This window comes from Cervus canadensis, chromosome 5 (assembly GCF_019320065.1).
Source record: "Cervus canadensis isolate Bull #8, Minnesota chromosome 5, ASM1932006v1, whole genome shotgun sequence".
NCBI classification, from domain to species: Eukaryota; Metazoa; Chordata; class Mammalia; order Artiodactyla; family Cervidae; genus Cervus; species Cervus canadensis.
The window spans coordinates 42,934,190-43,076,939 of NC_057390.1; the positions used below are offsets into that span (position 1 = coordinate 42,934,190).

The 142,750-nt window shown below is 45.1% G+C and overlaps 5 protein-coding genes and 1 long non-coding RNA gene across 8 annotated transcripts; 2 read left to right on the plus strand and 4 right to left on the minus strand.

The window, feature by feature from the left end:
- Positions 1 to 3,856: 3,856 nt before the first annotated feature.
- GCC2 (GRIP and coiled-coil domain containing 2) lies at positions 3,857 to 39,225 on the minus strand. The gene is made up of 23 exons (XM_043468680.1): positions 39,124 to 39,225; positions 38,972 to 39,028; positions 37,503 to 37,587; positions 36,319 to 36,383; positions 30,682 to 30,786; positions 27,208 to 29,682; positions 26,458 to 26,524; positions 24,229 to 24,329; positions 24,036 to 24,134; positions 19,940 to 20,059; positions 19,077 to 19,241; positions 18,631 to 18,735; positions 17,669 to 17,831; positions 14,708 to 14,808; positions 14,543 to 14,620; positions 13,929 to 14,066; positions 13,014 to 13,135; positions 9,694 to 9,870; positions 8,574 to 8,791; positions 6,925 to 7,119; positions 6,233 to 6,372; positions 5,882 to 6,083; positions 3,857 to 5,552 (listed from the first exon to the last, which is right to left on the minus strand). Exons 1-23 carry the CDS (start codon positions 39,127 to 39,129, stop codon positions 5,482 to 5,484), a joined length of 5,055 nt encoding a protein of 1,684 aa, XP_043324615.1. The 5' UTR covers positions 39,130 to 39,225; the 3' UTR covers positions 3,857 to 5,481.
- Positions 39,226 to 43,354: 4,129 nt separating this feature from the next.
- Positions 43,355 to 52,886, minus strand: SULT1C4 (sulfotransferase family 1C member 4). Of its 2 annotated transcripts, none has more exons than XM_043468682.1 (7): positions 52,128 to 52,886; positions 49,506 to 49,637; positions 48,452 to 48,549; positions 48,030 to 48,156; positions 47,401 to 47,495; positions 45,535 to 45,715; positions 43,355 to 44,657 (listed from the first exon to the last, which is right to left on the minus strand). In XM_043468682.1, the coding sequence occupies exons 1-7, from the start codon at positions 52,279 to 52,281 to the stop codon at positions 44,542 to 44,544; spliced, it is 903 nt and encodes a 300-aa protein (XP_043324617.1). In that variant the 5' UTR covers positions 52,282 to 52,886; the 3' UTR covers positions 43,355 to 44,541. The 2 variants fall into 2 exon arrangements, with proteins under 2 accessions (XP_043324617.1, XP_043324618.1); XM_043468683.1 differs by having other exon boundaries at positions 49,506 to 49,631; positions 52,128 to 52,875.
- Positions 52,887 to 79,086: 26,200 nt separating this feature from the next.
- LOC122441721 (small ubiquitin-related modifier 1) lies at positions 79,087 to 80,228 on the plus strand. Its single transcript, XM_043468686.1, has 2 exons — positions 79,087 to 79,472; positions 79,920 to 80,228. Exon 1 carries the CDS (start codon positions 79,167 to 79,169, stop codon positions 79,470 to 79,472), a length of 306 nt encoding a protein of 101 aa, XP_043324621.1. The 5' UTR covers positions 79,087 to 79,166; the 3' UTR covers positions 79,920 to 80,228.
- A 19-nt stretch (positions 80,229 to 80,247) lies between these two features.
- On the minus strand, positions 80,248 to 92,253 carry LOC122441720 (sulfotransferase 1C2-like). 2 transcript variants are annotated; one of them, XM_043468684.1, is made up of 8 exons: positions 92,083 to 92,253; positions 86,156 to 86,329; positions 85,754 to 85,879; positions 85,005 to 85,102; positions 84,387 to 84,513; positions 83,853 to 83,947; positions 83,526 to 83,706; positions 80,248 to 81,485 (listed from the first exon to the last, which is right to left on the minus strand). In XM_043468684.1, exons 2-8 carry the CDS (start codon positions 86,301 to 86,303, stop codon positions 81,373 to 81,375), a joined length of 888 nt encoding a protein of 295 aa, XP_043324619.1. In that variant the 5' UTR covers positions 86,304 to 86,329; positions 92,083 to 92,253; the 3' UTR covers positions 80,248 to 81,372. The 2 variants fall into 2 exon arrangements, with proteins under 2 accessions (XP_043324619.1, XP_043324620.1); XM_043468685.1 differs by lacking the exon at positions 92,083 to 92,253 and adding an exon at positions 90,044 to 90,101.
- A 3,541-nt stretch (positions 92,254 to 95,794) lies between these two features.
- Positions 95,795 to 104,031, plus strand: LOC122442599. The gene is made up of 3 exons (XR_006269672.1): positions 95,795 to 95,928; positions 102,304 to 102,399; positions 103,744 to 104,031. It is a non-coding gene; the product is annotated as an uncharacterized LOC122442599 (long non-coding RNA).
- Positions 95,987 to 108,380, minus strand: LOC122442598 (sulfotransferase 1C1). The gene is made up of 7 exons (XM_043470450.1): positions 108,209 to 108,380; positions 105,331 to 105,459; positions 103,725 to 103,822; positions 99,890 to 100,016; positions 98,499 to 98,593; positions 96,960 to 97,140; positions 95,987 to 96,723 (listed from the first exon to the last, which is right to left on the minus strand). The coding sequence occupies exons 1-7, from the start codon at positions 108,378 to 108,380 to the stop codon at positions 96,611 to 96,613; spliced, it is 915 nt and encodes a 304-aa protein (XP_043326385.1). The 3' UTR covers positions 95,987 to 96,610.
- Between the last annotated feature and the right edge of the window lie 34,370 nt (positions 108,381 to 142,750).

The window sequence follows — 142,750 nt, forward strand, 5'->3', positions numbered from 1 at the left end:
ATATCACAAAATGTAGAGCTTTGCTAATTATGCTTGATGTAGGAAGTATATTGATACACTGTTCCACAGACTGCTACAGATTCAAACTTTGTGAAAAACTGTTATTTCACTCTGGGAAGAATGTCTTCTTATAATCTTAAACTGCACTGAAATAAACTATCTGTTAGATTGCTCAGAATGGGTCTTAATTCTAACCTCTACTTTGGTCATAAGAGAAGTAATAAAAAGAATGCTTCTGTGTACAAATGATATTGAATGCAATCAACTGTGATTAACAAACAATGCTCTTAGCAGATGGCAACTCTTTCCAGAACCTGACATGGTACAGATCAGTTTACTATTTTTCATATTAATAAATTTTAATTAAAAAAAAATCCCTTTCTCTGAAAGCCTCTGGTGTCTTCTGTTTTCTTCTGTCTGCTCCACCAGACTTTTGTCGTCATCCTTCCCTCCTCGGTGTGGTGAGTCACAATTACACCTAAGCTCAAACAAAGCAACCGGAAAACACATTCCAAGATAATGGAGATTTTCTGAAGCACGGTAGGTCAGGCTTCACGCACAGACCCATTCCCTTGGGGAAGTTAGAATAAAGACTGAAGTCGAAACAGAAGGACTGTCCAGGGAGTGTTGCCTTCTGGTAACCAGTTGGGGTAAAAAAAAAGGAACTGGAAGCCATGGCCAGTTCTCAAGAGCCCAAGGAAAGCACACCCTGTATCTAGCCAGTAGCAAACAGGTTAAGAAACAGCATAGCACTTAAAGTTGATACAAAAACCAAATGCCTGTTTTCTTCCAGGTTACCAAGAAAGATACAACATGGCTAGCTGAAATTGCAATATTCTGGATAAAAGTGAAAGTATTAATCACTCAGTTGTGTCTGCCTCTTTGTGACCCCATGAACTATAGCCCACCAGGCTCCTCTGTCCATTGGATTTCCAGGCAGAGATACTGAAGTGTGTTGCTGTTCCCTTCTCCAGGGGATCTTCCCAACTTAGGGATGGAACCTGGTCTCCTGCATTGCAGACAGATTCTTAATCATCTGAGGCACCAGGGAAGCCTGAATTACACATGTGAAGTGGAAAATAAAACCATCTAACACTTATTGTATGTGTCCTACATTTTTAATTGCTTTAAAAAATAAAAGATGGCTTTTGCTAATTATGAAAGGAGTAACCACAATGACCTAAATGTCATTGATGTTAGCATCTTTAACTTTGCATTTAGAATTCAGTACATCCCTCAGAAAAGATTTATAGCCATAATGACTTCACTGGTAACAGTGATGTTAATCTCCCTGGTAGTGACGGCAACCAGAATGCAGTGAAACTAGTTTGTGATTACACGTGTGATGTGTGTATATGTGCTCAGTTGTATCTATCTGCAACTCTATGGGCTGTAGCCCACCAGGCTCCTCTGCCCATGGGATTTCCCAGCAAAAATACTGGAGTGGGTTGCCCACTCAGTATTGCAGGGGATGTTCCTGACCCAGGGATTGAAGCCGCATCTCGTGTCTCTTGCACTGCCAGGCAGATTCTTTTGCCACTACACTACCTGGGAAGCTTTAATTATACATGTGAAGTAGGAATTAAAACCATCTAACATTTATTGTGTGTGTCCTACATACCAGACACTGCTGAGTCAGCATCTTACTGTATCATTTCATTTAATCTTACCTGTTTATTATTTGGAGATTAGGAACAAGTTAGTTGCAATGTAACAGGAATTATACAAACAGGCAAATCTACAGACAGATAGTAGATCAGTGGCTGTCAAAGGTGGGAGGGTTAGTGGGGGAGAGGCTGCCCATAGGTAGGGAGTTTATTTCTGGAATGATTAAACTTTCTAACATGGAGATGGTTTCACAACCCTATGACTACATTAAAGCCATTCAGTTGTATACTTTAAACAATGAATTGTGTGGCATGTAAACTGTAGTCAAAGCTCTGGTCAAACCTCTGGTTTTTCCAGTAGTCATGTACGGATGTGACTTGGACCATAAAAAAGGCAGAGCACTGAAGATGCTTTTGAGCTGTGGTGCTGGAGAAGACTCCTGAGAGTCCCTTGGATCAAACCAGTCAATCCTAAAGGAAATCAACCTTGAATATTCATTAGAAAGACTGATGCTGAAGCTCCAATACTTTGGCCACATGATGGGAAGAGCAGATTCGTTAGAAAAGACCCTGATGCTGGGGAAGACTGAAGGCAGGAGGAGAAGGGGACAGCAGAGAATGAGATGGTTCGATGGGATCACTGACTCGATGGACGTGAGTTTGAGCAGGCCCCGGGAGATGGTGAAGGGCAGGGGAGCATGGTATGCAGCAATCCGTGGGGTTGCAGAGTCAGACACTGACTGGTTTGTCTAGGGTGGAGCCCTGCATCTGGGTCCAGATGACTATGGCCAGGCTTCCTTGCCTTTTATAGGGGGGTGGCCTCTGTCCCCAGATAGAAGGGTGAGGGCAGACTCGAGTAAGGGCACCACGTGAGTGGGAGTGGGCCTGTCCTCCAAGCGAGACCAGGAAGTCACCTGCATTGTTGAACCGAAAACACATTTCCACAATGTGTTCAGTGTTCAACTCACAAGAGACTATTTTTTAAAACAGTAACAACTCAATGTCAGGACTTGGTTCTTTTTCCCACGTAATCACATTTTGCAGGCAGGTGAACCAATACATAAACACCCAAAAGCTCTTCATCACCTATTGGTGAAATCAGCTGGAAGGCACTGCCAGTTCTATCAGGCTGTTCTCCTCTCTGTTCTCTTCTGAAGCCATAGCTGACTGAGGGGCATGGAGTGCATGTGCGCTCAGTCACGTTTCACTCTTTTGTCACCCCACCAACTGTAGGGCTTCCCTGGTAGCTCAGCTGGCAAAGAATCCGCCTGCAATACACGAGACCCTGGTTCAATTCCTGGGTCGGGAAGATCCACTGGAGACGGGATAGGCTACCCACTCCAGTATTCTTGGGCTTCCCTTGTGGCTCAGCTGGCAAAGAATCTGCGTGCAATGCAGGAGACCGGGGTTCGATCCCTGGGTTGGGAAGATCCCCTGGAGAAGGGAACGGCTATCAACTCCAGTATTCTGGGTTTGAGAATTCCATGGTCTATACAGTCCATGGGGTCGCAAAGAGTCAGACATGACTGAGTGACTTTCACTTGACTGTAGCCCGCCAGGCTCCTCTGTCCATGGGATTTCCCAGGCAAAAATATTGGAGTGCGTTGCCATTTCCTTCTCCAGAGGATCTTCCCGATCCAGAGATCAAACCCGCATCTCTTGCACTGGTAGGCAGGTTCTTTACCACTGAGCTACCAGGGAAGACCTGCCACAGCTGATTTCCAGACATGGAACAAACATAAAACAAAAGTCTTGTCCCAAGTGCCACTGCCAAGTTCCTACTAACCACATGCAAGTATTTTCATGTGCTCTATTCACTGAACACCAAAGCCATGTCTCCATGGGACCTCTCGCTCTCATCATTAGCTACCATGGGGTACAGGACCCCTGCTCTGCTGGTGAGTGGTTCACTTCTGTTTAAAGGAACATAAGCCTCCATGTACACTGTCTGGAATGTAAGCAGAGCTCGTAGTTTGGGAGACCCTCACACCACAGAGGGCAGAACTTGAGAAACACCCATGGAAGGGCCAGGTGGCCTCCAGCTTCAGCCAGAAGGTGTGTATCGGACGTACAGATGCATAGGACCCTCAGGCAACCTGAGGCCCCGTGAGCCGAGCACTGGGGGGGTCCAAGGTCCTAACTGATCAAGATGGCAGAGAAGGAACCCAAAATCCATATTATAAACCAACTCAAGACCCTTAGGAGGCAGAGGCTAACATAACAGAAGAGTAGGTATTAACAATGTGACATACAGTCCAACACATTTAATAGAAATATTAAAATAATCATTATACTTCCTCTCGTTGCAGAAACCAGGGAGGGAGATCCCTTCTGTAATCGAAGTAGTAATTTCTGATTATACAAGGCATTTTTGTTATTATGTCCATAGGTAGAGCTCATACTTCAAAACAGGTTGATAGCCTGGACTTAGAGATAAAGTGAGATTTATTTAAATATTTTAACAGTTACCTCGTATGCTTCTGGCATACTCATATTCACAGTTTATCAAGTAAAAAAAACTAAATGCTTAGAAGTCAGCTCTGAAATAGATGCATTTTCATTAATACATTCACCAGTTAGGTCTGTTCTTCTGAAACAAGAGGAAAGTCAGATATTGAGATTATTTGTTAAAGAACAAACTCAACATGTCAGCAGCAAATTTCAGTTAAAGTAAACTGGAAACCACTGTTCCCGTAACTGCAGTACAAAGTCAGTTCACCAGCTGAGATCAAAGATCACAGGTAGACTAGAAGCTGAAACAACTTCATACAGCATATTGTGGGGTGACTTTTAACAAATAAATATTAAAAATAGAGTTTTCACATTGATGATTTAAGGACATGTTTTTGACGCAGTCTACAGAATATTCAGAGGCATCAAGCCAAGTACCACCACCACCACCAGGAGCTATACCCCAGGGCCCCTCGCAGCACATGACTGGTGTGCCGGGACTGCTGAGCACTGGCTTGCCTCTGGACACAACACCGAGCAACACAGCCAGGGTACTGGAAAGTTTCTCTGGAGAGACTGAGCAAATTCCCCACACAGACTCCGATGTAGAAGCTGCTGAAGCACAATAGGAATATGGGCAGACCCCAAAGAAGCACCCCATCTGGGAACATGGCGACCAGGGCTTGTGACCACAGAACCAGTTTGAGATAACGTACTCTAGAGAAAATAGAACAGCTCATTGTTTGGTCCAAAAACGTGTGTGTGTCCACGCATTGCATGTGTCAGATGAACTGAAAAGGCTCAGCCCATGGTGAACGTCCAGCAGGTGGAGTGGGGCCCTCTCCATCGCCCCCAGACCCAGGAGTTTTAAAGGAAATAAGGAAACAGTCACGTTAACTTAAGACTTGGGGGTAGACTCCAGCACATTTACTTGACACTCCTTCATAAACACATCAGCTTTACCAGGAAAAGTGTCTTCCTTCACATTCTGACTCACAAGTTTTCTGTAACAATTTGTCAATGATAGCAATTGCCCTATCAGTCTGATCTTATCATAAATGGTCCTACAAATTCTTTTAAAAGTCTAAATTCTAGCTGGTATGACACCAAAACTTAGTTTAACTTCAGAATTCATAGGACAGCCCTGACCTAGGCAGCCTGAGAGTCCAGAGGAGGGCAGGGCGTTGCTCCTGGGTCTGGTGGCGACGGAGAGGGCACAGAGTCTCAGGGCCATGTCCACACTCCAACTGCTGGATGTTCACCACGGGCTGAGCCTCTTTGATTCCTCTGACACATGCATGGATACACACACGGAGATGTGAATTACATACACATGGTTTTGGACCAAACAATGACAGGGACATACATGAGCCTTTTTTGCCAAACAGACTATTTGGTTCATGAACAGCACTCTCTCGTCAGTCTACCGGAGTCCAGACCAGCTGTGCAGGTAGGATGCCCAGCCTGAGGAGCGGGACCCGCTCTCCTCCTCACCTGTGGGGTGAAACAGAAGGTTACTATCTACGTTGCACACCAACCCGTTCTGAGGCCTCCCAGTGCCCACTGTCTTCCCCTCTGAGGGTCAGAACGAGGGCGTCTGACACATGACACACAGCACGGCACAGAAGGAAACCAAACTCATGGGGAGAACCCAAACTAGGGTCCAGTTTCAAGGAACTGGAGATCACACTGGACACTTTGTGCTCCCTTCTACGTGGAAGGGATGCACACATGGTGCTGTCCCCAGGAAGCAGAGCCAGCGTTTCCTGCCAGGCACAGGATATACTGGTCCACAGCACAACCCCGTCTGGTGCCCTGCCCACCTTGGGCGGCGGCCGCCAGCCGGGTCTTCTCCTCAGGGCTGAGCTGCAGCATGGTGTCCACCACAGGCAACAGCCGTGCCCGCTCGCTGCCTGGCTTCAGCAGGATGAACTGCAGCAGCACGTTCTTCAGGTACTCCAGGTTGGCTGCCGACTTCTCCCGCTCCTGGTTCCGCTCCAGCCGCCTGACTTCACTCTTCAGAAGCTGGTTGTCAGAGAAGCGATGGGAAAGGAGTTAACACGAAAGATGGACCGTGTCTCCTCTTCCCCCAAAATGCCCTTAAAATGACAACAAAGGTGTGGCAAGGACGCATGAGCTAGTGCGGAGGGCTTCCTGGAAGCAGCATCCCCCACCTTAATCTGCTCCATGAGGATGGCGTTGGTGGCTTCCGTTTCCCGAAGCAGGCCATTTAAGTGGTCGGCACTCTTGGTGGTGGAATTGAGCTTCTGAACCAACTCTTCTTTAGTGAATTCATTGTGCCACGCAGGCGGCTCTGCAGGTAATCGTCCAAAGTTAATTCCCAAAATGAGCGGTCACAAGTGAAAATTTTAACAGATCAGCAAGAAAATACCCTGGTAGGGCCACTTGGCTCTGCAGGTCCACCCCCATGCCCCAGTTACAAGGCTGCACGAGACACAGGAAGACAGACTGTGCCGTGGAGCAGGCTGCTGGCCTGGAAGCTGTGAGGCTACTAGGTCAGCACCAGCTCACCCTCCTCCATCTATTCACGTCCTGGGAGCTGGTGTCACTTTGCTCATAAAGAAGGAAATGCCAGCAGTTACTGGGAGACCATAATTTCAGTGGTCTCCCATGAGGATTTCATACAAGGTAAGGGGAGCATTATTATTTGAATTTAATACATGATGGAACAGGCCCAAAGTCAACAAGCAAAAAACAGAAAGCCAAATCTGACTGTGGCCAAATTTTCCATTTGTATAACAGGAGAATACTGAAAAGTTTTTTTCCGAGAGTAGCTCAAGAGAGCACTTATAAAGGAGAGTGACGTTAATTAGACAGGATGACAGAATCAGACAGGGGAGCGCACCGAGCCTGGCTTCAGGAGAACTGAGCAGCTGCTCCAGGGACTGTGCAGGGGTGCTGGCGGGAGAGCCCCGCTCCAGGTCTGTGGTCTCCATCCCTTCCCCTTCCTCCCGGGCCGTAACCTGCACATCCAGGAATGGGAGGTCTGCGCTTCTCCTCTCGCGAAGGCTCCTCAAAGGTTGCTGGGAAGAAGCTGGGCCTATTGCAGGATTTTTAAACAGTAAGTGGGAGATGCTCAGACTCATGGACTCAGCACCAGCAGAGACACTCAAGCAAAGATAACATGACTCAGGATGACCAGCTGCATGGCAGGGAACCTGAATTACTGAAAGACAAGGAAAGATGAAGAAAGAGGAAACTTCTAAGACCACCCTAACCAGCCAGTTACTGAACTCTAACCATGAAGTCCACTCACCAGAGGCAGCACTTGCTACCTGAGTTAGGGTAAACCATTGGACAGCACAATGCAGAGGCCTGGCTGCTATAGAAACCCTCCAACCAGACTCTGCCTGTCACAGAGGATGGGTGTTTCCAGCACTGCAAACCCTGGAACACCACACCCTTGCTGAGGGCAGCTCTGAGCTCACTGACCATGGGCCTCACACTCCATCGAGGGTTCGGGCCATCACCCACCCCGTCGTCAGCATGCAGGCAAGAAGAGTCCTGAATCTAGGGTGGGTTGACCCATCCCACTTCCCAGGCTGGGCTCCACGCTCGCTGGCCACCAGCCCAGCATACAACCAGCAGAGTCATAAGACACTTCAAAGGAGTTCTTTTATGAATCCCAAGCAAGCTCAAGGTCAGAGCAATTACACGGCCTGCTCCGGCCCAGAGTTCCAGCCAGGCCTGTTAACCTCACCTCTCGCTTAGGCCACTTCAGTTCCCTCTGCAGAAGTGCTTTCCCAGGTCTCTGACCATTTGCTTACTGCTTGTTCCACTGCTGACTCCTGACTCCAGCGTTCCCTGGTTAGCCACTTCTGATAGTTCTCGGTTTACATTACATTGTCTGAAAGTTGGTTTTGGTCCTGAGGAGTGACCCATCACTGCCAACACCCTCGTGATGAGGGATCAGTACCAAATATGAAGCTGATACTCTGCACTGAGATGTGGCCTCATTCTGGCTGATGGGCTCTCATCGCTTCCAGGAAGCAGAATGAAGTCGTTTGTGTGGCTGGACAAAAGCTCCACTAATTAGAAACTTGCAAGGGAAGATGCTGTGTTTGACCAGACAATCCTACAATTTCAGCACTCTAGAATTTCTGAGTAAAAAAAAAAAGTGTTTGAAAAAGCACTGAAGAACACTAAATGGATGCAGTGGACGCTGTATTTGTACACAGAGGCTTGGGACCGCTGTGTTTGAGTCAAAGAGGAAAACCCAACTACGTGAAGTCAGTACCCTGCGGGGGGCAGAGGCTGCTGCAAGAGCAGCAGGGGGTTCAGCATCCAAATCTCCACTCAGCAAGCAGATGCCATGTCGCTGACCACAACACCTGGTGTCTCGTCACCGTGTGTGTGGGGGGGGAGTAGCTAGACAGCACGCCCCCATCGAACGTACGCACTCCGTATGTGTCCCCATTGCACGTACACACTCCACGTGTGCATTCCCACTGCAAGTACACACTCCGTGCGCCTGTCCCCATCGCAAATACATACTCCGTGTGGCCGGCTCGCTGCGGGGTTGCAGAAGCTGGGCCTCTAGCCGGCACAGCTGCTGCTGCAGTGTCTCCACTGTCCTCCCGTGCTCCTCTTGAAGCTGCCGCACCTGTTCCCGGAAACTGCCGCGTAGGGCCTCGTGCTGGGCTGTGAGCTGATCGACAGTCTGCACGTGCTCAGCCTTCAAGGCAGAGTTCTCCGACTGCACAGAGCACAGCCTGGGGAGAGACCGTGCCACATAAGCATCCACCCCACATTGGCTCGGCCAAGATGGCAACCGGACGTGCCCCTGGGGGATTCAGACAGGAGGCAGAGGGCGACCTGAATGAGCCAACTGGAGTCTGTGTACCCTGATGTTTCAAGTGAAGGGTTAACAGCAGGAGCAGAGGGAAATGAAGCTCTGCTGAAGTGAAGGACAGGTGACACGCCTATTCTCCAGGTTAGGAGACACCCCTCCACTGCACATGTGCAGACATTTCTTGCGATTAGGAAGTGGGGGGTGGGGGTGGAGGGTGGGGGGGTAGGATCCTGTAATAAGTGCTGTCCACCTTCGAGACCCCCGCACTGGACTCCACCTCAGCAAAAGGATGCATGGGCATATTGGGAGGGCCCTGGGTCAGGTCAGAGGGTGGGAAATGAAGCAAGACAAGCAGCTGGAGGAAGACAGAGACCAGAAGATGGCGTCTACATGAGCAGTTCCACCCTTGGGCACTCCCTGTTGGCAAGGACGCCCACGCCCTGTGCAGGGAGCGCAGCTCTGCCTGTGTGCTCCCCAACAAGCTGTGCTTCTAGTAAACTCTGCCTGTCCTACAGTGAGGGCTTGCTGTAAATTCTTGTTTCCAAAGAAAGTAAGGACTCCATCAGCAGCTGCCAGAATGTCCTCCAGAGAGAAGGAGAAGTGCTGGCCTCCAATGCAAGGCCATGAGGGCACAGTGGACAGAATGGTGGGCGAGCAGGTAAAGCCACGTACAGACACAGCAGGAGCAGGCGCTCTGAGGCAGCAGCAGCCACCAACGTGTGGACACTCTGCTCCTAACTTCAGCCCGCAGCCTCCCAAGGGTGCCCAACCGGAGCACCAACAAGCCCACTTGCTGCCCATGTGCCAGCACCGCTGGCTTACTTCTCACGGAGCTCAGCCTCCTTGCCCACGGCCTCCTGCAGCACCCTGTTGTGCCTCTCCAGCAGGGCGTAGTGTTCACACTGCAGGGCCTGCAGCTCAGAGGCACTGATCTGTAAGCTGTTCTGGGTGTCTTGTAACTTGAGCTTCAGTTGGTCAATCAGCATTTCCAGATGTTCTCTAAAACATAAATAAGTTCAAAAAACGTTTTTGAAAGATGTAAACCTAATTTTGTGATTTCAAATAAATTTTACTTTAATCATTTAATCTTTCGATACCATACTCTTGCCATTATTATGCATGATTCTAAAGGAAATAAAACAATCTGAGGAATTTGGAGAAGAGGGTTAAGTGTGAAACAAAACACTATAGTCAGACTTTAGATGTCAGACTACACATTTACAAAAGTCTGAATTTACAGATTTCACATTCAAATGGAGCAGACCATGCAGTACACCCAAACAGTCCATTTCATGCTATAGGACGACGACATTAGTTGGGGGAAAAAACAGAAATCATACAGCTCTAGGCTATCTGTTCTGAGAACAGCTTGTTACACCAAGTTACAGTGAAGGAAAATCTTTGGAGAAAAAGTTAAAAACTGTATTTCTGCCACAACTGGTGTAATGCACTATTTCTTTTTTTAAAAAGTATTTAATATATAAGAAAGTAGAAGAAACTTAAAACATTTACATTAAAATAATTTTAACTCAAAACTGTCATAATCAAAGCTGACTCTTGCAAATGTGGTATTTTTATAATAAATGTGTCAGTATTCAACTTCAGCTTTTAAGACAAGCAATTCATAGAAAAAAACATCTCATCAGTTTTTAGCCTAGAGTTATCTATTTACTAAATACTTAAAAAGCAACACAACCATAAGATTACAAAATTAATACACAGAAATCTGTTGTATTTCAATACAGTAACAATGAAAGATCAGAAAGAGAAATTCAAGCAACTATTCCATTTACCACTGCATTAAGAAGAATAAAATACCTAGGAATAAACCTACCTCAGAGACAAAACACCTGTACTCTAGTGACTATTAAGACGCTGATGAAAAAAATCAAAGAGGAAATAAACGATGAATAGATACACCATGTTCATGGATTGGAAGAATCAATATCGTGAAAATGACTATACTGCCCAAGACAATCTACAGATTCAATGAAATCTCTTCAAATTACCAATGGCTTTTTTCACAAAACTAGAATAAAAAATCTCAAATGATAGAAGTGATCCTGAATAGCAAAAGCAATCCTGAGAAAAAAAGATGGAACTGGAGCAGTCAGGCCCCCTGACTTCAGCCTATACTATAAACCTACAGTCATCAAAACAGTAATGGTATTGGCACAAAGACAGAAATATAGACCAACGGGAACAGGATAGAAAACCCAGAAATAAGTCCATGCACCTATGGTCAATTAATCTATGACAAAGGAGGCAAGACTATACAATGTTGAAAAGACGGTCTCTTCAACAAATGCTGCTGGGAAGACTGGACAGTCACATGTAAAAAAATAAAATTAGATCACTCTTAAACTTTATACACAAAAATAAGCTCAAAATGGATTAAACTGAGACTGGACACTAAAAAACTCCTAGAGGAAACACAGGCAAAACACTGAGATAAATCACAGCAACATCTTTTTCAATCCACATCCCAGAATAATGGAAATAAAAACAAAAATAAACCAACAGGACCTACTCAAAAGCTTTTGCAAAGCAAAGGAAACAAAAAAGTGAAACGACAATCCACAGATTGGGAGAAAATATTTGCAAATGATGTAACTGATAACGGATTAGTTTCCAAAATTTACAAAAAGCTCATGATGCTTAACAGCATCAAAACAAACAACCTATTCAAAAAATGGGCAGAAAACCTAAAGAGACATTTCTCCAAAGACGACATACAGATGGCCAAGAGGCACATGAAAAGATGTTCAACATCACTAATTATCAGAGAAATGCAAAATCAAAACTACAATGAGACAGCACCTCACACCAGCTAAACAGGCTATCATCAAAAAAATCCACAAACAACAAATGCTGGAGAGGGGGTGGAGAGAAGGGAACCCTCCTGCACTATTGGTGGGAATTAAAATTGGTACAGCCACTATGGAGAACAGTATGGTAGTGTTAGTCGCTCAGTCATGTCCGACTCTTTTCGACCCCATGGACTGTGGCCCGCCAGGCTCCTTTGTCCATGGGATTCTCCAGGCAAGAATACTGGAGCGGACTGCCATTCCCTTCTCCAGAGGATCTTCCTGACCCAGGGATTGAACCTGGGTCTCCTGTATTGCAGGCAGATTCTTTACCATCTGAGCTACAGGTAACAGTATGGAGGTTCCTTAAAAAACTAAAACTGGAGCTACCATATGACCCTGCAATCCCACTCCTGGACATATATCCAGAGAAAAACATTATTCAAAAGGCAACACTCACCCCAGTCTTCATTGCAGTATTGTTTACAATAGCCACATGAAAGCAATCTAAATGTCCATCAACAGAGGAATGGATAAAGATGTGATACATATATACAATGGAACATCACTCAGCCATTAAAAAGAATGAAATAATGCCATTTGCAGCAAATGGATGGACCTAGTGAGGGTCATACTGAGTGAAACAAATCAGATAAAGAAGGAGAAATGTTGTATGACATCCCTTATATGTGGACTCTAAAAGGAAATAATACAAATGAACTTACTTATGAAACAAAGAGACTCACAGAGTTAAAAAACAAACTTATGGCTGCCAGGGAGTTTGGGATGGACATGTACATACTATTATATTTAAAACGGATAAACAACAAGGTCCTACTGTACAGCACAGGGAACTCTGCTTAATGTTATGTGGCAGCCTGATTGGGAGGCGGGCTTTGGGGAAGAATGGATACATGTCTATGTATGGCTGAGTCCCTTTGCTGTCCAACTGAAACTATCACAACACTGTTGATCAGCTATACCCCAACACAAAATAAAAAGTTCAAAAAAAGTAACACATAAATACACAAACTCTGCAGGATATTTACTCCTACTGAGGACAGTAAGAGCCAGATGTAAAACTGTTCTGAACACCAGGCCTCTCCCAATAAAAGCAAAGCACAGATGCTATAGAATGCCACAGCAAGCTCTCATTCCTAGTATATTTTTGAATAATTCACAAGAGCAATCTGTATGCTAATTTTAAAGAAGTATTAAACAACATATTATTGAAACACTGGTGGTAACTAGTGGTTACGTGTAAACCTCATGGTCCAAAGGCAATGGGAGCAGGAGTTCCCACCCCGTGGGTGCTCCCCATCCTGAAGACCTCACCTTTCTTGTTTGGCTCCCTCAGCCTCAGTCTGAGACACAGACTTATTTTTCTGCTGTTTTAAAACATTGTGGACCCGGATCTTGTAGCTCTCAAATTCAGAGGTGACCGCAGCTTGTTCTGCCTGTAATGGTTCAGAGAGAAAGAAGTCTGACCACTGCATTTTTAGGTCACGTGATCCTCCTGTTTTCTCTCAGATTGTGAATGAAGATGAAAACCTTTCTCTGAAGATAAGTAATGCCTCTGACACTCCTTAGTCCCTCAATGAACTTTCCCTAAATAGTGTACTTCTGTTGGCCTTACACTTTTTTAAGGTCTCTGAATGACATATCTTGTCTGAGAGGAGGTATATTTCTACCTGTTTTCACCCTAGTAGATTACTGCCCATTTTTTTTCCCCATATTTTTATAATAGCACTATTTAGAATAATTTTCACTTGTGCTATTTCCTGTTTTTATAAATACACGAAAAATTAATTCAAAGAGGTGAGGCTACTTGCACTTTGGTTTTCAAAAGAGAGTGGGAAAAGTGTAATTCTACGTCCTGGGTTTCCTGAAGTGCCCTGTGACCTCTCAGCCCTACTGCCCAGGACGCTCAGAAAGAGCCATGCTTGTAACAAGTCAATTGCAGGGGTCTGTTCTGTACACTGAAGAAAGTGGTGCTTCTATTAGAATATGATTTCATAGTCATTTAGCCCTTGGAGAGAACTCTAACCTTTCTAACGAAAAAATTTTTTAAAAATTTATTTACACACAGAAACTGCAAAACAAGGTTAAAATGGAAACAATGTGTACCTCTGTCTTTCCTTTTAGCAGAAACAAGTTGTGCTAGTAAGGGTCTGGGTTGTCTGGGCTGGGGTCAGGTGGAGGGGTCAAACTGCTGGGAGCCTACCCCCACCCCACAACCGGAGGACGCACCCTGGCCTCGCGACACTCCTCCTGCAGGGCTGATACCCGCTGCTGGTAGGCACCCAGTGTGCGCTGGTGCTGGTCCGCCGATGCCTTCAGGCGCTCATGGGCTTTGTGCTTCTCTGCCGTCACTTCCGCCAGCTGAATCTGGGGGCAGAGGCTTTCAGTGAGGAGCGAGGGAACCAGATCTTTGCTGGTTAAACAGACTTCCCTTAAATGTCAAGGTGGGGTTTGAGAGGGGACTATGTGTAAGAGACATAAGAGTAGGAATTTTAACTTATTATTCAAAGAGTGGAGCCAACATGAGTAGAATACTTTCTCAATAAATTAATTTGGTTTTCCTTAAATCAATCAAATAATCATGAAAAAATTTCAGAACACATGTTACAGTTCAATGTTTAATTAAATACCTCAAGCTGTTATACATAAACATAATGGATACAGAAATAAATTATTGCTTCTATTTTCTCAAAATGTTGGCTGATGAAGGATACTTAGGGGGAAGAAATGTGTGTGCGCAAACGTGTATTGTGTGTGTGTGTGTGTGTATAAAATCCCCCCATGTGGCAGCTTACTTCTACATGGAAATTTCTAAAAGCCTTTAACAGTAAAAAGAATCTTACTTTATAGACTTCTACTTGCTGCTGGCTGGCCTCCAGTTCACCCTTTAAAGATGCCTGAAGCATTAAGTGATCAGTCTCCTGCAGAACAAGAAACCTGGTTAAATTAAATAACAATGCTATTCATAAATACTTGTATTCAAAGATAGAACTCAGGAATGTGCATACCGCTTGCCTCAAATCTGCCAGTTCTTTCTTGGTCTTCACAAGTAGCTGTTTGATCTTGGTATTCTTTTCCTCATACTGCTGTACCACAGCCTGCAGCGAAGCTAATGGGAAAGATCATTTCAGGGGAAAGGTTTACAAGTGGATATAAGTAACCGAACAAGAATCTGTTCTTTGTATTAGCCTATCTCTGAAAGGAACCCGTCTTAGATTTTTATTACAAACAGTCCTGGGTGTTCACTAGAAGGACTGATGCCGAAACTGAAACTCCAATACTTTGGCCACCTCATGCGAAGAGCTGGCTCACTGGAAAAGACCCTGATGCTGGGAGGGATTGCGGGCAGGAGGAGAAGGGGATGACAGAGGATGAGATGGCTGGATGGCATCACCGACTCGATGGGCATGGGTCTGGGTAGACTCCGGGAGTTGGTGATGGACAGGGAGGCCTGGCGTGCTGTGATTCATGGGGTCGCAAAGAGTTGGACACGACTAAGCGACTGAACTGAACTTTAAACATATATGACACTAGTGACAATAATATAGTAAATCCCACTGTACCTGTGACCACCTTTAACTACCACCAACACAGGCTGATCTCATCCCACCAAGCGAGGTGTCGGGGCTGCATGCACCGTGGCTGCTGCCTGATTCTGGGCACAGCCTGTCTGCATGCTACTTACGGCTGCTTTAGCCCAGGAGGAACAGGACAGAGACCTCAGGGTCCGCGAAGCAGAGAACAGATGCGTCCTGCCCTTTACTGCAACCCAGACTCACCTGCTGACCCAACTCCTGTGCCGCACAGGTACTCCCCACCCCTGAAACCCACTTGTCTGTAAGTATTTTAGCACGCATCTCTGAAATAAGGGCATATACTTACTGCGTATCTAAAAGCTAAAGACTTTACAATAAGAAATACCTCAAAAGACATGCTGTGTTTCCAACCACCTGGTCTGATTTTGTGACACTAATTGTCTTGCAAGACAAAGTTCAATAAAGGAAGACTGAAATGTGATCAAAACAAAACACTTTTATGTAACAGAGGTAAAGAGGAAGCCACTATCAAATGGGAGTAAAGTGGATGCACTTTCCAGATCACAGGACCAACCACAGAAGCAGGCCAACCCAGCCACAGCTGTCGTGAAGCAAATACAGAGCATCTGACAGAGACCACAACCTGGTACTTGACAGAACAAGTAACACGTGGGTCCGTGTGACCGCAGCTAGAAGACCCCAAACGCAACAACTACTGCCATGAAGCTAAATCCACACCCACTGACTACATCACTCAGTAAACAAGAGCAGGTGTTCTGTAAGAATACACTTTGACTTGCCTTTATGATGTGTCACCACCAGTAACTTCCTGGCAACTATTTACCCAGTCCTGCAAAGACTGTACAAGGCACACATTACATATAAAGCCTTTAAGTGCTCCAGGAATCATGACAGAGTAAGTTCCTGACCTTTAAGAACACAGACTGAAATTAAGGATAATCTCTGGATAATGTGATGATGTAAAGCAAAATTGAAACGTTCAAAAGAAATAAAAAGGCTGTGGGGACCCACGTGAACTAAAGGTCACAGCCAGGTTACATCTGCATGGGACAAGGAAGGCTTGTGGGGACAGCAGACACTGGAGACTGAGGATGACTCCAAAAGGTGCTCACGAGGTGGGAAGGTGAGGGCACAGCGAATGAATGACAAGGCTGTGGAAAAGCAGCCGCCATGTTTCAGAAGAGGAAGGGCCGCTGTGCCCCAGAGGTGAGGAGGGTGTGTGAGGAGCCAGACAGGCCCTGCAGAGGGGCAGGGCTGAGATTGCAACACATGGCAGAGTGAGCTGGCTGACAGTTTTGCGTGGATACTTTCCAACATGTCCCCACTCTCCTCCCCGTCCAGCCACAGCCCCCAGCTCAGGCCTCAGGGCCCCTGCCTGCCGGGGTGCCTGCATTTCCCAGACCCCACAATGGGCTGAATCATCAAAAAGGCCCAAGTCCACTCTGTGTTCAGGTCCCTCCTGAACTGGATCAAGGAGACCTTCTGAGCATACTTGACTTCTCCCTCACAGGTCAAGCCCTTTCCTCCAACCTGTAAAGACTTCCACACTATGTTACTCCTTTCTACTTCTGCTCCTAACTAGGGCTGCAGAAAGGACCGCCCTGCCCCAGTTCGCTCTTTCTCTCCAAATCCTAAGATTCAACACAAATCCCAACCCCCAACCATTCGTCCACAGAAGCTTCTCCCTCTGCACTCTTGACACCCACTGACTGGACCTCTCGTGTCTGCGCTGACTCACCAGCGAGAGGTGCTGGCCTTCTTGAATGAGCAGCTCTTTTTAAGTTTTCCCAAGACCTGAGCCTCTTTTTTAGCTAGCTGGCTAACTCACAAAGTCAAATGTCTGCAAGTGTTTGTGACCTGGAGCCCTGCTACCCAGGATGCACAAGAACACAGCTGGAAGACGGGTGTGTGCACAGGCAAGGGCCCAGAGAAACCAAGCACAGAAAGTATCTGAAAACCCTGTTAATTATTTAGGAATGAAAAAAAAACCCATGGGTCAAAGAAGAGATTCAAAGAAAATTAAAAACATCTCAAGCTGAATTAAAATAAAAACACAATATATCTGCTTGTTAGCTGAAGGCCTGCCTAAGGGACACGCACAGCTCTAGTGCTTACGTTGGAAATTATTTCACAGATAAAATGGAACAGAATCACCTCAGAAAGATTTCACGGCCATTACAACCATCCTGCTCTGCTGACAACAGGACCCCTGAGAAATGTTTACAGGACTGAATGTACACAAGGGCACACTTGGTAGTCTTACAGCCCCCCTCTTTAGTCCCTAGTCATGGTCCCTACTGTGAGGATGACTGGGCTGCCAAGGGCTGGTCATGGAAACCATCAGCACTGGCCCCCATCCCCCTTCTGCTGAAGACAGTCACCATGAGGTGCAGTGGGTTCTGTTTTACTCACTCATTTCTTCTTGCAGGGTCTCTTGTTTCTGTTTTTGGATTTTTATTTCCTGCTCCAAGTCTTCTATCTTGCTGTTTTTATTAGCTAACTTCTGATTCAGTTCTCTCATCAAGCGTTCGTAATCAGCAATTTCCATGTTCATCAGTGTGGTCTGCTGGGCATCCTGCACAGGTTACAATGAGAGGGCCATGTGACAGTGGATGAGCTAACTCTGTCTAGCAATTTCTGAAAGGATCAAGATCGCAACACACCTGCTCTAGGATGCTTTTCTGTAGCACAGAAACTTCATATGTTAATGAAGATGCTGGGGTACTTCCTAGATTGTAATTTCATAAAATTGACCGCTTTTGTAAATAGTTTAACTTTCTCAGTTTCATTGTATAATTTTCATTAACTACAACTGGTCTATTCTTATCTATAAAATATTCCTATTTTAAGCAGCTCTTATAGTACCTTTATTTTTGTTCCCATCTTTGGAAGAGTAGAGAAAAATTCACCAAAGTTCTCAGCATAATACAAACTTCAGTTCTTGACATTAACTAAATTTTCATGTGTCACAGAATAATCATGTACAAAAAATAAAACAGCAAACCAAGCCTAAATTCTTCCAGAGAGATGGGCACTTGGACACCTAAGTTAAATTTGCCATATTTTGAGGCAAATAATTTATAAAGGAGTACCTCAGTATCACAAATAACCTTGTTTTTGAAATATTACTTTTCAGGGTCTATAGGATAGTTTAAGAATGAGAACATTGCTATTCTGAGTCTAGTGTTTCATTTTACCTTTCTGAAAGTGAAAGTCACTCAGTCATGTCCGACTCCTTGTGACCCCATGGACTATACAGTCCATAGAATTCTCTAGGCCAGAATACTGGAGTGCGTAGCCGTTCCCTTTTCCAGGGGATCTTCCCAACCCAGAGTTGGAACCCAGGTCACCTGCATTTCAGGCAGATTCTTTACCTTTCTAACCAGCTCTAATTCTTGCATGGTTTTCTGAAGCTGTTTCTTTTCCTTTTGAAGCTGTAGCTGAAGTTCTTCAAGTTCATTTACAGAACTGGCATGCTCCTAAAATTAAAAGTAGAAACACTGGGACCCCTAAGCCAACCAATGTTTTTTTAAAAAAAAAAAGCATTCATATAGGATAAAATAAATCTGACATACAAAGTACAGAGTTTGGATATCTTTCCATATTTAAAAAATATACACCCAAAAATCGTACTGTGGATTCTCAACTTCACAGTTGGAATTAATTAACTTCAATTAATTAACTTTAATTCCACATTAAGGAATTAATAAACTTTGCTGATTTAACAAATGCTGCTCATTAGCAAGTCTTTCCTTCACTGAACTACTGCAATAAAAACACCACTGTGTGAAATGAATTCACCCCACAGAACTGTTTTGACCTTTATTTTCTGTTCTTTCTGAAGTTTTTCAGCTTCCAGCTCTTTGTCTGCCATAGCCTTGGCTTTGTGGACTTCTAGAATCTGCACTTCCAATAAGCAGGCGTTAGACTGCAGTGTCTCGATACGGGCCAGGAAGTCTTCATTATCTGAGGTTAATTTTTCATACTACAATGACAAATGATTCATTACTGTAAACACACAGAAAATACATACAGGAGAGGAAGAATAAAATGGAACATAATGAGAATACTGGCACAGTATAAAAAAATTGAAGATTTCAGAATCGAGTCCATGAAATGAAAATGCAAAAATCAAGAGTAAGTTTAAAACACAGTCACAAAAAAAAAATAAAAAAAATAAAACACAGTCACTACTGATGTTAATTTGGAAAACATTTCAAGCGACCAGGAGCACTAACAGAGGAAAAGGCAAAAAATGAAAAAAACAAAAACAAAAAAACCTCAGGGGAGCTGAGATTACAGCCGTAAGTAAGACAGGATGGTTGCCAGTTTATTGGTCATATTCTTCTCTCAACATTGGGAAAAAGAAAATAAAATGAAGTTTCTATGTACTAATTTTAACTTTTTGTGCAAAAAATATTAGAATTGAAATACACTTATTACAGTTTTCACATATGAAAGTCAAAGTGTCAGTCACTCAGTCATGTCTGACTCTTTGTGACCTTACGGACTGTAGCCTGCCAGGCTTCTCTGTCCATGGGATTCTCCAGGCAACAATATTGGAGTATGTCATTCCCTTCTTAGGGGGATCTTCCCAACCCAGGGATTGAACCTGGGTCTCCTGCATTGCAGGTAGATTTTTTACCATCTGAATCACCATGAATTTACTCAATTTAAAGTTACCTGAAAAGTCAAATTCCTTAATTGTCTTGTAAGGTCTTCTACTTGATGCTCAAAGTTATTGGCACGTTCTTTCTCTGCATCCAACTGCTCTGACTGCTTATCATATTCTGACAAAAGATTCTTCAACAGAAGACAAAAGGACTTAACTTCAGGATATTATCGTACATGCAACTCCTCAGACTGTATGACTGGGCCATCTTAACATAAGCCTTAAGAGTTCATTCTGGAAGCCTGAAATATTTACCTAGATTCAACATTTGACAGACTTACCCCATGGCATCATACAGTAAAATTAGCATAATCCAGATGACTTTTGGTACGAGGTGGTCTCTTAAAGGCTCAAAGAGGATTTAAAACATATACAATGCAATATCTCCAAGTTATCTATCTAGTCATCAAAAATAAACTTCTGAAACATGAACAACATTTAAGCAGGCAGGAGAAAAAGTTTACCCTTGTCACCTGTTACCTACAGAGTCTTGCTGAGGACAGCCTCGGGCCTGGCCCAGGTGAAGCAGAGGTGCTCAAGGAATATGAGAGGACCCCACACAAGTCTCACACTCTGCAGCAGAACGCTCAGGTCTTTTCCAAAGACCCGAAAGCCACGTGACTTTTTCCTTTGATGTTTCTAGTTGGCCCTGCTCAGGAAAGAACCCCAGGACCTACCTCTGCAATCCACACCAGCCAGCGAGGATATCCTCCAATGTGCAGCGAGACTCAACTCTTCCCTGTAGCCTGTGTTTTCTTTCCCTTTTCTGGTAAATCTTGTTTTCCCCTTGTTCCTGGTCAACTACTGACTGTTCTTCACAAAAATGCAGCCCTGTACAAAATAACTAACACATGCCTCTGGCTTTCCCTGAAAGTGGCCTCAAGGAAGCACAGCTGGGCTGTCCTGCATGGACTGTGTGCCTTTGGAATTGTGTCCAACAACATGACTGTTTCTGACAACAGAGAGGAGCTGACTCTACCTGTGATCTGATTCTAGGCTCTTTGCTCCACTGCTGTCTGTTCATTCTTCCACCACCACCACTCACAAATCCTGACTGCTGCAGCTCCACACTAAGTCTTGCAGTAGGGCAGGGCTAATCCTCCCATTCTGTTCTTCCCCAATACTGTGTTGCCCCTTTGAGGTCTGACCTGTATTATCTTTCTTCTTTCTAAAGAACTCTTAAATTTTTTTTTTTTGGCTGCACTGGGTCTTCTCTGCTTTGCAGGGGCTTTTCTCTAGTTGTGGCATGGGGACTACTCTTCCTTTTGGTGCACGGGCTTCTCTTGTTGCAAAGCATGGGCTCTATGGGCAACGGACTCCAGAGTTGTGGAGCACGACCTTAGTTGCTTCTCAACAAGTGGGATCTTCTTGGACCAGGGATTGAACTCGTGTTCCCTCCACTGGCAGGCAGATTCTTATCTACCACACCGCCAGGGAAGTCTTAAAGAACTTCTTTCAACATTTATTGACAGGCATGTCTACTGGCAACAAACACCCTCAATTTCTAAGAAACTCTACTGCTCCTTCACTTCTAGTGCAAAGCATTCTAGCTTGGTGGGTTTTTTCTCTCAACACCTTAAGTAATGCATCTTACACTCTTCTCTTTTGTATGGGTCCTTGTAAATTTGATGTAATCCTCTATACATAACATGTTTTATTTTTTCTGTGGCTTCTTTCAGGACTTTCATCTTTGACTTTCTGTAATCTGAAAATGACATGCCACGGTGCACCTCTTCTGGTTGTGCTACGTGTGGTGTTCCCTGAACTTCCTTCCCGGATCTGTAACTTGGCACCTGACATTAAACTGGGCAATCAGTCATCCCTGTGCCAAGTATTTCCGTGTTCCTTTCTCTCTCTTCTCCTATGGCATTCATATTGCACACATGCTATACATTTGTAGCTGCCCCACAGTTCTTGGATGTTCTACATTCCCCCCCCATCCTATATTTTAAAGAAGTAAATTGGTATACTTGGTCTACCCTTACAGGAAAATAAATTAGATTATATAGTTCTCAAAATGTAAAGAAGCAAGCTCCTAATGACTCATAAAAGACAGATAAACCCATATATGAATTTCAAATAAGGATTTTTTAAAAATGAATGAGGTATCTTTATGTGTTAAGGATACCAATCCCTTGTCATATTTTCATTTGTTAGTTTTATCTAGTTCAGTCTCTTTCCCCTTGTAACTTCTTAAGTTTAGAAAAGTATTTTGCATCTAGAGATCATATGATCAAGTATTTTATTCTAATTTTAAAAAATCACTTTCATTTCTGACAAAACCTCAGAATTCATTTTGGAGAGTGGAACTAGATTTTCCTGAAGCAGTTTTCTGATTTTTCCTTTCCTGGTTTCTCTGTTTTCAGGTCTCACTGGGGCAGCACGGTTTATTTACTTGCTGGAAGAAGAGATCTGGAACCAAATGCTTGAACCTAACCCCCGCTCCACTGGCTTCTTGCTCTGTGACCTGACTCCTCGCTGGTAAACCAGCAACGTTAATAACATGCTTATCACACACACATATATTACGTGTGACAGGACATGTCAAGCACTGAGAAGAATGCCTGGCCTACAGTGCTTGTTGTTACACAGAAGTCACCCCACCCACCTTAACTTTCCTACACACTATTTCCTTGTCTGTCTGCTCTTACTGCCACTAGGACTAAAGGCCAGGCAAGCAGAAACTCTACCTACCTGGTTGACCACTGTCTCCTTAGTACTCAGGCTCAGCCTGGCTGTAGAAATATTCAAATGCATAAAGAAACAAAATGGCATGTTCTTATGTTTTATTTTTACATTTTCCTATTATAGTGTCTCATGTTATTTAGGCTGATGAGCAATAATACCTCCAAATAGTGTTTTCACTTTTGTGTTAGACATGTCTAACTTTCACATTTATTCCCTTGGCCAGAGGACTGTAACAGTAGCCATTTTTGTTTGTTACTGATTTTATTAGGAAATCCCAAACAGAAATGGTAGTTTTAAAAGACAATACTTTAAAGGCATATTTAAAGCCTAACCACTTAAAACCTTGATACTAGGATGACACATTACACACACACATACACAGACACACACAAATAGTGAAAACCTTTACTAAAACATACAAGATGACTATGTTATGGACAAGAGTTTTCGTTATCAGAGAAATGCAAATCAAAACCACAATGACCATCTCATGCCAGTCAGAATGGCTGCTATCAAAAAGTCTACAAACAATAAATGCTGGAGAGGGTGTAGAGAAAAGGGAACCCTCTTACACTGTTGGTGGGAATGCAAACTAGTACAGCCACTATGGAGAACAATGTGGAGATTCCTTAAAAAGCTGGAAATGGAACTGCCATATGATCCAGCAATCCCACTGCTGGGCATACACACCAAAGAAACCAGAATTGAAAGAGACACGTGTACCCCAATGTTCATCACAGCACTGTTTACAGTAGGCAGGACATGGAAGCAACCTAGATGTCCATCGGCAGATGAATGGACAAGAAAGCTGTGGTACATATACACAATGGAATGTTACTCAGCCATTAAAAAGAATGCATTTGAGTTCGTTCTAATGAGGTGGATGAAACTGGAGCCTATTATACAAAATGAAGTTAAGTCAGAAAGAAAAACACCAATACAGTATACTAATGCATATATATATATATATATATATAGGGAACTTAGAAAGATGGTAATGATGACCCTATATGCGAGACAGCAAAAGAGACACAAAGAATAGGCTTTTCAACTCTGTGGGAGAAGGCGAGGGTGGGATGATTTGAGAGAATAGCATTGATACATGTATATTATCATATGTGAAACAGATTGCCAGTCCAGGTTTCGATGCATGAGACAGGGTGCTCAGGGCTGGTGCAATGGGACGACCCTGAGGGATGGGATGACAGGGGATGTGGGAGGGGGTTCAGGATGGGGAAGACATGTACATGGGGAACACGTGGCTGATTCATGTCAATGTATGGCAAAAACCACTACAATATTGTAAAGTAATTAGCCTCCAATTAAAATAAATAAACTAAAAAAAAGTTTTATATTTCAAGTACATTTCTTAACTTAGAAGTTACAAATGTAACTTGTCATTAATGTAACTATTTTTACCTTATAGTTTTCAGCTCCTTGAATGAGATCTCTCATGGAAGTAGACAACTGATCCCTTTCTGAGCGAACAGATTCAAGTTCTTCCTGGAGCATCCGGGCCTATTTTAAATATGTGATAGTTTTTTAATGCACAGAAAAACTTGATTTTCTAAAAGGTAAGGTTCACAAATCTTGCATTTTTAAGTCAACTTACTTCTTTTCTGCTAGACTCTAGTTCTTTCTTTGCTTTCACAGCAACTAGTTTTAACTTATTTATTTTCTCCTCTTTCTCTTTGGCTTCTTTTTCCAGGTATCCTAAAAACATAAAATGAAAGAATTATACATAAACTCAAATGAAAACTAGGGAAAAATATTAGAATTACTTATTTTAGTCCTAGAAATGGAACTTTAATCTAGTACACAAAATATACAATTTGAAATTAAAATAAATAGCAAAGTATCTATTTTTAAGTAAAAGCTTGATTATGCATTTCCTAAGCAAGGCAAACAGTGAACAGAATTCTCATTTTCTTCGGTCTTCCAGAACAGCCCATCTCCTCAGTGTTCATACATGGAGAGGCCATCCGGACCCCTGAACAGGAGAGCACCTCCTGGAAATGCAGGTATGCTGGGCTCCATGGTGGTGACAGCCAGTCAGGATGAAGCAGAGACGTCAAACGCTCTTCACCGTTCATGATCTATAGGCGCCTCTGGTGGGTGGGTCTGATTTTTCCAGCTGGACTTCAGTATGTCCAGTGTGACTCTCCCTTAACCTCTCTGGCCATCTCCCGGACATAAACTCCATGCTCCAGATCTTACTTCTTGTGTCTCTGATGGACTTCAGTCATGATCTGAACTTCTGCACTTGCTGATTCATTGAGTTGTGCCTTTGTTCATCACTGCCTTCCTCGGCTATGACAGGGGCACCGTCTGTGTGTGTAACACAGGCCAACTCTTCCACTTCTGTGTCTCACCCCACACCCCCTCACCTACTTGGGCCATCAGTGCACAATTCTCCCCTCTTTTGTGCAGCAAAACCCACTCTAATGGATTCACCCTAACAGTTGACAGACATGCAGCAAAAGAAATGCCACCAAGGGCTTAAGGTCAGGAACAAAGATTGGAAGCAGCCAAGGAGAGGAGGGGAGGGTCATGAGAAGACAGGTTAAGACCTCATTCACTCTCTCTCTCACACACACACACACACACAAACCCACACCATCCCTCTGGACTCTGTCCCTTCTCTTCAATCTGAGCATGGTCTATGTCTGTTCTCCCATTTCTCTCCATTTTCTCCTTGAATCCACTCTGGTCAGGCTTGTGCATACCATGGCAACTGTTACCAAGTTACCAATGACCTTGATGCTGCTTAGCTCGGGCTTGGCCTGAGTACTAAAATGGCCTTTCTTCCCTCCTCAACACTTCCTCCAAATGCACTTCACTGGTCTTAGCTTCCAAGACATCTTATGCTCTGGGTATTTCTAACCCTCCAGCTATTTCTTTTCTCTCTTTTGCCATTTCTATCTTTCTGACTTTTACTTGACAGAGTACTGTTTCTGGTCCTCGTCTTTCTTCTACACTGACTTTCTTGGTGATCTCCACCTCAGGGCTTCTAATGCTAACGATGCAGAGAACAGTGTCTTACCTGGTCAGCCTTCTCCCAGTCACCCCGACCATTCCAACCGTCCATGAGAGAAGACTGTGGGTCACTCCAGATTGTTCCCACTACCCCTGCAATAATTGGGCACTAAAATTTTAGAGGAATTACAGGTACCTCACACAACCCCATCTTGAAATGTTACTCTGAGGGATAAGCAGGAGTGATGAAGCCAGACTCCTCCACACATTACGCCAGCCCTGTTGGGAACGGCCTCTCCCACTCTAGAACCTCCCAGGAGGCCTCCGGACGTCAGTGGTATGAACATACCAGCACCTGCAGTCTCCTCCTGCTACAGCATCCTCCTTCTTGGGTCACATTACTCACTCTTTAAGACAAGGACAGCCTGTCCTGTGATGTTTCTCCCAACTCAACAAGCAGTTAATCACATCCTGCACTGCCACCAGCGGACCTCGTCCATACCTCAAACTCTGGGAGGGACAGCCCTCTCTTGCTGTGCATTCTTAAAGACAAAGACTGCATCTTAGTCACCTTCCTATCACCAGTGCCTAGGTAGCTGGGCTTTCAAGCCAAGTTTGCTAAATGAATGAAAAACCCCAAAACAATCATGGCACTTTTTATAAAGGGAATCACAACAGTCCTCTGGATGAAACAACAGAAAGGGAGAGTTTTGAAAGTGAAGGCGAGCAGAAGGCAGAGGCCATCAGAAGAAGAGTGATACTATGCTTTTAACACCTCATTAACTGGCGAGAGAACTTCCCACTCTGTTCTAATTCTATGAATCTGTTCAATTAACTGTGACAACATATGCAAAACCATAGTTACCTATTTTTTCTTCAAACTCTTTTACTGAAGGTTGATCACTTTCTACAGGTGATTTCTTGAAGGAATCCTAGATTTTATAGGAAAAACAAAGACAATCACTGCATTCCCCATGATGAACTGGCCATTATGCTAAGCATGAAAAAAAAATTATTAAAGAGAATTCATACAGAGAGCAATCACCTGAACAGACTTTCTCTTCCCTTCAGAGACCCAGTAATTCTGATCTCATCACGCACATAGCATTTAGTATTAAAAACAATAGCAGCCAAGTCCAAGATGACCCACCCAACAGATAACAAATACATAATGTAATAAGGAAGAGATTAAATGATGACCATAGTTTATCCTGCCACAATCTTGGGAGGAAAATCTGAAGTTTTGGCTAAAATGAAATATTGCTTTAGCCTATTTTTTTGCTTAACAGTGTGTTTTAAGGTAATATATGTATCACACAAGGATAAAATTAAATTTAGTTGTAGTTTTGCTGGTGACTACTTTTGACCAACATTTAACCCCCTGGCCACTTAATCTTATGTAAAATCAAGATTCCAAAATGATCTAAAACCAACAGTAATCAGTATGATTAAGTGTGATGGGAATATGTTTAATGTACTTTCAAAAATTTGCATTTGAGCTTAAATGCTAAAAATTTACTTTGACTTCAAAGTGTAAAAACAGTAATATTTATATTGTCTAGAGCTTGTGACTAGAACTAAGAATTTACTTAAATAAAATTCACATTAATATTACCTTTAATGATATTAACTCTGCTCTCACATCTTGCAATTCAGATTCTTTCTGTTCCAATAATGGCCTTAGGTTTTCAAGTTCTTTTATAAAATCTTTTTCTTTTTCGTGATGATTTTCATTTTCTCTATACAATTTTTGAGACACTTCTTCAACCTGAATTAGGAGATTCTGATTCTCAAACCTTGTTTGTTCACTGGCATTCTTCATCTCCAGAAGGTCAGACTGCAGGGCCTCCTTTTCCAAGAGGGCTTCATCTAACTCTTTCCTTAGGACACCTTTCTCTTGCTCGTAATCTCTTAGTAGAGACCTAAGTTCCTCACACTGAACCATATGCTCTTCTTGAAGGAGCTTAATCTCTTTTTCTAACTCTACTACCCTTTTATCATACTGAAAATCCAAGTTGTGTTTTTCTTCATTTATTTTATCTAAGGATTCACCCATGGCTTGTAGGATGTTTACAACATCCTGTTCTTCCCTTTCTTGTGAAACTTTTGACTCCATCTGTTCAAGAAAACCACACAACTGAGCTTTAACAAACAACTTCTGAACTTGCTCGTTTTCCAACAGTTGATTCAAATTATCCCTTTCTCTGACAGCTAACCAAAGTTCCTCTTCTAATTTAGAGATCTGCTCCTGAAGTGTAACGTCTCCTTCTTTTTGAGACAGGAGGGCTTCCAGATCCCTGCTCAGCACATTCTTCTCTGAACTCAGTCTGCTATTTTCTTCACGAAGAGACCTCACTTCCAATAACATGGCTTCCTGGTCTTCAGAGAGAGTTTTCAACTGAGCTGTAAGCTTTTCCAGTTTTTGGTTCTTTTCATTCTTTTCTTTTAAAGTTTCTTCTAGTCCTGCTGTTAATTCATTTACCTTCTGTTCTAGTTCACTGTTGTACTGGGCAGTCTGATCCACTTTTTCCCTAAGTTCTACAGTCAACCTTTCTTCCCTTTCACATTTTTTGTGGAGATTATCCATCTCTTCATGAGAACTTTTCATCTTACTTATGAAATCATATTTTTCCTCAGTAAGAGAACTTATCTTTGCTTCAAATTCTTGTAACATGGTATCTCTCTGATGGAGACTAACTAGATACAGTTCATTCTTCTCTTGAAGGTTCTTTATGGTATTTTCAAGTTCTGGTACACATTCCTGCTGTGACAGTAAGTTATCATTTTCTCTCTGGAGACAAGTCACAGTTTCAAGAAGAGCATCTTTTTCATTAAATGCAGTTTGGAGCTTCTGCTGAAGTTCATTAATATTAAATGCTTGTTGTTGCTTCATTGATTCAAACTCTTGACTTATTTTTTCAGCAGATTCCCCCAGCTCTGTCTGTAAAATTTCCATAATCTCTCGTAAACCCTCGTAGTTTAACGTTGCTTCTTGCTTTTCTTGTTGTAGTTTTTCACACTGTTCCTTAAGACCCTGTATTTCAAACATTAATGCCAACTTTTCTTTTTCTGAATCTGACAAAAATGTCTCATTTAGTTCTGTTATTTCTTTTTGATGCTGTTTCTTCAGACTCAGTACTTCCTTGTTATGTTGTTCTATGGTGCAGCAAAACTGTTTATTTGCATCTTCTAGCTCAGATTTTAATTTCTCGATTATATACCCCTGTTCTTCTTTAGCTAGTAATAATTCATTAATTTTAAACTCTAAATCTTCCCGTTCATGAAAAAACTCATCCTTTATATGTTGGGCATCAATTTCAAGTTTTAATTTTAGATTATTCATGTAAGTTAACTCATCTTTTAAGATGCTATGTTGGGACTCCAGTTCCTTTAGGGCATCTTCTAAGTGTCTAAGTTTTTCATTTACTGCTTGTTCTACAAGAGAATCTTCCTTTAAGAGCAAAGAACACACCTGATTTTCTTGGTCTGCACCTGAGGCTTTCCCTTCATTTTCTAATTCACATTTATACTTCTCTTGAATGTTCATCTCACCTGCCTCACACTTTCTGACTAAGTTATCCTTTAGCTGGATCAAATAATTTACTTCTGCTTCGTGTTCTTTGGCAGATGTTTCAATTTGGCATATCAGTTCTTTCACCTCTTCTTGGTGTGTAGATTTCAACTGTACAAGTTCTTCTTGCAAACTATTGATATCTTTTTGGTACTGCTGACAATTAGCCTCAATCACTCCTCGGAGGTGAGTAATTTCTTGCTCTTTTTCATTTGTGGCAGTTTCTAACTGCTTTTGCAGACATAAAATTTGATCCTCAAAGGCTGGCTTAATTTTCTGAATCTCTTCTTGCAGCTTTTTAACATAATCTTCAGAATCACTCTGAAACCTGAGCTGTTCTGAAAGCTCTAATTGTTTTTTTGCTGCTTCTTCCACTTCCTTTTGCCAATCAGCTTTATCGTTACTGTATTTGGAATGTACTGCTACTAATTCATTTCTCAAATTTTCTATTTCTTTCCCATAGCTTCTTTGTGACTGTTCCAACTCTTTCTGCACATCTTCCAACTTAGTTACAGAATCCTATAAATGTAAGCACACAAAAATTATTTAAGACAAAACCCCTGCCCTCAGGAAAAATATGAGATACAGTCTCATAAAGAGGAAACAAGTAGCAATGTACACAGAGAAATATGATCCTTAGATCTCAAAAATTCTGCTTAGAAGCTGTGACCACCTTAAGAATGATGATGATATCCAGCAGTAGTACTAAAGTCTTACTCAAAGCAAGGAAATCTCTGAGTTTAATTTTGTTTTAAATGGTAATAAATTACATAAGTTCTATTAAGTTACAGGCTTTAATGAACATCTCCTGAATAGAGTGATAAAGTTTTGGGGAGAAAAGTAGCACAGACCCAATGGCAGGCAAGTATCCTAGAAGTGAACAAGCAGCAGTATGTACAGTATGTGGGACCATCAGCATTTAAATTGGTAGTTTCTCATAAAACAGATATTTCATAAAATAGGTATTTTTCCCATTTTATTAAAAAATGATACTACAGCTAAAAAGAGTAAACAATGAACAGGTAAATGTTAGTTGTATCTCCCTGTGTAGCTCAGTGATTTCAGTTATCCTTCTTTTAATATATCAATCTGTTTCCTTATCTGCAAATATTATAGTTAAAATAAGATGAGATGCTTTTTTTTTTTCTTAGTATTTTTTTAGTCTTATTTATATTTATTTATTTGTGGCTGTGCTGGGTCTTCATTGCTACTCAGACTTGCCTCTAACTGTGGTGAGCAGGGGCTTCTCATTGCAGTGGCTTCTCCTATTGCACAGCTCATTCTCTACAGCATGTGGTCTTAGCAGTTGTGGTGCACTGGCTTAGTTGCTCTGTGGCATGTGGGATCTTCCCGGGTCAGGGATTGAACCTGTGTCTCCTGCACTGACAGGCAGATTCTTTACCACTGAGCCACCAGGGAAGTCCAATGAGATGCTTTTTAAGATCTTGGTTCTAAAATTTACAACTATATTATATAAGTTAATTAAAACAAAAAACAAAAAATAAAATCCTGCCTTACCTCAACCTCTTGCTTCATTTTAATATTTTCCTTCTTCAGAGAAACACAGTGTTGCTCAGTCTCTGCTTTTTCCAAAAGAAGAGCATCCAGACGTTCAGTCAAGGCCTGTTTTGGAACAGGGCAATTTGTTTGAGGTTAAAAACAGTGGATTGATTTACCCATAATTATCTCCTCACCTCTCCAAACCATGCTAAAGTAAGCATATTTAAAAGGCTATACACAAGAACCAAGGGAAAAGGAGCTAAGACATGCACATATGAAAAATCTCAATACAACTTTGAAAAAACTGACAGTGGAGGAGGTGGAGGAAGTGAATTAGAAAGCAGCAGCAGGCTAGAATCTGAGGGCTCACACGGAGAAACATACAATAAGTTGGCAAACATTCACTAGAAAACCAAATGCTCAGGAATGGAGGCACCAGATACCGCTGAGGTGGGTACAGGAAGTAGGTTCTAGCTGGGACTGACACTCTTGATCAGGAGTGCTTAGAACAACGGGCAAGCAAACCCCCAGTGTCCCTCCACCCCCAGAAAAAGTTCATACCCTGCAAAGATGAAAAAGGAGAGGAGCTCAATGAAGTAGAAACCAGAACAAGCCAAGAGTCAGTTTCTTGAAAACAAAGCTAACAAAGCAGACCTCTTATGAGACTGATCAAGAGAAGACGGAAGTCATAAACACAATGAACAGAAAGGGAACCTATCTATATATAAACTACAAATTAAATAGTTAATAAGAATATTATGATCAATTATTAACCTACCAATAATACCGAAAAGTAAAACGGCATAGATAAAAATTCCTAGAAAAATGTAACTCTCTCACACACACACACACACAAATCAATACTGTAACTACTTAAAAATTAAACTAGAGGTTTAAACAAAAGACACAGGAGGAAAAGAGAGCTTTGCAGGTGAGTTCTATCAAGTTTTCAAACAACAGATTATCCCAATTACATATGAGTTTATTCAGAGAAAATAAAAAGCAAGAAGAATTCTCAAGTTATTCTCACAACTGGCATAACTTGATAACAATATCCAAGGACTTTACAATGCAAGGAAATCATGGACCCATTTCACTGTGAATTTAATCAATCCTAAACCTTAAAACCTAGATAAAATCCTAAACAACATAATCAACTATCACCCTAGAATTGCCTCTGAACTTCTGAATGTGAAACAATAAAGAAAAAAATATAAAAACAAAGCAGATGCAGAAAAAATTAAGAGTTCTATATCAAGTTATAAACACTATAAACATGAGAGTAGAATACAGCCACTTTTCAATACAAGATGATAACAATCTTCCTCCTATGCCTCTGTTCTCAGGAACTTAGAGAAGAACATGGTCTACAGAACAAGAAGGTTAACCAGGAAAATAAATGACATTCCACCCAGCAGGTGGGGTGGAGGTGAGGGGCTGAAGTAGAAAGCAGCACAGATATTCACTGGGTCATGGCACGAGGCTGGCTCCAGGAAAACCACAGCAGACCTAGAGACAATCAGAACAAATGAGCACAGGACAGAAGGCTTGAGGTGGCAGGTATCCAGGAAAAAGTATATGAACGATTATTTGATCTGTTTAACCATTTGGAAAGTAGGCGTCATTGTGAAAGATAGCTAAGTTTTCATCAGTTATAACAGGAAGTTAATAGCTAAATGTCTCATCAAGGAATAAATCAAAGAATAGCACGTATTATTTAGAAACATAATTTCCGTAAACTATTCAGTATTATAGTTATTAGTTGTTAGCACTGTTTCTAAATCATGTGCATACATTACTTTTGTTAAAACAATTTTAGTTTTAAAACTAGTTTTTTTCACACTACATAGTATTGCAATGTAAACTTTTTTGAAAATTATCAGGGGAAGCCTGAAAACAATAATTTTAGGAGATATACAGAGGGCATTATCGGAAAACAGCTATAAATATCCTTAGAGATCAGAGGCACAAAATGCACAGTCATCTCCCAGGAAATACAAATTCCAGCAACAAGAAAACAACAAGAGGGATATGTACAAGAAACTTCACATCCTAACTTGCAATCTTTCCCTTCCTTGTGCATTTGGAAGCAGCATATAAGCTCACTGTAATACCACACACCTCTCAGTTTGACATGGAAAATAGGGATTTTTATTCTTTTTTTTAGAAGTCAAATATGACAGGTTTGCAATACAACTTCAGATGTATTTCAATGCACTAGAAGATGACTATCACAAATTTAATAATTGAAACTTATAAAAATGTTAGTGAAAGTATTAATTACTCAGTTCTGTCTCTTTGCGACCCCATGGACTGCAGCCTGTCAGGCTCCTCTGTCCATGGAATTCTCCAGGCAAGAGTACTAGAGTGAGTTGCCATTTGCTTCTCCAGGGGATCTTCCCAACCCAGGGACTGAACCCAGGTATCCTATACCTCCAGCATTGGCAGGTGGGTTCTTTATCACTAGCACCACCTGGGAAGCCCCCTAAAAAGCCATACATTTTTATGATGAACCGAAAACTTTACATTCAAAGTCATGTTTTTCCAGTGTACTTTCTCCCAATGAAGGAATAAAATGTAGCAGGAAAGTCTATTCCCTTTCTCAGATGTGTAGATGATGTATTATACTGCAATTTGTGGTTTTTCTAAAACAGAAAACTCAAAGCAGCTGATTAACTGATGCTCAAGCTCCTCCAATCACTCTCCAGTGTAATCTTCTCATTAGGACTGGAAATCAAAAGATTTCATTCTCATTTAATTTTCAGTTCAGTCGCTCAGTCGTGTCTGACTTTGTGACCTCACGGACTGCAGCATGCCAGGCTTCCCTGCCCATCACCAGCTCCCAGAGCTTACTCAAACTCACGTCCATCGAGTCGGTGATGAACAGAATTATCTCATCAGTGTTGTCCCCTCCTCCTCCTGCCTTCAATCGTTCCCAACATCAGGGTCTAAGGAGTCAGTTCTTCAAATCAGACAGCCAGAGTACTGGAACTTCAGCATCAGTCCTTCCAATGAATATTCAGGACTAATTTCCTTTAGGATTGACTGGTTGGATCTCCTTGCAGTCCAAGGGACTCTCAAGAGTCTTCTCCAACACCACAGTTCAAAAACATCAATTCTTCGGCGCTCAGTTTTCTTTATGGCCCAACTCTCATACCCTTATAGGACTATTGGAAAAACCATAGCTTTGACTAAACAGACCTTTGTCAGCAAAGTGATGTCTCTGCTTTTTAATATGAATTCTAGGTTGGTCATAGCTTGTCTTCCAAGGAGCAAATGTGTTTTAATTTCATGGCTGCAGTCACCATCTGCAGTGATTTTGGAGCCCAAGAGAATAAAGTCTATCACTGTTTCCCCATCTATTTGCCATGAAGTGATGGGACGGGATGCCATGATTTTCGTTTTTTGAAAGTTGAGTTTTAAGCCAACTTTTTCACTGTCCTCTTTCACTTTCATCAAGAGGCTTTTCAGTTCCTCTTCGCTTTCTGCCATAAGGGTGGTGTCATCTGCATATCTGAGGTTACTGATATTTTGCCAGGCAATCTTGATTTAATTTTACCAAGCTTTTAGTTTCTGAGACTTAAGTGGTCAGGGTAACATGCTTTAGTATTAAATTAATAACCTGAAAGGTAAACTTAGCTAACTTAAGAGAGATTTTTACCCTCATTTTTAAGAGTAGTTTTGACAGAACAGGAGAATACATGAACAAGGAGGAAACAAGGGACACATGTTTAATATTTAAATATTCTGATATGTAAGTGTATGGAAAATATTTTAAGGGCTAAGAGTTCACTGACACAATGGCATCTGCAATGTTCTTTTCAGATACAAAAACCTGCTTTTTAGTGTGTGGGTGAGCATGTATGTATATATGCATACATATACATATACAATATCCCCTACAAATAATACACGGTAATAACAAAATCACTGAGTACTTATGGGACAGATTCAGCTCTCAGCACTGTGTGTATTGACTCTAGGAAAGCAGGTCTTGTTATTTGTTATTCTCTCTAGTCTCCAGTGGAAGAGTCACAGAGAAGTTAGGAAACGTAGCCATGGTCACACAGCCTGCATGTGACAGAGCAGGGTCTCAAGATCTGAATCAGGCAGTCTGGCTCTAGAGTCAGGTTTTTTAATTAATTACTATGCTTAGTCACTCAGTCTTGTCCAACTTCTTGCAACCCCACAGACTGTAGCCCGCCAGGTACCTCTGTCCATGAGGATTCTCCAAGCAAGTATACTGGAGTGGGTTGCCATGCCCTCCTCCCGGGGATCTTCCCAACCCAAGGAGCAAATCCAGGTCTCCTGTACTGCAGGTGCATTCTTTACCATTTGAGCCACCAGGAAAGCCATAATTAATTACTGGGTTGGCCACAAAGTTTGTTTGAGCTTTTCTGTAAGCTGTTATGAGAAACTAGAATGAATTTTGTGGCCAGCCTTGGCTATTAATAATCATGAAAACATGTAATGACCAAATAAAATCATTATGATTCAGAAATGCTTAAACCAATCTGTATATTACAAATCCAAATGTTATTTGTGCACACCATTCAGAACTCATATACTGTTTTGGCTAAATAAAGAACAAAATGGCAGTACGAGGTGTACACAGGGATTTAAAGACTCCTTGAACTTCCTGGGAGCCCCTCGACTGTCCACCACTCCCAAGTTGGGAGAGTAATAATCAAAGACTAGACATACAGCAAGACTCAAATTACAAACACAGAAAAGCAAGAAAAAAAAATTACTGCAGAGCTTTCAGAAGCAAAGAAACTTTAAAGACGGTCAGGCCAAGTGGGGGAAGGAAAAGCATTTAACTAGCATTAAGGGCACGTAAGGGCTTCCCTGGTGACTCAGTGGTAAAGAAACCTCCAGCCAGTGCAGAGGGCTTAGGTTTGATCCCTGATCCAGAAAGATCCCACATACTTTGGAGCAACTAAGCCCCTAGGCCACAACCAATGATCCATGAGTCCATGTGCCACAACTACTGAAGTCCACACACTACAGAACCCATGCTCTACAAGAGAAGCCACTGCAATGAGAACCGCATACATCAAAACAAAGAGTAGATCCGGTTCACAACTAGAGAAAGCCTGAGTAGCAACAAAGACCCAGCACAGCCAAAAACGAACAAATAAATTTTAAAAATTATTTTTAAAATAAGGGCCTGTGAGTAAGAATAAGCAACTCAGGTTTTTAAACAGGGAATAACAAGATAAAAACAGTATTCTGTGACCTGACAAGAGTATGTAGAACTAAGAAGAGAGCGAGTCCAGTTACAGGGTCATCAAGATAAGTGTGCTTCCCAAGGATGACATGAAGTGCTTCACAAAGAGCCCTGGAAATGGAGAGACTCCTCAAAGTCCTGCTCGGGGCTGGGTTCCTCATGGGCAAGGGAAGAGGAGGACTGAGACCGAGGCAGCAAGCATTAAGGACAGAGTGAGTGGGATGCAAAGGACAGAAAGCGACACCAGGTCAGAACAGAAAGGGCAGCAGAGCTCATCCACCTCTCTCCACACACTTAACCAGAGAGACGGAGCATGTAACCTTGGGCGGGAGCAGCTGACAGCCCTCAGGAAATCTGAATTATCATTGGGCATCTCATCTAAGGAAACAAACAAAATCAAAGCAACACTCACGCTGTGTCCTTACCTTAATGATGTCATCTCCTCCAGCAACCAGCTTTGACCTCAATTCTTCAACTTCTTTCTCCAACTCTAAACAATTATGAAAAAATAAAAAAAAGATACTAGTTCAGAAATGAAGAAGGAATTACTAGCTAAAGTGAGAAGTACATTCTTTAAAAAAAAAGCACTGTAAATTATATTTAAGAAACAACACATATTTTTGAGAAAGCATTAAGTTCACCCGGCATTTCCTTTCATTTCCCTTTTTATCATGGAAAACTGCAAATTAAAAAAACTAGAGAGAACAGTATGATTAACCTCTATGCTCCATCATCTTGGTTTAATACTGACTAAATGAGCAATATTGTTTTATCCCAACCTGTCTTCACTTCCTTTTTTCCCTCTTCTCTTATGCATCCTGACATTTCTGAAGCAAATCTCAGACATCATTTCAACTGTAAATAACTTCTGTCTAATCTTAGAGCAACAACTAATCGCATATTAAACATACTCAGTAATCTATTTCATCAACTCATGTCCAGATCTGGTGCTTACACATTTTCAAATAAATTACTCTCTTTATCATAAGTGGATCCAACCTTTAAAAACACAACTAAACCTGTTCTAGTAGAAAATAAGTGTTGGCTTTCAGACTGGGCAGTTAAGTCACTGAAAAGAGCTCACTCACACATAATACAAAAGGAAACTAACACCTAATCTTTATGGAATATAAAGAAATACAAACTGAATAGGGAATCAAGCAACTTCAGTAAATATGCTTCAGAATTCCAGGAAAGAAGTCTTTTATTGCTTTATTTAGGGCCTTTTTTTTTTCTAAACTTGTTTGGGCTCAGAACCTCGTGCCTCTAACATATCAACTGCCAACTTTAGGAAAAAATGCCTTACTCAGAAGAATATACAATCCATGGGAGGTTAAAAAAAAAATGTGCTTAACTTTTACACACTATTTCTTAAAATCCTTCTCCCTGACCTTTTTTTTATCAATTCAAAGGTAAATGCAGTTTAGGCTTATGAGATAATAAAAAAAAAAAAAAATCAAAACAAGTGGTTAGAATATTAAGTAAGATTGCACTACTCTAATATTATTGGATTCACTGATAAAACAAGCCAGTGTACTATTAAAAAACCAGTATTTGCAATCATGATTAAACCAGACTGTGGTCAAGATGAGTATTTTCAACCCAATACCTGTACATCTCAATTTTGTTTTCTGTATCAGCATCATCTGCTTCTTGGCAAACTTGATAAGATCTTCCTTGGGCAAGGCTTCCAGCTGGAAGATGTAGAGATATTACCAACTTGTTATAATTCATGTTTCTACTATACCACAAAAAAGAAACATAAAGTCTGCCGAAAAATAAAAAAAATCCTACTGAATATTTATATCAACCAAATACCACATTTTTTAATATTCAGTTCAGTTCAGTCAATCAGTCATGTCTTACTCTTTGCCACCCCATGGACTGCAGCACACCACGCCTCCCTGTCCATCACCAACTCCCAGAGTTTACTCAGACTCATGTCCATTTAGTCAGTGATGTCATCAACCATCTCATCTTCTGTCATTCCCTTCTCCTGCCTTCAATCTTTCCCAGCATCGGGGTCTTTTCTAACGAGTCAGTTCTTCGCATCAGGTGGCCAAAGTATTGGAGTTTCAGCTTCAGCGTCAGTCCTACCAATGAATATTCAGGACTGATTTCCTTCAAGATGGACTAGCTGGATCTCCTCTCCAGGGGACTCTCAAAGAGTCTTCTCCAAAACCACAGTTCAAAAGCATCATTCGGTGCTCTGCTTTCTTTACAGTCCAACTCTTACATCCATACATGACTCCTGGAAAAACCATAGCTTTGACTAGATGGACCTTTGTTTTTTAAGATCAGCAAATCCAAGTTTAACTCAGTAATTATTAGTTAAGCAACTACAATGAAATGTAAAAAAACCGCACATATCCTCTTGCTACAGAAAATTCTTGTTACAGGTTAAGACATTTTCTCTAATTTGATTTAATTTCTTTAACTGCAAAATCAAGGAACTGGGACTAACTTTACTTAATAGTTCCTCAGTTGTGTGAAACTTTCGTCCTATTCAAACTGAAAGAAGCCTCTGGCTACAGGAAAACACGTTAAGCCCTAATTACAGCAAGATGAATCAGGGCGCATTTAAAATTTAACTGAAAAATGAGGGAAAGTTACTTAGCGCCTGTGGGCTCAGTTTTCTAATGGGTAAAGCTGGGATCACAGAAGTATTTAACTCCGGGTCACAGTGAAACTTCCGGGAACACAGAGTTTGGACGACTGTCTGAAACTCAGCCGTAGCAGGAAACCTCGGTAGCAAGTCCCCAACTCTGGACCGACCCCTGCCCATGCCATGGGGGTGACCTGTGTCCACCTCAAAAGAGGCGCCGGCAGGACCGAGCCCCCGACACCGCCCGCCCGCCCTGGTCCGGTCGCCGCTTGGACCTCAGAAACCAGACTGTTTCGTTGAACGTTTGAAACTGCGGCATCTCAGAGGCACGCTGACCGAGGCAGCATGGAAAGCCAGGGTTCACCCCAGCGAACTGAGAGGGAGCCCCTGACCGCTCAGGCCCGGACCCCGAGGAAAGCTTTCCCTCAGGCTGTCCCCTCCCGGTGGGACCCGCCTCTCAGACGTCTCTTCACCTTGGACTTCCCGGTCCCGGGAGCGGCCGGGGAGGCCACCCCGTCGTGAACAGGCTCCTGCAAAACACAACGAAAGCCGGCCGGTCAGGGGCGGCCGTGTAGACCCCGGCAGGCGGGGAGGTGGTCCCTCGGCTCCCGAGCCCTCGCGTTACCTCCATGGCCGCCCGCAGCCCACACTTCCACCCAGCGCCTCCCGCGGTCCGCCGCCGCGGGTTAAAGGTCTCGCTTCTCTGCCGGCCCCGCCCCCGCGTCTCCACGGCTACGGGCCCGCGGCGCTCGCGCTTCCGCTTCCGCCTCGGGAGGTGGCTTTCCCCCGCCCCGCCCCGCCGGACCCGCCCCGCCGGACCCGCCCCGCCCCGCCGGGCCCGCCCTCGAGGAGGCGGGGCGGGGCGGGGCCCTGTGCTCGACGCCGGTGTTGGGGCGTGGGGCTCTCCTGGGAAGGTCAGACCCTGCGCAGCTAGGCGGCTCCGGCGGCCTCCCTAGTCACATTTCTTTCACTTGTTCCATTCCCGTCCTTCTCTCCCGTGTCCTGTCCCTTCTCCTGCCCCATCTTTTGTCCACTTTCCTGTCCGTCGTCTGTCCCATCACCTGTCCCATCTCCTGTCCCCATTTTTGTTCTGATTCCTGTCCCTCTTCTCTCTCACCTCCTGTCCTCTCAGCTGTCCCATATCCTGTCTCCTCTCTAATCTGCTGTCTCCTCAACTGTCCCCATTCATATCCGTCTCCTGTCCCATCTCCTGTCCCCTCACCTGTCCCTGTTCCTGTCCCTCTCCTGTCCACTCTCTGGTCCCCTCACTTCTCCCATCTTCTCTCTCCTCCCCTGATTCGGATGCTATTACTTTTTCGAAGCAAGCAACTTTTGCTTGGTTTCTGAATTTTGCTCATGAATTTTACTTCACAGCCTTCTGTGAAGACTGAAAAATCATATTAGAATCTCAGGAGTATACGCCTATCCCTTAGATAATTATCTTTAACCTATCGAATTCTACACATATCTCAGAGTGTGTTGTTCACAGGCCTAAAAGAATTCTTGTTTCCATTCACATGAAATAAACCAGACACAGAGACATTTGTCCAGCTGAAAGAACTTGTAAGAAACCACAGCTATAGTCTCATTTCTTTACCCATTGCAGGTTGAGTTTTAGGTCTCCTCATTTCAGATGATCTATTATTATAGGATTGAATTTGGGTGGGGTTCAGAATAAGGGGACTGGTGTGTTTAGGTGGATTCATCTCTAATGGGTCAGAAAAGCAGTGGCCTCAGGACCTTCTCCTGCTATTTGAGAATATGGTGGTGGTGTTTGTTTGTTTTTTTTTCAAAGCATCATCTGAAGCCTGAGACTTCCCAGGTGGCACTAGTGGTAAAGAACCCACCTGCCAATGCAGGAGACAAAGGAGATGTGGGTTCAGTCCCTGGGTCAGGAAGATCCCCTGGAGTAGGGCATGGCAACCCACTCCAATATTCTTGCTTAGAGAATCCCATAGACAGAGGAGCCTGGCAGGCTACAGTCCACGGGGTCAGAAGGAGTCAGATATGACTGAATCAACTTAGCACATACACAGGAAGCCTCGGACACAGTAAGAAGAGGCAGGTGATCCACGCCAGGGTCTGTTAGGTACAGTTGGTCCCTCTCTGCCTATTTCCAGATAACTGGCAAAGAAACTGGGTACAGGTAATTCAAGCACAGGGGAAGATTCTAGACACCATGGTCCCTAGGCAGGGTGGTTCCTTTGGGCGAGGATAGCAGGTCAAAACAGCCATGTGCTAGGTTGGCCAGTAGAGGGGGCAAGGAGGTCAGCATGGTGCTTCCCACTGGCTCAGAGACCAAGGAGGTCATCCTGTAGTCCTAGTTGTTACAGACTTTGGGTTGGGCTAGAACAGGAACAGTGAAAGTGTGTGTGTGTGTGTGTGTGTGTGTGTGTGTGCGCGTGTGCATGTGTGTGTTGAGGGTACAGGCTGATGCTGTGTACTGGTTCATTCAGTCTGCACAGTAACAGAGCATCTTCTGTGCACCTAGTGCTCTGCTGGGGGAAGTACAGCTGTAACTAAGACAAAAAAGGTCTCCATATAAGGAGCTGTACTTCCCCCAGCAGAGCAGGACATGGAAGCAAACTAGATGCCCATCAGCAGACGAATGGATAAGGAAGCTGTAGTACATATACACCGTGGAATATTACTCAGCCATTAAAAAGAATTCATTTGAATCAATTCTAATGAGATGGATGAAACTGGAGCCCATTAATCAGAGTGAAGTAAGCCAGAAAGATAAACACCAATACAGTATACTAACGCATATATATGGAATTTAGAAAGATGGTAACGATAACCCTATATGCAAAACAGAAAAAGAGACACAGATGTACAGAACAGACTTTAGGACTCTGTGGGAGAAGGCGAGGGTGGGATGCTTCGGGAGAACAGCATCGAAACATGTATATTATCTAGGGTGAAACAGATCACCAGCCCAGGTTGGATGCATGAAACAAGTGCTCGGGCCTGGTGCACTGGAAAGACCCAGAGGGATCGGGTGGAGAGGCAGGTGGGAGGAGGGATCGGGATGGGGAAGACATGTAAATCCATGGCTGATTCATGTCAATGTAAGACAAAAACCACTACAATATTGTAAAGTAATTAGCCTCCAACTAATAAAAATAAATGAAAAAAAAAAGGTCTCCTTGCTGGACTAGTGGTAGAGACAGATGATAAGCATGGAAACCGTTAATTTAACAGAGGTATGAGTTATGGAGAAAGTAATGCAATGTTACATAACAGGATCTGTTTCATTTAATATTTTTACTTTCTAACAATAATTGTATATATTTAATTGTGTATCTTTATGGTGTACAGGGCTTCCCTGGTGGCCCAGATGGTAAAGAATCTGTCTGTAATGCAGGACACCTGAGTTCGACAACTGGGTCGGGAAGATTCCCTGGAGTAGGAAATGGCAACCCACTCCAGTATTCTTCCCTGGAGAATTCCATAGACAAAGGAGCATGTTGGGCTGTAGTCCATGGGGTCACAAACAGTCGGAGATGACTGAGCGACTTTCACTTACATTACTTATAAGGTGTACATGATGATTTGATGTATGTATACACAGCAGAGTGATTACTACCGTCAAGCTAATTAACGTCTTCTCCACATATTTACATGTATGATGAGAGCATCCGAAATGTACTCTCTTAGCAATTTCCAGTTTTCAGTACTTTTTTTTTTGGCTGTGCAGTGAGGGTTGCTGGATGTTAATTCCCCAACCAGGGATCGAACCCAGACTGACAGCAGCAAAACACGGAGTCCTAACCACTGGACCACCAGAGAGTTCCCAGTACAGTCTTATTAACTATAGTTATCATGCTGGACGCCAGATCTCTAGATTACTTGTCCTACATAACTGCAGCTTTGTGCCCTTTGACTGATATTCCTATACCCTCCCACCCCGCCTCCAGACCCCAGTAACCACAGTTCTGCTTTCTGCCTCTACATATTCTACTTTTAAATTTATTTTTAATTTTTAAAAAATGTGTGTGACAGTTTATTATTTTCATTTAAATATTTCAGTGTAATAGTCTAAGCATTTTAAAATGTAATTCTTTTGAAAACAATGCAATTTATTTGTGTAACCCCAAGGTTTTAAACTGAAAATGACCAGATTTTAAAAAATTTTTTAATTGAAGTATAGTTGACCTACAATATTGTATTAGTTTCAGGTGTTGTGTGGAGTGATTTGACATTTATATACATTGAGGATTGATCACCACAATAAGTCTAGTAACCATCTGTTACCTTATAAAATTATCACATTATTGACTATATTCCCTATGCTGTATATTACAGTCTGTAACTGTGAGTCTGTTTCTGTTTTTGTTTTTTAGATTCTACATGTAATGAAACAATATGGTTTTTGTCTTTGATTATTTCACTTAGTGTAATATCTAATAGATCCGTCCATGTTGTCACAAATGACAAGATCACATTTTTTATGCCTGAGTAATATTCCGTTACACACACACACACACACACACACACACGCCAAGTCTTATTTATCCGTTCATCTGTCAATGGACATTTAGGTTTCTGTGTCTTGGCTATTGTAAATGGTGCTGCTATGAACATTGGGGTATAGGTGTCTTTTCAAATTTTAAATAATTTAAGTAACTACATGCAGCTAGTGGCTAACACAGTAAGCTCTAGAAGATAACTGGTATAGGACTACTTAGAATATAAGAAGTTGGCTTTTTAGATTTCCTTGACTGATAGAGTATTTCAGTTACTTAGTTCTCAGTTCTTGCCATTTGGTGTGCATTGAAGTATTTAGCAACGTCCTTCTCTTGGAGAAAAAATGAGCAAATGAAAATTTAAATAAGCACAAAAGAGACAATACAGACCTATAAGAGATTTAATGATACACTTTAATCTTAATCACATAAGAATTATGTGTGAAAGACCTCCAAAGAGCAGATGGTCCTTCAGGTTGCAGGAAGATGGGAGGCCTGTGCTGGTTAGTGAACTTGCTATTCATGTTTTAAACTGGTGGAGAGAAAGGAAAGGAAATGTCTGGAGAAGGTGGGATGACAGTAAGACTAGTTGGAGTGGGGAGGAGCCTGCGAGATGCGCTCGGAACCAAGCGAGGTGGCTCTCTGCTGCAGTGAGGAGGGGGTTTGGCAGCATGAAATCCAGCTGGCAGGCAGTTTGGAAGGTAAGTCACCCATGTCATAAGGTAAGTCATCCACGTAGCTGCCTTTGAATCGGTGGCTAAAATTGCTTGGGATGTATCTTGTAGGCAGCAAACATCAGAATCATCGAAAGATTCTGAGCTAAAGAGAAATGTAAAGAATCTTGCTGTGGGAAAAGAAGTTTGGCAGATGTATGATGAACAGAGAAACAAGTCACATAGCTTATAGGCAAGGGAGAGGCTTCTGAACTGGAAGGGTGGCTGCAGAGGTAAGACATCCTGGAGGTACACTGACAGGTGTTGCTGATGGATTAGAACACAATTGAGGAGGGGCTGCAGAGAGGTGGGTCAAGGTGCAAGTCTGGGATGGGTTGGCTGGGAGTGGGAGGGGAGTCCAGCGAAATGCAGAGGCAGCGGTGAGGGACAGGGGTAGAGGCACTGAAGGAAGAAGCCTGGAGTGAATGAGAAAGTTTCAGGGGAAAACAGTCACCTGATGATGGTTACTTGGCTACCAAGAAATCGCTGGCTACCAAGAAATAGTAGCTATTGACACATTTTAGTGCTGTATTTACAAATTTGCTTAAACCAACACTTCATCTGAAAACTTTAGTATGTTCTTATGTGATGACCAGAGCATATTTAACATGTTCACATGCATGTGGTCTGTAGAAAACTGACGCATCATGATCATTAGCAAGGATGCCAGGGTTGTAAGTCTCCGCCCTCCACCTGGCCCCAACCTCTGTTAGCTCCTTTTTTTTTTTTTTTTTTAGCTCCATCTTTTATTAGGGTGAACAAAAGCAGACACAAGAAGCACTAGTCCAGCCACCTGAATTCAATATCACGGGGTCAGGGTAATCAACTTTTACACCAATTAAATCTGGTGATTTTTCTTCCTTACGAGAATCGAAAGTGGAGAGTTAGAGTGGTGTCAGCCATGTTCTTCCTGTAATCATCATCAAATCTCTCATTCTGGGCCACGGTGAAGTGGTTCTTCCAATCCCCGACGACCCCTGAAACAGTCATGGTGGGGAGTCAGTACTGTGGTGGGAGTGGGGTAGGAGGGTGTAGGGGACAGGGTGCTGGGAGGGGTGGTTCTCTGTTCTGCTCTTGTATGAGGAGTTCTACCCCCTGACCCGGAGACATTCCTCTGGCTGGCCTGGCAGGGTCTCCTCCAGGAGGGAGGAAGGATCACCTGTCTGGTGTGTGGGTCGGGAGATGGCAAGGTTGTATGAGCAGCAGTGTGTCCTTCCTGCCCACTGAAGCAAGGTCTGTGCTAACATGATGTTGCCCGCAGAACAAGCAAGGCCTGCTAGTGGAGGGACTGCACATGCCGTTTTGAGAAAGGAAGATTCCCCCCAATTCTCCAGTTGCAATCCCTGTTACCTTTCCCAGGCTGGTTTTTCTCCATACTGTCATCTATTATCCTGCATGTTTTTTCATTTGCTTCCTGTTTACAGCTAGAATATAATTTCCACGAGGGCTGGAACTTTCCTGTGTTTTGTTCACTGCTCTGAACATTACCTAGAACAGAGTCTGGCACACAGTAACCACTTGGGAAGTAGTTTTGAATGAATGGACGTTTCTGACAGCCTGGAACTCTCTATAAAGTGGATACTTTGCTCCATCTGACTGGATTCTGTATCTTTTCACCTTATCAGCCGGAACTCCAGAGGGAACAAGAGGATAAGCCCTTAGACCTAGACACCAAATCTCACTTTCCCCTTGTGGCTGAACGTTAATTTCATCTGTGGTTTCTTAAATTGTTCTTTTCCCAGAATCCTTCATTATCAATCTTATTTTTCTTTTCTATAGAAAGAGAACTCCCCAGAGACTGTGAAATATTGGACAAGTCCTTCAGGATTCTGGCCAAAAGGAAACATTGAAAACCTTTTCTCATGAATGGAGAAATCAAGTGGTTCATGAATTTAGCCGGAATCGACGTGTAGTTTGCCATCGGGTTCTGCTTCATGACACTAAATGAAGTGTGGTGAACAATTTTATCCAGAACTTTATCATCTAAGCTCTTTCCAATAAATTCTGCCAGCTTCTGAATTTCATGCTTTGGGTTCTATGAGCAGAGTCAAAAGAAAAGACATGGTATAAGATAATGTGTATCAATGAATAATAGTCTTAAAAAATATTGAAATGAACTAATAATAGTAATCAGTAACATGCCACGAGTTAAAATTTTTAAAAATCATATCTCACACATGTTCAGCTTTTCAGAAATGACTCATTTAGATGTGGTGACTCGTACTGTTCTCTGTATTAACTGGAGTCTTTACACTGTTCTTGCTCTAACATGTCAACTGGGTCACGTCAGTAAGATGCTAGAAACACAGTGATCTGGAGTGCATGGGACATGCTCCATGGGGCAGTATGTCCAGGGTCAGGTCCATATGTCCTGCTCCAGCCCATCTGATAAATGCCCCCGCGGGAGGCACTGAACTGATGCTGAGAGCGGACGTCACAGCGGCCTGTTTCCTGCTTCTGTCTGTGATGTACTTTTCAAAAATCAGGCTCTCAGTTACAAATCCAAGAACACAGATTGTTGTTCTGTACAGACCCAGTGGAATCACAAAAGTGCTGGGTAGATGACCATTTACCATCAATTCTCATGACACCACCTCCTTCAGTCCTGATAGCATCTCTCTAATGACTTCTAACATCAAAATTCCTAGACGTCAAGCATCTTCACAAAGAATTGCCAGCAAGCAGTAAGTCAGAACTTGGGTTCAAGAGTCCATAGTGTTTCCCACTGCACCGAATTTCTTTTTTTTTTTTAATTAGTTGGAGGCTAATTACTTCACAACATTTCAGTGGGTTTTGTCATACATTGATATGAATCAGCCATAGAGTTACACGTATTCCCCATCCCGATCCCCCTCCCACCTCCCTCTCCACCCGATTCCTCTGGGTCTTCCCAGTGCACCAGGCCTGAGCACTTGTCTCATGCATCCCACCTGGGCTGGTGATCTGTTTCACCACAGATAGTATACATGCTGTTCTTTTGAAACATCCCACCCTCACCTTCTCCCACAGAGTTCAAAAGTCTGTTCTGTATTTCTGTGTCTCTTTTTCTGTTTTGCATATAGGGTTATCGTTACCATCTTTCTAAATTCCACATATATGTGTTAGTATGCTATAATGTTCTTTATCTTTCTGGCTTACTTCATTCTGATTAATGGGCTCCAGTTTCATCCATCTCATTAGGACTGATTCAAATGAATTCTTTTTAACGGCTGAGTAATATTCCATGGTGTATATGTACCACAGCTTCCTTATCCATTCATCTGCTGATGGGCATCTAGGTTGCTTCCATGTCCTGGCTATTATAAACAGTGCTGCGATGAACATTGGGGTGCACCGAATTTCTTAAACTGTTTCTTGAAACCCTGTCATTCCTCTAGCACTAATGAAAAAAAAACCAAAATGTACTACAAAGTTTTTCCCTTCTAATGGGAATTTTAAAATATACACCGCAAGGGGGCAGAAAAGGCATCACTCATGTTTGCCATCCTCTGCCTGTGAGGAAAAGGTGTCCCACAGCCCAGAGTTCCAGGGAGATCAGGTGAGATTGTGATATGGAAACTCATGATGTGCCAGGTGCGCTGTGATGGGTGGATGGGGCAGCCAGTGAAACACAGCACCTCCTGTGCCCGACTGCAATCTGAGGGTCCCCGATGGGGTGCACACATTGCAACTGAAGCATTTATGGTCAAATGGGGACTTGTTAGGTGGCCTGGTCCTCACCTCCTTCATGTCCTCGTAGAAAAGGTAGAGGATGCGGTGCTGGTCCTTGGCGTGCCACCAGCCCTTCACGTGGTCATACCAGGAGCCCCAGCACACTGCAGGATGGGACCAGAAACAGGGCAGTGAGTCACAGAAACCCAGTGACAAGTACACCGCCCACCCCCACCCCCGCCCCGGGAGGAGGATCCTGAAGGGAGGGAGGAGGTCACCCTGGAGATTCCTTCATGGTAAAGCCAGCTAATGGAAGTCAGTCCTGAATATTCACTGGAAGGACTGATGTTGAAGCTGAAAGTCCAATACTTTGGCCAATACTAATGCGAAGAGCTGACTCATTTGAAAAGACCCTGATGCTGGAAAAGATTGAAGGCAGGAGGAGAAGCGGATGACAGGGGATGAGATGGTTGGATGGCATCACTGACTCCATGGGCCTGAGTCAGAGTAAACTCTGGGAGTAGGTGACGGACAGGGAGGTCTGGCGTGCTGCAGTCCATGGGATCACAAACAGTCGGACGCAACTGAGCGACTGAACTAAACTGAAAGCCAGCAGAGTCCCTGCTGTTCTCAGGAACTGACACCTTCTTTGTAGAGTGCTTGAGGATTTTGAGACAGGATGGAAACCAAGCTCTCACCTTTCCCAGCCAGAAAATTCTCAAAGTATTCTTCCCAGGTGCCTGGAGCAGGAAGGATTCTATTCATCCTGTGGAAGTGGTAATAAGACACCATGTTGTCCTTGGGGTTCCTGGCTACGTAGATCATCTAGGAGCGGACAGGGGAAGAGGAGAAGCAAAACCGGGATTAGAACAGCAGACAATGACTTGAGGGTGGGCGTATTCCACACAGGTGGGTTTTCCTGATGCTGTGTTTCTGTGCTGTGGCTTTTGTGGGAGGTGGAAAGGATTCATGTCAATCTGCGTATTGATGATATGTGACCAGTGGACTTTTTTGTTTTGTTTCTGTTTTTAATTTAACAAGTGAAGTGTTTTAAGAGGAAATTGAAGACCAGTCTGAGGTCCTTCTAAGGGGCCAATTCTGCATTCCTTTGGCTCCCTACCTTACAGTTCTTCTCCAGGAGAGATGGTGGCAGCAAGTGGAAGGGGAGGTGTGTCTTCAGTATCCGGGGTGAGGTCATTGCATTCGCTTGTTCCAAGCCTGTGAAATTAGTTTTCAACAACTTTCCATTATTTTTCTCCATTTGCTTCAGAAACTTGCTGCCCCATTTTTACTACATTAGGAATACTCCAGATCACCTGTAACTCTCTGTGGCTTTCATATGAGAGAATGGGGTTTTTGGCTAGAGCAGTTTTTGTTTTTGCCACATAGTTTGTGGGATTCTAGTTCCCCAGCTGGGATTGAACTCATGCTCCCTGCAGTGAGAGCACCATTTTAACCACTGGCCACCAGCAAAGTCTCTAGAACAGCTTTTAACCATAACAATAAACCAAATAAATAAGAACCTAAAAAATTCAAACCCTTCCATCATAAAGTTATCTTACCTAGGCTCATCTTTGTGGAATGAATTTAATTTCTAATTGGAGAATCAAAACTTACTTTTATTTTAAAACTTTTTTAATATTTATTTTTATTTTAATATTTATTTATATTTATTTGGCTGTACCAGGTCTTAATTGTGGCATGTGCATTCTAGTTTCCCTGACCAGGGATTGAACCCAGGTCCCTTGCTTTGAGAGCTCGGAATCTTAGCCACTGGACCACCAGGTAAGTCCCTTAACTTACTTTTGTATGAACAGAAACTCAATTAGAAAATGTCTGAAGTATAGCCATGGCCAGACAGGGAAAAAGAGTCCTGAAGTCCATTGATGGTGGTTTGAACACCTGGGATTCTGAAAGGGCTACTGTGCTTAGTCACTCAGCCATGTCCACCAGGCTCTTCTGTCTATGGGATTCTCCAGACAAGAACACTGCAGTGGGTTGCCATTTCCTTCTCTAGGGGATCTTCCCAACCCAAGGATGGAACCCACATCTCCTGCATTTGCAGGTGGATTCTTTACCACAGCACCACCTGGGAAGCCTGAGAGGGCTGCTGGCTAGTAAAAATTCCGGAGTACGTCTAGACCTGGGGTCAGGTGCAGCCGTGCGGTACTCACCAGATCCTAGGGAAGGGACTATCCACTCGATGAAGGGAAATCGCTCGTGCGTGGGTGCCCTCTGGCTTTGGTCGACGTCACCCCCGTTTTGTATCAAGTCCACAATCTCCTGCGTCCATGTTGTTCCTTGTTCCGTGGGTAAGAATAGGAGGCACAGACATTATCTCCCGCATTTCTTAGGATGTGAGCAAATACTCGTTAGAGCAGCTGTGTGAACATTGAAGCCTGCTTTATAGTGGAATTCAGAAAACATCCTTCTTTGTTTATATCTTGTGTTATCATAATATGGGATTTTTAGGCAAAGACTCCAGTTTGGAGGGGATATAAGATTCCTAAATAGACAGTTCTTCTTTTCTCTGTCACAGCCATTCATTAGGGTTGTTTTGCTACTGAGTTGGTGGCATTGTTCCTCAAAAAGGTGGAGTGGAAAAGTCTTTCTCACCCAACTGTGATGTGGGGTCATCCCTGTGTGATCTTCAGACTGTTTCCCAGCAGTCTGAGGTTGGTACCCAGGAGGCTTTGTTATGTGTTGGCTAAATGAACGAGTGATTAGGGCTTAGTCTCCATGTTCACGCTGTCCTGTTTTCCCTGAAGGTTAGAAAGTGCATTCCTAGGCTCCTTTGCCACTGAGATTCTGAACACCCTGAGACTGATTGACCTTCTGAGAGTTAAAAGAAGGAGACAGAGGTCTGAGGGTGGCCCCACCAGGTACAAGATGTGTGGAAGCCACTCCACACATCTGGATCAAGCTCGGAGCTCAATCCAGAAGCTGCACCCCCACTACCCCTGGAGGAGGGCTTCCGTCTCCAGTTTCGGTCACTTATATGGGCCCCATCCTGACTAGTGTGGGGGCTACCACCTACTTTGCAGACTTGGAGACCTATTGAACCGGTGTCTGACCACGTCCGTGTCAGGAGATCAAATAGCAGTGGCATCTTGTTTCCTAGATGAGTTGGTCTCTAATTTTATCTGGCACCAACTCTTCATTACGGGTTAAAGGACCAATATTTCTTTAGCTATCAACTCAAAGGAAGTTAGTGTCATTTGTACTAGTTTTGTGTGTTTCATATGAATTTTGGTGGCTTCCTAGGTGGCTCAGTGACGAAGAATCCGCCTGCCAAGCAGGAGATGTGGGTTTAATCCCTGGGTTGGGAAGATCCCCTGGAGTAGGAAATGGCAACCCATTCCAGTATTCTTGCCTGGAGAATTCCATGGACAAAGGAGCCTGGTGGGCTACAGTCCATGGGGTTTCAGAGTCAGACATGACTTAGCGACTAAACAACAACTCTGAATTTATAGCCATGGGCTAACACTGGGGCAGGTTCCAGTGCAGCTGGAAGTTCAAAGTCAGCTGGTCCTTGGGGTCAGAGGTCAGTGATTCTACAAAGTGTGTATCTCTGCTCAGTCACAGAATGTTTACTATTTGCTAAAAATCTAGGTGAAAACCTTTACATCATCTGAGCTTGTTTCTTATTCCCTTTTATCAATACAGCCTTTGTTAGCATATGCAGTTTTCATGACTGATTAAATACTGCATTAACTGGTAAGTACTTTTCTTTCTGTTGTTATTAGATTGTAATCCCCCTAACCCATGAAAACTCTAAATGAACCAAACCTTAATGCTCACTTTTGGTAGGTGGAAAAAGATGAAACAGTAAGCATTGTACTGAAATTATGGTGATAGAGTAGAATTGTGAGTGAAATAAGGCAGTGGGATGTGATTCCCTACCAGGGGTTACTTTCAGAAACTCACATTTAGAAAATTTTAATTCTGAACAAACTCATGAGGAGTAATATCAGAAAGTCAGGGCTGATTTGAAACCAGTGGATACATGAGTCTAAGGCCCCATCTGCATCAGTACAGATAAAGTCAGAGGGTGGGTGGAGTATATGTGTGTGTGCCCATGAACAAATGTAGCAGAAGTTATTGACAGTTACTGATTTTGCAAAGAGCAAATGTATGTGCAGTTGGGGTGTGAGCTGAGCACTGCGTTTTGGCCTGACTGTAGATGCACACAAATAGGTGCAGAGAACTCCGCATCCCGGCTCACCCTCAAATTTTACATAATGCAGTGGCTGAGCTCGTTTGTCCTGTTTCTGCAGTAACTTTGTTAAATTGATTATTGAAATAAGAAAAGCAGGTTCACAACATACCACTGGGAGGGTGGAGATGCAGAGGGTAGGTCTGGGACCCTGAGCAGGGGGACTTACGAGTTCAGCCTTGCAGAACATAAGCTCCCTTCTCTGCTCAGCCGCTCCCCCAACCAGCTGGGGGTGCCCGGTCTAGCTCTGCTGTAAGGGCCTGCCCTGATAATAAGTAAATCAACAAGCCTGGCCCCTTTGTTTCAGACTGTTTGATTTACTGTCTTGCAGGGAAGTAAACAACATGGACTTCACGGGAAGTATTAAATTTTTAAGACGTGTAGGTCATTTTAATGTTTTTTGTGTGGTTCCCCCCGCCCCCGCCCCCTGTGATTTTTGTGTTGGCCGTATCCCTCTGCCCACTCAATGGTTTTCTGCTCAAACCCCGGTGGGTTTCTCAACATCCTCAGTGCTGCATCTTGCTTGCTTCTGTCCCTGCCCCTCCCTCCACCTCCCCTGTCCCCTGTCCCTGCCGCCTACCTGCTTTCGGGTAGGTAGAAATGAGCAGGTCGTCGGGCCTGGCTTGGAAGCTCCAGATCTGATCCCAGGTGTCACAGGTGGGCGTAGGCTGCAGGATGCCTCCCACGTAGTCCACAGCCACGCGACTCATGCCCTCTGATTGCAAATCCTCCATCTTGTTCAAGGCCAATGTCAGGGGTCAGAAATTTTAGCTCGGGAAAGCGTTACCCTCAGACAGCTCAGAGCTGTGTGCTTGGCAGCTTACAGACAGGGCAGGGCTGAGACCTCAGGCCCTGCCTGGAGTTGGCCGTCGAGGGGCAGCTGGCCTGGCCAGGGAGCGGAACTCTGGCTTAGGACTTTGCACACAGCACTTCTGACGAGCTGTAGCTGCCTCCCGGAGGGGCAGTGACATAACTGCCTAGCCCTCTGCTCTGGGCAGCACCGCGGCTCCCCGCCCCCTGGCCGTGTCCTTTGCGCCTTCAGCCACTCTTCTGTGCCCTTAGCGACAGTCAGGGCCACCTCATTTGCAGTCCTCTTCTGCATTCACAAAATAATTCACAGATCTCTTTAATTGTTTCTTCTGGGAATTTCAAGCTCATTACAAAGTTGCGGGAAATCTGCAGGTGGTCTTACAAGTTGCAGCGGAGACTCACTTCCTTGAAAGGCTGGAGGGAAGTTTCTGTGCTGCCAACAATGAGAGCTTAGACCCAACCTCCCAGCACAGATGTGGGGGTAGGGCATCAGCAGTGTTATTTTTAAGACTGAAATAGAGGAGGCTGCAATAGGAATGATTCTCTTCCTGTTGTAGGCTGTTTGGTGTCAGTATCAGCCCTGGTCTCTTCACAGGCAATCAAACATGTTTGAAAGCCACAGAGTTACAGAAGGCACATCCTCTGACTTCTTCCTGGAGTTCACCTCCCAGGCTGATGCCGGATCCCTCCCCATCCCAACAACGCCCCCGCCCCATCCCACCACCACCGCGAACCACTTGTTTTCCTCAAAGCCCTGGTGTTTATTTATGCTGCTTGCTCCGTTCCTTGGAATCATTCCTGGCTCCTGCACAGTTTTGTTTTCTCCCCCCTCCCCCGTTTCCACCACAACCCTTCTCGGCTGACCACTTCAAAACCAAGGGCAATCAAACCACATCTCATGCAGGTCAGAAGGGCTGCCGTCAAAAAGTTTACAAACAACAAATGCTGGAGAGGGTGTGGAGAAAAGAGAACCCTCTTACACTGTTGGTGGGAATGAAAACTGGTACAGCCACTATGGAGAACAGTATGGAGATTCCTTAAAAACCTGCAAATAGAACTGCTATACAAGCCAGCAATCCCACTGCTGGGCATATACACCAAGAAAACCAGAATTGAAAGAGATACATGCACCCCAATGTTTGTTGAAGCACTGTTTGCAATAGCTAGGACATGAAAGCAACCTAGATGTCCACTGGCAGATGAATGGATAAGAAAGCTATGGTACATATACACACAATGCGCTATTACTCAGCTATTTAAAATAATGCATTTGAGTCCGTTCTAATGAGGTGAATGAAACTGGAGCCTGTTATACAGAGTGAAGTAAGTCAGAAAGAAAAACACCAATACAGTATATTAATGCATATATATAGAATTTAAACAGATGGTAATGATGACCCTATATGCAAGACAGTAAAAGAGACACAGATGTAAAGAGCAGACTTTTGGACTCTGTGGGAGAAGGCAAGTGTGGGATGATTTGAGAGAATAGCATTGAAACATGTATATTACCATATGTGAAACAGATGACCAGTCCAAGTTTGATGCGTGAAACAGGGCACTCAAAGCCAGTGCACTGGGACAACCCAGAGGGATGGGATGGGGATGTTGGGACACATGTACACCGTGGCTGATTCATGTTGATGTATGGCAAAAACCACCACAATATTGTAAATTAACCTCCAATTAAAATAATTAATTAAAAAAAAAAACTCATGAAAAAACAAAAGCAAAACAAGAGCAGATACACCCAGCCCTTCTGCTTCTCCTCATGGTGTTATCAAGTACATCTGGTCTTTGTTTCTGGTTCCTGATGCTGTGTCTCAAAAACCCTCGGAAGTTCCTGAGCAGTTGGAACGTTTGGCTGTTTGTGAGTCCCTGTGGACCCCACCTGGGTTGTCAGGGAGATCACACCTGCTGGGCATGTGGATGCTTTCTGGGAGAGGCTGCCCAAGGATGAGGGACAGAGCACGACAGCTCTGCCCCCTCTCCCCCGAGAGCCTGACCCCCGCACATGTAACATTCACCTGTCCCAATCTGTATTGTCTATGTATGACACAACTGTAATTGTAGGTGTAGCACTTTCAGTGAGTTCTAACCTATAAGGGTGTGGGGATGCTCCCCCTGCCTCCCCCCCCACCCCACTTAGAGCAGGTTGATCAGCAGCACAGATGGTCCACAAGGCTTGTGATTGCATGTGAAGGGTGGTGGTGGGATTTTGTGAAAGATTTTATCCTTGACCTGCAGGTCTGTGCTAACCCTGGGTCATCAGAGTCAAGACAGAATTGAGTTGAATGGACAGAGAACTTCCCTGGGATGCCTCCCCTGCCCCCAGCAGCTCCAGATGCTGTTCCTGTAGCAGGAGTCTCACTTCTTGCTTCAATCCCTTCCCACCCAGAGCTTCAGAGCATCCCTCGGGGGCCTCTAGGTGGGGATCTCTGTGGTACCCAGGACCCCAGGCCATGCACATTCCCGCTCTGCAGGGCCAATGCCCTGTGCCCCCTTCAGATCTTCTCTAATATCCTCCCCAAAGTGCCCCCTCTGGAGAGCCTGTCCCTGAATTTGGGTGTCTCCCATGTCCCTGATGGTGGCCCCTTCCTGTCCTTTGAGGCTGTGGTTTGAACTCAGCCCGGTGTCCTCCACTGCCTATATCGTCACTGTGGGCAGCTCTGAGCCTGGTGCCTGTGTCCTGGGCAGAAGGAAAGAGTGAAACTAACTGGAGAACCAAGGGTGAGGTCTATGGGCCATAACCGTGGGGAGAGGGGGAGGATCAGGTGAGCCTGTGGCTTCAGCCAGTCTCTGTGATGAGAGCCAGACGTGGACGCCTGCTCTGAGCCCTGCACCAGCTCCCCCAGCTGACAGCAGGACGCGGGGTGCTGACTGCTCTGCCCCCACACCCTGACTTTCTTTTGTGAAAATAGGACTCTTAACAGCCCCTGACCCTGTGAGTGACAGAGTGTGTTTGCTGCTGGGCAACGGGGAGGGAGTGCGGTCAACCACCTTAACTGTGAGTAATGTCCCGTGACTGTGACCTCGGGGGTTCCCGGGCCCTCCTTGCCCTTCAGCTTCCCTGTCGGCTGTTGGGAGATGGAGGGACACTTGGGATCAAGATTACCAGGTGGAATTCCTGGCCCTAGCATGCATTCGAACAGACTTAGAAAAATCATCTATAATTTTTGGTTAAATTTCTCCTCTGGTCTTCATAGTCTGTGTGCCAGCAGCAGAGAGAACTGGGAGCTTAGCCACATCCTGGCAGTTTTGTTTAGTCCCTTATGTGCTGGGGACATGGGCTGAGACAGAACCAGGGGAAGCTGAAGGCTTCACATAACCTGAAAAATTACCATGGCTGCACGGATGTTTCCTGTTCTCCTTTCATGATGTTCTGTCGCTAAGTCGTGTCTGACTCCTTGTGACCCCATGGAGTGCAGCAATAATACTTTCTCACAAATGCAGGAGAATTAAATAAACGCTGCACTTAGTTATAAAATCGTCTGGTGCCAAGTCTGTGTCTGGCAGACATTGTTTTGGAATTTCAAGCATCTGGGGTTGGATTGGTGCTGCCCCTCAAGAGTCGTGTAAGCTTACAATTATTTAATCTCTTCTGAGCCCCTTTAGTCTCCAGGATTAATAGAGGAATTGAGGCATGTAAGTCCTCCTACTGTCTTGGCACACTGCCCTGTCCTCCTCTGGTTCTCCCTGGCCCCTCTTTTCTGACTGTCCACTGGGCCTTTGATCCTGCGTGGGCTTTTCTCTACTTGTGGTGAGCAGGGGCTACTCTCTCGTTGTGTTCTGAGGGCTTCTCACTGTGGTGGCTTCTCTTGTTGCAGAGCACTGGCTCTTGAGCTCAAGGACTTCAGTAGTTGCGGCTTGTGGGCTTGGTTGCTCTGTGGCATAAGGGATCTTCCCAGACCAGAGTTCGAACCCACATACTCTGCATTGGCAGGTACACTCTTAACCACTGGACCACTAGGGAAGCCCTGAACATGACTTTTTACATGTGCTGAGAAGCCAAAAAATTCAGGTGACTCTATTTGACGCTTTCTTCACTGCCTTGGTCTGGAAGTGAACCCAAAGTACCCCTGAGGTTTGCCTGTATGTGTCAAAGCACATGACAAGTACTTAACTTATGATACAGTTTTATCAACAAGCATCACACACAGTTAATGTGAAACATCTCAGTTTGATCTTGGCCTTCCTACCTCTTTTTCTCTCATTCTCTCTCTCCTTTCCACGCCTCTGTCTCTAAATTGTGAATCGCATGGCTACTGACATCTGTTGGGATATTTATCTGTCTGTATGTCTCCTGCTGCTGGTCTCACAGCAACGAGGTGAGGTGAAGATTTAATAGGGTGTTTGGGGGCTGTTTAGTCCCCAGGCATCTCTCATTATCTCCTCAGTCACGTCTGGTGACTGGAGAGGATGTGCAGGGACTCGAGAGAGCAGTAAGTGATATCCAAGCCCAGAGGTGATGCAGCTGAGACCTCTCCTCTGGGTCGCGCTCTGCCCACCTCACCCCACCACCTGTGGGCCCCACAGGAGCCCGTGCCAGCCGGGTCCCGGGGAGCAGAGTGGGCATCCTAGGAGGACATCTCAGTGGGATGGACGCTACTCTCAGAAGCAGTATGCAGGGCCGATGTCCTGGATGTTGGAGTCGGGGGGTGGGGGGTCCAGGCAGGGGAAGCTTCTTGTCCATTGCTTCTCCTCACGGTCCGCTGGTCAGGAGAGAGACTGAGGGATGTTCAGGCATTCAGACAGCCTGATGACTGTCTCTGTGCCCACATCTGCAGATGTCGTGATCGTCATTACATGATCGTGCATCTTCTCTAAGAAGTCTCCTGCCAGTGGTCCCAGGAGCGCACAGACATGGTAGAGGTAGGCTGATCCATGTGGGGAGTGGAGAGGATGGAGGCCTGGCTCACGGCGTGCCGCCATCACTGGTCCAGGCGGGAATGCTCTCCTTCCCAGTCCCCTCCTCCACAGAGCCTGGGGTATTTAGCATGCATCTGTTGCTTTGTATGTGTTCTTGCAAAATGAATCTTTTTGGCTTGACTGTGTTTAATTCCTATAAACTATACTGGGTTATTCACTGCCTTTGCTTCCTCACATTTTCCCTCTAAGCACAGCGTTTCAAAGACGTCTTCTTGTTGCCACGTGTAAATCTGCTGCTTCCAGTTGATTGCTTTGTGATCAAGATGTGCGTCCACCACATTTTACTTATTCGCACCCTCAGCACAGGGAGGCTGGAGGGACAGGGACGTGAGCATCCCGTCCCATTGGGCCCTCATTGTGGCATGTGGGATCTTTAGTTGTTGCAGCCTGTGGGGTCTAGTTCCCTGACCAGGGATCGAACCTGTACCCCCTGCATTGGAAACATGGAGTCTCAGCCACTGGACCACCAGGAAAGTCACTATCATCTTTTTTTAAGTTATTTATTTATTTATGGCTGGGATGGGTCTTCATTGCTTCCTGCAGTCTTTCTCTTGTTGAGGCGAGCGGGGGCTTCTTTCTAATTGTGGTATGCAGGCTTCTCACTATAGTGGCTTCTCTTGTTGTAGAGAATGGGCTTTAGGGCGCTTGTGGTCAGTAGTTGTGACGCACGGGCTTAGCTGCCCCGTGGCATGTGGAATCTTCCCAGACCAGAGATCGAACCCATGTTGCCTGCATTGGCAGGTGGATTCTTAACCATTGGACCACCAGGGAAGTCCTGTTTTTATCATCTTTTGATGCCCTTCCCTCCCCAGCATGAATAAGGCACCCAGTACACATTTTATCAAATGAATGGAGCTGGCATTTTTGAGGCAAAAGATTGAAAGAAATGTTTGAATTCAAAGAAAATTATAACAGAAGATAGAAAGAGGATATATAGGATATATAGAAGGAACAGAAGTGATACATGTGTATGAGGTAATATATTACATGTTGGTATCCTGACATCCACCTAAAGACTGAACTCTGCAGAGAGAGAAGGAAATGATGCATATAGATGCTGGATAACTGACATCACACTGGGTTCATCCAAAAGATGGGTCAGGAATTCAAGGCTGAAGAACGCCCAGGTCATCGTTTAAAGACCCTCGTGTTGGGTCATATGAGCCAGTGGTGGTTTTGGAAACAGATTCTCTCCTGCTTCACGTAGGCTGCCTCTTACAGTGCATGTGGAAGGACAGAGAGGTGTCAGCCATGTGTTTCTCATAGTCTTCATTAAACTTCTTGGTCTGCGCATCAGTGAACTGATTTTTCCAATCTCTGATGACTCCTGGCAAGAGTGGTGGACGGCACATTCAGAGACATTCTCACAAACTTGAATCGCTTTGCGTGTAGGTAAACCCGTTCCTCTCAGCACTTAAGTTTCTGATGCAGACACTGGCCGGTGGCCCTCCTGACGCTGAGAGAGACTCGAGGCTACAGATGTGACTACTGCATCTCACAGGTGAGGCACCTGTGAATAGTCCTGTCCTGAGACACTCGGGCAGGGAGTAAACCCAGACCTGGTTGTCTAATGCTCCATGTTGTGCCCTGCAGCCCTCTGACCCACCTGGTCCACCTGAACCCTGAGTTCATCTAACTTTCCACTTAAGGTAACTGCACCCGATTTCTCATCTTCTCCTCAGAGGTCAATGGAGGGCTGCAACCTCAAGCATCTTCTGTCCTTTGTATCTCAGAGGCCATGTTCAGGCCCTGTTCCTAGTTGAACACAACCAAGGATTCCCCTTCCCAACTTAAATTGTCATTGTCTTAACATATAGTTGAAACAGAGCAACAGAATCTGAAGGAATAGTAGAGTTGGTCAGCTCTATTTCATGCTTATGCAATGGAGTATTCAAAAATTTAAAGCTTTAATAATGAAAAATGGCCGGAGATTCCATATAGAGCTATTCTCTTCTGATTTCTCTGTGTCATCTGCTTCATGAAGACTTTGAAGTCTGTGTAGTGTTATTTTCATGTGAAATGTAGATCTGCTTAATTTTCTAGAGGTAATAAATTATACAGTTCTGTAACTTATCAGTTGGCTTATAAGAAAATTAGATGACTGAGTGACATCAGCAAAAAATGGTGGAGTAGGAGATGAGTGTGTGTGTGTGTGTGTGTATGTGTATGTGTGTGTGTATGTTAGTTGCTCAGTCATGTCTGACTCTTTGTGACTTCGTGGACTGTAGCCTGCTAGGCTCCTCTGTCTACAGGGTTTCCCAGGCAAGAATACTGGAGTGGCTGTCATTTCCTTCTCCAGGGGATCTTCCCAACCCAGGGATCAAACCCGGCTCTCCTGCATTGCAGGTGGATTCTTTACCATCTGAAGCAACAGGGAAGCCTGGAGTAGGAGATATAAGCCTTCATCTCGCACAAAGAACAACCAGCCATCCATGAAGAAAAATAGCCCTGGGAAGGCTTCAGAGTCTAATTAAGAACCTAAAGCTGCACCATGGAGCCCAAACGAGGATAAGCTCACAGAGAGGATCACATGCCTGTGCAAGGGAATATTATTCAGGCTTAATGAAGATGGAAATCCTGACGTGTGTGACAACATAGGTGACATTGGAGGACATTATGCTCAGTGAAACAGGCCAGATATAGAAAGACAAATGCTGCACAATCTCACTTATATGTGGAATCTAAGAAAATTAAACTCATAGTGACAGTAGAGTGGTGTTATTGGGGGTATGAGAACAGGGGAGATGTGACCAAAGGTGCAAACATTCATTTATGAGATGAATAAATTCTGGAGACTTACTCGACAATGTGGCGATTGTAATCAATAATTTACTGTATACTTGAAATTTGCTAAGAAAGTGGAGCTCAGTTGTTTTCACTCCCCCACCAAATAGGGTAACCATGATGGGTGTGTTTTATTATCAGCTTGGTTGTGGTGATTGTTTCTAAGTGTGTACATACGTCAAAACGTCACGCTGTGTACCTTATACTCACTTTTTACTTGACTGCTGCTGCTGCTGCTGCGAAGTCACTTCAGTTGTGTCTAACTCTGTGTGACCCCATAGACGGCAGCCCACTAGGGTCCCCCATCCCTGGGATTATCCAGGCAAGAACAATGGAGTGGGTTGCCATTTCCTTCTCCAATGCATGAAAGTGAAAAGTGAAAGTGAAGTTGCTCAGTCATGTCTAACTCTTCGCGACCCCATGGACTGCAGCCTACCAGGCTCCTCCATCCATGGGATTTTCCAGGCAAGAGTACTGGAGTGGGGTGCCATTGCCTTCTCTATTTTACTTGACAATCATCCCTAAATGAAGCTGGGGAAAAAAATCTCCACAGCTAAGAAAGAGACCTTCCAACATGTATAGTATCTTGCTATGCCTATAAATACATGGACAAATAGACAATATCTTTTTCCCAATAGAAAAAAGAACCAGGTTCATTAATGATCAAATTAGATAGAAAATGTCTCCTCTGACTTAAGTTTTTTGCTTATTTTATTAAACAACATGTACTAGGAACTTTTTTTAAATTTTCCTAAAATAATTATAACCTCACGAAGTCTGTTAAGGAGGCGGCAATGTGGTTGCCTAAGGTGGGCTCTGGGCTAGGGCCCGGAGGCCCTGGCTCTGGCCAGGCTCCGAGACCCACTGTGCCTCCGCAGTCATTCCTGGGTAAGTGATTTAACTAGAAGACCACTCTTCTAAATCTGAAGGCCAGTGACCTTTGCACTGTCCTCCAAAATGTACTGGGAGGAGCGAGAGCTCCCTGGAGATTAGAGGCTTCACTTGAGAAAGAGTTTGGGTCAAGTAGGTGTTTGAAGCTCTGAGTTAAACAGAACTAAACAAGCTCCTTCTCAGAAACTTACTCTCAGGTGCTTCACAGTGGTGGGCTTCCCAGATGGCACAGTGGTAAAGAGTCCACCTGCCAATGCAGGAGATGCTGAAGACACGGGTTCGATCCCTGGATCTGGAAGATCCCCTGGAGGAGGAAATGACAACCCACTCCAGGACTTTGGCCTGGAAAATCCCATAAGAGAGGAGCCTGCCGGGCTACAGGCCGTGGGGCTGCAAGAGTTGGATGTGACTGAGTAGGCACCATGCATGGATTCCCACTCCTCTCTGAGGGCGAGGCATGGGCTGTCTCAGAAAAAGACTTTGAGGAACTCATTTCAGAAGACACTGTTGCCGCAACTCCCGAGCCTGAAGGGTAGAAAAGCACTGTGGATCAGAAAAGTTGTCTGTTGTCAGGGGGCAGACGGGGCAGGTAAACATCACCTTTTCTCATGAATGGAGACAGTTGGTGATTCATTTTGGCATCATTTATGTAGTCGGTCATGGGGTTATGAGGGGTTATGTAGTCGGTCATGAGGAGGGCAGGGCAACCCACTCCAGTATTCTTGCTTGGGAAATCCCATGGACAGAGGAGCCTGGCAGGTTACAGTCCAAGGAGTCACAGAGTTGGACATGACTAAAGTGACTTAGGACACACAATTTATTCCACAAGCCTGCTTCGTCCTTAGTTGTTCCAGGTACTAGGAGACAGCAGCGGACACAACAGGCAGAGGTCCCTGCTTTGGTTGTGCATCTCAGAGTGGACATAGGGGAGGGAGGTGTGGGCATGCAGCAGATGGTGACTCACATGAGAAAATAAACAAGGAGGAGAGGTAGGAGGTTGATGCTGGGTGAGACCCAGAAGAAAGAAGAGCGTGCTTCTGGCCTCAGGGACCAGCAGGGTGCAGGCGGGGGCAGGGAGCATGGCAGTCCGGGTGCAGCGAGAAGGCTGCGGGGGTGTGGACAGAGCAAGGGGGCCGAGGGCCGGGAGGGAACATGGTCAGGAGCCCGAGCCTGGGCTGTGAGGTTCCAGGGGTGCTCTGGTTTTCACTCAGAGTGGGTTGGGTGGAACTGGGGCTTCAAGCAGAGGAGTGAGTGGTCTGACTCCCCTTTTAACAGAATCCCCCATTTCTGGGTTAAGAAGAGCCTTGTGTTGGTCAGGGCAGCCATTGAAAGGCTGGGCTCTCCACTGATCAGGGAAGATGTGACAGGAGCAGGAATGGAGGGGGAAAGTGAGGGTCCTGGGAGTCTTCTGAAGGTGAGGTTGGCAGGTCTGTGACTGGGCTGATTGGGTGTGTGAGGAAGGACAGGCTCAGGACGGGCCCAGGAGTTGAGGCCAGAGCCTGCTGCAAGAAGTGGAGGCAGCAGGGGGACAGGTTTGGGAGGAGAGAGGGGAGCTCAGGTTTGGACACATGGACTCCAAGATGTCAGCCCAGTGGCTGCATCTGTGCCCCAGAACAGGGGTGAGTTGTGGGGATGGGATATCCTGGGGGTGGTGGGGAGAGTGCCCCGGGAAGAGCATGGTAGCTATGGGCGGGGACAACAAGGACCATGGATTGATTGGGCAACACATAGAGGGCATGTGGCCACATGCTGGGGTGAGTGGAAGTGAGGAGACATCCAGGGGTCAGCCCGCTGAAGCATCTGCAGTCAATAGAAAGAAGGAAGGGACAGGCACATGATGTGGGGGTCCACAGGGTGGTTTCTAGTCCTGTGTTTTAAGGAGAATCAATGGCATGAATGGATGAGCTAAGGCATCTGAAAGTTGTTCTGGTTCTGCCAAGGGACCGGTGAGACCATAAGTACTCAATAGAAAGTGAAGTCGCTCAGTCGTGTCTGACTCTTTGCGACCCCATGGACTGTAGCCTACCACGCTCCTCCATCAATGGGATTTTCCAGGCAAGAGTACTGGAGTGGGTTGCCATTTCCTTCTCCAGAAAGTACTCAATAGGTTTATCAAAAAATGAAAGCAGACATTCATCTTCCCCTTGCTTCCATAATCTCATGCCTTCTGACAAAATCTGCCTTTCCCGGGCTCCGTTTAGAGGTTGAGTTTTAGGAAGAGAGCCTGCACCAGTCTCTTTGATGGGAGTGTGACTGCCTAAGAACATGGCATCCCTCCCACCCCCAGGGGATTCTCTAAAGATTGAACAGGTTAATGCATGTGGAACACTTCCCATAGGCCTAGAGGTGGAACCTGCTCTGAATAGAGCTGGCCTTCTGTGATGCTGTGTTGGCCTCATCCTGTGGAGATGTCCCTGGAAGCAGAGCCTCTGACCGTGGGTGACAGTGGCCAGCACCATGCTGTACCTCTCAGGGGCATCGCCTGTATTCCTCCCTCCAGACAATCAGAGATCCTTCTATGGGTGAATTTTATTTCCCACAGACAGACAATTTTACAGGGACCCTTATCCTCTGCAGACATGAGTGGAGTCTGACTTACCTTTGCCAGCCAGGAAGCTTTCAAAGTACTCATCCCAGGTCCCCAGGTCGGGGAGTCTTTTGTTCATCCTTTGAAAATGATAGTAGGACACCATGGTGTCCTTGGCATTCCTCGACACATAGATTATCTGGAGTGATGGGAAGAAATGAAGAAACAGTGTAAATAACAGAAGAATTGGGGGCACTCAGTGTGCATCTGTGTTCACAGCTACCAGATCTTCAAAGCCACGGACATACCTGCTCTCTTCTGCCCATCATCCAGCCACCCATATAATCTTTTGTTGGTCAGTCGCTCAATCGTGTCTGACTCTGCGACGCCATGGACTGTAGCCCGACAGGCTTCTCTGTCCATGGGATTCTCCAGGCAAGAATACTGGAGTGGGTTGCCCTGCCCTCCTCTAGGGGATCTTCGCAACCTAGGGATTGAGCCCTTACCTCCTGCGTCTCCTGCATTGCAGGTGGATTCTTTACTCACTGAGCCCCTGGGAAGCCCTCACATTAGGTGGCCAGAGTACAATCTTGTAAACGTGCAAATCTGATTGGGTTGCTGCCTGTACAAAACGTTTCCATGTCCATGTGTTGTTGTCGCGACTGAGTTAAACCATCTCACCAGGTGTGCGGGGCCCTGTGTGTGGGCCTCCCTTCTCCCCATGGCCATACCTGCCTTTTCCTGTGGGAGCACCTGTTTCCAGGTGCCTCTCACCCCTCTGGCCTTCCTTAGTTAGCATGTCCTGCCCCATTCAGCCCTCCCTCCCTTGAACGAGGTGGTCTTAACTGATGAACCTCAAGAGGACAGGCCTCTTGAAATAGTGCGAGGATTTGGTGTGGCCATGACTTTTGTCAGGAGCAGAGACACAACTTCCTTCTTGTTGTCACCAGGGCTTGGGAGTCACTACATGTTTAAAACCCTCTATTAACTGTTGGTTTACTTAAAGTCTGCCTGGGGCCTACATTTATTCTTGCTTTGTGGACTTCTTTGTTTTGTTTTTCCCCATCTTCCTCCACTGCCATAAACTTTACTGGTCTGTGACTCTCAGAGCTGTCGCTGATCCAGGCCCTTCTTCCAAGTCAGAAAGTTGTGTGTCTCCACCAGAATGTCCTGCTGGCATTTCAGGTTCAAAGGCTCAAAATTCAATGTCTTCACCCAGACTCAGTCTTCCTCCCTTACACCATCTTTCTGTTCATGGCAGGGGTCCCCAGCCTCCAATCTGATGCCTGGTGAGCTGAAGTGGAGCTGATGCAAAAATAATAGAAATAGGAATTCCCTGGTGGTCCAGTGGTTAAGAATCTGCCTGCCAATGCAGGGGACATGGATTCGGTCCCTGGTCCAGGAAGATCCCACATGCCACAAGGCAACTAAGCCCGTGTGCTATAACGACTGAAGCCCACGCTCTCTAGGGCCCATGCTCTGCAATGAGAGGTCACTGAAATGAGAAGCCCACACACTGCAACGAAGAGTAGCCCCTGCCTCCCGCCATTAGAGAAAGTCGGTGAACAACAGTGAAAACCCAGTATAGCCAAAAATAAATAAATAAAAATTTCAAAAGTTCTTATTAAAAAATATTAGAAATAAAATGCACAATAAATGGACTGCACTTGAATTGTCCTGAAACCACAACCCCCACCACGTCCATGGAAAAATTGCCTTTCACAAAATTGGTCCCTGGTGCTGAAAAGGCTGGGGACCGCTGGTTTACGGCACAACCACTAACCCCATTAAAACCACAGCCATGCTGGACGCTTCTTCCTGCACCTCTTCCAGAGCCAGCCCTGAGCAGCTCCCAAGGTTCTGTTCCTTCTGTCTGCCTGGAAGTCACCTCCTCTCTGCCCTGAACTGGTCCCATCACCTCCTCACTGACACCCAGCTTTCAGTATTGCCCAGCTGGGTCACCCCACCCTGCTGTGGCCCCAGGGGAGCTTTCCAAAGTGAAATGGCATCACTTCTTTTGTTTAAATTCTTCAGTGGACCGAGGAGCCCATAGAATAAAATCCAGATGTGTGAGCCTGGCAGTGAGCCTGGTTCCTGCCTGCCTCTCAGGCCACATTTCTGGTCTTGCAGGAATTTAGTGCCAGAGCCCTGGCTTCTGCTTCTCTGGTGAAAAGGACACTCTTTCTCTCCATCACTCAGTGAATTCCTGTTTGCTCCCCACGACCAGCCCTCTGTCATCCTTGTCATCCTCCTTGTCAAGGAGCTCTGAGCACCCACCCTTCTGCTCCAGGAACACTTCACCCACTTCCTCCAGGTCGATGGTGTAATTATTCTGTATTTTTTTACCATCACCCTGGCCCAGGCCTGCCTCTGTCTGCACTAACAGTGTATTGACAGTGTCTTCAGTCTTTTTCCCTTTCTCTGGATTCTGGATCTTTGTGGGAAGGTCTTGGGTGGAGGGGTGGAGGCTCTGAAGGCCTGGAGAGCCAGGGGGTATGAGATGGGGATCCTGACCATACCATCAGAGGGCCCAGAACCCCCATGCTGTCCCCCCAGGAAAGGGAAGACCGGGGCTCAGCTTGGTACTGCTGGCCCATCTGGGACTCTGCCTGTAGGCCAGCGTGCCTGGAGACCACGCAGGCATCAGTGGTCTCTTGGGCTCTGAGAGTTGAAACAAGTCCTTTGTGACCAACTCAGGATGTTTGTGAAAATCATCTGCATCCCATAGGCCTCAACATGGAAAATAGTCTTGATGTTTGCAAAGTTATGACATAACCACCTGCTTTTTAATCAGGTCTCAGAAGGACTAGAACTTGCAGGCACCCTTTGATGCTTTAAAGAGGCGGTTTAGCTACAGGAGAAAGGGGGTGAGAGGGTGGTATTTACCCTTCCTTCCTCATGGCCTTCTGGTCCCTCAATGCCCACCACCTACGGCCATGGGCAGGCCAGCTGTGCAGATGCTCAGGCAGAACTTTGTGGCTGTGGGAGCCTTGGGGTGGGCGACATGGGTGGTGGGACCATCAGGATCGTGGGGTCAGCAGGACCTGGGTTCACACCCATCTCAGTCCCCTGCCCCGTGGGTGTCATCAGACAGCTCATGTAACGTCTCCACCCATAGCATCTGAGGGGCTGGGGGTGCCATGCTGTCCCGGCCCTCAGCAGGTGTGGGTGTGCACCCACCAGCCCACTTTCATCCTGAGGGGTGATGCACGGGGAAGACAGTCTTGGCCCCCACCTGCCCTGGTGTTCCTGTAGACCCGCATGGGGGTGACGCAGTAGGATACGCCCCATGTTCTCATATGCTGTCTGCCCTGACTTCATCTTACACCTCTGCTCCCAGGACAGAGGCAGCAGCTGCACAGGAAGGTGCATCTTCAGAGTTCTTGGGGAAGGCATTGTATTTGCCTAGTCGACTCCTGAAAGAGTTTTATTTTTATGAATTGATTCTGTCCATTTTCTTCGCTCATGGCTTCTGGGTTTTAGGTCATGGTCAGCCCTTTTTCATGCCTGGGTGTTGGAAACCACTTCTCCTGTTCTCCGCTGGCGCTCAGCCCCCATGGTTCACTGTGGGTAAGAGTCTCTGACATGGGGCCTTCCCTGGGCTCTCACTTACTGTTGAGGACCACCCCCCTGCCCTTGCCCCACCTCCTTTTCTCATCCCATCAGCCTTCAGTAATTATGGCAGAACCATCTGACACCAAACCATTGCGTGCAGAGGAGGCCTCCTGACTGCAAGGCAGGATGGGATGACCTAGGATGGACCTACATTATGTTTTCAAATCACCTCACTAATAAAATGACAGTGAAGTTATTGAAGAGTCCACAGACATGTCTGCAGGAGGCCTTAAGATCAGACCTGAATTACTTAGTGTAGCTTAAAGCACTCTCAAAAATCTATCCCCACTTATTGTTTTTTTTAATTAATCATACATTTCTAATTTATTCACTTTAAAAAATATCTATTTGGCTGTGTCGGGTCTTAGTTGTGGCACTCGAGATCTTTAGTTGTGGCATGTGGGATCTAGTCTCCTGACTAGGGATTGAACCCGAGCCCCCTGCTCTGGAGGGGGAGGCGAAATTTCGGGAGGGCGAAATCTTAGCCACTGGACCACCAGGGAAGTCCCTGTTCCCAGTAATTTTTAACCCTCATTTCTGCCCCTTTCCCACCCAAGCACCCTGGTGTGACACTGAGCATTTTAGAAAAAAAGTGCATGTTAGGCTGGGTCAAAAAAGAAAAAAGAAAGACAAGATAGGACGATTACTTTGTTAATCATTTTTCCAGAGGTGAGTCCCTAGTGCTTGTAACTTGGCGACACCTCATTTAATGGGGAAGTTGTGCCCCTCTGTTGGGCATCCCAGCTGGCTCAGTGGTAAGGAATCCGCCTGTATTTCAGGAGACGCAAGCAGACCAGGGTTTGATCCCTGGGTCGGGAAGATCCCCTGGAAGAAGACATGGCAACCTACTCCAGTATTCTTGCTGGGAGAATCCCATGGACAGAGGAGCCTGGTGGGCTGCAGTCCATGGGGCCACAAAGAGTCAGATGTAACTGAAATGACTGAGCACACTTCATATACCATACTCACTATGTTGAATTGAGCCCGGAGGGGCCCCCCAACTTCAGAGCATCTGAACCGAGGTTGCCTGAGGATTTGCTGGGACTGAATGAATGCTTGAGCCCTGCCTCCTTTCCTGCCTCCCAGCACTGGCTGTTAAACATCCCATATCTTCATATCTGACTGAGTCTGCCTCCTGAGGGAGCAGGTCTGTGATGTGGACAGAAAGGAGATGGTTTCGGAGTGAGGCTGAGGACTTAGGGTGACGAGTGGCCTTAATTGGGGTTTGGGTCTTTACAGAAGCAGTTAACTTAAAATGAGGTCATTGTGGTGGTCCCTCGTCCAGTGTGTCTGGTGTCCTCATAAAAAGGGGACATTTGGAGACAGGCATGCATGCAGGGAGAACAATGCAGGTGACCGTGAAGATGGCCATCCATCAACAAGCCAAGGAGGGGACCTGGGCAGAGCCTTCCCACAGTCCTTGGGGGAACCAGCTCTGGTGACCCTTGATCTCTGAGCATTGACCCCAGACCGTGGGGTACACTTTTCTAAGTCCCTTGGGTTGTGGTCTTGGTCACAGTGGCTGAAGCAGATGAAACAGCCACAGTAGCTCCGAGCTCCTGCAGGAGATCTCCCTCCTTCTAGTTAGGCCCCACCACTGGCTTCCTGTCAACCCCCCAGCTTCCTCCAGGGCCCTAATCATGTGCTGTAATCAAGGACCTGAGTGAAGATCTGTCCAGGGGCCCACATCCTGCTCCAGACTGGGCCCCAAGTGCCAGCAGGATAGAGACCACAAGGCATTGTGTCTGCATGCCCGAGGGTTGTCCCTGGTGTTTAGAAGAGCCTTGATAAAGCAAAAAAGATTAGCATGAATGCTTTGACCTGAAGACTCTGCTTTTACTAGTTGTGTATTTTTTTTCTTAAAATATATATTTTTAAATTATCAAATATGATAACACACATTTACAGGAGACTTAGAAAATACAGAACAAAGTTACATAGAATTCCACTATGTATTACAATTGTTTAAGTAGATAGGGCTTCCCTGGTGGCTCAGCTGGTAAAGAATCTATCTGCAATGCAGGAGACCTGGGTTTGATCTCTGGGTTGGGAAGATCCCCTGGAGAAGGGAAAGATGACCTACTCCAGTATTCTGGCCTGGAGAATTCCATGAACTGTGTAGTCCATGGGGTCGCAAAGAGTCGGACATGATTAAGCAACTTTCACTCAAGTAGATAAATTTTTAGCTGGAGTTTCAATATCAGACTCTCAGAAATTAATACAATGAATGTACAGAGAAGTAGAAGAATATAATAGACCTGGAAAGCATTATGAACAAATTCGACATAATTAAGATTTATACAGTTTTCACACAAAAGTAGGATACAAATTCAAGTTCCCATAGACTATAAACTAGGAGACACTGAAACATGTTCAGAGACCTAAGACTAGGTGCAGAAATTTCACGGTCCAAAAGTATTGAAATCATACAGAGTCTGTTCTGTTATTACTGTGGAATTATGTTAGAGATCAATATTAAAAGATATTTGAAATTAACCCACATATTTTCAGGTGAAGTGTGACATTTACCAAGAGAGATCTTTGACTAGTTACATATTTTTAATAAATCGATGGCTCTAGCTCTTTAAAATCTTTAGCATTTCATAGACAAATGTCAGATCCTCTGCCCTCTGTCTGGTTTACAGACAAGGGCCTCCCCCACCCCGCCACCACCACTGGCCTCTGCATTGTCCACTCAGAGCAGCACCTGCCCATGCCTGCTCCCCCTTGTCCGCTGCATACCTGCTTTGGGATAGGATGTGATGACCAGGTCGTCAGGCCTGGCTGGGAGGCCCAGACTTCATCCCAGATCCTGCATGTGTCCTTCTGTAGGATAATCCCTTCGATCTGGATAACATCCCCTGGGGGAAGCTGGGACCGTGCCGAGTCCCCCATCTTTCCCACCATGTCCATCTCCATTCCCTCCCTCTGGATTTATGCACCAGCAGCAGACTGTGAATAGTGAGTGAAGACAGCACCCACATGGGTATTCTATCCTCAGTGCCCTGGGCACAGGCCCCACTCACCCAAGGGCTTGGGTGTCAGGCAAATTGGAGAGAACATTTGCTTGGCTCAGTACCACCCCATGAAGTAGGATCAGAATCCTGAACCCTGTGTCAGACCAGGCTTTCCTTGCAGTGAGGCTCCCTGGGCCCTACCTGGACACTATCAGGAGGGAGGAAGGACCCTGGGGCAGCGTGTCAGGAGGCTGCCTGTGTCCATCCCCCCGAGTCATTTCCTGGACCTGTGGATGCCCATGGAGGTGGAGAGTCCAGTGATGTCACTGAAGAAACGTCTGGAACAGGTGTCCAGGCACCTGGAGGCATGACCCTGTGTCCTGGGGATGCAGAGAAACCCCCTCCCAGACTAAGTGGAGACAGATGTCAGGTCACCAGCTGGACAGGGGGATTCTACACTGGCTTCTAAGGCCAAATGAATTCTCGAGGCTCTGGTATTGTCTGTGAATATGACAGATTGTCATATCTGAGGACTAGCACCAGATGGACTTCTAAAATTAATTTTTGATTGTAGTATATGTGTGTTTGTGTGTGTGCTCAGTTGTGTCTGACTCTTTGCAACCTCATGGACTATCACGCACTAGGCACCTCTGTCCACGGAGTATAGTTGCTTTAAACTGTTATGTTACAAAGACAGAAATATAGATCAATGGAACAGAGTAGAAAGCCCAGAGATAAATCCATGTACCTATGGACACCTTATCTTAGACAAAGGAGGCAAGGATATACAATGGAAAAAAAGACAACCTCTTTAACAAGTGGTGCTGGGAAAACTGGTCAACTACCTGTAAAGGAATGAAACTAGAACACTTTCTAACACCATACACAAAAATAAACTCAAAATGGATTAAAGATCTAAATGTAAGACCAGAAACTATAAAACTCCTAGAGGAGAACATAGGCAAAACACTCTCCAACATAAATCACAGCAAGATCCTCTATGACCCACCTCCCAGAATATTGGAAATAAAAGCAAAACTAAACAAATGGGACCTAATGAAACTTAAAAGCTTTTGCACAACAAAGGAAACTATAAGCAAGGTGAAAAGGCAGCCCTCAGAATGGGAGAAAACAATAGCAAATGAAGAAACAGACAAAGGATTAATCTCAAAAATATACAAGCAACTCCTGCAGCTCAATTCCAGAAAAATAAATGACCCAATCAAAAAATGGGCCAAAGAACTAAACAGACATTTCTCCAAAGAAGACATACAGATGGCTAACAAACACATGAAAAGATGCTCAACATCACTCATTATCAGAGAAATGCAAATCAAAACCACAATGAGGTACCATTACATGCCAGTCAGGATGGCTGCTATCCAAAACTCTACAAGCAATAAATGCTGGAGAGGGTGTGGAGAAAAGGGAACCCTCTTACACTGTTGGTGGGAATGCAAACTAGTACAGCCACTATGGAGAACAGTGTGGAGATTTCTTAAAAAACTGGAAATAGAACTGCCATATGACACAGCAATCCCACTCCTGGGCATACACACCAAAGAAACCAGATCTGAAAGAGACACATGCACCCCAATGTTCATCGCAGCACTGTTTATAATAGCCAGGACGTGGAAGCAACCTAGATGCCCATCAGCAGACGAATGGATAAGGAAGCTATGGTACATATACACAATGGAGTATTACTCAGCTATTAAAAAGAATACATTTGAATCAGTTCTAATGAGATGGATGAAACTGGAGCCCATTATACAGAGTGAAGTAAGCCAGAAAGATAAACACCAATACAGTGTACTAACGCATATATATGGAATTTAAAAAGATGGTAACAATATGCAAAACAGATGTATAGATGCAAAACGAGATGCAAAACTGAAAAAGAGACACAGATGTATAGAACAGACTTTTGGACTCTGTGGGAGAAGGCGAGGGTGGGATGTTCTGAGAGAATAGCATTGAAACAAGTATACTATCAAGTGTGAAACAGATCACCAGCCCAGGTTGGATGCATGAGACAAGTGCTCAGGGCTGGTGCATGGGGAAGACCCAGAGGGATGGGATGGGGAGGGAGGTGGGAGGGGGGATCAGGATGGGGAACACATGTAAATCCATGTCTGATTCATGTCAATATATGGCAAAAACCACTACAATATTGTAAAGTAATTAGCCTCCAACTAATAAAAATAAATGGAAAAAAAAATGCGGTGCTAGTTTCTGTTGTACAGCAAAGTGAATCAACTATGCATGTATACATATATCCCCCCTTTTATGGATTTCTTTCCCATTTAGGTCACCACAGAGCATTGAATTCCTTTTGCTCCACAGTAGGTTCTCATTAGTTGTCTATTTTAGACACAGTATCAATAGTGTATATATGTCAATCACAATCTCCCAATTCATCCCATTCCCACCTTTCCCTCTTGGTGTCCATGTGTTTATTCCTTCCATCTGTGTCTCTATTTTCATTTTGCAAGTAAGTTCATCTATACCATTTTTATAGATTCCACCTGTATTCATTAATATATGATATTTGTTTTTCTCTGACTTTACTCTGAATGACAATCACTAGGTTCAATCACATCTCTACAAATGACACTATTTCATCCCTTTTTATGACTGAGTAATATTCCTCTGTATATTCCTCTCCACATCTTCTTTGTCTATTCTTCTGTTGATGGACATTTAGGTTGCTTCCGTGTCCTGGCTATTGTAAATAGTGCTGCAATGAACATAGCTTTTGAATTACGGTTTTCATACATCCTTTTGAATTACGGTTTTCTCTGGGTATATGCCCACGAGTGGGATTGCTGGGTCATATGATATTTCTATTTTTAGTTTTTTAAAGATATATCCATACTGTTCTCCATAGTGGCTGTATCAATTTACATTCCCACCAACAGTATAGGAGGATTCCATTTTCTCCACACCCTCTCCAACATTTATTGTTTGTAAATTTTTTCTGATGATGGCTATTCTGACTGGTGTAAGGTGATACCTCATTGTAGTTTTTATTTGCATCTCTCTAATAATTAGTGATACTGAGTGTCTTTTCATGTGCTTCTTGACCATCTGTATATCTTTGTAGAAAGGTCTGTTTGGGTCTTCTGACCATTTTTTGAGTTGTTTTTTTGATATTGAGCTGCATGAGCTATTGGTGTATTTTGTCAGTTGATTTGTTTGCAAATAACTTCTCCCATTCTGAAGGCTGTCTTTTCATTTTGTTTATGGTTTCTTTTGCTGTGCAAAAGCATTTAAGTTTAATTATGTCCCATTTGCTTATTTTTGTTTTTATTTTCATTATTCTAGGCAGGGGGTTGGAAAAAGATCTTGTTGTGATTTATATCAAAGTGTGTCCTTCCTATATTTTCCTCTAAGAGTTTTGCAGTGTCCTTACAGATAGACTTTTTTTTTTTTTCCAGTGGGTTTTGTCATACATTGATATGAATCAGCCATGGATTTACACGTATTCCCAATCCCGATCCCCCCTCCCACCTCCCTCTCCACCCGATTCCTCTGGGTCTTCCCAGTGCACCGGGCCGGAGCACTTGTCTCATGCATCCCACCTGGGCTGGTGATCTGTTTCACCATAGATAGTATACATGCTGTTCTTTTGAAATATCCCACCCTCACATTCTCCCACAGAGTTCAAAAGTCTGTTCTGTATACAGAGTGAAGTAAGCCAGAAAGATAAAGAACATTACAGCATACTAACACATATATATGGAATTTAGAAAGGTGATAACGATAACCCTATATGCAAAACAGAAAAAGAGACACAGAAATACAGAACAGATAGACTTTTAAAAGTCAAGGCATAGTTAACAGACAGTAAGAAGCACAGAGCTTCAGTGTACAAACTGATGGATTCTCCCTCCTGCACACGTCTTGTGACCTCCCCCAGGTCAACATGCAGAGCATCTCCACCACCTGCCCTCCTTTCCATCCAAACCCTCACCGCCTGTTCTGACTTCTGTTCCCACGGGTGAGTGTCTCCCTGTAGGAACCTCTCCTTGGTTGCATCACACATTATCCTCAGTCCCTGGTTGCCCCTGGGCTCACCTTCCCCACCGCCACCTCTTTCTCTTTCCTACAGACTCTTCCTCATCCTCAATTACACACCGGATGCCCCTCCATCAGGAAAATATCTGCTCCCACTACCTAAGTGTTCTCCTACCTTATGGATATGTCCTTGCATCTTTATTCTAGCTTCCAAGAAGGATGAGTGCTACAAACAGTATAAAGCACAGAGGCAGATGAACTCTGCTTCTGAATTTTTGAAATTGGAGAAAACAAAGCAGTGAAGTCATATCAGGGCAGGAATTTTTATAATTCAAGGAGGATAATGCAAGTATTAGCAGTGTTTGTCTGCACCAAAGACACACAGAACCTTGCAGGGTGTTGAACAAATAACCAGGGGGTTTTGAGCCAAGTAGAGCAACAACAGTGGAGAAGAAACTGTTTTGTGTGGTGGTGGGTACTTGGAGGTAGTAATATTACATTGGTCTCATAAAGCAAGAAGCAAATCATGTCTGAGACCCAAAGAGGCTGTAGAGCCAGTTGCATAATTCTTGCCTCTGGGACAGGAAGAACACTTTTTCTTGGACTTCCCCAGCCAGTGTGGTTCAGCTGGCTTGTCTAATCCCAAGGGTCCAGGAGCCCCAGTGCAGCTCCCACGGCCTGCAGAACGTGTGAACGTGTTTTGTGGACATGTGTGCAGGGTCAAGTCCTCGCAGCAGAGGGAGAGGATTCAAGTGGGCTTGCCTGTCTCTTTCATCACCGTTTTATGTGTTTGTGTTAGAACCCATACACATGGGTGGGCCTGGACGGACTCGCCTAAGAGCTGGTACACAAAGGCTCCCTGGGTGGGGCTGGGGCCTTGTGTCTGGATGGGTCTGGCTGACTTTCCTCCCCTGAAGAGGAGACTCTGTTGAGGTGTGGGACCCTCCCTGTTCACAGAAGCTTCTAAGGGCCGACTGCATGTTCCAGGCTGGTGGGACCGGTGTCATCCTGTGGAGTGGTCTGCAGGGGAAGGGAGGGGAGGGGAGGGTGAGCCAGGGGCGCGCAAGAGAAAACCCTCCTGTACCCTCCAGAGTCCGCAGGTGAGAGCAGGTCCCCGGAGCACCCTCTGGCAGATCCGAGGAGACCTGGGGTCAGGAAGCCCTATTCCTGGTTTGCACAAGCTCAGGACTTTTCTTACTTGTTCAGTAAATAGAAGTGTTGATTCCTCCAGGTACATCCTGTAACTGTAACTGGGTCCTCTAACTGTAGGGATTTTCTCAGGCCTCCTTTTTCTCCTAGCCATTAGATCCAAGAACTCTATCTGCTTCATTTCTTCCTCAAACTTGACTTTGCCCAAATTAACTCCTTGACCTCCTGGGTTCCCTATATCCAGAAGGCCTCCAAACTTCTCCCTTTGGGCTCACGCAGGTTTCCGTGGTGGCTCACACGGTGAGCTTACAATGCAGGAGATGTGGGTTTGACCCCTGGATCAGGAAGACCCCTTGGAGAAGGAAATGGCAACCCTTTCCAGTATTCTTGTCTGGGAAATCCCATGGACAGAGGAGCCTGGAGGACTATAGTCCATGGGGTCTCAAAGAGTTGGTCATGACTGAGCGACTGACTCTGACTAACTGGCTACACAGAGGCTCCCTCATGGCTGGTTGTATCACTGACCACTGGTGCCTGAACTCACTTTCCAGCCATTCCTCCAGGGCCAGGCTCAAAGTTCTCACTCCTGATCACCCTCGTGTGGACTTTCCAAGAATCAAAACAGTAATATAACAAAAGGCTCCTTTGCTGCTAGGAAACTCCCAGTGTTTTAGGAGCTCTATGCTCGGAACGAGATAAAGATCAAATATGTGTATTTTTTATTATAAACCACAACATCACAGTAGCTATGACCATGGACCCCATTTTCCAGATGAGGAAGCTGAGGCAGAGAGTGAGGCAGTGAGCACAGGCAAGTGACTGGCAGGTCAGCTCAGCCTTGAGCTGTGGCTCCAGGGCTTGTCCAGTGCATCAGGTCACCACTCCACCCCCACCCCCACTCCCCACTTGGTCCTGAAGACAAGCACAGGATGCCTTTCCATTAAGGGTTATATTACCGACAGAACCAGGGTCTGTTCATCTGCCTGCCAATCTGCTGACACCAGGTTGTGGCGAAGGAAAGTGCAGGGTTTAATGTAGGAGAACATCAAGCAAGGAGAACAGGCAGCTCATCCTCAGTGCCCTGGCCTAGCCCTGCTCCCACCCCTCCACCCACAGAGCACATGCTGAAATGCCGGTCCACCTGTCGCCTTTTTTCTCAGAGGCTTGAGGGGTTCTCACGGCTCTTGGATTATGAAGAGCATCTTGGGCACTGCGACCAAGACCTGTCTTCCTCTCACCGCCTCTGTGGCCCCTGAGTTCAGGCTCTTCCCTCGGTCCTGGAACAGGCGTAGCACCCCCTCCACCATGAGCCTCTCCCCATGTCCCCTCCCTTGGCTTGTCCTCTTCTCCTGGTCAAGGCCATCGCTGCAGCTTTTGGGGAGGCTAAACCCTCAGACCCAACCACAGTTGATGACCTCTGTGCTCCGAGAACCATGGCCATCCGTCTCTCACATGTGAGGGTCCTCACTTTCCTGTCCTTGGTCTCACTTCCCACCCAGTGGCCTCTAGGAGGGGTCTTCCTCACCGCTGTGTCACTGGCATTCACGAAGCTGCTGTCCAGTCGTGAACCAATGAAGCATGGATGGAACTCTTTCTTAGATGAAATGTCTTCTTAAAATCACCCTTGCTGGCTGTTGACAAGTCCAGGCGTCCAGCCAGAGGGCATGCTATGGCCTCCTCATCTGGCTTGTTGCTTTAATACTCAACCCCTGGGACTGGCATTATTTCTACATCTCTGATCCTATGAGCTCTCCCTGGTGAGCCGTTGAGAACTGGTTCAATTACAGACCTTGTGTTTTTACCTGCAAGTCTGCATTCTGTTAGGACTTTAGTTAGAATGTGCTCCAGTCAGCATGGGGTTTCCCTGGGGTTGTTGGAAGGGTGGATGTTTTAAAAACCTGCAGCCCGTCTAAGGGCTTTCCAGGTGGCTCAGTGGTAAAGAACTTGCCTGCCAATGCAGGAGACATAAGAGAAGTGGGTTCGATCCCTGGGTGGGGAAGATCTCCTAGAGGAGGGAGATCAACCACTCTAGTATTCTTGCCTGGAGAATCCCATGGACAGAGGAGCCTGGTGGACCACAGTCCATGGGTCACAAAGAGTCTGACGTGACTGAAGTGACGTAGCACACATGCATACACAGGTCATCTAATCTCCCAGAACTGATTTTTAAACCCTCAGATTCACTAAGACTTAAGTCCATGTGTTTGATTCCTAGTTGTCGAGGAATAGGAAAGAGTTTAATTAAACAAACAAACAACAATGCAGTTTGTGGGTTGGACTGTATCTGACTCTGGAACAAATCATCTTTTTTTTAAAAACACTTCCTTCCCATATACAAGGAATTATTTTTGTATTAATCATGTGTAGAAACAAATAATAAAACATCAGTAAGAAAACATAGTCAATGGAAACTTTTATTCTATTTTGTGTATAAACTCATTCCAGTTTAAAAGAAATCACAAGTCTATTTTACTAAAATGAAAGTGTCCAGAAAAAGTATAGTTCAGACAGTGACTAAATCATACCACTGATGTAATATTGCATTTTCTTGATTCATTCTTGAGTTTTAAAACAAATAAATGACTATTAGAAAAGTAAATTTCAGTTTTAAAGTTATTCAAAATCAGTAAACTGTTTTCTGTGTGAACAAAACTATGAACTCACTAAATAAAAATCTTATACATCACAATTCACATCCATTTAAATTTTACCATTTTAAAATCAGAATACAAGCAAAAATGCCAAGGAGTCATGCGATTGACAGAGGTGAACAAATAAGTTCTACTTCTCTGTTTTTAAACCGACTGTGTATCATTATTCATTCTGAATCCACCACTGTTTAGATATAGAAACACTTCGGTACTGCAGGTTCCCTGATTGTACCTGAAGTGAGCATGAAGCGTTCTGAACTGTTACAAACTCATCCTGGAAAGAAACAGGTGTGGCTGTGTCTGTGTGTCAGTGGCTGGGGGCTGGGCAGTCCTCTTAGTTATCAATAATCTCCACAAAGGGGAGTAAAATGTAGGACCAAACAGCAATAAATTTATAATCTAAAATCTCAATCTGTGGGGGATAGAGACAACTTTTTAATGTAATAAAAAGCCTCTACTTGGAAGCTTACGTACCCATGATTAAAACTCAGTTGCTATTGTCAGCTGTTGGGTCGTGTCTGACTTTGTGACCACATGGCCTGCAGCACGCCAGGCTCGTGTGTCCTTCTCTGTCTCCTGGAGTTTGCTCAAACTCCTGTCCATTGAACTGGTGATGCCATCCAAGCATCTTATCTTCTCGTAGTTCTTTTTCTAGTTGCTTTAGGTGTAAGTTTAGATTGTTTATTTTGCATTTTTCTCTTTACTTGAGGTAAGCTTGTGCTGCTATAAACTTCCCTCTTAGAACGACTTTTGCTGCATCCCATAGGTTTTGGGTTGATGTGTTTTTGTTGCTGTCTGTTTCAGGTATTTTTTACTTTTCTTTCTGACTCTTCAGTGACTTGTTGGTTACTTAGAAGTGTGTAGTTTAGCCTCCATGTGTTTGTGTTTTTTAGGTTTTTTTCCCCCTGTAATTGATACCTAGTCTTATAGCATTGTGGTCAGAAAAGATAAGGGTGGGATGATTTGAGAGAGGAGCATTGAATCATATACAGTATCATATGTAAAGTAGATAGCCAGTGGGAATTTGCTAGATGACACAAGTAACCCAAAGCCGATGCTCTGTGACAACCTACAGGGGTGGGATGAGGTGGGCTATGGGAGGAAGGTCAAGGAGGGGACACATGTGTACCTGTGGCTGATTCATGTTGACGTATGGCAGAAACCATCACAGTATCATAATTATCTTCCAATTAAAAGCTCAGTAGTGGATTTGTAAACCCCGGAGCGAGGTTCTACCTACCTGAGGCCGCTGGTGTGCGGAGACCCCGGGGGAAGCCACCGTCACCATGTCTGACCAGGAAGCAAAACCTTCAACCGAGGACTTGGGGGATAAGAAGGAAGGAGAATATATTAAACTCAAAGTCATTGGACAGGATAGCAGTGAGATTCACTTCAAAGTGAAAATGACGACACATCTCAAGAAACTCAAAGAATCATACTGTCAAAGACAGGGAGTTCCTATGAATTCACTCAGGTTTCTCTTTGAAGGTCAGAGAATTGCTGATAATCACACTCCAAAAGAACTGGGAATGGAGGAAGAAGATGTGATTGAAGTTTATCAGGAACAAACAGGGGGTCATTCAACGGTTTAGATATTCTTTTTATTTTTTTTTCTTTCCCCTTAATCCTTTTTTATTTTTAAAAATAGTTCTTTTGTAATGTGGTGTTCAAAACAGAATTGAAAACTGGCACCCCATCTCTTTAAAACATCTGGTAATTTGAATTCTAGTGCCCATTATTCATTATTGTTTCTTTTCATTGTGCTGATTTGGTGAGCAAACCTCAGCCCCCTTCATATCACTCTCTCCTTTTTAAAAATTACATGTGTGCATAGAGAGCCCGCCTTTTCCAGGACTGTGCATTTGCAGGCTTGTGATAAATAAGATCAACTAATACAAGTGTTCCTAATGACTTTCCAATTGGCCCTGAAGTTCTAGCATGTGATTGCTTCACTCCTGGGCTATGACTTTCAGTGGGAGATGGAAGTTTTTTGGAAAACAGAACTGTGGAAAAATGACCTTTCCTTAACTTGAAGCTACTTTTAAAATCTGAGGGTCTGGACCAAAAGAAGAGGAATATCCAGTTGGAGTCAAAATGACAGAGAATAATGACTAACTCCAAAGATGGCTTCACTGAAGAGAAAGCATTTTAAGATAAAAGAAAAATCTTGTCAGAAGATCCCAGAAAAGATCTAATTTTCATTAGCAGTTAAAGTTATTCATGCAGAAGTGTATACAACAGAACACTGCTCTTTTTGACTTTATTTGTACTTTTTGGCCTGGGATATGGGTTTTAAATGGACAGTGTCTGTACCAGCTTCATTAAAATAAACAAAATATTTGTAAAAAAAAAAAAAAATAAAAGCTCAGTAGTAACCAAACAATTGTTTAGAACTTTGGCCAATAGACCCGGCCCGCCCCTCCCCCACCCTGCCCGCAGCCCCATAAGAGTATTTTATCCCTGACATTGTTGAGAATTGCCAGTGAAGTGTGTAATGAAAAGTTAGAATTTCATTTGCCTTAATGCATCCTCACCGTTGGGTCCCCAAGTCAATGTCCCCTCCGCCTTCAGCTTTGGATGACAGAAGTTAGGACTAAAAGCTGGAAACTGGTGACCTGCCATGTACCTGCTTTCCTGTGGTCATTCACGTTCATGCCATCATTCACGCTCAAGCACTTTCTACACACACACGTTCCAGGCCAGGTGCTGCCTTAAGTGCTGGAGTGAATGTTGACTAAGATGTGGGACCAGACACAAAAGACTTTACCATCCCGTGTGGGTACAGACAAGTGAATTGCTGAGTGTGGACAGAGCAGCAGAGCTAACATGGGAGCATGAAGGGCTCAGATGCTGACGGGGTCCCCGGAGGGCCCGGCACTTGGAGTGAGACTCTGTTGCTTCCAAATCCGACCACTGTGTCTGGGCTGACACTTGATGCCACTCCCCTGTCTCCTAGGTCCCCCTTCCATTAAAATTCACTGCCTGAGCTTTCTGTTTTCTATGCAACTCAGCACCAGGACTCCTTGGGTCACGCATTAGTGTCTGGTCCCTCCCCTTTGCCCCTTCCCCTTTGTCCCAGGGAAGGACGTCAGAACGTGAACCCTCAGGACTGTGCACTGGCCCATCCTCCATGTGTCCTTTCCCACAGTGACCAGGTGGGACCCGGGACCGAGCACAACTGGAGTTCCTGACGTCAGAGGTTTCATACTCTCAGTAGAGATGTAGCCAAGTATTTGCATATAGACACTGAAGATAGAATTATGTTACAAACTAGAGAACTAGGATGCACTTTCCAGAATAATGGAAATTTTAAGTCCTTGCAGTATTCAAGTCTTGTATTTGACTTAGTTTATAAAGCCATCTAGTTTCTTACTTTGGAAAGAATGGTTGAAATGAGCACAGGGCCAGTGGAGAGCCTGCTTTCCGAGGCGCTTGGGTCGGGATGAAGGATGAGGTTGTATCCCAGTAGCTGCCTGTTTATTGCTATTTGACTCAGAGCTCTGTGCAGAAGTTGATTGAGGTTCCTTTCATCTTTTGCCTGTAGATTTCATCAAATCTCTCATTCTGAGCCACCGTGAAGTGGTTTTTCCAATCCCCCACGATTCCTGGAAGGGGAAAGCCCAGACGACCATCACTGCTTGGGAGTCCTGGTGACCCAAGTGAAGAAGGGATTTGTGCCTGCACACTGTTTCACCCATGTCCCTGGCGGTAACCCTCCTCCTGCTGCTCTTGGCTGAGTGCACCCAAGGGCACCTGATCAGAGGTCAGGGCCCCTAAATCAGAGGATGATCGATCCATAGGAGCTGCAGCTGGGCCCCACCCGAGGTCTGCTCATGAACGGCGACCACAGAGAAGTGAGAAAACGTGTGCTTCTAACACTCGGCCACTTGGGAGAATCTCCAAATGTCCACTGAGTAAAAGACTCCAGATACGTGACAGTCCATTGCCTAATTTGTTCAAGGGAACCTGGGATCAGGCACAATGGGTGTGGCGATAGGGAAAAGCACAGGGAGCATCTCTAGGGGCAGAGATGGCTTGGAGGGGGGCAGGAGAAGGGACTTTGTGGGGAGGAAGATGTTTAAGGCTTATTTATTGTTCTGGTTGCATGTGTGTACTCATGTATCAAGTCTTGTTAAATGTATGCTGCAGTTCACTGGAGGTAAGTTCCAGCCCAAAGGAAAAAGATTTGGGGGAAAAATATGAATGAGGTACTATTTTTCACCCAACAGTAACTATGAAAAATAACTTCAAAAGAGGGAAATACTCTTTGCCCCACCAGTGCTTCTTCTGGAAAATTATGCGCGAGAAGGAAGAGAGTCAGGACGTGAGAACGTAGGCACAGAGCGGTTTGCTGGAGTGTGATTCACAAAGACAAGGACTGAAAACAGCCAGAGCTGAGAGTCTGACTCTTGGGGAAGAGTTGATGAGTTATGATGCATCTGGACATGAGCCTCCAAACAGAGAGCTTTGTGGCCCCACCGTGCCCTGCCCTTGTGGCACATTTGAGACTCTAGTGAGGAATGTGTGTTGTGGGACCTGCCTGAGTTTTGTGGGGTTGGCTCTCACCGTAGTGCCTGTATGTCTGCAGAGCTGAGGGGAGGGACTGTGGAGAGCTGGGCAGCTCACCAGATCCTTACCCGAGACTACCCAGGGAGAGAAGTGGATTTGCTTGGCTTGTTTCGGTAACAGGGAAGCTGTTGTAGACTGGAAAATGCAGCAAAAGAAATCCAATTGTGTGTGAAGAAAGAAGAAAAGAAGTTGCAAAGCAATGGTCCCCACAGCTGAGACTGTATCGATAAAACTGCTACAGAGGGGCTTTGGGGAGCAGGGTTTTGGTAAAGAGAACTTTTAAAATGTGAATTTATGTTTTCATAATCACATATATTACTTTTTAAGTTAAACAGTGATAAAGGGTTTTATTTTTTCCCTTTGAAAACATTGCGGTGTTGATTTTGTTCAATTGCTAAGTCATGTTCGACTCTTGTGACCCCATGGACTGTAGCCCGCCAGGCTCCTTTGTCCATGGGGATTCTCCAGGCAAGAATACAGGAGTGGGTTGCCATTCCCTTCTCCAGGGGATCTTCCTGACCCAGAGATTGAACCCAGGTCTCCTGCATTGACAGGTGGGTTCTTTACCGCTGAGCCTTCTGGGAAGCCCCCATAAAAAACATCAGCTGGACCAATTAGGATCCCTCTCTTAGGAATTGGAATGAAGAAGTATTATGGAAGGAGGTAGATCTGAGCAGTAGTTGCCATTGAAATTCATGCTGTTCGGCCATGATGAGACTGGCTGATGAGCAGACTGCGAAGCAGGAAGAAGCATCAACGGGCAGGAAGTCAGGAAGCTGGTTGGTGGAGAAGAGCCCTCATCTGTGTGTGTAGAACCTCGGAGCAAAGACCCAGACCTTGCTACTGCTGGGGTCCTAGGCCTCAGGTCAGGTGTTCCCAGGACGTCTGGACCGGCCCCTGAAGACCAGCGAGCTCTCCTCTCTGAGGGCCTCCAACAGCAGGCATGATGCACGATGCACTGTCCTGGGACTGGTAAAGCCCAGCGCCCTCCTATCAGGAGGGCAGGCACCATGCTACCAGGCAGATAGAATACTTGGTTTACATCCATCTCTGTGCAGTCTGTGCAGCCCACTCACCTTTCCTCATGAAGGGGGAGATGGACTGGTCCAAGACGGTCTTGGGAGCCGTGGAACGGTTGGTCATGGGGTTTGCCTTCATCTTCTCAAATGTCGTCTCCTGGACAATGGTGTCCAGCACGGCTCCATCCAAGTTCTTCCCCATGAACTTCATCACTTTCTGAATTTCCTGCTTTGGGTTCTGTGGGGTGGGTAACATGGCAATGGAAGGATGCATTGTGTCAGAAGATCACACTTGTTCTCCTGCAAGACGTGCAGCCTGGAAGTAGCCCAGGGTCTCTCAGAGCTGGGTCTGACATGGTCTCTACCCACGTGGCCTATACTCACCCTCTTGATGTCCTCATAGAAGAGAAAGAGCATCCGGACGCTGTCTCTCAGCTCCCACCAGCCTCTCACATGCTCGAACCAGGACCCCCATGCGACTGTAAGACACAGAGAACACAGCAGAGAGCCCATGTGGGGCCCTGCAAAGCCTTCCAGTGCTCAGGGATGTGATTGACCTCAAGTGCATTGGAAAGAGAGGGAAACAGATTACCAGCCAGATACATCCATGAGTTGTGATCTGTTTGATGTGGGGGGTGAAGCAGAATGGGGCAGCCTCAGGGGAATTTATCCCAACATGCCTACCAGTGTGGCTTCACATATATTGTCTGTCATCACAATGCCCTTATGATAGGACAGGGATGCTTTTGGAACGGGGAGACCCTGCAGGTCGGGTGACCAGGAATAAAAGCTTCCAGATCTGGTGGGGACGTCTGCGGGGGCCATGGGAGGACTCAGTGTCCTGGGGGGTCGTGTGGTGTGTGGAGACCTGGCTGAGCCACACGGCCGTGGTTGTGGAGAGATGGGGGGGGGCCCTACCTTTTCCACTGATGAAGGTTTCAAAGTACTGGTCCCAGATGCCTGGATCGGGAAGCGTCCGGTTCATCCTCTGGAAGTGGTAGTAGGAAACCAGACAGTCCTTGGCATTTCGAGCAACATAGAGGAACTTGAGGGAAAGAGTGTAGAGAGGGAGTGAAGTGTCATAGAGGGTGGTTTTCACAGGGTCACCAACACTCAGCTGTCCCAGGGGGCCTCTGCCTGCTACTCACCTGGGCTGTGCCACCCACACTCCCTGGGGTCCCCGCCTCCCTTCCTGGCTCCTCCCACAAGGCAGCTGGTTCCTTGTGGCCCCCTTGGTCTCCTAGAACAATGTTTATCCAGAAACCAGGGCCTCCTGACAGACAGAAGCTGTAATGGTGGCTGTGATGGCCCCTGAATGCCTTCATCCTGGTCTCCTTGAAGGTCAGCTTCATGGTAACAGTGTGGATACGTTCTAGGCCTCACTGCGCTCAGTACCTCTGCTGTCCCCACCAAGCATCCCATGGGTTTCATCTCAACCGTGACTCTGGATCCTCAGCCCGGGAGGTGGAGAAGCGCACATGACGGAGGATGTTTGGGGCTGGAGCATTCGCTCCCTCTGTCCTGAGATGTTGGTACCTTGCAGTTGCTTTCCCAGAAGGATGGAGGCAGCAGCTGGGCGGGGAGGTGGGTCCTTAGCACCCGGGGCCGGGGCATTGCTCTGGCCTTCTCCACACCTTTAAAGAGATCGAGAGGAGGACCTTGTCCCACAAGCTTCACAGGGGGACCTCTGTCCAGTGCTCTGTCCAGCGTGTTGGTCACCCGCCTACCTTTCTGCTCTTGGGAGCTTTCATGGTGGGCCCATGGCCTTTACCTGCGGGGGGCGCACATGCTCTGCAGCTGCAGGATCTCAGTCAGTTTGGGGGTGAGGAGCCAAGGGAGAGGGGTCCCAGAGCATAGGCCCCCATCCCCACCGACTTGCCCGGTGTGCTGGCTGTTTTCTTCCTCTCTGAGAACTGTGACCCTGATGGCCTATGGGTCCTGACTCCTACTTGCTCCTTGGAGACACCAACCCGGCACCTGCTCTGTGTGATCTATGTGTTATGGGTGGGAAGAGAGTGTGTCCCTGAGATCAAGAAGGCACGACCTTCTCCCTAGAAGCAGCTGCTCCTGTGTGGGAATCAGACGCTGATGCAAATACCTCCACGTCCTTAAACCAACTGGATGATACTGTGATGAGGACACATGTCCTGGCACCTGTGTCCAAACCCCCAGGAAGAGCTGGCAGGTGACCCTGGGCTCTGGGAGATGACCTGTTGGTCAATGCAGGGTCACTAGTCGTAACCAGGGCCCTGGCCAGGGGTGGGGCAGCAGGGAGGAGGGCTCACCGGAGGGCTGGGGCGGCCGGGCCCACTCGAGGAATGGGTGGCGGTGTTGGATGGCCGCCCGCTGACACTTGTCCACATCCCCACTCTGCTCAATCAAGTCCACAATTTCCTGGATCCACGTGGTCCCTGCGGCCAGATGGAGAGATGAGAGGCAGAAACTGGTCAGACAACTGCCTCCTGCACCCTGGTGGACTGATGGGTGTTCAGGTCGACCTCTCCCCCACCCAAGGGCCCACAGCCCAGCAGGTGGGTCCCCTAAAGCCGTGAGCCCATAAACCCAGGGGCTCAAGCTCCCCGAGGAGCCTGTCCTTGGGGCAGGAGAGCAGGGCCCTCTGACCCCCCACAGGCATCCCTCCAGGGACTGTGGCCCCGAGGGAGCCTGCCGACCCAGCCCACAGCTACCTGACTTAGGGTAGGTACAGATGAGGAGGTCGTCCGGCTGGGCCTCGAAGCCCTGGATCTGGGGCCAGTTGTCCACGGTGGTGGCCGGCAGGGGGATCCCCGCCACCTCCCCTAGTGAGGGCTGTGTCCCCGCCGTGATTAGGGCCATGGGGTCTGGGGATGAGACGGCAGTTCCTATGGGTAGAGAATAGAGGAGGTTTTTGAAAAATTGTGGTTCTGTACTCATCACATGGCGTTTACCATTTTATCCACTTGTAAATGCAAGCTCATTGTTGCGCAACTGTCACCACCATGATCTCCAGAATGTCTTATCTCCCCAAAGTGAAACCACCCATTAAACACTAATTCCTCATCCCCTCCCCTGTCCCCAGCCCCGACTATTCTATACTCTGTCTCTGTGGGCCTGACTCCTCCAGGGACCTCACACAAGGGGAACCAGACAGTGCTTGTCCATTGAGGACCTGCCATAATGTCCTCAAGATCCATCCATGTCGTAGCAGGTGTCAGAATTTCCTTCCTTTCTAAGAGTGAATTCACCCTCAGAAAGCACTGCATTTCATTTATTTATTTATTTTTGGCTGAGTACCAATTTATTATGTAAAACATGAACATTGTTCATATACAAGAAGATATGGTGGTAGAAAAGATCTTGTTTACAACAGCAGAAAAGAAAAATCCAAATGTAAATGTAAATATACATATAAATACATTATGTATATAAACACAGGTATTGAGTTTCACAAAGAATCTATGAGATATAAATTTTTTTTATGTGGATCACTTTTAAAGATGTCTATTGAATTTGTTACAATATTGATGTTGTTTTATATTTTGTCTTTTTTTTTTTTTGGCTGCGAGGCATGCGAAATCTTAGTTCTCTGACCAGAGATTGAACTTAAGCCCACATCAAAGCTGAATTCTTCATCACTGGACTATCAGGGAAGTCACTATAAATCTTTATTCATATAAATAAATGAAATTTTTCATTCCCATGAGGTGCAGAGGAAAAAAGTGAAAAGACGTAAATAAGTGGAAAGACAATTGTATAGAAAATCTCAACATCAGAGATTTAGCACATTCCCAGAAAAATAACAACAGAACTGTTTGTAAACAAACAAGCTGATAAGGACTGAATTTTATTCATTCATTCATGCATGGACCCTTCTAACTTTTAACTGTTGAGAATGAAACTGCTATGAACATGGGTGTACAAATACCTCTTCAATACCCTGCTTTCAGTCCTTTTGGGTAAATACCCCAAAGTGGGGTTGCTGGACCATTTATGAGTCTATGTTCACTCTTCTGAGGACTTGCCATCCCGTCGCCCATAGCGGCTGCACTTTTACATCGCCACCGGCGGTATATGAGGTTTCTGGTTTCTTTTCATCCTTACCAACACTTGTTATTCTCTGTTGTTGTTGTTGTTTTTTAATTTAATTTAATTTTTTTAATTTTTAATTTAATTTAATTTAACATCCTAAAGAGTGTGAGGCGGCATCTCATTGTGCTTTTGAGTTTCATTTCCCCGCAAATGTGCTCATTTGTCATTTGTATGTTTCCTCTGGAGAATGTCTATTTAAATTCTTTGTCTGATTTAGAATCAGGTTGTTTGTTTTGTTGTTCTGTTGAAAGAGTCCTAAATGCATGAAATGAGAAAGACAGGAGGAGCTGCTGCTATTTCCTAGGATAGCTGGCTACTGTGATTCCAGAGATGCTGACTGCTGCCACTAGGGACACTGGCAATAGTCAGAATCTAACAGTCACTGGATACTTAGATCCACTTGTGCTCGGCTGAACACCTTATACTTGTTAACTCATTCTGACTCTTGAATAAAATGAAAGGGTCCTTCCAGGATAGTTAGGGAATTTGGAATGGAAATGTACACACTGCCATATATAAAATGGATGACCAACAAGGGCATACTGTATAGCTCAGGGAACTCTGTTCAACGGGTTATGTGGCAGCCTGGATGGGAGGGGAGTTTGGGGAGAATGGATACATGTGTATCTATGACCAAGTCCCTTTGCTGTCCACCTGAAATGATCACATTTTTAATCGACTATACCCCAGGACAAAATAAAAAGTTTAAAAGAAATGAAAGGCAGGAGAAGCTGCCTTCTCTTCCTTTCATCTTCTTCCTGAAGATGTGCCTATAAACGGTTATTGGGAATTGAGTGGGGGGCTGGTGCAGCCCCGCCGGGGAGCTGGTGGGAGGCTAGTGCTCACCACATCCAGGCCTGTCATGGGATTCCTGACCTCAGAGCAAGTCCAGTCCTTCAGAATGGAGACTGAGGGGCAGCTGTGTTTGCAAAGTGTCCGAGAAGGTAGAGTTTGGACAAAAGTCCTGAGAGTATGGTGGGTTTCGGGAGGGAGGAGGGAAGAGAACAAAGCTTCTAATGGGTCTTTCACGGTAGGTCTTCTATAAACTTTTCTGTTTTAATTTGTAAATAAATCAAGGATTTATTAGGAAGCAGTGTTAACACCCTCACACAAGTGAGGCTGCTCAGAGCCCCTTGAACAACAATAATTGCTCAAAAATGCAGCCAAAGCCTGCCTGCTAATGTGACCCCAAGGACGAGTAGAAGAGAGCGGGAGGCATGGAAAAGCCAGTTGAGGGATGCAGTAGCCCAGGAGGCCAGAGGGACTCAAAGCCTGGCGGGACACCCAGGCCACCACTGACCTGAAGCGGGAGGGGACAGGAGCCCAGGGACGGTCCCAGGGAGCTGAGAAGGACCCCCAGCCGACAGTGCAGGGACGTGGACCTTGGCCCATGGTCATAGGGGCTGAATTCTGCCGACAGAAAGCATGAGCCCTGAGCCAGTGCTCCCAGGACCTGCAGGAAGGGTCAGGGCCCTGCTGGCACCATGGTTCTGCCCCGAGATGCCTGCTTAGAGCTCTCACTTCCAAAATCATCAGATGATTAGTGTGTGTCCTCTAAAGTGGCCGAGTTTGTGGTGCTCTATCTCTGGGGCAATGGCATTCACTCACTGGTCACGATTATAGACAGATGCCACCCCTATCAGGTTTGTATGCTGAAGCCCTAATCTCCAGGCCCTCAGTGTGTGACTGCATTTGCAGACAAGACTTTAAGGCGGTGACTGAGTTAAGGTGAGGCCAGTAGGGTGGCCCTCATCCAACCTGGGTGCGTTCTTGTTAGAGCTGGAGATTAAAGCCAGGGCTGCCGCTGTACAGAGTGAGTGAGGAGCAGCCTGCACACCCAGGAGAGAGGCCTTGGGAGAGACCAGGCCGGCCACACCCGGGCCTTCCCCACCTCCAGAGCTGTGACAAAACACCTTTCTGTTGTGTAACCTGCTTAGTCTGTGGTGTGTGGTTACAACAGCCCAAGGGGACTATGACAAAGGCCTTTGCTGAAGCTTAGAAACCAACTGTTGAAATCATAAATGGAGGAAAAGAGTAAATGGTTCTTCCTGACTTTTCTATGTAACTGTTCTGCTGAATACTTAATAGCAGATAAAAGAAGTTTCTCTTCATAGAATCATTCTAGCCAATAGATGAATAATAAATCATAGAATTGTAATGTTGCCTTGTAGCCCAAAGTGGTGAAAGAAGCTAGACATTTATCATTCGTGGTTTCTGACATCCCGGAAAGAAAGACAAGAAGATACTGCACCCCTTGGTGACAGACATGCATCCTACAATGTGGTTCTGCCCCAAACATGAACCTGATTAAGCCTCAAAATCCAGCACCAACAATATCTCTACTTTTTTAGGTTCGTGAAAATTCTTTCTGGCTTGAGCTAATCAGTCCTGTCTACTGATTAGCTAATACTGATTAGCTAATAGTCGCACCTACATTACTAACAGTAAAGATTAAAAAAGTAAACCAATGCATTAAGTAAAGGATTTCTTTTAAGCCATATCCTTACCTTCAAGTCTCAGCTGAAAATCAGAGCCCAGAGGCTGGACCAAGGGTCAGTGAGCTCAGAGGGCACTTTCTAAGGATGTGGCCAGCTGCCTGGATGGCAACTGCCAAGGCTCAAATTACCTGAGTCAGGGGTCCTAGTGCCTGCAGGAGGTGGGGACCTTGTGGGGAGGGTTCGTGTCCCCCACGTGGTAACCCAGAACTTTTTGCTGTCAGGGGCACAAGCAGCTGCCCCAGAATTTTTAGTCAAAGTTACTTAAGAAATAGGTGATATAAGAAAGACACTGACTCACTCTGTCCCCCTTAAAGATAAATCTCCCGGGTGAAGGGCCCTCCACTTCCCCGAATAAGAGGAAGAAGCATCCTTACCCCCAGAGACTCGGATTCAGGGCCAAGAAGGCTGGGTAAGTAAACCTACTTCCTTCTTCCTGATGGTGACACTTTCTCATCAATTTACCCCATGCCCCAAACTCTTTCTCTCTTTCACAAATTTGCTTGTTATTCACAAATTTATTTCTTTGTCTAAAGGTGTAAAAGCTGTCTATTTGTCACTTCTTCAGGTCTCATATTTCTATGAGCTCCTGTGTGTAAAAATTAAATTAGTTTTTTCTCCTGTTAACCTGTCTTATGGGCTTCCCTGGTGGCTTAGATGGTAAAGAATCTGTCTGCAGTGTGGGAGACCAGGATTCTATCCCTGGTTTAGGAAGATCCCCTGGAGGAGGGCATGGCAACCCACTCCAGTATTCTTGCCTGGGGAATCTCCACGGACAGAGGAGCCTGGCAGGCTATAGTCCATGGGGTTACAAAGAGTTGGATACGACTAAACGACTAAGCTCACAGCACACAACCTGTCTTATGTTAAGTGAGTGATGAGATTGGCTTCTGTTTTTCAATTGGGATTATTTTACCTTAATCCTGGGTGGGATGGGGGCCAGTTGCATGATTTTTCTGCTCCCTTTTAGTTAATTGACAGGATTCTTGTTACCTTAACTGAGAGCTCTGCAATTCCATGATTGGCCTTTAAGATTGAAGTGTAATTGACATGCAATGTTATATTCGTTTCATTGTAATTGTATTTTGATTTTGGTTCAATGCTCCAGGATAGCAGTGGCTCCGTGATGGAGCAGAGGAAAGCAGGACCTTTCCAGTAAGCAGAACTGTTCCACGGGATATATGGCTCCTCATCCTATGCCACAAACTACATGTTCACGACATTGTACAATGTGGGTGGACCTTAAAGGCATTGTGTGAAGTCAGGTAAGACACACAAAGACAAATACTGTATGGAATCACTTCAAGTGGAATCTCTAAAAAATGTCGAACTCACAACAGAGTCAAAGTGTGAAATGGTGGTGCCAGGAGGACTAGGGAGATGCTGGTCAAAAGATACAAACTCCCAGTTAAAGGAGGAATGTGTGTACTAAGTCGCACCACTTGTGTTCGACTCTTTGCAACCCCGTGGACTGTAGCCTGCCAGGCTCCTCTGTCCATGGGATTCCCAGGCAAGAATACTGGAGTGGTTTGCCACGCCCTCCTCCAGGGGCTCTTCCCAACCCAGGGATCAAATCCACGGCTCTTGTGTCTCCTGTACTGACAGGCGGGTTCTTTATCACGAGTACTACCTGGGAAACCCATAAATTGTGGGATTTAATGCAGAGCATGGTGACTAGAGTTAACAATACTTATCATATACTTGAAAGTATATAATAAACGTTCTCACCGCAAAGAAATAATTGTAATTATGTGACATTCTGGTGGGGGTCATTTTGTGATGTGTACTTGTGTCAAATGGACACCTTCTATACCTTAAACTTACACTATGTAACATATTAATTATATATGAACACATCTAGAAAATAAGTTTAAAAAAACATCTTTCATTAGTCAGGATCATCTAAATGTGTTCTTGCTTTTTAAGGGCTAACAATCCCACCCCCTTCCAAATTAATACCATTTTGTTTTCAATGTTTTACTCCATTTCATCTGAAGGACTAACTGAAGAAAGAGTCATAAGTCCATCCTCTCTACGTTTTTATTACTCACAGTTGGCGTCTCCAGGCGAGAAGACTGGGGACTGGGTCCTGGTTTGGCAGAGGGAGACTTGAGCGCCCTGCAGGCCGTCTGAGCTCAGCTGAGGACGGGCAGCAGGAGGTCCAGTCACCTTGGACCTCTCCTTGAGGCACGTAGCCCCACGCTCAGCACTGCGGCTGCCTGGGCCTGACACAGCTTCCTTGTCCAGGGACTGGCCTCCTCCCATCAGGGCTCTGACTCAGCGTTTACTCTCGATAGCACTGACACTCCTGGTCCAGAGGCGGGCTTCTGTCCTCTGGGGACCAGCGGCACTGTGTGCCTTGTCTCCAGTGCGGGGGGGTGGGACTGAGAGCACAGTTTTGTGGACACTAGGCCGCAGCAAGAGGACGAGCCTTCTCTCCATTTGTCGGGAGACCTAAGGGGCCACTGGAGAAGACTGTTAGCTTGAATACTTGCTCCTGGAATCTCTGTAAAGTTTTAGAAAGATGCCAAGTGCTCGGGGGGGTGGCAGAGAAAGCTGGAGATTATGTACAAAGATAAGAGACCCTCAGAAACAAAGGAGAGAGAACAAAAAGAGGTACTGAGATTTTGTAGTAGATTCTGTAGTAGACATCAGTCTATCATCCATCCATCCTTCAGCCATTCATGAGCCCATCTATCATCTATCCACCCATCCATCCTTCCATCCATCCATCAATCATCTGTTCATCTATCATTCATCCACTCACCCATCCATCCATTCATGCACCTATCATTCATCTGTCCATTCATCCATCCATCTATCATTCATCTACCCACCCATCTGTCCATCATCTCTCCATCCATCCATTCGTCATCCATCCATTCATTCTTGTACCCATCTATCATCCAACCATCCACCCATCTGTCCATCCATCCATCCATTCATGTACCCTCTGTCAGTCATCTGTCCATCCATCCATCCATGGAAGGTGAGGAAGAGGGAGTCTGGATCCAGGAGGCCCTGTGGGGTGTCTCCGTGTCACCATGCCCCATACTCAAGGTCAATGGAAAACAACAGCAACCCCTCTCAGGAGGACAGCTCATGGTCCAGACCCTTCAGCAAGGAACCCTGAGGTCCCAGGTCAGAATCATAACATTGAGCTGCTTGCTGGGGGCAAAGGGGCATCGGAGCAGGTGGTGGGAGAGGCAGTTACAGAGACAAGGACTGTGGTCAGCAGATGAGTTCCTCCTTATTGTGTTATGTGTGTGTTTACATACAAATATCTTTATTTCCTCCCCTCTTGTGTCCTTTATCATGTAACATACAATTCATTGACTTTTCATCATATTATTTAAGTATTAATTTTATATCATAACATCAGTTTGAGCAAGCTCAGGAGTTGGTGATGGACAGGAAAGCCTGGTGTGCATCAGTCCATGGGGTCATGAAGAGTCCGACATGACCGAGAGACTGAACTGAACTGAACATCAGAGTATATAAGTTATGGGAGATCAAGGAGAAAAATGCCCAGGAAAGCCATGCTTCCATGAACAGAGGTGGACCTGAGGGGCAGTAGATGGATGGGGTGGGGATGAGGTGAGAGGGACTTAGGCTATAAACATCTCTGAGTCTTAGGGGCCAGAGGTCGGACAGTGGGACTGTCTCCCTAGAAGCTGGAAACACAACAGCCCTGGAGAAGGTTGGGGGTACAGGAGTGATCCACAGAGGTGACATTTAGAGTTTTGGAAGCACGTGGAGTGTGTATTCACGATGAATTCCAAATCTATAGGCTCCAGGTGCAGGAAGTTTAGATAGGTTGGCTGCCTATAGTCTTTAGTCTCCTCCTTACAAAGGAGCCCAAAAGTGTCTCAAAAAGAAATGTATTAATCAACATATTAATGTATTAATCACATATGCATGCATGGTCACTTGCTCAGTCGTGTCTGACTCTTTGCGATGGACTGTAGCGCCTCCGTCCAGGGGATTCTCCAGGCAAGAATACTGGAGTGGGTTGCTGTGCCTGCCTCCAGGGGATCTTCCTGACCCAGGGATCGAACCTGTGTCTCTTATGTCTCCTGCATTGGCAGGTGTGTTCTTTACCACTAGCACCACTTGAGAAGCCCCATTAATCAACTCCAATATAAAATAAAAAGGTAAGCAAAATAAATGTTTGGTGGAATTCACCTGTGGAGAACAGAAAAGCAAATGCCTGGGGACTAGTTGATGGTGGTACCTGCTCTTGTAAGCTTGCAGGAGAAGCAGAGTCAGGCCCTGCCTGAGCATTTGAGATATGGAAGAACTCAGCCTCTCTGACGGCTGACACACTGGTCACGATTTCCAGAAACAATGCTGACATCCAAGGCCTCTCACTGGAAGTGGACAGCCTTCCTGTGTGAAGATTGTTCAGATTGCTTCATGATGTCAAAGTGGTTTTTTCAATTTTAGATCCATGTAGAGAAAACTGTTTCCCCACGTGGCTCATTGGTAAAGAACCTGCCCTCCAATACAGGAGACACAGAACAAGTGGGTTCAAACCCTGCATTGGGAAGAGCCCCTGGAGGAGGGCGTGGCAACCCAGTCCAATATTCTTACCTGGAGAATCCCATGGACAGAGGAGTCTGGTAGGGTGTAGTCCATGGGGTTGTAAAGAGTCGGACATGACTGAGAAGCTAGCACTTTCATAGACATAACTGCATACCAACCTGAATGCCCCAAGGCTGTTTATAAAGGAACATCTTCAGAAAACTAAACATGCTTCTGGGGGTTGAGGGGCTCGGCAAACCTCAGTGTGAATTCTCATGGCATGGGGCATTCACCTCCATCTTCTCTAGGTGCTGTATCTCAGTCCCTCGGCTCAGACCTAACCCGAGTCTGTGCCCCTCCCCCCATCACAGCAGGACTTGTTCCCCGAGTAGGGGACGTGCTATCCTGGGACCCCCACCAGCTGGGTCCCCTCCCTCTGCCCCACGGGGAGTGGGTTCCCTGTGGTTTCACCTGAGAGGCCACGTGTCGGGGAGCAGGCACACACACACACACAGGATTATCTGTCCTGTGGTTAATGATTTGCATGCTTGCTTAGAAGGTGAAAGACCACAGGCTGCAGACAGGGTTGACTCAGGTCCTTGGAGGAGGAGGTGGCTCTCTGTACCTGACAGGAAAGCGGCACGCCTACAGAGGGAAACTTCCCAACTTTCTTTCTTTTCTTTACTTGTTTTTTGACACATCTATTTTTTAAAAAAAAATTTATTCAGGTCTAGTTGATTTGCAATGTTGGGTTAGTTTCAGGTGCAAAGCAAAGTGAATATATCCACTCTTTTTAGATTCTATTCCCATATAGGCCATTACAGAGTATCAAGTAGAGCTCCCTGAGCTGTAGAGTAGGTTCTCAGTAGTCATCTATTTCCTGACTCGTTTAAAACAAAGCACTGACCTTAGTACAACTTGTGTGAATGAGGGCGGACGCTTCCTTGAGCAGGCTTTAACAAGGAGAATCAGGACACGTGAAACTAAATGACTCAGCCGTCCCGACAGTTCTAAGAGCTGTTGCTGCTGCTGCTAAATTGCTTCAGTTGTGTCTGACTCTGGGCGACCGCATGGACGGCAGCCCACCAGGCAACCCCGTACTTCGGATTCTCCAGGCAAGAATACTGGAGTGGGTTGCCATTTCCTTCCTCAATTCATGAAAGTGAAAAGTGAAAGTGAAGTTGTTCAGTCGTGTCCGACTCCTAGAGACCCCATGGACTGCAGTCCACCAGGCTCCTCCGTCCAAGCGATTTTCCAGGCAAGAGTACTGGAGTGGGTTGCCATTGCCCTCTCTGAATTCTAAGAGCATCTGTCTACAAAGAATAACATGGTGCTGATTCCTCCAGAGACAGGACGGTCACCTTGTCCTGGAGGTAGGTGCCCGTGGTGCTGGCTGTTCTCTTCTATTTCATTTCTCTTGGGCTAATTTGGGGCTTCTTTCCTATCTCTCCAAAAAATCTACCTGGAATATATTAATAAAACCTCCTTGGCTTTCTGGCCTATATTTGCCCCGAGATCCTATGGTTTGGTTCCTGGACTTGAGACCATCCGTGTCTCAGTCTGAGCCTCAGACCCCGCTCCCCCCACCCCTCCAGGCCCTGAGCCTCGAGGCCTGGGGTCTCTGTGAGTGAGGCCCTCTCTGTCTCTCGCTCGGGACCTCAGGGGATAAGACCTGGTCCCTCTTGCATTCTCCAGGGCCCTCTCCTCATCTCTTTGCATCTCTCTTGTGTTGAAGGTCTGGGCTGACCCTTTTCTCTCTTTCCTCTAGCCTTGACCCCGGGAAACTCACCAGGTGGTGTGCTCTAATGTTGGGATTAAGTCGTGCGTTCACTTTGCTCCAGCTCCTCACATGGCTGGGCCTCTGTGAACTACCGAGCGATTTAACTTTAAACTTACTACTCAGGGTTTGATTGTATTTTGAGTATCTTAGGACATGGGTTCTACAGACAGTGTGCAAAGCTCAGGATGAAAGCGAGGGAGTCATTTTTTTCGGCATCCTGATGGTGAGGCTCACATGTCTAAAGTCAGTGAGGAGGCCTCGCTGGGCCCTGAGACTCAGAGGGCCGTGCGGAAGGTCAGGGTGCTCCCAGCCATCTTCCTCTCGTAGTCCTTGTCAAAGTCCTCGTTCTGAGCCACGGTGAAGTAGTTCTTCCAGTCCCCAGGCATTCCTGCAAGGAGGCGAAACCTCAGTGATTCCGGGGAGAGGGGTGGGTAAGGATGCACCCAGGGGCTGGCACAGGGCAGATTATGGGGTCTGCTCCTCGGACACTGTTGGGAGTGTCGCCAACAGCACAGGTGCGGGAGCCGGAAGCATGACCGGGAAACAGGAAGGGGCTGGAGTCCTGTCCAACCTCTGAGCGTGTGGGCCTCCCTCACTCCCTCTCTCCATCCCTCCCTTGTGTACCTCGCCTCATGAACGGGGAGATGGAGTGGTCCATGATGCTGGTGGGCAGCGTGGTGTAGTTGGCCATCGGGTTCTCCTTCATGACCTCAAAGGACGTGTGATGGATGATTTTGTCCAGAACTTCCTCCGACACCTCTTTTTCCAGGAACTTCAGGATCTTCTGAATTTCCCGCTTTGGATCCTGTATGTGGAACAGTCACAAAAAGCCAAGTAGTTAGGGGTTTTCCATGAAGGGGTGATGTTCTGTTAGATGAACTGTGTTTGGGGAGGGACGGCTTAAGGGAGCAGCTCAATTACAGTCAATGTGTCTTCCTTGGGAGAATGACTGTGGATGGCGCTGGATGGTTCTGGGGAGGAAGGACTTAGACATGAGGGCTCTCCTAGCCCCAGGGAGGCTGACCGAGAAGGAGGGGGGAGAAACATGAGCACAGCCCTGCAACGCCTGTCCGGAAGCGTGCTGCCTGCATGCACGCATGCAGGGTGAGCATGGGCTTCAGGGTAGGGAGCGTGCCCCTGGAGGAGGAGATGCAGAGGCACAGAAAGAGGGGAGTGACTCTAGGACCAGAGATGGCTCAGCAAGTTAAACACGAGGTCTGTCAGAGGCAGAATTCGGGGACTTCACACTGACCCAGAAGCAAAAGCCCTTGTGGCCTGTTCTTTCTGATCACAGACATGCAGAGAAGGACCTTTGGCATCTGACCAGATTCCAGAGAACCTTTCAGCACAGGTCCAGGGGTGGTTTTGTAATTCTAGGGCACTGATCCCTGGGTTCAAGAGTGACCATGTGATGCCCTGGACACTCGATGAGTGGGACCACGTGGGACCAGTCCTGCCAGCGTCTGTGTGGACTAAACTTCAGTGTGTGGAGTGGGTTTGGGGTGTGGATGCCAGGAGCTTTACAAGTCAGCTTCTAAATCTTCCCGGGAATATCCTGAGACACAAAAAGAGCTGATTTGCATTTTGTAGGCAAAGAAACATGGTTTGTGAGTGGCAGGATTAATCAGATTGTAAAAGTGCGTGAGATTTCCTGAGTGGAGGATCATCTGAAAATTGTGAACAGAAGCAAAGTTGGAAGATTTTTAAAGAAAAAATATATGACATTTTGATTCCACTTGTTTGACTTAATATGAATAGAATGCTAGATTTCTAATTAAAAAATACAGATGCAATGAGCAACAAAGATTTACTATATAGCACAGGGAACTATAGTCAATATCTTGTCATAACCTATAATGGAAAATAATCTGAAAATAATATATGTGTATATGTATAACGGAATCACCTTGCTGTGCACTTGAAACATTGTCAGTCGCCTATACTTCAATAAAATAAATATATTAAGGAAAAAATAAAGATTAGAGAAAGAAAAAAGAAAACGAGAGAGAAAAAATGAAAAACAAAAGTAGTTGCATTGTTTGAGGATAAAGCTGAGTTGGACAGGGCATCAGGAAGAGAGGCCTGGTGTGGGCAGTCCACGTGCAGGTGTGACTATAGTTTGATCCCTCAAGGACACGGCAGCGGTGGTCGCATGGTCCTCACCTCCTTCATGTCCTCGTAGAAGAGGTAGAGGATGCGATGCTGGTCCTTGGCGTGCCACCAGCCCTTCACGTGGTCGTACCAGGAGCCCCACAGCACTGACGGGAGGGAGAAAGGAGGGGGTGTCAGTATTAACCTGAAGCTTCTGAAATGAGTGCTGGTGTCTCAAATAAAAGAGGACATTTGAAAAACACAACTAGAATTCTTATTTGCAGAGACAGGGTTTTATTTGTTTTTTTAGGGAGTTGATTAAAATTACCCTGGATTCCGTGGCTTCTGTTCCCACCCTTGAATTTATTCCCTTATGAGAAACTGTCCCGAGGGCAGGAGGCAGGTCTGTGTTCCCCTTACATTGCTGCATGGGGCCAGACCAGTGTTTTGAGATAAATACTGGTCCCCAACATGCTGATTAAGGGAACAAAGGCCCATATAGTCCAAACTATGGTTTTTCCAGTGGTCATGTACAAATGTGAGAGTTGGACCATAAAGAAGGATGAGAGCCGAAGATTTGATGCTTTCCAACTGTGGTGTTGGAGAAGACTCTTGAGAGTCCCTTGGACTGCAAAGGGATCAAACCTATCAATTCTAAAGGAAATCAATTCTGAATATTTATTGGAAGGACTGATGCTGAACCTGAAGCTCCAATACTTTGGCCACACGATGCAAAGAGCTGACTCACTGGAAAAGACCCTGACTCTGGGATAGATTTAGGTCAGGAGGAGAAGACGGTGACAGAGGATAAGATGGTTGGATGGCATCACCAACTGAATGGACGTGAATTTGAACAAACTCTGCGGGATGGTGAAGGACAGGGAAGCCTGGTGTGCTGCAGTTCATGGGATTGTAGAGTCAGATACAACTGAGCAACTGAACACCACCACAGGCTGACTGTGAATCCATTCTGAAGAATCCCAATGACCAGATGTTTGGGCCCCTTTACTGTCTGTGATGGAGAATGGGGGAAGGGGGTGCACAGTGTCCTCCCCTGGCCCCCAAGCCACCCCCACCCTCCTCCTGCTGCGAGGTTGAGCCTGTGGTCAGTGTCACTGGATCCTCTGTCTTCTGGGCCCCACCTGGGGCCAGGGGTGTGTGCAGGGTGATTCTTTCCCTGCAACTCCCTGTGGCTGACTGTCTCCCTAGGAACTGCCTCAGCACCCGGCCATGCCCCTGGATCCTGCACCATCACCTGTGAGTTTGTTACCCTCTACCCACAGTGTTCTAAGTAGCATTTTATTGTGACCTCTGGACAGTGACCCCTGAACAATAACCCTGTCTGGGCAACACCTGTGTCCTCCCAGAACCTCGAGCAGCCCAGTCGCTCAGCAGAAGTCATGCCTCTCTGATATGTGGGTGATTGAAAACGGAGGCATGGACCTCAATTTCCTTTCGCTCACCTTTCCCAGCTTTGAAGGTCTCGATATACTCCTCCCAGGAGCCAGGGTCTGGCACCATCTTATTCATTCTTGAGAAATGGTAGTAGGATACCAGGCAGTCCTTGGCGTTCCTGGCCACATAGATGATCTGAAATCAGCCAGGAAAGGGATGGACACAGAGAACAAGACAGGAAAGGTTACTGTTCAGGAAGAGCCCATGTTGTTTGAAGGACCTTAGACCTTCGACCTTAGCCCTTGCTGCTAGACGGACCCTGGGTTGGGAAGATTCCTTGGAAACACCCATTCCAGTATTCTTGGGGCTTCCCTGATGGCTCAGATGGTAAAGAATCTGCCTGAAATGTGGGAGACTCAGGTTCAGTCCCTGGGTCAGAAACAGCCTCTGGAGAAGGGAATGAATACCCACTCCAGTATTCTTGCCTGGAGACTCCCATGGACGGAGGAGCCTGGGGGCTACAGCCCATAGAGTCGCAAAGAGCTGGACACAACTGAGCGACTAACACTTTCACTTTCCCCAACCTCAGGTCCTTAGACTGGTATCTCCTGTCAGATCAGTAGCATTAGATTAGAAATAAGGTGCACAAAAATGTAATGCGCTTGAATCATCCCCAAACCATCGTCCCCGCTCCCCACCCTGGTCCGTGGAAAAATTGTCTTCCATGAAATCGGTCCCGGGTTCCAGAAAGGCTGGGGACTGCTGTCTTGGACCATCCTGTCTGAGTGACTAGACCTATGTTTTCTGTGACCCTCTCCAGTTTGCCCGGCACAGTTCTGATTACAGCTGTGGTCTAAGCAGAGTCGGTGACAACACGCCCTTTCTCTCAGGTGTTCTGCTCAGCATGACAAGTGCTGCAGTCACCCTCCCTCTGCTATTTCCAGGACGGGGGAGGCCACGAGGTGTTACTCAGGCGGGGAGAGGAAGGTCCCGTTGGCTGTCACTGAGCAGGGTGTCTACCCTAGTTGTAGGGCGGGGCTGCCTCTGCCTTCTGAGCACCCAAGGAATTGCCTCCTCACAGTGACCATCATCCCTGATAAGATCGCGGGACCCCAGTACCACTGGAGCTGCTGGTGACCTGTCCCCTCCTGGGAGAGGCAGAGCTGCTTCTGAGCTTGTCCCACCACCCTTCCTCCTACCCGCCACCCAGGCTGCCCTGGGCTGTAAAGGCCTTTTTTTTGGGAAAGGTGTTTTGGAAAATTTTGTGACCAAGTCTGCACTGTGAATTGCAGGACACGGGAAGGTATGTTTACAATTTTGATAGAGTCACAAATTGCTTGTTTTTTTTTTTCCGTCTGAGTTGAGTGAGTTCTCCATATACTTTGTATATTAACCCCTTGTCAGATATAGGATTTGCAAGTATTTCCTCCCATTAGGTTTCCTTTTTCTTATGTTGGTGGTTTCCTTCACTGTGCAGAAGCTTTTTAGTTTGATGTAGTCTCACTTGTTTATTTTTGCTTTTGATGTCAAATCCAAGAAAATCATTGTTGAGACTGATATCAAAGAGTGTACTACCTGTATTCTTTTCTAGGGGTCTTGTGGTTCCAGGTCTTCCATTCAGATCTTTGATCCATCTTGAGTTAATTTTTGTCTGGTGTGAGAGAGTGGTCCTGTTTCATTCCTTTGCATGTGGGGTCAACTGTCAGATGTAGAAGTAGAGACACAAAGTAGGCAGGGGCTCTGGGGGAGGAGTCCATGGATGGTTTCTCAAGCATGTTCCCTGTGTTTTGCGTACTCAGCAGACCAGCCCCCTGGGTAGGGGGTGGGGGGAGCTGTTTCCATCTGGTCAAATTAGCACAGGTCTTGGGGCCTTGGCTCCTCCTGTGAGCCCAGCACTGCAGGCACCCTGCCCTTTGCCTCTTTCCTCCCACTGGACAGCCCTCCAGTGTCCACCAATGTTCTCAGAAAACCCAAAGGGATGCCCAGCAGCAAGGTCTTAGGATCAAGTAAACACATTTCTCAATGCTTATGTTGGTTATCACCTTTTTTTTTTTTTTTTTTGCAAATTGAAGCTGAGTAATCAGAATGGGGGAAGCCCTGGCTGGATGGGGACCTGCTGAAATGCCTCTGGTCTGGAGTCAGATGTCCAAGTGGGCGCGAAGGCCACATGTTCACATGTTCTGAGTCTGCCATCTATCTGTGTGAGTCTCTGGCTGTTGATGTGACAAATTGTCCCAGGTGGAGAGCCTTAAAACAGCAAGAGGTTGGTTCTCTTACAGTCTGGAGCTTGGGGTCACTGGAATGGTTTCCAGCTGGCCATGGGGCTGGTTCCAGGGCAGGGGACGAAATTCCCTGCAGTTCCTAGAACCTGAGGCCATCTGTGCGCCTCGGCCTGGACTCTGCCCTGAAATCGCCCCCATTTCTGCATCAGGTGTCACATCCTTCACGTTGTCTTTCCACCTTCTCGCCTCCTTCTCATCAGGATCCTTGTGACGATGCTCAGGGCTGTCCAGGTAACCAGAGGATCTTCGGTCTCAAGATGCTCAACTTAATCACACCTGCCAAGTGCACTCTACAGGTGAGGTGCATTTGTGGGGTTTGGGAGGGGCTAGGATGCAGGTGTCTTTGGGGAACTCCATTTAGCTCACTGCCCCATTGTAACAGGAAAATCTCGGACTAAGCTTGCCCACATCTTCTCCTACTCAAATAATCCACAGCTCTCAGCAGATAAAAGAATGTGCTGTCATGGAAATTTTGACATTTTAGGAGGCCTGGTTTCAAAAAGAAGCTGTTAATCTGATGACAAAACACATGCTAGCGGGTCTTCTGACTTTGAGTCTAAAAACATCATTTGGAAATAATATTAGTTCTAGAGCAGCAAAATTATGTTAAGTGTCTGTGGGGATAAATCAAGATATTTTCAAAGTCATGGTGACCTGGGTGATGGTGAGGGTAGCAAATAGGGTGATGGCATTTGATATATGGAAACCTGTGACACCTCTGATGGGAGATGGATGAGATGAGGTGATGGAGTGCCATGGAAACCAGAGCAGAGAAACTCAAAAGCAGCCACTCACACTGCATCTCCGAGCTCTGCACTAAGTAGAGAGTGTCTTGGCTAAATAGCTTTGACCGTGTAGCTCCCCTGGAAAGGGCTCAGCCCAGAGCATGGAAGGGTTTGTGGTTGGGTCTGCAAAGTAGCCTGCCCACAGGAAGATGGACAGTCCAGCCGAGGCAAGCATTTAATTCTGCAAATGTTTGTTGCACTTTTCTTTGCAAATCTCTAAGCTGATATTTGGGGTATATTCTGTATTTCATTGACTTCCAGACTCACTGATGAAGCTGACATCAAAAACAAAACAAAACACTAGTACATTCAGTGTGCACTGCATTTATGGGGTCTGAATTTGCTAAAACAAAAATTTAAAAATAGAGGACAGAGTCATGGCTGTTGCTGGGAGCTTATCCATGATGGGGATGATTTCCAGACATCATATGTGGTCCTGGGCCCCCCACCCTCAGGGGTCTCCCTACCCCCTCACGAGTTTTCCCTAAATAAACCCCCTTCACACCTTACTCAGCCCTGGCTTGGCTCCTAGAGGAGTCACACTGATATGACTGCCTCCCCAGGAAGCAGGCGCCCTGCCTCATCGCTCACTGTCTGAACGTGACTCAGCTGACAGTTGATGAGGATGGCGCTGCCTGGAGTCTAGTCTACTGGTACCCAGAAGGAATATTCTGGGAGAAAGACGGATCCAGGGTAGAGTGGTGGGCACTGGGAGGGGTCTCAGGTTACTGCCCATCTGGAACCTGCACTGGGCACCTATCTTTTGAGGCCCGTGGCTGTTTCCTCTTACATGGAGACAGTCTGTGAGTATTCGGATCAAGCCTGGCTGTCCTTACCTTTGTGTTCTCTTTCCAGAAGGAAGGTGGGAGCATCTGAACCGGCAGGTGCGTCTTCAGAGTCCTCGGAGAAGGCATCTTGTTGGCGAGATCCAGACCTGCAACAAGGCCGCTGCTCAACTAACACTTCTCATCCACATCTCTGTTGTTTTGCCAGCATCTGGAGTCACACTCACCATGTGCTCGGTACCCCCTACCTGACTCCACATTACAAATTACATCCTAGGCTGGTGGCCTGCCCAGTGTCACCAAGTTATATGTCTTCATATAAAGCTACAGTCATCAGTGTGGTATTGGCATAAGGAGGGACACGTAATGGAACAGAGCAGAACAGAAAACTCAGAATGCACCCATATGTGTGTGTGTTAGTTGTTCAGTTGTCTCATTCTTTTGCAACTCGTGCCAGGCTTCTCTGTCCATGGAATTCTCCAGGCAAGAATACTGGAGTGGGTTGTCATTCCCTTCTCCAGCAGATCTTCCCAACCCAGAGATCGACACTGGGTCTCCTGTATTGCAGGTGGATTGTTTACCACGTGAGCCACCAGGGAAGCCCATACGTAGAAGGTAAAATTCAATACTTGTGAAGGGGCCATGGCAATTAGATGTGAGAAAAGATAATTTTTTTTGCCTGATGGTGCTGGAATGACTGGCTCAATCAATCATGGGTTTTCAACAGGCCGTATTTTTAGAAATTTTTAGGGATGATTAGAGTTTGAGAGGTTTAATAACATGCTCAAGGTTGTCCAGATAAGAATCCAAACCAGAATTGTTTGAGTCCAAAGTCTCTGTCTTTTCACCATCAGGTTGGGTCCTACTGCAAAGCTACTCTTTGCTGCTATTTACTCTCTAAAAACACTCCCTTACAGACTTGTGGACACAGCGAGGGAAGGAGAGGATGGGATGAAGTGAGAGAGTAGCACTGACGTGTATGCACGACCATGTGTGAAACAGATAGCTAGTGGGAAGCTGCTTAGGGCCCAGGGAACTCAGCTCCAGGCTCCATGATGACCTAGAGGGGTGAGATGCAGGGCTGGGAGGGAGGTTCAAGAAGGAAGGGACATACGTATACATACAGCTGATTCAGGCTGATGTATGGTAGAAACCAACACAATATTGTAAAGCAATTATGCTCCAGTTAGAAACAAATCTAAAAAAACACACCCTTCATTCCTAATTGGTTGTCAGCTCTTTAAAGGTGCTCTCTCCTATATTTCTTAGTATCTTTGGTGTGAAGTGCATCATTTGTTGATATTAATAACAGAGGGACTATGTATAATTTAACTTGGATCCCTGGCAGACAGGTCAGAGATGAAACACAGCAGAAGCCAGTCATCCTGGAGCGGGCAGACCTGACCCAGGGGTGAGGTCCCTGGTCACTGGAGGCCAGCCATCCTCAACCCTGCCTCCCCTGTGTGGAATGGTCTTGCCTGCTCTTGAGTCCTCGAGAAATCACAGGAGACATGCTGTCTGAAGCTGCCCAGTCCCGTATTTCAACAGAGGGACTGAAGGGTCTTTTCTCACAGCTGATGGAGGTGTGTTGACCTGAATCATCCTCAGACTCCTTCCCAGCAGAGGACACAGCCCCACAGGCCCAGGCGGCACATACCTGAGCTGAGGGGCGGGGGGAGCGCCCACTCAATGAAAGGGTGCCGGTCAAAGGTGTTGGCCCGCTGACACTTCTGCAAATCTCCGTCATTCTGGATCATGTCCACTATCTCCTGGGTCCAGGTGGTACCTGGAAGAGTTACTTATCCTCAGTTCTGCCTGCTCTCTGGGCAACTCCATTCTACATCAGTTATTCCCATATTCAGGAAAACCTACCTCTGCTTATGTTGAGCACCTACGTGACTCCCAGGGTGGATGGGCCTCTGCTCTGAGCCCCTGTCCCCACAGCCAAGGGCTCCCCCACACCTGCCTTCTTGTGAGACTGAGAGTTCCACTGAGTAGGGGCTGGCCTTTTGACCCTCTGTCCCTCAGACCTCATATCTGCCACAGGGTTTTGAACCTAATACGTGTAGCTTGAGAGAAAGCATATTGACTCAAAGGAATGTCAGGAGATACAAAGTTGAGACAAATACTATCTGTGCCCCAACAAGCTTCCAGTCTTGTTGGAGGAGATACAATACGCCGAAGACAGCTTCTAGCCTAGTTAATATCCATTCTCCCCATCTTTCTCAAGTTAATAGATCCTCAATTTTTACCAGGGGATATAGCTAAAGGCTGGGCTGCCCAGATGGTGCTAGTGGTAAAAAAACCACTTTCCAATGCAGGAGACTCAAGAGACAGGTTTGATCCCTGGGTCAGGAAGGTCCCCTGGAGGTTGTCATGGCATCCTACCCCAGTATTCTTGCCTGGAGACTCCCATGGACAGAGGAGCCGGCAGGCTACCGTCCATGGGGTCACAAAGAGTTGGACATGACTGAAACCACTTAGTGTGCATGCAAGCACATAGCTAAAGGCTATATAAAAAGATTATTTTCTCAATCTTTCTTGCTCTAAAGGTGGCCATACCATTATATTTTGGGAAGCTGTCTTTAAAGGGCAGGAACATGACCTCATTTCCCTCTTCCTGCCTCCTTGTTGCTGTTTGGAACATGCATGTGATGGCTGGAGCTCTAGTAGTCATATTGGACTGTGAAAGCAAAAGCTAAGCCTATAGATGGTGGAGCAGAAAGTTCAAAGACCTAGAGTTTCTGAGGATCAGTGCAGCCACCATTGCAGGCCTGGACTTTTAACCTCCAGAGTGCTTTTACTTTTGAGTTTCCTGATACATATAGCCACACTGAATCCTAACTGATGCAGATGTGTGGGTGGGCAAAGAACTAGCCCATGTGCCCTACCCACCACATGTCTATTTTCCTTTTCATACCAAAGGCATTTATTGCCCCTGACTCTTAGCTAAGCCTGGCTCTCATTGATATGTAAGACAATACATTGATAACTGAGAGGTCTCCAGTGAGGACCATGAAGACTGTACAAAGGGCCCCGGGAGTTCATAGGAGGAGGGTCGCCCACCGTGGATGGGTAGGTGGACTCATCTGAGCTGGTCTTTTGGAGAGGAACAGTCAGAGGGGGAGGAGAGTGTTCACTTGTGTTAATAAGCCAGAGCATTGGAGGGAGGGAACCTCGGAGCTAGGGTTAAGGTGGGCATATTCTCATGCTAGAAAGCTTAAGCAGGACTCATGGGGATGGGGGATGGGGTGTGGGTATAGTGGGGATTGAGAGGTCTTGGGGGAGGTGGGGGAACATAGCTATAGAGAGAGTTCTGGGAGAGTCTGGGGGTTGACTGCATAATTTCCAAGATGAAGGGAGAGCAAATTTCTGCTCTGAGATGCAGTGCCAATTTGAATTCAGATCTGAGCAAGAGACATGCAAGCCAGACAAAGATGACTTTTGAGAAACTGAGAGCTCCCAACAGGAGTAAGCAGGAGCAGTGCCGCCTTCCCATCTGGTTTTCCCAGCAGGCCTGGCTGGCAGTGCTGTGTGGTAGGAGCAGTGTGAGGCTAGGGAAGGCATCCTGAGCCATGGAAGAGAGACACGTGCGGTGACATGGCCAGTTAGGAACTATGGGGCAGGGGCACCCCCTGCGACCTTCCTGGTTCTGAGCATCTCGGACTCCTCTTGCAGCGTCCACTAGCCACCGAGAGACATTCCCAGGCTGGTTACAGCTGAAAAATTCTCTACCTTCCTTGGCCCTACCGCTTGAATGATACATACATAACTGAGGGGCTTCCATCTCACCCTCCATCCAGCCCTCTGGGTTCTGAGGTCTCTGCTCCTCCAGCTGCAGAGCCTGGCCTCTCTGCTTCTTCCCTTCTGGTTCTCCCTACAAGCTTCTCTCCCTTTTGGAGGATTCTGTAAGTGTCACTCCACCCCACCCACCACTCCTTCCCTCTGTACTCGTGCAGGTCTGGACTAACACCACTTGCGCTTTTCCCACTGGGGCAAAGCGCTCAGTTCCAGCTCCATCTCCACATGCAGGAGAGCCTGGGGAGGAGGACAGGCTTCCCCTAGGAGCTTCCTGCTGTTCCTCAGACTCTGAGCTTTCATGTGATTCTGTGGGAGGCTGGCCTTCTCTTCCTCTATCAGGAACTGAAATAAAAAGGAGGCTCGTGGACTCTGGGGGTTTGGAGGGCATCAGTAAGAGTGGTTTTCATTTTTCCAGGAACTGTGTGCTAAGTCACTTTAGTTGTGTCCAACTCTGCAACCCTTGGATTGTGGCCCCCCAGCCTCTTCTGTCCATGGGATTCTCCAGGCAAGGATACTGGAGTGGGTTGCCCTGCCCTCCTCCAGGGGATCTTCCTGACCCAGGGACTGAACCCACATCTCCTTTGTCGCCTGCATTGGCAGGCAGGTTCTTTACCACTAGTACCACCGGGAAGCCAGAGTCTGGCCCTGGTGAAAACCTACAATTTTAAAATCTGAGGAACCCCCAGGCATCCCGGCTCTACTGAAGCCCCCAACCTCAACTTTCTTCAACCTACCTGCCTTTGCGTAGGTTGCAATGAGAAGGTCATCAGGCTTGGCTTGAAAATTCCAGATTTTGTCCCAGTTATCGCTTATCATCTTGGTCATGAGGATTCCATTCACTTCCTTGGTTTCCGGTTGCAGGTATTTCTCCTCCAGGTGGAGATCTTTCATCTCCTCCAAAGACATCTTTGTCGGTGAAACTATTTCACTGGTACATAAAAGGAAGGGTTGGTTGTGTCATTTCTAAAGCTTTGAACAGTCATTCCTTTTTATAATTTAAGATTCTCTGAGAAACTTAGGAGAGATGGAAATTCATTATTATGTTTAATATTAACCTAAGAAGTGAGAGAAGTAAAAACTGTGGGACCTTGAACATTTTAAATAACTTCATTATTTAAAATGTATACATTGGAAAGAACAGAATGTTTTATTTAAAGCTGGTTCTTCACATTTTCCCCCAAATATAAAACAAACAATCTTCTTCATTAGGAAGAAATTAGGAAATTTTAAAAAATAATTTTCAAAAGATGGTTGCAGGCAACAGACTATCAAACAGTATTGTGTGATTCTGTTTCCACACCTGTTTTCTGTTACTCTGTGCCCCATGACCTTGGGATGTCTACACATGAAAAATCTGACTTGCTAAAGAACAATGTCAATTTTTTTAGTTCAAATGGATTCCTAATTTTTCGAATAGAAGCTATTTTTTTAATGACAGCATGCATTAGCATATTTTGTTGTTTTGTGTTTCTGCCAATATTTTTATCTTGCTCTTTTTTTCCATTTACACCCAGCTGGATTTGGTGGACTAAAGGCATAGCCTGTATCGAATATTGTGTCTTAAAATACAATGATTGTTAGAGAGCAAAAGACAAGTCACAGACTTAGGGAGAATATTTGCAGAAGGCATATCTGATAAAGTTCTGTTATCCAAACTATGCAGGGAACTCCTAAAGCACAACAGAAAGAAAACAAACAACAGGATCAAAAAGTGGGTAAAAGATCTGAACCACACCCCACCAAAGATACAGATGACACATGAGCATGTGTTGAAAGCTTGCGTCCATACAGAACCCGAACACAGACATCCATGCCACTTTATTCACAAGTGCTCAAATCTGGAATCCAAGCCCTTATAGGGAACGGATAAATAAACCATGGTGCATCCACACAATGGGCTGTTACTCAGCACCAAAAAGAAATGAGCTGTCAAGCCATGAAAGGACATGGAGGAAGCTTCAGTGAATATGCCAAGCAAAACAAGCCAGTCTGAGAAGTGTTAGTCACTCAGTCGTGTCTGACTCTTTGTGACCCCATAGTCTGTAGCCTGCCAGTCTCCTCTGTCTGTGGGTGTCTGTGGGATTTTCCAGGCAAGAATACTGTTACCGTTCCCTTCTTCAGGGGATCTTCCTGACCCTGGGATTGAACCCACATCTCTTGGACTGGCAGGCAGGTTCTTTACCACTGAGCCACTTGGGGAGCCAGTATGTGTGGGTATACTGTCCCCTTATTGATGGACCCACATGGCTCTTAGAAAGTGTTGCCAGGTATACATTTTGCTCTCCTTTTATTGTCAACCTAATTATCCCATTGTTTTCTGGCCTCTTTCTGTTATTGGGAATTTTGCTCTCAGTTCTTTAAGAAGAATGTCTTTCTTCTCTAGTTTTAAAAACAGTATTTTCTCTTTGTTGTTTATGGATTTATAGGATGATATCTAGGCTGGTGTAAGTTTTTATTTATCTTTCTTGGAACGTGCACTTTTGGTTTCAGGATCACAAGTGTCATAGATTTGGAACATTCTTAGCCCTTCTTCCTTTTCTCTCTGTTCTTTCCTTGGAACTCCAGCCAGCTCTGTGTCTGACCTTCAGTTTCTGTCCTCAAATCTCCTAGCCTTTCCTTGCTCTGTCTCTGGCTACAGTCAATGTCATTCTTTTCAGCCTGCCTCTATTGTATGAATTGTTTTGAATCATTCTTAGTTTCACTTATTGTCATTATGTTTTACTCATAGATATTTTGACTGTTTCTTATTTACCACGGGTTATGACTTTATCCTTACACATCTTAGTGGACCTATTATATGTTGCTGGTGTTTCTGACTTCAGAACTTTGCAGGTGGGGCTCAGCCAGCTTTGCTCCATTTGCTTTTTTCCCAGGGGCCCTGTAGTTTCTCATCCTGCACTCATGACCAACAGCCCTTTACATGTGGAAGCTCTTTGCTCATTCCGATAGTGGGCTCCTGCCCGGCTCTGTGACTGCTTTTGAAGAGTCTCAGCTGATGTCTATGAAGAATGCCTGCTAACAAACGGGGGAGGAGTGATAGAAAAAAAACCAGCAGTGGATGCTGACCACCACTGGATAAACTAGGGGCAGAAACAGGCTATTCACAGACTCAGAGTCTCAGCCCAGAGGTTACAGATGCACAATGTGCCTTCGTGATGGAGTGATGTGCAGGCGACACCTGGACCGAGAGCTGTCACCGAGCACACGGGGGTCATCCTGTCCCCACACCACACGTGGCCGCACATTTAAAGGACTGCGGCTTGTCGTCTGCATAGAACTTTCTGCTGTTTCTATTGGGAGGGTTTTCAAGTAATCTCGTTTTGTCCGTAGAACTGGAAGTTCCTTAAGCTATCATTTTTGGCTTAAAGTAAAACTTCTTTATCCTATAAATTGGCAGAAAGGACCTCCCTGGATATTTTTTAAACTTTTTAAACTTCTTCTACTGAGTCAAAAGAGAAAAACATTAACCTGAAAAACACATTCTTTCTTAAACTAAAAGATAATCTACACATATTCAGTTTAGTAAAAAGCAATTGCAGTGGCATACAGAAATAGTGGAACTTGAGCAAACCTTGCTCTGGAAATCTAGAAATCCAGAAACGAATAGTTTGAGCTTCTATGGCAGGAGCCCCGTCCCGTTCACCTGGAGCCTCCCGTGCTGGTCTGAGGACTCACATGATGGGAGTCTGACTTGGTTATGGCTGTTAAACCACTGCCTCAGCCTCCTTCTCTCCTGAGGCCTTGGTCAATCCGCCCCCTTGGGCTGAGGCTTGGGGGTCCTGGGACACCTTCCTGCTGGCCATCGTCCTCATCCCCCCACAAAGGGCTCTCCTGACCTTCTGTGTCTGCCACTGCCCAGCCCTTTCTTGGCCTGGGGTGCGGGGCCCCTTCCTGCAGCCACAAGCAAAGCTGAGAAGGCCTGGGTCACCCGGCTCTGTGGACTGCCCGCCTGGGCCCTGGATCTGCCGTCAATTTGTCAGTCTGTTCTTTTCAAAACACTTCCAGCGAACAGCAGGGACTTGAGTTTGGGGTAAGACCCTGGGCAAAGAGCCCGGCCCAACTTCCTGGGGGATCTGGGCCCATACTGGCAACACCTCCGTGTTCCCTGGGGACTTGCTTCGATGGGTGGAGGTGGCGGCCCGGCCCCCTGCAGGGAGGGATAGACCTGGAGTTTGCTCAGGGGATCCCAGGTGAACCCCTAGGAAGGCCGCCTGGGATCCAGGTACAGAGGCTTTGGGCAAGTCTGGGATGAGGGGTGGAAAGTAATTTTCTCCCTCCTATCTTTGAGAAAAATGTTATTTCTGCATGAGCAGGAGCAAGCGGCCAGTCCATCCCCCTCCTGGCCGCTTGCTCTGTCCTCCTCCATGGGGGGCTGAGCTGACGGAAAGGACCCCAGGCAGGTGGCTCACCAACCTTGATCTCTACTCCTGTGCGCTGGCCCCGGGGACTCGCTACAGGCTCTTCTTCCACCAGCGTCCTGAAGCCTGGACCTGTGCCTGTGGAGGAGGCTGGGGAGCAGCTCCTCTCTGGTCCTGCCCCTTGGTTCCCTTGAAATAGGACCTGCTTAAGGTGGGTGGGGATGGGGCTGTGCTCACGGTTCAGGCAGGCGGGGGGGGAGGTGAGGGAAGTGGCCAGTGGGCACCCTGGCCCTCGGTTCCACTGTTCCAGCCCATGGCTGTCTATTTCCTGGTCCCGGCAAGCCATTTTGGAATTATAAGGACAAGGAGCAATGGCTCTGTGGCAGCTGCAGTGGCTTCTCCTGTTCCTGGAGCGACCTCAGTAACTGCCCTGACACCTTCCCAACGCCCCCAGATGAGTCCCGGGAATTCTTTCAACCTTTTTCCAGAGCATCACCCCCCACTGAAAAGCGTTTGCTAAAAGATAGAGCCTGGTGGCCGTTCCTGGTCTAGTGTACATAGAATTCTGATGGGATAAAAGTGAAAAGGTAAAGAAAGCAATGGGATTTATTTTGTTTGCTTAGGATTTCATCTACTTACTATTGTTAACCAAGCCTTTTTGTTTCCTTTTGCTAGTTTAATTGAACTACCTGGGTGCTTACACAAAACTGTATAAAATGCTCTTGCAGGAACTTCCCTGGTGGTCCAGTGTCTAAGACTGCACACCCAATGCAGGGGGCCCCTGGTTCAATCGTTGGTCAGGGGACGAGATCCCACATTCCACAATTAAGACCTGGCACAGCCAAATAAATAAATAAATATCTAAAAAGTGTCCTTGCAGTCAGACTGCCTGCGCCCTTGCACATTTGCTAAAATCTGTTTGTTTTATTTATTTTTAAGTGCTTTACTTGTATCACTGTGATTTAAAAATCCTCCTCTCAGTCCTGCCAGATAGCTGCCATCATTACCTGTTCTACAGGGAAGAAATAAGAATTCTGGAGAGTAACCCACCAGAGCCCAGAATAACTCAGGGGTTTGAATCCAGCTGGTCAAGGTTCAAAACCTCATAGCCACTACTCTGTTTTTCCCACAATGAGGTGAAGGCAGGTAAGTCCCAAGATGCTCGCTTTGAATATACGGAATCAGATCTGTTAGATTTATTGGATCCTCCATATTTCATAGCAATGATTTTAGATTACAAAATTAAATTAGATTATGAACTGGAGGAACAGAGATCAGCCCAGTGTTTCTCATGATGTACTCTGCATATAAATTAAATAAGCAGGGTGACAATATATAGCCTTGATGTACTCCTTTTCCTATTTGGAACCAGTCTGTTGTTCCATGTCCAGTTCTAACTGTTGCTTCCTGACCTGCACACAGGTTTCTCAAGAGGCAGGTCAGGTGGTCTGGTATTCCCATCTCTTTCAGAATTTTTCACAGTTTATTGTGATCCACATAGTCAAAGGCTTTGGCATAGTCAATAAAGCAGAAATAGATGTTTTTCTGGAACTCTCTTGCTTTTTCAACAATCCAGCAGATGTTGGCAATTTGATCTCTTGTTCCTCTGCCTTTTCTAAAACCAGCTTGAACATCTGGAAGTTTATGGTTCACGTATTGCTGAAGCCTAGCTTGGAGAATTTTGAGCATTACTTTACCAGCGTGTGAGATGAGTGCAATTGTGCGGTAGTTTGAGCATTCTTTGGGATTGCCTTTCTTTGGGATTGGAATGAAAACTGACCTTTTCCAGTCCTGTGGCCACTGCTGAGTTTTCCAAATTTGCTGGCATATTGAGCGCAGCACTTTCACAGCATCATCTTCCAGGATTTGAAATAGCTCAACTGGAATTCCATCACCTCCACTAGCTTTGTTTGTAGTGATGCTTCCTAAGGCCCACTTGACTTCACATTCCAGGATGTCTGGCTCTAGGTGAGTGATCAGACCATCATGATTATCTGGGTCATGAAGATCTTTTTTGTACAGTTCTTCTGTGTATTCTTGCCACCTCTTCTTAATATCTTCTGCTTCTGTTACCAATGTTCAAAAGCCTTAGGATTGCTAGCTGGACTAGTCAATGGGAAGGATGGTGAATTCCCCCGGAGGAAGTGGCCAGAGAAGGCTGGACTGCTGTTCAAGTCTGGACTGCATTTGAAAATGGTGGTGGGTTTGTGGATCCACTGGAGTGAAATACAGGGTACAAGCACTTAGATAGTTGAGGACTAGGTCACTATGGAGCTTTTTGTCTGAATGTGCTAGGTAGATAGATGATATTTGTTCATGAGTGAATCCCATCCGTGCACCTGTGCATCCACCCATGCCTCCATCCATCCCTCCATTCTTCTATCCATTTATCCATCCATCATCCATCCATTCATCCCTCCCTCCATCCATCCTTGCATGTATCCATCTATGCATGCATGTTTCCATCCTTCTATCCATTCATCTATCCATTGTCCAAAGAAGAGTTACTGAGCACCTTCCATGTGCTAGGCTCTGCTGAAGAGTTGGTGCTGTAGGATGAAGCTTTCTGGTATGGTGACACAGACAATAACAAAATAGGAAACAAGGTTACAGAAGGTGCTCTGTCATGAGGAAGACCAGGAGAGTTAGTGATGGGACGCAGCGGGATGCTGGCCAAGAAACAATTCACAAACACGTTCTCCAAGGGAGTGGGTTTAGACCCCAAGGAGCCAGGTTGGCTTGGAGACTTGGTAGTGGAATCCTGGGCAGAAGGGGCTTAGGGTCCTAAGACTCAGGGCTGAAGCATCTCCTGGAACTATAGGAGCCTGAGCCTCTGAGCTTGATGATCAGGGGCAAGGTCAGAAAGTTAGGTGAGGATCAGGTCAAGATGCTCTGGGTCTGGAAGTGAGTTTGGGTTTTGTTCTAACTTGAGAGGGCCCCTCTGGGGGGGCTTACATCTCCTGTTTACATCAGGCTCTGATTGACACGGGCAGAGAGCACAGTGGCTAGTGCTGGAGGGTGGTTTGTGAGGGGCAGGATGCCAATAGCAGGAGCAGCTCAGAAACTCTTCTGCACTCAAACCACTGCCCACTGGGATTTATTCAGCCTCGGAGCAGTGCTAAAAAGGTGTGCACTTTATATGCATATACTGGGTGGCAGGTTTTGGCAATGGCTGTGGGAACTCGGGCCCTGGCTGATATTATTACACACCTGTGTTGTCCTTGGAGAAAGAACCAGTCCCAGGGCCAGCTCCCTACCCCCTGAACACCTGTTGGGTGTATTGGTTTACTGTTTGGACCCCTGCAGCGGGCATTCATTTCTCTCCACAATAGAAATGTTTTCAGGGAAGGCCTGACTCACTGCTCAGTTTCTCTGGGGATATAACTGGGTCTTATCATTGGTGGACATAAGCTCAATCGTGTGCAGTCACAAAAGGATTAGGAGTGTGTTTACTGTTCCGAGGTGATCAAGTGCACGCGGGGCATGAGAGCAGGTGTGTGGGCCGTGGGGAGAGGGCTTGTCCGGACCACCCCTCAGCTTCCTCCTTCCTTGCCAGGTGAGGAGGAAAAACGCAGTGAAATTCATCTCTCACAAAGGCCAGGACTATAATTTTGGGTAAGTCTGTATCTGAAAACAGAACAAAAAAATGTTCCAGGGGAAAAAATAAACTTGTTCTGAGACACAGAGTCCCACCCTCTGGAAATTTACCCCCCCAGGGTCGAATTCCTTGGTAGATTCTTTCAGAATTACTGAAGTTTCTGGGACACAGGAAAAAAAAGTGGGCACAGTTAAATGGTCTGATGAATTTGCTGGCATTAACTGAAAATTGAAAGTAAGAAAAAATTTAAAAGTACAGAGGCATATAGGATGGAAAATAAAGTCTTTCTCCCTTCCTTTCCCACTATCAGCTCTTCTCTCTTAAGGGAAAGAAGTTGTTGGATTTCTAGAGTATCTTTCCTTTAAAAAGTTATGCATGTTTATATGTAGGTCTACTGTCTGTCTATCGACCTATCATCCATCTATCATCTATCCTTTTACTATTTTATTTTATTTACTCAAAGAGTTCATTCTAAACATACTACTCTGTAACTTGCTTTTTTATTTTTTGGTTTTTCACCTCATTGTTCTTCACAATCTATCCATCCATCTATCCACAGTCTATTCCTTCTCACCCATTCTTTTGGACGATGACTATTTCATTGCATAGATGCACCATAATTAAGGTGCCTCCTCTGCTATAAAGGCTTTTTTTTTGGGGGGGAAAAGTGTTTTGGAAAATTTTGTAAACAGGTCTACCTGTTTACAGGTAGAATTGCAGGTGTGAATTGCAGGTGTGAATTACAGGCTACAGGAAGGCATGTTCACAATTTTGATAGACAGAGCCACAAATTGCTCATTTTTTCTCTATTGAGTTGTATGAGTTCTCCATATACTTTGGCTATTAACCCCTTATCAGATATAGGATTTGCAAATATTTCCTTCCATTAGGTTGCCTTTTTCTTATGTTGGTGGTTTTTGCACCACAGCTGTGCTGTTCAGAAGCTGTTTAGTTTGATGTAGGCCCACTTGTTTATTTTTGTTTTTGATGTAAAATCCAAAAAAAATCATTGCTGAAACTGATATCAAAGAGTGTACTGCTTGTGTTCTCTTCTAGGGGTCCTGTGGTTCCAGGTCTTCCATTCCAGTCTTTAAAATCTGTTTGGAGTTGATTTTTGTCCGGTGTGAGAGTGGTTCCGTTTCATTCCTTTGCCCGTGGGGTCAACTGTCAGATGTAGAAGCAGAGACCTAAGTAGGCAGTTAGGTCAACAACTCAGAAATTCAGCGTTCAAGTCTGGGATGGGGGCCAGCAGAGGGCAGTGATGAGCTTTCTGGGCAGAACTGTCCCCAGTAAGACTAAGACCTGGAAGAGGAGGACAGGGACTGTGCACAGTGAGGATGGAGTTCAAAGGGCAAGTTTTGAAGAAATCCTGAGCTGAACTGAGACACTGGTTTGAAACTAAAACTCACCACCAGGTGAAACAAAGAGAATGGAAACAAGTTTCTGGGGGAGGGATATAGGAGCAGGTCCCTGTGGACTGAGGTCGCCCGCTGGGTCCCTGGACCACACTCTCCGCTCTTCTCCTGGAAAAGTCTGTTTGGGGGTCTTGGAGTCCCTCCCCTCATTACTCTGTGACTGCATAACTGCTCTTTGCTCATGTTCTCTTGGGGTTCCCTCCACTCACCCCTACTGTTGTGAGCAGGCATGTGGAAAACAACCCACTTGTCCCTAATTCAGGGGTGCATTCTCATTCTTTTTGGGGATCTTGCCTAATACACAGGACTGTTATTATCTGCATCATGAAACACCTAGGGGCGATTTAATGAAAGACATGCAGGACTAATGTTAATTTCTATAAAACATTTTGAGAGAATTAGAGAGACCTAAACAAATGGGGAAATATGCCATGTTCATAATTTGGAAGATGAAATATTGAGATGTCAATTCCTCAGAACTGATCTATAGATTCAGTGCTGTCCTGATCAAAATCCTGGCAGAGGCTCATGCACATGCAAGCGCATGTGTGGGTGTGTAAAAGCATTTGCAAGGATGTGGAGTGACTGGAATTTTTATATACATCTTGTCAGAAAACACAGAGTTCACTAAATCTCAGCATTTGCATAATTCAGATTCCAGCATTTCCATTCCTAAGAATATAACCAGCAGAAAGGCACATTCATCAAAAGTATACATATATTTATATGAATGATCACAGCAGTGCAGTAGCTATGTTGTAGCCAAAAGCAGGAAACCACCTAAATATCCATCAACAGTAGAATGTGTGAAGTTTGCTATATTTACCCAATGGAATAATATCCATCATTGAGGATGAATGGGCCATGCAACCATACAGATGAATCTCATGTATGTTATGTTGGGTGATATTATACTGAAGCCAGACACAAAGGGGTATATCTTTTGTAATTCTATACAAAAGATAATAATTGAATGCCAAATAGGGGGAAAAAACCTAATGCACAGTGTCAGGAGAGTGGGGAATATTGAAGAGGATGGTTGTTTCTGATGTGGTGGAAATATTCTATCTCTTGATCTGGGTGCTAGTGATGAGGATGTATTCCCTTAAGATTCATTATCTTACACTTAAGATTTGTGTGTTTTTGTTTCTTTTCTTCTTGTTAAATCCTTGTTCAGTCACTTAGCCGTGTCTGACTCTTTGTGATCCCATGGACTGCAGCACACCAGACTTCCCTGTCCTTCACTGTCTCCCAGCGTTTATTGAAACTCATGTCCATTGAGTCAATGATGCCGCCCAACTCTTATCCTTTGTTGCCCTCCTCTCCTCCTGCCCCCAATCTTTCCCAGCATTAGGGTCTTTTCCAATGAGTCGGCTCTTCAAGTCAGGTGTCCAAAGGATTGGAGCTTCAGCTTCAGCATCAGTCTTTCCAATGACTATTCAGGGTTGATTCCCTTTAGGATTGACTGGTTTGGTCTCCTTGCAATCCAAGGAGTCTTCTCCAGCACCAGAGTTCGAAGACATCAATTTTTGGCATCAATTCTTCGGTGCTCAGCCATTTTAAAATAGCAGTTAATTAAGATATACAGTTGACCTTTGAACCACACAGGTTTGGGGGATGGTCCTTTTATCCCTCGATTTTGTTTAACAGTAAGTAATGCAGCACCACATGACCGGTAGGTGTGAAACTTTGTCAGGAAGCAATGGTGGGAAGTGAACAGGGAAGAACCTTCATACCCATTACAGGTTAGTCACTAAAGGGACACTTCCTGTCAGCCAAAATTCTACACAATGGCCATCTCGGGGACCCTTGCCTCCCAGGTAGTGAGCATTAAGCTAAAACACCTTTGTTTATCTCCCAAGAATCCTCCTGATGAAGCATACCTGTGACTGCCTGCAGGCAGAAGAAATTAACCTGTTCTCCTGGAGGCTGATGGGAACCCAGAAGTGTCTGACTTTTCTCCTGCTCCTTTAGTATAAATGGGCTCTGAATCCTAACTCAGACACGACGGTTCTTTGAAGCACCATCTTCAAAGACGGTGGGTTCTTCGAAGCCCACCATCTCCTGGGTCTACTGGTCTTCTGGATAATGGCACTATTCCTTGTCCCAACAACTCGTCTCAATTTATTGCCCTGTCGTGGGCTGAGCAGAATGAGCCTGGACTCAGTAGCAAAAGGAGGATGGACTGTAAAGTTATACTCAATTTTTGACTAGATGTTGGAAAGGAGGTGGTTGATGCCCTCAACCATCACATTGTTTAAAGATCAACTGTACTTCGTGTTTCATAAAATCCACCATTTTAAAGGTACAATTCAGTGTTTTTAAAGCATTCACAGAATGGTACAACCACTATTGCCATCTGATACAGGATGGTTCATCATCCCAGAAAGAAACCCTGTAGACACCAGCAGTCACTACACTTGTCCCCTCATCCCAGAAACCGTGAACCTACCTTCTATCAACATCTCTGTGGACTTGCCTGTTTTGAACATTGAACACAAAGGGAGCGTGTGTTCTCTCACTGATCACAATGCTGACCAAGCTCATCTGTACTTCCCTCCTTTTCATGGCTGAGGAATAGTCCCTGCACACACTTTGTTAATCCATTTGTCAGTGGATTTGGGTGGTTTCCACTTTTTAGCTATTGTGAGTAGTGCTGTGTGTAAGTATTTGTATCTTCAAAGAGCAGAATTGCCACATGTAGATTAAAATTTTAAATAAATTTCAACAGACTGTAATTCAAAAACAATTAGCACCATCTGGCTATAAGGCAGGAAGTCTTAAAAAGAAGTCTAATGGAAACATTCTGGTTAGAGCTAAAAGACCTTCTTTTTAGGGAAATTTTGTGAAGAATTTCTGCTCTGAGACATAGGCTCTTCTAAATCTTGGAAATCTACCAAAATACAATGATTCTTCTTCAGAATGCTAACACAAGCATAAACATTATAAATTAATAGTTGTAAAGCATTTGGCATTATAAATGTTTCCCTTTAAAGACAAACTTTATCAGTGTTATAAGCTTATGTATATAAAACATATAATGCATTAACTAAATAATATTTATTATAAACAGATATAAAAATAAAAAGAAATAATTTTATCTTTTAATAATAGGTGGCACCTCTACTGGGGATCAGCAAGCAGTAAACCAGGTGCGATCTGCTTTTGTGTGGTCAATGAAGTGACGGTAGTTTTTATGTTTTTAAAGTGTTGTTAAAGCAAAACAAAGCAAAACAAAAAACAGAGGAAAACATATAACAGACTGCATGTTCTCTGAACACCCAAATATTCACCCTCTACCCTTACAGAAAATGTTCACTGTCCCTGCCTTACATTAAACAGCTCATTATCACCCAGAAACTTGAAATTTTTTCTCTAGAAGATTAAGCAATACTCTGTCATCTGATTTTACTTCTCCACTTAATATCCAACAGAATCATGAGATAGCAGTTTGGACACTAGAGGGAGACTTTAATTTTGTTTCTGTTTTTTGATTTTTTTCACACACAAAGAATGCTCAGATGAAACCCACCCAGACTTGAGATAAATCTGCATGGACTGGATGTTACATTTTCTAGGACAAGATTTAGCAGATGGTGCTGATATTTAAAGGTGTCCTTGACTTTGCCTTCAAGAGTTGCAGGAACCACATGTATTTTTCTAGACCTGGCGAGTGGCTTGGATCAGATTCCGCTGGATCCCCTTGGACCCTCCCAGTATCTGGTTCCAGCTCTGCCTTCTTGCATGTCCCATCTGGCTGTCCCTCACCTGCAGCCCAGCTGTACACCTCTGCGTCCCGGCCCAGGTGTGTAGCCCGGAAGCATGGGAAGATGATCTTGTAAGAGGTAGACCTCCAGCCAGAGGGAGTGGGAAACTGTGGATGAACTGTCTTTCTTTTGTCCTGTCAGAGGGCCCCTCCCACATGTTATAACTGAGGCTTTTTCCAGTGTGTCTCCCCAGATCAAGCTGTCAGTCACATTCAGGGAGGAGAGCTGGGTGGGCTGCGTGGGGCGGGCTCACTGTGTTGGCTCTGCCGCCCTCCATGCCCCTGTCATCTCATCCCTCACGTCAGCTGACAGGATTATCCTTTTAATAAAACAGTGACTCATAATCTATCCACTTAAGGCTCAGGTTTTTGAGAAACACAGACTAAGAGGGTAATGAATGAAAACAGAAAAATAAAGAATCTGTTTCATTTTCTGGAATCAGTCTGGTTGCTTGGGTTTTGGCATTATATCACAAAATATACTCTTTCTTAATACTTATTTGGCTGCACCAGGTCTTAGTTGCTGCATGCAGGATCTTCAGTTGTGGCATGTGGGACCTAGTTTCTTGACCAGGGATTGAACCCAAGTCCCCTGCGTTGGCAGCTTGGAGTCTCAGCCACTGAACCACTGGGGAAGTCCCCACAGTAAATTCCAATTTCTCCATATAGCTGGGAAAGTGTGTTTCACGCATATTGATTTTCTTAATATAGTCACTGAGGTTAATGAAGCTATCAAGTTAACGTCCATGTAACCCAAATGATTCAGTTCTCCAGCTGTCCTCTCCCATCCTGCTTCTTGCTGGGAATTGTCTTGCTTCTATTCCTCCTGTTCCCAGAAGGAGGAACAGTGATTACAAATCAGGAGCCTGATGCCCGGCCAGAGGAACCTCCTGAATCTGAGCCAATAGGGGTCCTTCCCCAAGAGTGGGCTTGGGACGAAGAGACACTGACTTTGCACCTGTTCTGCACTCAGGGGGAGCACCTGTGCCTCCCTCTAAAGTCAACACTGCTTTTGTTATCATGGACAGCAGCAGGTGGACAAAGGAGTCAAGGATTTGGGCCTGACCATCTTGGATGGTCAGCCTGCCAATGCAGGAGATGCGGGTTCAATCCCTGGGTCAGTAAGATCCCCTGGAGGACGGAATGGCAACCCACACCAGTATTATTGCCTAGAGAATCCCATGGACAGAGGAGCCTGGTGGGCTACAGTCCACAGGGTTGCAAAAGAGTCAGACATGACTTAGTGACTAAACAACAAAACAATAGAACATATTTAGTTTAATTCTTTTACCTGGAGAAACTACTGTGCAAGGGGTCACAAAGAGTCAGACAAGACTGAGCACGAACACTGTTCATTATGTTGGTTTATCATTTTTCTAACCTGACTATGTATACTTCTGCAAAGCAAGGGAGGTCTATTAAAAAAATACATATTAGAAAATGTGCAGATAGAAGAGAAAAACAGGAATCTTTAGATAGTAACTAAGTCAGATGGATACCTATCTACAACTATTTCTGTATCGTCTCTATTATTGTGTAATTTTTTCAGAAGATATGTATTCATACTGTCATGTTTGTGTGCTAAGTCATGTCCGACTCTCTTGTGACCCCATGAATTATAGCCCTCCAGGCTCCTCTATCCATGAGATTCTCCAGGCAAGAATACTGGAGTGGGTTGCCATGCCCTCCTCCAGGGGACCTTCCCGCCCCAGCGATCAAACCTATGTCTCTCATGTCTCCTGCATTGGCAGACAGGTACTTTACCACTAGCGCCACCTGGGAAGCCCATTTAGGTGGCACTATTAAGCTTGTTGCTCTCTTGGTGTGATTTATTACAGATCCCAGTACAGCCCTGAGTCCAGGCTGGATGCAGTACTAGACTATTAGCTCTTGTAAGCATGTGAACATATTAATATATACACTAGAGAAGGAAGATGTGTGTGAGAGTGAAATATTATTGTTTGGCATAACTATTTCATTGAAAATATGACAACATGAAAAACTAATGTAGAAGTGGCAGGAAATTTATGTTTCTTGGCGAAGCCAGCAGGCTCTGGGATGCTTAAATCCCGTTATAAGGAGCTGTCGGTCCTTCCTCCCCATGGTATCAGTGGGTGTATATGGAAGCAACTGTGTTTAATATAATAGTGATTTTATATGGACTTTTAAAAAGGCAGTATATTTTTGATGTAAGAGAAACGCCATCCATGGTTTTGCCTGCACATGAGCCTTAGGAGGTGTGAAAGCTGATGGATTAGTCTGGGGAGAACATTTTCTTTTTCTGACAGACCAGTCAGCTTCCCGCTCTGTCTCTGCTTCATTGAATGAGAGAGCCTGTCATGTTTGGCTTCATCCATTGTTAAGTTTCATATGGTCACAGCCTGTAGGGCTGGGTGACAAAGAGTATCCATCGGTGTAAACCGGTGCTCAGTTCCTGGGTCCTGTCTGGACTGGTGAGACCCGCGGACTGTGAACCCATTTTCCTTACAAGGTGGCTGGTCCTGCCAAAACAGCAGGAAGTGGTGCACGATGGGGATTCTGACACTAAGAGCATTTTTAAAGCTCAAGATACATGCATGCGTGCTAAGTTGCTTCAGTTGTGTCCAACTCTTTGTGACCCTGTGGACTGTAGCCTGCCAGGCTCCTCTGTACATGGAATTTCCCAGGCAAGAATGGGTTGCCATGGCCTCCTCCAGGGGATCTTCCTGACCCAGGGATCAAACCCTCATCTCTCATGTCTCCTGCATTGGCAGGCAGGTCCTTTACCACTAGCGCCACCTAGGAAGTTCCACATGTATGTAAACTGAATTTTCAGAGCATTCTTTGTCCTGCCAACAGTGTTGCTTACTAGAGTGTGGGTCAGTATTCTTCTCGAAAGCATTGATTTTTCAGTGGCCATAGAACAATCCTTGTGTGTCTGAAGGAAGGGAGAAATGAAGCAGAGCTGGTTATTAATTTTGTTGTTGTTATTTTCACAATGATTATCATTGAGCATCTGAAGGTTGACCTGGAGAATCAGCATTAAAATTGGTGCCAAAAAAGAGCCTCTAGCTGGACCCTTGCTAACCTGTATTGGAAGGATCTTAAACAGCTTTTGTCCTGAGTGAGTGAAAAGGAAACATGACCTTACCATTCCTTCTGGGAAAATGTCTGATTTAGTAACAGGCATGAGAGAGGGGACGCTGGCCCATGGAAGTACATTATCCAGTTTTCCTAGAAGCTTCCTTCAAGGCATCTGAGAGGAGGGCTTTTATTACAACTGACTTCTTTTTCTGAAAGGAGCAGCTTTAAGACAGTGCATCTCTCTCTCTCCCCCTGCCCCTGTGACCCCATCCCTCCCCTTCCCTCTCCTTTTGTCTCCTTCTCTCTCTCATTCTTCCCTCCCTCTTTATTTCTTCCTTTCTTTTTCTTATCCTATAGAAAATTTGGAAACTATAGAAAACCATAAATAGAGAAATTATCAAAGTCATCTTGAATCCCATTCCATGGAAAGCGTGCTTCATTTGGAGGGAAAATGAGTCTGTGTGTGTGAGCGTGTGTGTGCTGTTGTGCATGTACACACAGATGTGTGCAATATGTGCAGCTTTATGTTTTAGAGCCTTCCAAACAACTAAGCAGGTTATTCTTAACTAATAATTCTCTTTTAAGGCACAGCCATGGGAAGTACTAGTGTCCTTGACAAAAGGGGCTGATGCAATTTGTGAAAATATATTTGCATGGAGTGACACGGTCCCTCTTCCATGTTGAGTACTGGTTTTAGGGGGTGGGTGGGTAAGTTCTGAAAATCTCCTCGCTGTGGAAGTGTTGTTCTGTGTCAACTCTGCTCTCCTTTCTCCTCTGCCCCTGACAAGATGCTGGTGCCAAAGGTGGCCGTGGATGAGGCTCCAGTGAGGATGGTGGGAAACTCAGGGTTGGAGTTAAGGATGTTTAAAATGTGAGCAAGAGCAAAAGCTGGGTTGGAGACATCACTTGAAAGCACTGAAAATGTCTTTAGGCACAAGAGCAACTCAGCACTGTGATGCCCCAAATGAGGCTCTGTGAGGACCAGAAATGCTCCATCATAAATAGTGCTCCCCTACAGGAGATGCTCTGGTGGGACAGGCTCCCTCTTGCCCTCAGTCAGGCACTCAGCCAGCCCATACAGGCGAGCTGTGGACCAGCGCACTCCTGTGTGTCCACGCTGTCTACATAGAGAGGGGACTGAGCTAGGCGTGCACACGCAGCATCACAGGTTAACATGTGGCAGTGTTTGTAGTGGCCTCACTCCAGGCTCACTACTGTTTTACATGGAAACACAAGCTGGAGAGAAATTCTGCCAGGACCCAAATAGTGAGCTTACTTCTGAGCTATTAGTGTTTTCTCTAGGTAGATGGCCATGTTTTGAATAAATAGGCATTGAATTACCTTGACAAAGTAGAATAAGGGAAGCTTTGAATGAAGAGAATTTTTGTTGTCATAAATTCCAAAGTTTTATTATCAAACAGATCACATATCTTTCACACGGGAAGAATTAATATTGTTAAAATGTCCACACCACTCAAAGCAATCTATAGAGTCAATGAATTCCTGTCAAAATACCCATGATAGTTTACACAGAACTAGAACAAATAATCCCAAAATTCACATGGAACCATGGAAGACCCTAAATTGCTAAAGCAATATTGAGAAAAAAGAACAGAGCTGAGGTATCATAATCCCTGACTTCAGGCTATACTACAAAACTACAGTCATGAAACAGCATGGTACAGTCACAAAAATAGGCACAGAGGACAATGGAACAGAATAGAGAGCCTGGAAATAAACCCATACACTTAAGGTCGATTAATCTATGACAAAGAGGAGGTCATATCTGACCAAATAGAAAGCAAGGGGAGTGTGGAGAGTTCCTGAGTCTGGGTGTGTGTGTGTGTGGGGTGCTATTGTCCCTGTGTCATGAGCAGATGGCACAGTGGTGAAGAATCTGCCTGCCAACGTAGGAGACACAGGAGATGTGGGCTTAATCCCTGGGTCAAAAAGATTCCCTGGAGGAGGAATATGGCAACCAACCCACTCCAGTATTCTTTCTTGAAAATTCCCATGGATAGAGGAGTCTGGCGGGCTACAGTCCGAAGGGTCACAAAGAGTCAGATGCGACTGAGCGACTGCACATGCGGAGCAGAGTGAAGGACGTGGACATCCTGGGCCTGTGGGTTCAGACCCGGTGCCCAGGAACCTGTAAAACTCATGCCAAATGGATGCACAGGAATTCACATGGTCCACCCACACTACCAAGGAGGGGAAAACTATTTTCGCTGAGGCTATAACCCATTGCTGCCCCAGGTCCTGCCCATGGAAGGAAACTGAAAGTGACCATCCTAGACTGGGAGGGCCCCGGGAAACCCCCACAAGGAGGCAGCTGCCCCATTGGCTTTGCTGCCACACAGAGTGGGCCCCCGCCTCCCATCTCAGCAGAGTGGGCAGAGGGCACACAGATTTCTTGGCTTCGATTGTCCAGGGAGAATTTAAAAATATCTCAGTATTTATATCTAGTGTTTACACTAAAGGGGTCCTTGCTGACCACCTCTTGCATTTTCCCTTCAGAGTTCACTCTTCTTTAGAGATCAAAAATAATTGTGTTATTCCTAACAAAATGATGATTCTATTTGGGGGTAGAAAGTCAGAATGTTCTACACATTTTATCTTTTTGACTTTCAACAAAGCTACTGCCCTTTTGACACATAAAATGACCTTCTCTGTGTCTCTTAAATTCTCTGCTTTCCCTTCTCATTGTCTCTAATTCCAGACCAAGAGGAAAAAGATTAAGAGAACATATTCTTGCTACCCTTTCCAATAAGAAGAATCATTTGCCTAAATCCCCGAAAGCCAGAAACCCGGTATGATTTTTCTGGCTGATTGGGTTGCACATTTAATCTACCAGGTTGTTGAATTATTGATGTTGTATTTCTCTTCTCTTAATTTTGTAATACTTCCTGTAAACTCAGCTTCACTCTAGGCTTTCATCCTGATTTCATGTTTTATTTTAGCCCATAACACCATTAATAATTAAGCGTCCAAAGTTGTGTGTTATCCATCTCCTTTGGTGATTTTCAAGGCAGTGTTGGTTGAAATGAAACTCTCTCCAATTCCTGGATGTTTATTATGGAAGATGCAGCTGTACCATTTGTCTGAAGCATAACCATGACCATATATCAACATGGTTACCCGAGGTGCACAGATGTTAAGGTACAGGCTTACTGGAGGCTATTTTCTATAATTGGGTTTAGGAAGTTTATTTTGATAAAGATGGCCGAAGGGATTAGTGAGGAGGCTGAGTGGTGACTTTGGCTACAGTTGTACAGTAAATATACCCTCTGTGATCAAAAAGAAATTGGTTTAAGAGAATTATGTACATGATCATCTCAAGAGGTGTGTATGGCTGACAGAAATAATCAAACATTTGCTTCTCTTCCAACAGCTAGAGTGTATGATGAATAATGCAGGTGGGAAATTGGGAGGGTTTTTTTTTCTGCAGTAGATTAGAGGAAAAATACTTTTTTCTTTTACTTTGGAAAGGGAATTAAGGTTTCTAAATTTGAGGTAGCTCAACCTGACAGTTCTGTAGGCAGAGAGCTTAAATTATTAAGATCTCTTATGCTGAATTTATAAATCCCAAGGGGCTGCTAATAATTCCTTTCTTCTCTTTAACAATTACTCAAGTGGCTTCTGTGCAGTTCTGAAAATAATAAGAGAATCACAAGGGTCTGTGATTATATTATAAGTATAGTTGCAACACAGGAAGATTTTATCATCAGAAAGCTAAGCTTTGGCCCAAGGAACTCCACCATGAGCTCTTGATGTTCACTCACTAAGTTGTGTCTGACTCTTTGCAACCCTATGAATTGCAGCATGCCAGGCTTTCCTGTCATCCACTATCTTCTTGAGTTTGCTCAAACTCATGTCCATTGAGTCGATGATGCCATCCACCCATCTCATCCTCTGTTGCTCCCCTCTTCTCCTGCCCTCAATCTTCCCCAGCATCAGGGTCTTTTCCATGAGCGCTATGCTTCTGCATTTTAAAGACCTGTTGGTTGCACTTTGAGATGTTAGAACTGGAACAAGACTTCGAGAGGTTCTTGCTACATCTCTTGTGTTTGAAGGACTGAAGTCACTCAGGGACAAAGAACAGTGGTGGGATGGACATTCTCGGAACTCCCAGGCCCTGTGCCTCTCGCTCACCTGCGCCACCTCTGAGAGCGCTAACAGAATTGGTCATGTGGATGCAGGGGTGGTCCTTGGGCCTGCATCTCAGTATCCAAAAGTCTTAAATGCTCCCCCTGTGTGGGAGGGACTAGGGCTGAAAAGAGAAAGAGAAAATAAGACCTGGAGGTGTGAGGAGGAGGAGGAAGAAGAGATGGAACAGTTCTGTGAAAAAGTAGGGAAATCTTACCTTATGAAACATGAGATTCATTCACGAAACTCAAGGTTCATTCATGTTGCTATGTATTATAGGGCTTCCTTCTTTTATAGAGACTGAATAGTACTGCATTTTATGAATAGATCACATTTTCTTTATCCACTCACTTGTCCATGGACTCTGAGGTTGTCTCCACATCTTGGCTGTTGTCAATCTGGGAGCTCAGGTATCTCTTTGAGATCCTGATTTCAAGTATTTTGGATAGATACCTAGAAATAGGGTTCCTGGGTCATACAGTAGTTCTATTTTGGGTTTTTTTTGAGAAACCCATACTGTTTTCTATCCCAACTGCACCTTTTGCACTCCTACCAACCCTGTATAAATGTCCCAGTTTCTGAATCCACTTTTTGAGTTTTCTAAAATGCTCAGACTCACAGAAGCAAAGAATAGAATGGTGATTCTTGGGGGCTGGGGTCAGGGGGAAATGGGGAACTCTTAATCAAGTGTGTAAAATTTAGTTATGCTTGATGAATAAGTTCTAGAGATCTCATATAGAACATTGTGCCCATAGACAGCAATAATTTTGTAAACAAAAACAAACAAAAAATTGAAGAATCTCCTTGTCTTTTATGACAATAATATGCTAAAATAATGATATTATATATATGATATGTTATATATCTTCCAAAGGAAATGAAATCCTACTTTCAGAGATATCTCCACCCCCATGTTCACTATAGCATAATTCACCCTGGATATAAACCTCGAGTGAGATTTCAGGGTCATGATAGTTCTATTTTTAAATTCCTTGAGGAACCTCCATGCTGTTTCCATAGTAGCTGTACCAGCTTACATTTCCACCGACACTGAACAAGTGTTGCTATTTCACAAGACCCTCACCAGCACTTGGTATCTATTGCCTTTTTGATAACAACCATTATCAACAGGTGTGAGATGATATCTCACTGTGGTTTTGATTTGCGTTTCCCTGACATTTAAGGATGTGGAGCACATTTTCATGTACTTTGTGGCCATTTATACATTTTCTTTTGAGGGGGGGATTTGCCTCTTACATCCTTTGCCTGTTTTCTATTTGGATGATGATTTTATTATTTCTATTGAGTCCTATGAGTTCCTTGTATGTTTTGGATATTAACTAATGTATAATTCTTATCAGTCATATGATTTGCAAATATTTTCTCCCATTCTGTAGGGTGTCTTTTCATTTTGTTGACTGCTTCTTTTATCGGGCAGAAGCTTTTTTATTTGATGTAGTCCCACCTGTTGATATTTGCTTTTGTTGCTTGTGCTTCTGATACTATATCCGAAACCTCACTGCCAAGGTTGATGCCAAGAACCTTATTCCCTATGTCTTCTGCTGGCCGTGATCTCCATTTTTGCAAGCACTTCTGTGAGCAAGAACCCAGCCAGCTGAGAACTGAGCACTGGGGGCTGTAAGCCCTGACCTCCCTTTTCTCTGTCTGACCCCTGGTGGTCAAGCTCTGCAGATTCCCCTGGGGTTCCTGTAAGGTGAGACCTGGGTGCGCTCCCGGGAAACTTCTTGCAACAATGGGGAAACTGGCTGCCCACTTTGGGCCCTTGCTTTTCCTCTGGACATAGACCCAGAGTGTGGCGGGTGCCTTTCTCAGTGTGGCCCTGTGCTAGCCTGGAGGATAGGCTATGGGGTCAAAGAGTAGCGGCTCCTCTCCTTCTCCTGTTTTCTTCTTAGTCTCTGCTGTCCAGGGCGTGCTCACTCTTGGGTTCTGGGCTGTTTATAATGCTGTCTTGTCTATGGGTAGCTTCTAGCTGAGCTTGTGAGGGGACTTGAGTTGAGAGTGACCTACATCTCTATACTGATGACATCACCCCTGGTGTTTTTATTAAAAAATAAGGACTATAGAGCTAAGCAGTGGAAGAAAATTATGTCCTTCATCTAAGGTCATTCAAAAGCATGCCGGGAGTGTTGTCCTATTTTTTAGAACACTCTCAGCTGATAAATTAAGGTATTTTTCCTTAGCTTACCAAGGGCAGTCTGAAGTCTTTCAATTCTGTACAGGAAGACACAATTGCAATTTGACAATAGTTGAACCTAAAGAATATATGTGTATCATTATAGAAAAGGAAGTTTGGTGTTGAGAGTGTGGCTTTATCAAGTACTATTGAAATTCACTAGCTTGAGTTATGATATATGATGAATAAAATGAACTGTGCTGGGGAATCGAAAATAGAGTGGTAGAAGGTATTGCATTTTGTTTTGCTTCAGGTTTTGTTATTTTATCTCAAGTTGCTTATATTTCCTTCTGAAACTAGTTATTCAACCACTACACAAGGGGAAGTTGTTCCTCTGTCCATGAATCTGTCATTGTGCAAATTACCTGGATGCCATACACTGAATTTACAGAGCAACTTTTCAATATGAATTCTGCAGCACTCAAGTGAATAAAATGAATAATTCATACCTCAAAAACAAAACCCAGTATTCCTTGGTAATTATGGTTTCTGAATATTCAAGTCTTTGATAAAGATTTCACCCACAAAGAATTTGTCAAATCTACACACACACAAGCGTATTTTTAAATTTTGACATGCTTTATAATGGGGGCTTCCCTGGTGGTTCAGCAGTAAAGAATCCACCTGCAATGCAGGAGATATGGGTTCAATCCCTGGGTTGGGAAAGGTCCTCTGGAGAAGGGAATGAAAACTCTCCAGCATTCTTGCCTGGGAAATCCCATGCATAGGGGAGCCTGGCAGGCTACAGGATGGGGTTGAAAAGAGTGGGACACAACTGAGCAAATAAACAACAACAAATGCTTTGTAATACCAGAGCTGTAGTTCCATAATTGGATTATGACAAATCCAGTTCATGTGTTGTCAAAACTAGTGGGTTCTAGAATTTTAGTTATAACTACTCTTAGAAGATCTAAGAATCACCAAATATAGCACAGAGAATTTGCAAGTGCTAATTAGAAAAATTCTAAAAACTTTAAATCCATATTAATTTTGAGTAAAATATGATTTTTCTTATCATCTGACACTTGCAAATTCCATGATTATTCTTATTTCTTTTTATCACCTGATTTTTATTCCTTTTGAAAATCCTGTATTCATTGTGTAAATAATTGTTTAAAAGCTTTCTTTCCCTGTACATGGGTGCACCCTCCTCTTCCCCCACAAACATATACAGAGATAAATTGCTCCTCTGTCCATGGGATTCTCCAGGCAAGAATACTTGAGTGGGTTGCCATTTCCTCTTCCAGGGGATCTTCCTGACCCAGGGTTCGAACCTGCATCTCTTATGTCTGGCAGGCAGATTCTTTAACATTGGCAGGCAGATTCTTTAACATAGGTAATTTGATGATTGCATTTTCTCAGTTTTGTAGAAATGCTGAATTTGTCCTTCTTGTTGATGCCATGTATTTTGGGAGGTGGTAAGTGAGAGGGAAATGAAAAATAAGGTCTGACACTATTCTCCAGATCTGAGATTCCCCATGTACCTGTCATCTTTTATCTGATTCCTTTCAATGTTTCTCCTACCTTCCCTGGTTTTAATATTATCTTAGGCTTCTCCTGAATTCCAGTAATTGGATTTGAAGCAAGTCTATTTATATTCTTGCTTTTTCTGATACAACAATCAAATCTCTAATGGCCTTTTAATGTCAACTTGCTTTCTTCTCTATGATTTTTTTTTTCTTTTTACCTTACTCTTTTCTTTGACCTTCTAGATTTGGAATTCTTTAAGTTCTATTAAGTTTGTATTTTTAAGCTGTATAGCTTAAAGTATTTGTAGGTTTTTATCCCATCCCCTGGGGAATGTTTTCTTCCAGAAAGAATTCTTCTTAGTTCCTTACTTTTCTTTTGTTATTTTTCTCCCTCCCTTTCTTCCTCATTATCTATCTGTCACTAGTTTACCTACTTGCCAGGCTGTCCATTACATTTTGTTCATTTTATAATTGGCTACTCTCTCTGAGTGCTGAAGAATTGATGCTTTCAAATGGTGGTGCTGGAAAAGACTCTAGAGAGTCCCTTGGACTGCAAGGAGATAAAACCAGTCAATCCAAAAGAAAATCAACCTTGAATACTCATTGAAAGGACTGATGTTGAAGCTGCAACTTCAACACTTTGGCCACCTGATGCAAAGAGCTGACTCATTGGAAAAGACCCTGATGCTGAGAAAGACTGAGGGCAAAAGGAGGAGGGAGTGACGGAGGATGAGATGTCTACCACCGACTCAATGGACATGAGTTTGAGCAAACTCTGGGAGGTGGTGATGCAGCACACACAGGGAAGCCTGGTGTGCTGCAGCCCACAGAGTCACAAACAGTTGAACAACAACTCTGTAGATCTTTGCCTTTCAAGGCCACCTGACCTGCTTCTTGAGAAACCTGTATGCAGGTCAGGAAGAAACAGTTAGAACTGGATATGGAACAACAGACTGGTTCCAGATAGGAAAAGGAGTATGTCAAGGCTGTATATTGTCACCCTGCTTATTTAACTTATATGCAGAGTACATCATAAGAAACACTAGGCTAGAGGAAGCACAAGCTGGAATCAAGATTGGTGGGAGAAATATCAATAACCTCAGATATGCAGATGACACCACCCTTGTGGCAAAAAGTGAAGAAGAACTAAAGAGCCTCTTGATGAAAGTGAAAGAGGAGAGTGAAAAAGTTGGCTTAAAGCTCAATATTCAGAAAACTAAGATCATGGCATCTGGTCCCATCACTTCATGTCAGATAGATGGGGAAACAGTGGCTGACTTTATTTTTTTGGGCTCCAAAATCACTGCAGATGGTGATTGCAGCCATGAAATTAAAAGACAGTCCTTGGAAGGAAAGTTATGACCAACCTAGATAGCATATTAAAAAGCAGAGACATTACTTTGCCAACAGAGGTCCGTCTAGTCAAGGCTATGGTTTTTCCAGTGGTCATGTATGATGTGAGAGTTGGACTATAAAGAAAGCTGAGCGCCGAAGAATTGATGCTTTTGAACTGTGGTGTTGGAGAAGACTCTTGAGAGTCCCTTGGACTGTAAGGAGATCCAACCAGTACATCCCAAAGGAGATCAGTCCTGGGTGTTCATTGGAAGGACTGATGTTGAAGCTGAAACTCCAATACTTTGGCCACCTGATGCGAAGAGCTGACTCATTGGAAAAGACCCTGAGCTGGGAAAGATTGAGGGCAGGAGGAGAAGGGGACAACAGAGGATGAGATGGTTGGATGGCATCATCAACTCGATGGACATGGATTTGGGTGGACTCCGGGAGTTGGTGATGGACAGGGAGGCCTGGCATGCAACGGTTCATGGGGTTGCAAAGAGTCGACTGAACTGAACGGAATACTGTTTAAGATTTTGCTTTGTTTTGTCTCTGGCCCTTCCTCAAAAGCAGCGACAAGACAAAATACTTGACTTTTCCATGCCACGTGCACCTGGTGGGTTAATCAGAACAAACGCTCTTGAAACATCTCCCTCCAGGTCATTGGTCCACACCTTACTGGCTTCTTGCTGAGCTGTCGTCAGTGTTGATGAACCAGGGTGGATGGAAAGGCACTTCGCTTTTTTTTCCTGAGGGACTCTCAGCTCGGCGTCTCACTTTTAATCACCGCTAATAGCTATTTTGGCACATATTCAGAGCAGCTCAACGAGGGGCAGAGGACATATTTTGCATTAACTGGATGATGTTAAGTTTCTAGCCCTGCTCTGTTGCTTCAGGACAGAATGGATGGTACCTCTCTCAGAGCCTGCAAGGGGCTGGCTCCTGCAATGCTCAGCAGGGCTGAGTTCCCTGGTTCTGCGCACTGGACTCTGTGCTGAGGGCTTTTCCTTCAGGCAGAGAAGGCCCACTGTGGGTCATGTGCCGACTGTGTGGCTGGTGTGAGGTCTGTGTGATGATTACAGATTCTGGAAAAAGGAAAAAGTCATAAAAGTTTGATTTGGCATCTCCTTTCAGATGCTTCTGTGTGGGGCCCCCAGAAGTTTCCCTCCAGGAGTTTCTGTGGTTAGTGATTAGTAAAAAGACAGAATGTATGCAGGGTGGGTTTGCAGCTTCCTATAAACCCCAATTTGAGGGACTTTCCTGCTTCCAGGGCCCAGCACTGACTGAAATGGACACCTCTGGGCTTGAGTGGTTCTGATTGGTTTGAAGGTACAGAGCACAGAAGGCATTCTGAAATAACCCCTAAGACAGAAGCTCTGCCTGGAATCTGTCATATAATGTCCAGAAGTTTAGACTTTGGAGTTCTGGCTTTATTTTTTATTTTATTTTTATTTTTTGGAGTTCTGGCTTTAAATCTTGGATTCTCTAGGTGAGTGTATTTTAGCAAATTGATCAGTATTCCTGAGACTCAATTTTATCAATCAGTAGAATGGGGGGAATGCTATCAATCTGATAGGGCTACTTTGAGGACTCAGTGTGATTGTTTGTGTGAGTGAGTATGTGTATGCGTGTGCCCATAAAGCACAGTGCCTGGCTTCAATTGCTCAATAAACGACAGCTAATATTGTTTGTCAGGTTGGGACACTTTGTACAATATTCCAGCTTACTCCAGGGCTGCTTCAGTTTCACAATACATTTTTATCTCTCTTATTGACAAAACCCCCGATGAAAGCTGTCTTAGTCATCTCAGGCTGGATAACAAAATACCATCGTCTGGGTGGCTCATACAACAGAGATTTGTCTTCTTGGTCTTCTGGAGGCTGGAAAGTCCAGGGCAAGGCTCCAACAGGCTGTGTCTCCTGGTGAGGATCTCTTCTGGGCTGTGGGAGCCAGCATCCTGCTGGCTCCTCTCCTGGTGCAGGGAGATGGCTCTCCCTCTTCTTAGGCCACTGGGCTGGTGGGTCAGAGTTTCACTCCGATGACCTCACTCCAGCTGAATTAACTCCTGAAGATCCTATCTCCACGTAGCAGTCATGTTGGGGGTCAGGGCACTCACACGTGCATTTTGGGACGACACAATGCAAGCCCACAGCAAAAGCCAAGCGCTTCTGACAAAAGGCACTCTTGACCAGGGCAGAGGGTCGTCCCCAAGTCAGAGACATTGGTTCTGGCTTCCAGGGTGTCCTTTCTTATTTATTATGTGAATCGTTGTCTTCTGTGACTTGCCGGGCAGGGAGAGGAAAACCAGTTCTCAGGACCGCGAGATCTTCATATAAAATCATGTTTAAATGCATAACAATAGAACTGGATTTAGGTTCTGTCGTCAGTTCCTCTCTCTGGGATGGGGAAATGGACAAGTATGAGACACCTGGTGGGTGGGGCCTCTCCAGTACTCCTTGAAGGCAGAGAGGTAGGAAGACAGGGGTGAGGGGTTCTGAAACCCTGTCATCTAAAGCACGAGGCTGCCCCTGGTCAGTCAGATGGGACTTTATCCATGGTTCTCACGGGAATCTGGCACACGGTCAGTATTTGTGGGATGAATAAATGAACATCCCTGCAGATCTGCTTAGTGAGATTACAAATACCCACTTCTGTTTTATCAAATCACAGGAAGTCTGGCTTGAACGGTGCTCCTGTTTGACTTGTACATGAAAAGAGAAGGTGGCCCATGTAGGCAGTGTCTTACTGTGAAATCTTTGCTTGACTTCATTATAACAGCTGTAAATAAGAAGAAAGGTTTGAATTAAGATGAATATGACTGTCTTTGTCATACTGTTTTGTGACTGTTAATGTGTTTGTTTTCTCCCTCCGCTAGTCTGTGAACTCAGTGAGGATAGAAACCTCATTTATCTTTGTATTCCCAGGCCTGGCAAAGTACCTGGCATGTAATAAATGTATGTATTGAATATTTAACTATAAATACTAAATTAAATTAGCATGACAGTAAATTGGCAATAATGAAATAATGAAGTACCTTTCTATACTTCAAATATTTATTTCCAATAGTAAAATAAAATGTATCTTGTATAAGATCCTTTAATCATGAGATAATTTTGCCCCAAAACAATCCAATAAAAATGGTTTCACTTGTGTGAGACTCAGTGTCTGTCCATACTTAGTGAACTCACGAGCTTGACTTCATACGGGAGAGCCTTATTTAGCGCGGAGGAATCCTTTTCAAAGATGCCCTGATAGTAGCAGCAATGGGCAGCCAATGAGACTAAATTGCTTGTAGGTTCTGGGCCACTGAAGCGAAGCTCCTTCAACAAGATGATCTGTCATCCCATCAGGCTTTGTTGTGACAGCTGCAGACAATGATAATGTCGAGTCTGGCATTGAAATGTTCTAATTTGATCCCAAAATGAATTCTTGTACTTGTTATCCATGAAAAATGAGATATATAAGAAGGCAGTAGCCCTTCAATCAAAGTTTCCAGAGTGTGCAGCCTAGTGAGGACCTGCTGAGAGTGGGCGGTGCGCATTGCCAACAAGTTCCTGTAAGGATTAGCCTGGGATGTGGGCGATGAGTCTAAGCTGGAAAATAGATTTTTTTTTTTTTTGAGGGATTAAGGGATGGAATAATAAATGCCTCACAACCTTTTCCTTTTATAATATTAGGCTATATTTCCCACTATGGAAACTACTCCAATGGATTGCAACTTGTTGAGAAAAATAGATCATGCTGACTAAATATGCAGAGCCTGCCGTATTTAGCAAGAGGTAAATATTTTAAAATCTCTAAATGGATTTGCTGGCAGCCAAATGCTCCTTTAATTTAACTTATCCATACACTGGCTTAATTAAGGTCAATTTATCACCAGAGCATTCTGCTCCCAGGACCCAGACCAAGAGCTTAGGGGAAATTAAAGAAGGGAAACAGTGATGCTGAAGCTGGTGGGACACTGCCTTCCACACCAGCAGCAGCATTCCCAGAATTCCAGGTTGGGATCAAGAGCTGGTCAGCAGGGGGAGTGCCGGCCCCTAGGAGGTGGTAAAGGCAACTGAAGTCACAGCTGCCATACCGGGTCCGTTTATGTCCCGGAGGGGCTAATTATTGTCAGCTCTCCAGTGGCTCAGTCTTATAGACCCCTGTCAATGTGGGAGATTCAGGTTCAATCCCTGGGTTGGGAAGATCCCTTGGAGAAGGGCATGGAAACCCATTCCAGTATTCTTGCCTGGGAAATCCCATGGACAGAGGAGCCTGGTAGGGTACAGTCTATGTGGTCAAAAAGAGTTGGACATGACTGAGTGATACATTTGGATTTTAGATTTTTTTGGATCCAGCAATTTCCAGTAAGTGAGGAAGAGAGCCCAGTATCCATACAACCTGCTAGCAACAGGGAATATGGATCTTGGATTGACATAATCTGATTCCTTTACGTCAGCAAAGACACACGTCTATCAAAGCCAGTTTATACAATGAGAAGTAGAAGAGATTTTCTGGTGGCTAAAGCTCAGTATTCCCAGATAAATCTCACTAAACAAAAATCTTTTGTGTTTTTCCATTAAGAACACAGAAATCAAACTGTCCTTGATTGATGTGGGTAGTGTCTGGGTAAGGCATGACAAGATCTCCTTCCATCAAACAAAGGTTGTCTGAAGCAGGCTGTCCACTAGATTTATCACCCACATTCAGAGGAAACAAACAATCATTTTCTATAATACGCTCCTTTCAGAATGAAATCTAAGCATCTAGGAGCTGCCATCCAGCCCAGTTGTTTTCACCACAGCCTGGGCCAGAGGAGGAACAAACTGCAGATCTTCTAATGACTCTGGTCATGGTAGCTAGTATTTTATGTGTTAAAAATATATTTGTAAAGTGAAAAACTAACAACCCGATGGCCTGAGACCAAGATGCCTTCCTTGTGAGAACAGACCATACCCCCAGATGACTTTGCAGATGGGAGCCTGTGATGCATAATTAGGATCCATCTCCAGTGAATACTCCTCCACTCTGTCCCATAATGTAATTAACATTGCAGGTCTCCTGGCTCTTTTTAAGAGAATTAGAAGCCATGAGTCATCTGGACATCATCCGAACAAGCTCTCCTAATGCACACTGAGTCAATCACAGAGATTGCTATCTGGCAGCATTCCGAGATAGCAAGACCTGAAAGCCATCATTTAATCTGATTTAGGTCCTCTTAAAATATTCTTCCAACTTGACTAAACATTGTTCTGGTAGAAAAGATGGAGAATTATTTTAAGAGCCTGCCAAGGTCTGAGCTGTCTTAGCTGTGTTATTGATTCTTTTTTAAGTAATTGAGTTTAATTTGGAAACCTATGGACAAACAAGCTAATGAAGAAATATGACTATGCTAATTAGAATGAATGTATAGCACAAAGATCCTATAAAAGCAGGGATCTTTGCATAGATGTGCTGTTGTGTTTGGTGTTCTTAATGGCAGGGCTTAGTCTGTTAGTCTATGTTGTTGTTGATTAGTTGCTCAGTCGTGTCTGAGTCTTTTTGACTCCATGGACTGCAGCACACCAGGCTTCCCTGTCCTTCAGCATCTCCTGGAGTTTGCTCAAACTCATGTCCATTGAGTCGGTGATGCCATCCAGCCATCTCATCCTCTGTTGTCTCCTTCTCCTCCTGCCTTCAATCTTTCCCAGCATCAGGGTCTTTTCTAATGAGTCGACTCTTCACATCAGCTGGTCAGAGTATTCGAGCTTCAGCTTCAGCACCAGTCCTTCCAATGAATATTCAGGGTTGATTTCCTTTAGGATTGACTGATTTGATCTTGCTGTCCAAGGGTCTCCCAAGAGCCTTCTCCAACACCACAATCAAAAACATCAGTTCTTTGGCGCTCAATCTTCTTTATGGCCCAACTCTCACATCCACACATGACTATTGGAAAAACCATGGCTTTGACTAGACAGATTTTTGTCAGCAAAGTAATGTCTCTACTTTTAAATATGCTGTCTAGGTTTATCATAGTTTTTCTTTATCTTTGAGTTTCTTGGTTGCAGTCACCATCTGCAGTGATTTTGGAACCCAAGAAATAAAGTCTGTCACTGTTTCCATTGTTTCTCCATCTATACTCCATGAAGTGATTGGACCGGATGCCATGATCTTCAGTCTTTGAATGTTGAGTTTTAAGCCAGCTTTTTCACTCTCCTCTTTCACCTTCATCAAGAGGCTATTTAGTTCCTCTTCACTTTCTGCCATAAGGGTAGTGTCATCTGTATATCTTAGGTTATTGATATTTCTCCCGTTAATCTTGTTTCCAGCTTGAGCTTCATCCAGCCCAGCATTTCACATGATGTACTCTGCATATAAGTTAAATAAGCAGGGTGACAGTGTACAGCCTTGACGTACTCCTTTCCCAGTTTTGAACCAGTCCATTGTTCCATGTCCTGTTCTAACTGTTCCTTCTTGATTTCCATACAGGTTTCTCAGGAGGTAGGTAAGGTGGTCGGGTATTTTCAGCTCTTTAAGAATTTTCCAGTTTGAAAACTGGTCAACCACTTGTAAAAGAATGAAACTAGAACACTTTCTAACACCATACACAAAAATAAACTAAAAATGGATTAAAGATCTAAATGTAAGACCAGAAAATATAAAACTCCTAGAGGAGAACATAGGCAAAACACTCTCCAACATAAATCACAGCAGGATCCTCTATGACCCACCTCCCAGAATATTGGAAATAAAAGCAAAACTAAACAAATGGGACCTAATGAAACTTAAAAGCTTTTGCACAACAAAGGAAACTATAAGCAAGGTGAAAAGACAGCCCTCAGATTGGGAGAAAATAATAGCAAATGAAGAACAGACAAAGGATTAATCTCAAAAATATGCAAGCAACTCCTGAAGCTCAATTCCAGAAAAATAAATGACCCAATCAAAAAATGGGCCAAAGAACTAAACAGACATTTCTCCAAAGAAGACATACAGATGGCTAACAAACACATGAAAAGGTGCTCAACATCACTCATTATCAGAGAAATGCAAATCAAAACCACAGTGAGGTACCATTACACGCCAGTCAGGATGGCTGCTATCCAAAAGTCTACAAGCAATAAATGCTGGAGAGGGTGTGGAGAAAAGGGAACCCTCTTACACTGTTGGTGGGAATGCACACTAGTACAGCCACTATGGAAAACAGTGTGGAAATTTCTTAAAAAACTGGAAATAGAACTGCCATATGACCCAGCAATCCCACTTCTTGGCATACACACTGAGGAAACCAGATCTGAAAGAGACACATGCACCCAATGTTCATCGCAGCACTGTTTATAATAGCCAGGACATGGAAGCAACCTAGATGCCCATCAGCAGACGAATGGATAAGGAAGCTGTGGTACATATACACCATGGAATATTACTCAGCCATTAAAAAGAATTCATTTGAACCAGTTCTAATGAGATGGATGAAACTGGAGCCCATTATACAGAGTGAAGTATGCGAGAAAGATTAAAGACCATTACACACATATATATGGAATTTATACACATATATATGGAATTTAGAAAGATGGTAATGATAACCCTATATGAAAAACAGAAAAAGAGACACAGATGTACAGAACAGACTTTTGGACTCTGTGGGAGAAGGCGAGGGTGGGATGTTTCGAGAGAACAGCATCGAAACATGTATATTATCTAGGGTGAAACAGATCACCAGCCCAGGTTGGATGCATGAGACAAGTGCTCGGGCCTGGTGCACTGGGAAGACCCAGAGGGATCGGGTGGAGAGGGAGGTCGGAGGGGGGATCGGGATGGGGAAGACATGTAAATCCATGGCTGATTCATGTCAATGTATGACAAAAACCACTACAATATTGTAAAGTAATTAGCCTCCAACCAATAAAAATAAGTGAAAAAAAAAAAAGAAGTTTCCACAGTTTGTTGTGATCCCCACAGTCAAAGGCTTTAGTATAGTCAGTGAAGCAGAATTAGATGTTTTTCTGGAATTCTCTTGCTTCTTCTTTGATCCAATGGATGTTGGCAATTTGATTTCTGGTTCCCCTGCCTTTTCTAAAACCAGCTTGTACATCTGCAAGTTCTCAGTTCACTTGCTGTTGAAGCCTGGCTTGAAGGATTTTGAGCATGACCTTGCTAGCCAGTGAAATGGGTGCAATTGTGCTGTAGTTTGAACATTCTTTGGCATTGTCCTTCTTTGGGATTGGAATGAAAACTGACCTTTTCCAGTCCTGTGGCCACTGCTGAGTTTTTCAGATTTGCCTGCATAATGAGTGCAGCACTTTAACAATGTCATCTTTTAGGCTTTGAAATAGCTCAGCTGGGATTCCATCACCTCCACTAGCTTTGTTTGTAGTGATGCTTCCTAGTTGACATAGGGACATTTTAAAAAGTTTTATTAGAAGATAATTGCTTTACAATATTGAGTTGGCTTCTCCCATACACCAGCATGAATCAGCCACAGGTGTACATTTGTCCCCTCCCTCTTGAACCTCCCTTCTACCTTCCATCCCATCCCACCCCTCCAAGTTGTCACAGAGCACTGGGTGCATGTACCCCAATGTTTGTTACAGCACTTTTTTGCAATAGTTAGGACATGGAAGCAGCCTAGAGGTCCATTGGCAGATGAATGGATATGGAAATTGTGATGCATATATACAATGGAATATTAATCAGCTTTAAAAAGAATGCATTTATGGGGGCATTTTTTATGACAATTTTAGTAACAAAGAAAAAAATCTTTAAAAAATTTTTTTCTGGCTACATGATGTGGCATCTAAGTTCCTTGACCAGGTGGAAGTGCACAGTCTTAACCACCAGACCTCCAGGGAAGTCCCTGAAAATAAAATCCTAATAGCTATCACAGGAGTCTTCTAAGAGGTTATAAAAGTTAGCCCACCAAAGTGGTAGTAGCCTTTCAGAATAGAAAGTTGGTATAAATGTATGGTGTTATTTAATACTTGGAATGATAGCTCAGTTAGTAAATAATTTGCCTGCAATGCAGGAGACCCCAGTTCAATTCCTGGGTTGGGAAGATTCAGCTGGAGAAGGGGTAGGCTACCTACTCCATCATTCTTGGGCTTCCCTTGTGGCTCAACTGGTAAAGAATCCTCCTGCAATGAGGGAGATCTGAGTTTGATCCCTGGGTTGGGAAGATCCCCTGGAGAAGGGAAAGGCTGCCCACTCCAGTATCCTGGCCGGCAGAATTCCATGGACTGTATAGTCAGTCCATGGGGTTGCAAAGAGTTGGACATGACTGAGTGACTTTCACTTGGAATTTTTCTGGTGTGGTGCTGTATCCTTTAGTTTTTGGGTCATATTACCCCTTTTTAACTGATTCCTAAATTGAAGAGATACAAAATGACAGCAGTATGGCTCATGATTAGTTTTGGAGGAACAGCCTGTGGGGGTACATTAATAAAACTCTTAAACAAGGATGAAAAGTAACAAAATGAATCAAGACCACAAGTTTTGTTAAGAAATGGTCATGCTATTCCAAATTCCACAGCTGGCATTAATGGTGTTTTTTTAAATGCTCATTGGGATTCTTAGTAGAACTTGTAAAACAGTATCTTTGCACAAGAGATTATGGTTTCAGTTTGTAATTCTATTGCCATTTATTGAGGATTTACTATGTGCAATTTCCCTAGCCATTCCCCCTGCAGATTCCTCTCCATGGATCCCACAGAGTCAGGTTTGACTCTGTCCTCCACTGGGAAGATCATTGTCACCTGCAAGCAGAAGCCACAGAAGGAGCTTGTGTTAAAAAGTGACTCATAGCTCAACAGAACTTTTACTAGAAGGAGATGTCAGAGGATGAAATGGTTGGATGGCATCTCTGACTCAATGGACATGAGTTTGAGCAAAGTCCCGGACATAGTGAAGGACAGGGAAGCCTGCATGCTGCAGCCCATGGGGTCGCAAAGAGTTGGACATGACTTAGT

Bases quoted from the DNA above. Each gene is read 5' to 3' on its own strand.
- SULT1C4 (XM_043468682.1), bottom strand. From the start codon at position 52,281: ATGGAGGATTTGCAATCAGAGGGCATGAGTCGCGTGGCTGTGGACTAC. The intron at 48,550-49,505 runs GTGAGTACCGCA...CTAATTTCACAG, and splicing joins AGTCCCTTCCCTAGGATCTG to GCTTGGAACAAGCGAATGCA. The intron at 47,496-48,029 runs GTGAGAGCTTGG...CCCATCCTGCAG, and splicing joins GAATTTTCTGGCTGGGAAAG to TGTGCTGGGGCTCCTGGTAT.
- GCC2 (XM_043468680.1), bottom strand. The intron at 20,060-24,035 runs GTAAAAATAGTT...CTTCTGTTGAAG, and splicing joins AAGGAGCTGAAAACTATAAG to AATCTTTTGTCAGAATATGA. The intron at 6,373-6,924 runs GTGCGCTCCCCT...GATTACCTGCAG, and splicing joins TTCTCCTGAAGCCAGGCTCG to AGCCGCCTGCGTGGCACAAT.
- LOC122441721 (XM_043468686.1), top strand. From the start codon at position 79,167: ATGTCTGACCAGGAAGCAAAACCTTCAACCGAGGACTTGGGGGATAAG.
- LOC122441720 (XM_043468684.1), bottom strand. From the start codon at position 86,303: ATGGCCCTAATCACGGCGGGGACACAGCCCTCACTAGGGGAGGTGGCG. The intron at 83,707-83,852 runs GTGAGTATAGGC...CCCACCCCACAG, and splicing joins TCTATGAGGACATCAAGAGG to AACCCAAAGCAGGAAATTCA. The intron at 81,486-83,525 runs GTGAGTGGGCTG...TTCCCCTTCCAG, and splicing joins CTCCCCCTTCATGAGGAAAG to GAATCGTGGGGGATTGGAAA.
- LOC122442598 (XM_043470450.1), bottom strand. From the start codon at position 108,380: ATGTCTTTGGAGGAGATGAAAGATCTCCACCTGGAGGAGAAATACCTG. The intron at 98,594-99,889 runs GTGAGCGAAAGG...CCCTCCCGTCAG, and splicing joins GACCTTCAAAGCTGGGAAAG to TGCTGTGGGGCTCCTGGTAC. The intron at 97,141-98,498 runs GTGAGGACCATG...TTCCACATACAG, and splicing joins TCTACGAGGACATGAAGGAG to GATCCAAAGCGGGAAATTCA.